The sequence below is a fragment of the Lissotriton vulgaris genome, unplaced genomic scaffold (assembly GCF_964263255.1).
Source record: "Lissotriton vulgaris unplaced genomic scaffold, aLisVul1.2 SCAFFOLD_692, whole genome shotgun sequence".
Lineage (NCBI taxonomy): Eukaryota > Metazoa > Chordata > Amphibia > Caudata > Salamandridae > Lissotriton > Lissotriton vulgaris.
In genome coordinates, this window is record NW_028252646.1 from 27,907 (window position 1) to 163,943 (window position 136,037).

A 136,037-nucleotide genomic window follows, 5' to 3' on the forward strand; every position below is an offset into this window, starting at 1 on the left:
ATGGCTAAAAGTACCTCCCTCACCTCTATGGAGTTACTTAAGCCCTGGGCTAAACCCATATCAAAAGGAGCTTCCATTACAAAGGGTAAATTTACTGTCCTAGGCTGCGGGGAGAACATTTTTGAGAAATGGGTAACCCACGCTTCAGCTGGAACTTTAGTATCAATTTTGTGCACCTTGGTGCCGGAAGTAGAAACTGAATTAACCACCTGCCAGAAATCACAAGAGTCTTTCAGAGCTGACGCACCTTTTAAATCTTCCCAGGCCTTTTCCTTCAGGGACCGTTTCCTATCCTCGATTACCTTCTTATAGTCTTTCCTTACTCTAGTTATTTCATCCTTGTTCCTCGGGTTCCTTTAAGTGCCACCCATAGCTCCTTATGAACTTCAGAACTACTCTTATTGAACCATCTCGGGTTTACGGACATTTCCTATGGCATTTCGTTAATTTGTCTGCCATAAGGCCATTTATATTTGAGAAGGCAGATATAATGTCCACTGGGGTGGCAGTATCTGAACTGTGACTATCTCCAGCTTATTGTTTGTCATAAGATCTTCCAGGAATGCAGACTTATCGATCTTTACCCATTTGATATTAATACCCTTGCTCCTATTATACACAACTTCACTCTTCGTTTTTTTTATCCCGTATTTTTGCCAAAGGCAAATGTAGAGGTATGACATGGATTGTGGTCACTCATGCAACTTGCCCTCACTACATAGCTCTTAAAGAATTGCTCTAGATCTTTACAAATTAAAATATGATCTAGAATGTTGGAATCTGGGAAGAAGTAACCGCATTTACGTATTGGGCATATTTCATATCTTTAGCTATAATAACTCTATTCAGTGAATCCCCATACGGCGTGTGTTTTAAATGGTTCAAGGACTGCTCTCTCTCATCACATGGGCAGTCATATGGTGACTACTTTGTTTACAACAGATGGTGACTATAGTAATTAATTCATAGTATGGATAGATTTTACCTCACAAAGCAAAAGATTTTTTGGACAGCCCTCGGATTTGTGTATTGATAGTGTGTGTGTGTGTGTGTGTGTGTGTGTGTGTGTGTGTGTGTGTGTGTGTGTGTGTGTGTGCACGTGTGTGTGTGCACAGAAGAGCAACTATATTGTGAAATGCTTTGAGAAGGGCATGTTTTTTCTGTGGTTTTACAGAAAACATTTACGCGCCCCCTGGCTGCTGACATAGGACCCGGGTGTGACTGGTTGATCTGCATAGGTCTGGGCAGGGGTGGGATGTGTACACTGCGGACAGGAATGTGCAGCAGGGGCAGACAGACACCGCCTCATGCACAGGATTTTCAGCCTAAGTCATATCTGCATGGCTTGCCCTCACGCCCCGTCCACAGACTCACTGCCCCTCCTTCAGACTTTTCTGGCTGTTCAGATCAAGGCATTACTTGTCTTTCATGACTGCTTCGAAATCCTCAGCAGGTACAGATGTCCTGAAAGTCCTGCTGCTGGTGGTGCTGCTGTTGTTTTTGCAGCTATCTATCATGTTGACAGCCCTTCGGAACAGCACGGGAGAGAGGGAGGCCAGATTGCAAAGCGACCAGTTCTCTGGAATCCGCGAGCCCCGGGGTCCAGAGCTGTTGCAGTTATGTGTTGGAGCAATAGGAGGCAGCCATTACTTTCACGTTCCCAGCATGATCTGCACATGTGGAACGAGCAGCACGATTGCTGGTTGCAGGACAACAATCTTCTTGCTGATTGGCCAAAATAGCTTCAGAGGTGGGGGGGAGATTAACAAGGTTGGTTGCAAGAGAGCTCTTGCCCATTGTTTTCCACAACCTTTATTGAAAACTGAAGCTTTATATTTAGGTTTTTATGTCTAACTTGGAAGCATTTTAGTTAGGATGCATTTCGGAGAACTAACGTGTATACGCGGTGTAGATGGCATAAGTGTACCATTTGCGAATCTATGCTAGGAAGTAAGCTGATATTTTACATTTAACAAAATCAGTACTGGAGTGCATTGCGTTCCTTGCAGCCACATGGGCTGCTGGTCAGCTGTTGCAGGGGAGTACGGGAGGCGGGCCTTTCTGAGCCCAGCTCAGTGGCTGATCACTATGACCGGAACAGGCTTTTGCCGCTGATGAAGATGTGGGTGGGGCTGGAGGAGGAGCAGATGCAGCTTTGAAGCTGAAATAAAATTTAATTGCAGCGCTTGGAAAATTGGCTATGCCATTGTCCCGGCTGGGTATGTCGTTGTAGGAAAAACTCATTACAGAAAATAGAGCACGCACCATGTAACAACTATGAAATGGTGCGGGTAGCCACGGCAGAATACAAATGGGGATATGCCCTTTCTAAGGAGGAACTAATAAGCCTCATAATGAATCACACGTCAGCATTTAGGAAGGACAAAGACACAAGCCAATCAAAAATAAGGTTTGGGGAGTGAGCAAAGTTTCTCTCCGTACCGTACTTAACTACCACAGATCTCCACTGAGCAGTGCCCTCATGCTGGCTTAGGCTCGACCTAATAAAGGACTGTGCCCGTTGGAAGTTGAATGAGACCCAATCAAGCAGTGTAGGGCCAGGGGTGTCCTGGCCATCAAAACTGCATCATCTGCATAGAAGGGAGCAGGCAGTGATTGTCGCAGGGATTCTGCTCCTACACAGAACTGTGCATAGAGACTTGGAACCTCAGTGAATTAGGCTGTGCCAAAACTCCCCTTAGTACCCAAAATCCCCTACCAGACTAGCAATCAGTGTCTCATTGGTTCTTACAAACTCCCAATGTTTAGACAACCCAGAACTTAGACTTAGAACACCTCAGGTAACGTGGAACACATGAACACTCTTTCGTTATACAATCATATCAATCCAGAACGAGGAGTAAATGAGGACACGTGCACATTTGAAATGTTTATTTTCTTTTTTTTTATTGAGTTTTTACACCAGCAGACAGACAATGAAAACTAAATACAAAAATAAATATGCTATAGCTTCATAAATTATAGAGCATCCAAAGCAAAGTACACAGTAATACATACATTAATATAAGCAACAGAATCATTACTGCCCCAACCATTTCTTGAATGTTTATTTTCTAATGCAGTGTTCTCAAGCGCAGTATTTTAGCTAATACAAGTAAACATATTATAAGAAACAAAGTAATCAGCATAGTTACTAGTCCATAGAATACAAAGGGTGAAAGCATGTTAAAATGCTAGAGGGAAGAAGGCTAAAAGACACCTATTTCTCACCCTCCCTTGCTAGTATATTATATTATATCTAAGAAGGTCTCTTTGGGTTTTAGCAGGGCGGCCCCATACCTCTGATCCTAGTGGTAAGGGATCACATCATCTTCCACCAGTTCTCTGCATGCAAAGCATCATCAAGTGTGTGTAAATGCTCTGTGTAGTGCAATATTAAACGCGCCTAAAGCCAGAATTTGGCTGCAGCTGCATATGTGTTATGTCTAGAACGTGCGAAGCTCAAACCTCACAACAACCACTGTGTTGAACTAACCTTGAAGGCCTCGGCACTCACTGTACAGACATAGCTTAACAAGCAAAGCTGGTACTAATAGCAAAACATATTATTCCCGTGTGAAGCAAAATATCCTACTAGGCTAAAGGCTCTAATAACAATATGTGCCGGGTGCAGAACCAGCAGAAAGGTAAAATGGCGTTTTAATCTCCTAATAAGCTCATGCTAACTTAACACAGTGCGAAGGCAAAGCATATCAATATAACACCCTCCCTTTGATCCGAGCACGGATAACACAAGAAAAAAAAAGATAAGGGGCAAACTTTTGAAAGCAGAGTCCGAGAACGACAGTCAGCTCAAATTTGTGCATGTGGAAAAAGTAAAAACTTTCACTCACAAAAATCTCATAAGCAAGAACGTTTAGTCATTGGCTTGGGCAAAGTCAATAGGCCTGGGGCAGATAAAATTGTCATATGCCAGGAAAAAAAAAATAATGTATAAAAAAAAGTTCAATGTCCAACTAATGGTGAAGAAATACTTCATTCTAACATTGAATATGCTAAATACTCAGCAACAGCTTCCAATAGGAACCGACTGTTCTCATCCGAAAATAGTTCAGCCATCCAATTTATTAGTGGGAAAGAACATACATGCTCTTCAATTACCGTAGAGTTTAGCACCATCAGAGGGCAACTCGGTGGGTTCTCAATGAAGCGGTGTGCCAAGAAATCTTGCGCCGCTGCGAAAACATTCCAACGACACAGTATTCCATGCATCGCTGCAAAGGTCATAATCCCTCCGTCAGAACAAAGCAATTCATGAGCAACTGACGGGCTCATGAGCTGGTTATAATCCACATCAGGAGACACCATATTGCAGAGACACAAATCCAGGGCCCAGTCGATATCGCAACTCTGGCAATGAAAGACAGACTATACACATGTAAAATAGGAAAATCGAAACGATAATCCATAAACTGCACTTAAGGTGGTGAGTGGCAGCGCTCCATAGTATTCAAGCAATCTGTTATGAAACAGAGCCAGTCGTGACTGCTCGTCGTGAAACACAGGATGTGCATCCATTTTGATTGAAACAAAACAGCAAAAGAAAGCCGGCAGCCAGTGCCAGTAAAATGGGAAATCCACCAAACAGGCTGGAAAAGATCGAATGAAAGAAAGCAGGAAAGACCCCAAATATACTTTGAAACGATGTCACAAGGCCGCTGCTAACTACTTTGAAAAAGTGCGCCAGCCCAGTTGTGGAGGATGCATTAAAGATTGATTGAATTAATTCACCATAATGTAATGGCAAGTCAGTATTTACAAAGCATGCACCTCTGGGCAGGTGTTAGCTACGTGAAGGACAAATGTTTCACGAGCAGATGTGAGGGCAACTTCTTTTAGGGACAATAGAGCTCTTATGCGACTCATCTTATTGAACTCTGCTTTCAAGGTCGGAATCCTCGGCCAGATGGAAACATCCAGTTTCCCATGTCTACACATTAATGAGTGATCCGGTGTTTCAGTGCATTCTTCACCATTCAGATAAACTTCCTTGCCCTCCCTAAGGCATCTATATGTAAATGGAAGCGACCAGGCTTTATGGAGATAGGAACTACCAAGAGGCTCGTATCTACCAATGGCAAAATACTTTATACAATTTTTAAACTCGAACAGAGGAAACGGTAGAGTTATTAATCCGTGGATAAGCCACGTTTCAGTAGTGGCCACAGAAAATGGTAAGGACTCTAATCGTTCAATGTGTAACATGGAAAAAGAAGCATCCTTCATTGAAAGTAAATGTTGCTTATCAGTCAAATTAAACTGGGCAAATAGGGAAGAGGTATTCATGTAATGCCATGGCACTTTTCGGCCTTGAGCGTCTGCAGGGTCCAAGCAAATTGCATAAGAGAACGCAGTTGATTTTGACCATGGTACTATACAGACACTTCATCTTGCACAATATCAACAGATGACACAATATTATCCAATGTGTAAATGCGGGAAGAAAGTGTGTTAATGCTATTATCTACCACTGCTAGCACCTTTTCTAAATTAGCCTGAACTATAGCCCTAAGGCGGGTAGCCGCCTCAATCTGGGATGTTTTCCTGAATTCATTATAAACAGCATATATCCATCTTTTAGATCTACCTTTAGCCGGGCCTGTTATGAAATCAGTCAGATCAACATCGTCAGTCAGTTTAGATAAATGCTGTTTAACTGACGCCAAGGTGGAATGTTTGAGCCAATTCTGACTTAATTTGCCTACAGAATAGGTAGCTACAGAATGGTCACTTTCAAAACAGGGATCCACCCTGACCTGTGTAAAGCCTTGGGCCAAACCCAGAAAACAATGTTGGTACGAGTCAGCACTTCTGTGCCAGAGCAACTATCCAAACTGGATATGTTAAAAGAAGAATTTAGCAACAGAGTTTGCAACTCTCTGATCGAAAATCTTGTAGTATTACCCCAACCTGAATATTCTTCTAAATCAGGGAAAGGAGCATTTAATTTTTTAGTGGTAGCCCATCCAAGGCATGTTGTCTGTGAAATTGTAGAATTCAAAAACAACATATGATTCGGGATGAGACTTGCACGGTGCAAAGCCTCAGTGCCTTGCACCTGCCAACTTTTAGAACCCCAAACAGATTTAAGGTCAACTGTTTCCTTCCACAACTCGTAGCCACAAACAGCTAGCTGGTCTAGAAAGGACTTCGAGTACAATAATTTAGTATCGGTAAGTCCAACCTTGGATATGGACTTTTCGGTCATTTTAAAATAAAATGCTTTGGGATTGGACTGATTAAAACCAGTAAAATAAGTGTACTTTTTCAAAAAGGCACTAGAACTGCCTTGTATAGGAGCTGGACAATGTTCCCATTGTGTGTAATTCACATTGCTCTTCCTAGTATTAGTTTTATGTAGGTAGTGGTTGCCAAAATGTTGGTAACAAAATAAATCACCGTAATTAGCAGATTCTAAATACAAATCTTCAGCATCAAAAGCAGCATAATATTTCAAATCAGAAAACAATGCTTCTACGGCCTGAACATCCCAATCGTCAGAACGTGTATTTTGTTTAACTACATCCCCCATGTTAACTGTAAGCACATTAGGGACATTTATAACCTCAGTGGGGCCATGGATTTGAAATTTAACAGCATTCCATACAATCTCATCCAGGACAGGCCAAGCTGTGATGTTAACAAAAGCCAAAGTCTCTCTTCAATCTGTGTGCAGTATGCGAGGAGGAATGAGGTGCCAATGTTCCATTAAGATGTTGAATGCATGTTCTCTCTTCGACATAGTGTCCATTGACGATACGAAAAAAATAAAACCCAAAACCAATTGACATAAAAAGGTCAATCGAAAAAAGCACTAGCCAAATATATGTCCAAGGGGGAATCAAAAATGTTATTTAAATAATCTTGTATAAACAGTACTCCCTGAAGGCTTTCTTGATGTGTGTGAAACGGTGTCAAATGAAAATCTGGATTCTGTGGCCAAGCGAGTTTGTAATTCAGGCATTGATAAGTCAGTTGGGTAAGTGTAGTCGGTTTCATCAAGTTGAGTACCAGGCAATGTACTCAATAAAGGACTAGAAATTGCAGGCATCTCGAAGGCAACCTCAGGCTCAGGAATCGAAGCCGTGGCCAATACAGAATTTCTCACAATCTAAGGACATGAGACTGCCGGTGTCCTCCTAAGAAGAATCGGCCACTCTGTGTATCTTGACATTGTCAAATTGTCAATGGAGATATGCCTATTTTCCTTACGGCCTGGAAGTGGCGGTAAAATGACTGTTCTTGTGCCCTTCACACCAAGCACTGGAACCGGAGCTCGATAAGAGGGACCAAATTCTTTCTTGTTTTCGATCTTCTCCCGAACCAATTCTCCAACTTGGGGTAGCCAGCCAACTACCGGGATCTGCAACGCATCATCCGAGGTGGAGGGCAAGTGTTTCTTTGCAGGACTGTCTCTCGTCTCTTGTAGAGTCTGTAAAACATTGCAATGTTCATCTACGTCAAAGGAGGCAGCAACAGACGGCAAGGCTAGACCGTCAAGGTCCGGTACATACATCTTGATACCAAAGAGCATTTCGTATCGGGTCCCCCTACCCAGAGACCTTCTAGGGAAGTTATCAAGTGCACGCTGAACGCCATTGAGGTGGGCCAGCCAGTTCCTGCCAGTGCCTATAACTTGTGCTGTCAAAGATTGCTTTAAGTCACGGTTCATTCGTTCCACAACACTATTACCCTCAGGTCTGCATGGAGACGAAAATTTGACTTGGACCCCCAACGAAGACATGGCATCCTTATACGCCTTAGAGGCGAAAGCAGGACCCTGATCCGAATGGAAGGTACCACAGGCAAAAATCCCTACAAAGACACGCAAATCTCTTATGACAATCCGTGAATCAGCGCTGCGGTGAGGCCATACCCACCCAATGCGTGTGCATGAATCAACTGCTACTAAGATAAACTTATACGCAATATCAGAAGAAAAATGGACAGCAGTGATCTAAATAAACACAACCAAGTGGTTTATTAGAAATGAACAATTGTGTCTGGCGCGGACGTGCAGCAGTTGAAGGCTTAATCTGCTGGCAAATGTCACATTGAAGGACATAATCACGCGTCTGTTTGTACAGTCCCCGCCACCAGAAACGCTGTTGTAACTGAGCCACAGTGGCTGAAAGGCCAGCATGCTCAGACGCAACCCCTTCATGGGCTGCTGTGAGCAATGTTTGCCTGCGACCTACGTTGGGAATCAATCTCTCTCCAACGTCGGGTATTTTTACATAAGGAGCCTTCTCTGAACTTAAGTGGTATGAACACTTCAAAGGGAACCCCTTAGGATATTTACCTCCCTGTGAGAAGTTGGCCTGGTATATGATGCTCACTAGTTCTAGTGATCACCTTGTACCATGCCAAGCAACCCTTATGATGATTGGTTGTAAGTCAACCTACTAGACCAGCTATCCTAGTGGTAGCGTGGACAAAGCAGTCTTAGGCTAAACTCTGAAAGGCATGTGAAGCAAGCTGTTTTACCATATACAACCCCCTTGAATACCAAATGAAAGGACACCACACAGATATATATATTGAAAATATATATATATTTATTAACTACAAATATCCCCTATACTCTTTATGAGCACAGAAGCACAAGCGTTAAAACAAAACACAGTTGAAATACACAAAAGTTGCACAATATGGATGAGCCCTAGGGGCCACCTAAACCATATACTAAAAGTGGTATAAGAGATACCAATCGAAAAGGAAATAGGCCTAGGGCCTTGGGAATCGCTGGAGCTGATCGGGACTGGCAGTGACTAAGTCTGGAAAGGCCCGCGGACTCGGGTGCAGTGTTTAAAGTGCACGCACTCTCCAATGCAATGTCTATGGTGCGTAAAAGTTATAACGTTAGTTATTTAGGAACCTTCCGAGTGACCTAGAGGAGTGAAACTTAAGACACAGACACTAGAGGTGTGTACCAGTGTGGGAACACCGGCGTTGCTGAGTTACCTCACCCACAGGACGCGGGTGCATAGGGTCGAAGTAGTGTCTGGTTTCGCCACGCTGGTCGATGGTGCTTGGAGCTGAAGATGCTGCAGGCGGCTCGATGTGAATAGTTCCGGTGGATCCAAGGGTGGATCGGATGTTGTGAAGACCTGAAAGCAGAGGGGACAATGTTCAAAGTCACTAGCCAGTGACTACAGTGGAACCAGATTGGAACCAGGCGATGTCGGGTGCAAACAGGGGATGAGGTGTAGCTTCTCTCTGCAGCCACGTGGACACGAAGAGGTCGAGGACGTTTAGGAGTCGATCACGAGCTGTCCCACGCAGGCTTCTTGCTGTTGGCGGTGTCGGCAACTTGATTGGAGCAAACAGGCTTTGGCTAATGCAAGCCACGCAGGAATCGAAAAAAGCTTATCACTCGGACCAGCAAGGTCAGAGCGGGTGCTCCCTTTTACAGGAGCGAGGGCAAGTCTGGAGCAACCAGACCCGCAGTGTAGTTTGTAGGTTTCGTCGCCAAGATGGCCACTGACCACGTGGCAAGTGGCCGGGATGGCGCGTCGAGTGGCACAATGCAAAAGGGCCCCACGCAGATTGTGGAGATGCTGGGGGGCTGATCTTCGGTGCAAGGGCTGCTCGGTGGTGGGGCTTCTCAGTCCCCAAAGCACAACGTCGAGGGTGCCTCGGATGCTGCGCAGTCAGCTCTTCGGGGGTCTTTCAAGAGGTCCGGTCCCACGTGTCTCGGTGCCTCCATGGGTCCCTTCTTTGCAGGGACTGTGGATCGGGCTGTGAGAAGTCTGGGAGTCTGGGTCTTGTCAGGCTCTGGGCTCGGGCTCCGGCGGGAGGCGGCGGCGGCGGCAAAGCAGACGTCGAGTTGCTGGATGGTGCCTGTGTTCACAGGGTGGCCACTCCTAGGCCACAAGGGAGATGCTCTTCAGTCTTCTGTGCAGCAGAATGTCGAAGTCCAGTCGTCGTCATAGTTTCAAGTTGATTCAGGATGATCTCAGGTGCTATGGCACTGCTCCCACTCTTATTCCCAATCTGAGGGGTGGATCACCTGCTGGGTCCCTCCTCTGGGTGGGACCAGGAAGGGGGGCGGTTACACCCCCTTTCCTTTGTCCAGCTCCTCGCCAGGCTTGGGTCTGGAAAGTCCCAGGACCGGTTTGGACTGGCTTATGCACGGGGACACCTTGTGTGCCCCGGGCATGTCTGTTTCTATTCAGCCCTGTCCTACCCAATACACAAAATCCTGTCTGGGGTGGTGCTCGCACCTCCCAAGGCAGGAAACCCTTTGTCCAAGCCTCCCTCGCTGGTAGGACTCCCAGCAGCAGAAGGTCAGACGTGTGTCTGTGGTGGCAGCATCCATTTTGTGATGCTGAGGCTCTGGTTAACTTTAACCGGGGTTAAGGCTATGTACATGTTGTGTCCCTCTAGAAGGGTGGAATGCTACCCCCGTCGCCAGAACTGGCGAAGGGGTAGTATTCCAAATCGTATGACACCTTACTCGACATGTTTTGATAAAGCCAAACCAAAGTTAGCATATAACCGCGAGGATTATAATGCACTTAAGAGTATATGGTATGGCAATATCCCGGAACAGCTAAGGGAGTTGTTCCCGACAGCTGCAGACAGGCTCAGCTCATGCTAGAGCACCATCTCACATGAAACCATGCACTCTACCCCCAGGATTGCAGGGGCCTTCCATAGGAATGGCTTATAGGTTAACATGTGTCCAGTTAAGGTTAGATATAGGGATACTATATCTAAGCAAGAGGTGATTACACCAACTTACCCCAGCGGAGTGATCAGCCAGTTGTGCCAAATATGGAGGCCAGGCCAGTGGTGGCACAATACATGCTGCAGCCCCTGGTAGGCCTTGGAAACACCTATGCCCTGGGTACCTAGGGTACACTGTTACAGGGGCCAATAAGGTGAACCAGTTCCAATTGTGTATGCACCTATGGTACATGGAGTCCATTTTAAGGAGAGAGCAATCAGCCTGGGGCCCTGAATAGCAGGTTCCCAGGCCAACTATGTCAAAAACCAGCTAAACACCAGGCAAAAAGTTTGGGGGTAACCATAGTCCGATATCCACCTTCCTACACTCCCCTCTCAGTCGTAGCAACAGCTGCCAAGATATCATCATCAATCTTACTTTTGGAACGTGTAACTGCTGCAACCAAATATGTCGATACTGCTGATTTTGCTGCCTCATCGGCAAGCGAATTGCCAACAGCGTGGACTCCCACGCGCTGATGACCAAGAGTATGAATTACAAACACAAGTGGCAACTGCTCCTTAAGCGCAGCCACTCGAACCCAGATAATTTTGTTTTATTGTGCTATCCCTTGGAATCACGAAAATCATTCTGAATCCAAAAGAACAGGTTTTCATTGTAAGACTGGACACAGTAATACGAATCACTTGCAATAAGAGCCGTCACACTAGGATCAGCGTACTCCAATGCAAGCATCAGAGCACGTAACTCTGCCAATTGTGCGGTGCAGTCCCCTAGAGTCTGCGTGTGGACAACTCTGGACCTACCACAATGGCGTAAGCGGAAACGCATGTGTGCTTAGACCCATGCGCGACCTGCGCTGAACCATCAGTGTATATGATGCAATGGAAATCCTCCAGAGGCTGCATAGCCAAATTTGCAGAATGAACAAATTCATATTGCAAAAACTCCTGCGACTGTAAGGAGGCATCAAAAATAAAGGTGACATCCGGAGATGTCAATGATGCTGCCCATTGTATCCACCGGGGGTGCAAAGCTTTAGAATTTGGTACACTAGCTTTCGTAACTGCCTCGAACGCAGGAAACGGGGTAACAACCAACATACTTTTTCCCTATGACAGAGCATGTTCTTTAAGAATCACCATCTGCACTGCTGTCAAAACTTTATCCACAGTGGAAAATTGCATTTCAGCGGAAGTGTACAAGTGTAACTTGTAAGCAATAGGTACTGTGTCCCCTTCGTTAAAAGTCAGGTATGTGAAACCCACCGCCACAGGGATGATTTTTATCACCAGGTTGGTGTGGTTATCACGAGTCAGTAAGAATTTAGATTCCAGCAGATCAGCCTGCAAAGATTGCAGAATAGCTGAGTGTTCTGGCATCCAGCACGATTTGGTAAAAGTAGGTTGTATCAAAGCATACAAAGACTTGATACGCTGGGCATATTTAGCAATGTAAGTTCGCCCGAAATTAAAAAATCCCAGCAAAGACTGTAATTTTTTCAGAGTTGTTGGAGCGCGCAGTTGTGCGCATTCCTCCGAGAAGTGAGGAGCCAATCCTCGTCCTTCATTGTTGAGCTCGTAGCCCAGGAACAACACTGTGTACTCTGCAATGTGAGACTTTGCAAAGTTGAATTTGTAGCCGAAGTCTGCAAAGCTACAAATTATGCGGTCAACGCGACACAGATGCGACCAAAGTTCGTCGTCTGTGAGATAAATGTCATCCACATACGAACACGCATCTGGGTCTACTCTCTCCAAGAGAGGGCCTATGCGGGCAGCAAATACGCCTGGACTATTCTTATAGCCCATTGGTAAACGTTTGAACTGTTTTTTTTTGACGCCGCATGTAAAACTGGTCCATTGGGAACTTAGACCATCCAAATAGTGGGCATAAAAACCGTTGGATATGTGAAGCGTGGTTTTAAACCGCTTACGCACAAGACTATCCACTAAGGCAGAGCTGTGTGTATTCTGTACTGCACAGGTATGGCAATGCTAGTTTAAATGCCGGTAATCCAATACCAAATGATACCATCCGTCAGGCTTCGTCACAGTAAAAAGAGAGGTAATCATCGGTGACACACATGTTTCAATCACCTCCCTGATATTCCAATTGTTCAAGGATTTCCGCAACGGAAGCCTTCGCTTCGCGTCCAATGGGATATTGAGGTTGAGGCTGTGGCATAGACCGTAAAGGAATCTCGTGGTGTGGGGAAAATGTATCCCAACCACAGTGTGTACGGTACAGAGCTGGCGCAAGGGCTTTAGCCCACTCTTCTCAAAATTCAGCACATGCTCCTTCGAGACAGTGTGCACGAAACTAGAAAGGGAGATGGTAGAGAAGTAGACTGGTGCCACCCGTCAGAATCATCACTTTCAAGAACCTGGAAATCTGCCGGAAAGTCCTGCATGCTCCAACCTCATCCCCTTCACCTACTCTTGGCAGAAGCAGCAGATTCTGAGCTGTGCCCTGCTGTTGCAGAGGAGCACGGCAGAGTCTGTAGAAGCGCAGGGATCCCTAGTCTCTCAGGGCGGGCACCTTAACATTACGGGTGCCTTCACACTCAGGATAAATGAATACATTTTGTTCTGTGCTTTAGTCGCCCCTCTGTGAGCAATGTCCGGTAGATGGAGCTCTGTGTTAATAAACACATTCAGAGAGGTGGTTGTGTACAAACAGCCAGCCACAATACCGTACATTTTGAACATTTTGAACTTGTCGTTAAATACCTGCTCATAGAGTACCTCTTTGGCTGATCATTCCATGGCACTACCAAAATTACATTTGGACACATTTGCTCAACTGTAAAACACTCCCTACTATGGGTCATTTAACAACTTGGGGCTTTGGGGTTAGGTAACCTGATTAGGATGCTATGTAAAAGATTAAATACAAAAATGTATGCAATCAAACTAATCAACCAGCACTGTGAAAGCTGACACGCATTCTGGCATTTTGTATAAATAATGTTGATTTTTCTCATAGATGCGAGTAAAGTAATCTTAATGATATCTGCACACTTTTAACTAATAGCACTGGGCTAACTTTGACAACTAGGCAATGACTACATTTTCATGTAGTCATTGCCTCCAAGTGTTTGTGGGATAACCAAGACGCAAAAGAGTGAGTCAAATAGTCTAGAAAATGAAAGAAGCCAGGAAACGGATTCACATGCTCCGATCGCGTTGGTTAGTCTGTAAGCACTACTTTTATTAATGAGTTTCTCATTAGTAAAGCACCACGGTGTAAATGTGTGGCGACACTTCACCCATGAGGTACTTGCCAAGCATTTGTTAACACACCTTGTGTCTTTCAATATATTTATTACGAAGTGCAGGACCTTTCGAAGGGATTTTGCACACTACATACATTCACTCTAAAAATTAAACGTGTAGGTAAAAAATAATTGGCATTCACAACATCAATAGCTCTAACTCTCAAATGCGAGACCTATTTGCATTCCAAATGCTTGTTAATATTGACATCAGACCTCTGGCAGAGGTAGTGAAATATTTTGGAATATCTCACTAGTGTTGTGTGCTGATGACACTCAGCTAATTATTTCCCTGTCGGCAGAGTCGACTGGCTTTTGTGTCAAATCTTAAAACTGTATCAGCGTTGGCCAAATGTATGCATGACAACTGTTTAAAACTTAATTAAACAAACAGAGCTCTAAGGAGCAACCAGCCTAGCTGCCTGGATGCAACTTTACATGCCCTCCAGAACGCAACGCTCCATCCAATCTAAACCTGGCCCACATCCCTCTTCACTGGTGAGACCGAACAAAAGGTTTCTCCTTCCATGTCTTAGCTCCAACCCAAATGAAACTCTATGGCTCCTAACTTTAGAAAGATTCAATATCACTTACTGTTCCAGAAACAGTGGCGGACCCAGCTCTTCTCCATCTAGGCTGACGATTTCGCCTCTCTGGGGCTGTGTTTATTAGGATCCTTTCATGTCTCTTGCTGATATTTTCTGACACCTGGACCCTCACCTTCAGGTGTTGTGCTTTCTAAGGCTCGGCTCCCCTCTTGTAAAGGGTCAAAGTGGTAACACCCTTGCAGCAAGTGCCTTTATCAGCCACAGGATTAAGATACAGTGCACCCAAATTCCCAGCTCAGTAAAAGCCTGAAACAGACCCAAAATGGAGTATGTACCTACATGTTCGTCTCCCCTGTTTGTACCACCTAAGTAGCTACCTGTGCACTTCCTCTGTTTTTATGTCCCCGGCAAGCTTCTCTAAAGATGCTTTTGATCCTTCTACGCTATCATGGCGTTTGTCTATTACTTCATTACCTGATGTCTGCTGTGTTCATTGTGTCACTCCCCTGCTTTAGTTGTCAATGAACCCTGCTGAGCAAGTATGCAGCCATAAGGGAGCTGAATGTAAGAAATATCCAGAGGTGTAAGTGCTGCACTCACCCTCAAGCAATGGACATCTTGTCTTACTCTTCCAATGCTCCATCCACTGACCGAGAAGCATGCTGGCACCAAATGGAAGACATTTAGTTGGATACCCCGGTAAAGGCAGAAAAAGATAAAAAGCAGACCCGTACTGGCAGCAGAGATATCGCAGGTATATTAGTTGTGATGGAATCTCTATAATAAATGGTGCAATTTTCCAACAAGTGCTTTAACCATCCCTAGGAATGTGGCAAAAATAACTTAACAAACAGAAAAGTAAAGACAGGAGTTAGAACTTCAGCTCCTCCAGTATCAACTGTGAAGTACTGTCAAGAAGAGTGTGAATGGAGCTACATTTGTTATATACTTCCTGAAGCGTTATGTTTATTATATACTTCCTGGAGCATTAGCTTTATTATAAACTTCATGAAGAGTTTTCTTGGTCATTTAGTCTTGAAAGGGTTACTGTTGTCATTCACTTCCTGAAACTGAAGTGACAGCAGCACATCCTGGTCCATCTCTTTTTACACAATACCTTCTTGTTTAAATGAAATCTTAGCCATGTGTGTCTTCGTAAAGCTGTACTTCTAGCAAGTGGGCGCTCCATGTGTGCTCTTTCTGTACTAAGTTATTCTCTGAACACTGGAAAATCACCTCCTTTTCTGAATTAAGTAAGATGTACATGTTCAATAGAACATTTAGTTAAATATCTCTGTATGGGGAAATATCTCTTGGTGACTTTCATAAATGGTCTTTTACAACTAGTTAAATATTCTGTATTCACATGCTCTTACATTTCCATTTAGTGATTTTAAATCTCTTTTACATCCAATAGGAAACCAGCCTTGAATGCACAAATTATCTTGAATGACCGTAATCGTGCAAATCTGAAAAGTGGTAAAAAAAAATGAGCTCCAATATTCAGGAAAAGATCTGCACAGTCAGAGACTGAGAAACCTGAACATAAACTGATAGATCCTCGAAGAGGCAGTCAAGAGCAATTCAGTGGATGTAAGAGTCTGAGCTGTGCACCTCCACGCAACAGGACTAAGAAATGACCTCTAGAAAATTAAGGCAACAACACTGACAAACCACTTCCTGTATTAACAGGCCTCCACCACCAGCTTTGATAATGTGTTCGGTATGAGGTGGATACAGCATTGCTCTACTTCCTGTGATGATGACAGACCCACCATTGAGCACGCTAGGTGTATTGTAAACTCTTCCTGGCCAAACCACAGGAGCAAGAGAAAAGCCCAAGGGAGTGGAGCTAGACAACTAAGGGCAAAGGAAAGAGGGTCTCTGAGACTGTCCAAATTTGCTTCGACCAGAAGGAAGACTAATCTTCACTCATAAACATGCAAAACCATTCCACAATCTAAAGACATAACCACCTACAAAGAAGCTTTACTTGCCACAGTTATCATATGTGTAGTTGGTGAGTCTTGTATTTCATTGTGAAATCTGAAATCAACCATCCAAAATAGCACACACATACAAGGAATGTGAGAATAACACAAGTGCTTTATCAACCATGTTAGCTCCTCGGGAAACCCAGTCATTGGATGCAGATAATTATAAACCTGACCCAGAGACTCTAACCAAGAAAGAGAAATCATACACAAGCAGCAAGAGCTTTAGTTTATCATCACTACTAAAGAGCCATCAGCACACACACACAGGAGAAGCAACATGCAATTGCAATGAATGTGTGAAGAACTTTAGTCAGTTAGCACTCCTAAAAGATCATCAGCGAACACATATGGGGGGAAAACCATACCATTGCACTGAATGTGTGAAGAGCTTCAGTCGCTTATCACTACTCCAAATACATCAGCGAACACACACAGGGGAAAAACCATACCAATGCACTGACTGTGTGAAGAGCTTCAGTCAGTTACCAAACCTCAAAAGACATCAGCGAACACACACGGGGGAAAAACCGTACCATTGCACTGACTGTGTGAAGAGCTTCAGTCTGTTAGCACACCTCAAAATACATCAGCGAACACACACTGGGGAAAAACCATACCATTGCAATGAATGTGGAAGTATTTTTTGTGATTCCTCAACTCTCAGGAATCATCTGCAAACACACACAGGAGAAAAACCATACCATTGCACTGAATGTGTGAAGAGCTTCAGACGGTTATCACAGCTCAAAATACATCTGCGAACACACACAGGGGAAAAACCATATCATTGCACTGAATGTGAGAAGAGCTTCAGTCAGTTTTCAAACTTCACAATACATCAGCTAAAACACTAGAAGAAAAACCATAGCATTGCAGAGAATGTGTGAAGCGCTTTAGTGGGTCATCAGACATACAAAAACATATTCGAACACACACTGGGGAAAAACCATACCATTGCAATGAATGTGGAAGCAGTTTTAGTGATTCCTCAAATCTCAGAAATCATCAGCGAACACACATAGGGGAAACGCCATGTAATGTAATGTAATGTATGTGTTCTTGTAAAGCGCACTGCTGCCCTGAGGTGTCGTGGCGCTGTAGACTGCTGGGGAACCCGTCCTGGCTATCCCTGTGAGATGGTCCCTACTGGGTATCTCCAAGGTGAAACCAGGCATCCCCAGCGAATATGAGGGGCCGTTGTAGAGATGAGGCAAGCTAATGCCCAGAGTTGCCGAGTGTGATCCCTGGTTAGAGTAGGCACCGAGGCGAGAATTATCGAGTCTGCTGACCCTGGTCCACGACCCTGCCGCGTCGAGAATTGAACCCTGGTACCGGGCCGTTCTCTGCTTCCAGGTCAGCCGCCTCTAACCAGTGAGCCACACCACTCCACAAATTATGATACAGCAGAAACAATCACGAGGCTATGAAATGTACACAATGATGACTAGATTTTACATATTAATATGAAATGTATGTTTTTAGAGTGCCCGGAATGTATGAAGAGCTTTAGTATGTTATCAATTCTGCGGATAATGGGGTTGAGTGCGCTACTGTAAGCCATCCCTGTAGTCGGCACACTTATATGGTACTGTGTGATACGACAACACAGTAGATTCCAAAAGATATTCAAATGAAGTTCCAAAACTTTCAGAGTTTTCAAAATTTAAATAAACTTTTTCATCAGTACGTCTCATATTTTCTTCATATGAAATGGATTGACAATCATGGTTATCATCAGGCGTGAAAAAAGCTCCAATGCATTTCGGACAGGTCGTCCTTTTTCAAGGAGCTCTGCAACAAAGGATACACGGAAACCCAATCAATGTAAGAACTTAAAACAACAATTAAACAGCGGGGTGACTGCATGTGGATATGTGGATCCGTGAAAAACAACCTCGTGCGCCCTTGTGACAGAGACAATAAAATAGTATGGTTGAGGGAGGATCACCCGTTTGTGAATTATAAGGGTAAATGGGATGGGAGTGATGTCCGTGCTCTGGACTCGAAAAGAATGCTGAATGACAAACGCTGGTACTCGATAACGTGGTTACCGGTCTTTAACAAACATGTGGAGTTTGGCGAGAGGTGATCAAACAAAGTAAAACAAAGTGATACGCGGCTTGTGAAAGCATGCGCGGTTAGAATAGACGGCAAGATTAAGACAGGCGAAGACTTACTGAGTTAGACGCAGGTTAGGAAGCATGAAGCTCCGGTTCAGGTTGTAACAGCCTTCGCGGAGTGGAAGCGGAGTTTAACATAACGGAGGCGGAGTGGTAAAAATAGAAGAGGGGTTAAAGTGAAGGGTGTGCAAAACGGGGCCATCTTGGAATGGTGCTGTGGTTAAAAACAAGTGAAATAACAAGGAAATGTAAACATGCGATTGCTAAATGCAAACAGTAAAACAGGATAAGGTGCATCAAGAAGTGCCCAGCGGGGCATTTATAAATAGCAACTTAGTTCTGTGCGGTCATTGAGACCGAAAGGTTTCTGGGATTGCAATCTGTACATCCATGATGTTTCTCTTTGCAGAAGGGTTTTGTTGTTATCTCTCCCTTCGACTTTGGGGACGATCTCCAACACCAAGTATTTGAGCTGTGCCACGCTGTGGTTAGCTTCATTAAAGTGGATGGCAATGTTAGATTTGGTGTTTTTGGTTCTGATATTAGACTTGTGTTCGTCTTGATTTTCCGACTGGTTTTTCCCACATAGGTTTTACCACATGGGCACTTTAGGAGATAGATCAAATTTGCGGAATCGCATGTGGCGTCAACATTGAGCTTGATATTGAACCCTCGCATGGGGTGACTGACAGTGTTCCCTTTGATCACATTATTGCAGTTACTGCAGTGGTGGCATGGTCTTGTGCCAGTGTGATGTGTTGCGGTAGGTTCAGTGGCGCTTCTTGAGAGGATCTCTTTGAAGTTCATTGGTCTGGTGTAAGCAAAAATGGGGGGATCTTTGAATAGTTCACCAAAATCTGGTTCAGAAGAAAGTATACGCCAGTGTTTTAGAATAATCCTTTTGTATTTATTGCTAGAGGTGGAGTACCTCGAAACCAGCACCATTCTCTCATTTTCGGTTTTCGATTTATTCTGCAAAGCTTCTGTGCGAGGAATTTTTGAAGATCGGTCAATGGCTTCCTTCAGGATTATTTCTGGGTAACCTCTCTCCTGGAATCTAGATGCCATAGATACGACTTGGTTTGTTCTGATGTCGGGATCAGACACGATCCTGGTGACTCTTAACATCTGGCTGTAGGGTAGGTGTCTCTTTAAAGAGTTTTGGTGAAAGCTGCTAAAGAGCAGAGCATTGTTGCGGTCAGTGCTCTTCCGAAAGAGATCTGTCTGTATTCCCTGAGGGGTTATTTTGATGAGCACATCCAAAAACGCAATTTCATGATGGTTGAGATTCCAGGTAAAGACAATTAGATCATCCTTGGAATTGAGTTCAGTGAGAGCCAATTCCAAGCTCTCTTCAGTGTTCTTCCAGATAAAAAGCAAATCGTCAATGTAACGAACATAAAGTTTGAGGTTATCCATCCAGGTGTTGGTCTGATAGATGTGAATGTGTTCGAAATTTCCCATGTACAGGTTGGCGTAGGTCGGCGCCGCACAATTGCCCATGGCCATCCCGGACAATTGCAGGTACCATTTCTCCTCAAATTTGAAATAACTATGATATACGGTATATATCATTAATTCCAGGATGAAGGGTTTCAGGGAATCGTCAATTTCTGATTGAAGTAGAGCTTGTTCCACGGCATTGATACCTCCTTCATGGGGGATAGAAGTGTATAAGCTTCTTACATCTGCTGTACACAAAATACGTTTTTCATTGTCAAGAAGTTGTAAATTTGACAGTTTGTTCAATAGTTCCGTAGTTCAATTCTGCGGAGACATCAGTGAACACACACTAGATCATAGTATTCTAAATGATCTGTAAGGTGCTTTTGTGTTGCTGGAGCTGCCAAATAAACAGTGTTCTCATAGACCAGCCTTGCCTAGAGGAAGGAGTTCTTCGATATAATATGTACATCAGAAGAAAGGCTACATCTTCAGTAGCCAAAGATAGTAGAAACTAATGCTTTCCACCGAGTTCATTTTAACAAAGTGCTGAGTCCGGGAAGTTCTTCCTGCTGCCGACCATCATCATCATCATCATCATCACCACACCACCCAACCACACTGCCAGTCAGGAACAGGAACGAGCCTGCTCTTCAGCAGACCCATCCTTATACATAACACACTACAGGGGTTTGCTTCAGGGTCAAACTCACTTGCCTTACACGTTATCAGCTACAAGTTCTAAACTGAACAAATTATATTTAGGAACAAGTGGTTTGTACAGCCATCTGTGGCATAATACATTTGAAACCCAATACTTTATGAATCTGTATGAATGATACATAACCAAACATCCAAACACCACCCATGTATGGACATCCAAGAGCCTTTAAAACCACACTACAGAGGTGTGTATCAGGCTTAAACTCTATTTACTTTAACATTAACATGAACTAAATTATGATATAGCAGAAACAATCACGAGGCTATGAAATGTACACAATGATGACTAGGTTTTACATATTAATATAAAATGTATGTTTTTAGATATGTAATAAAACAACAAATGTATTTGAATTCATGGTATTTGACTGCTGATTGTATAGGAGATCTTAAATGTGATTTACTCCCTACATTTTTAAGGATAATTTGTGATGTCAACAAGGAGCCTAGTTTATTTGGCAATAGAGGGGTTAAATCTCAATAGCGTGACTGCTTTCAGCTGGGATTCTGGCGCAGGTGGAATCAGAGTGGACATTTCTCGCCAGTGTGCCTTCTCTCAGAGTGAGAGGCGGTTCTTTGCTTGAGATGGTAATACCTCTCCGTCTGTGTTAATGACGAGAGAAGTGCTACCTGTAATACTGAGATCTGGGCTTCACTCCTGTTTTGGTAACATAATTCAGTTCTACCCAATCCATACCTGATTTGTTTAGGAAAGCTAAAAACATGTCTGTATCCTGGCACAGAAGGTTGAGCACTTGAAAGCAGTGTGCAACACCAGGATTGAAACATGAATTTGTCAAATACAAAATGTACTATTTTTTTTAAAGTTCTTATATAGTTCTGCTATAACTAATAATGTCTGATGGGTTTTCTTCGAGAGCCCTTTCTCCTTCGAAGAAGTTTTCCATCAACAGACCCAGTAGGAATTCCTATGAAAGGCTGACAATCTCTCAAACTATAAACAGGACCGGTGGGACGACCGTTGGTGTGGCTGGTATAATGTTTTGTTGCATTTTTGTTAGAGTGCCCTGTCCACCATACCCTGAATCCAGCCCGTCTTTCTTTAGTGATTTTTCTATTTTGGGTTAAATTTGAAGACTGTTCCTTTCCTTTATAGTTTGACAGATGGTTCACGGTCTGTCAGAGGAGCAGGCGTAACGGCTTCCACTACCCCGTTGGACTACCGTGCACAATATTTAGCGATCTCCACCAATCTGGCTATCCCTGTGTCTTCAGAGGAGCAACAGGAGCTCCTCCAAAAGCACCTAAGTGTGCTAAGTGCCATATTTCACATGGGTGACCAACAGACCTGTTTTACTCCTAAAGTGAGAGTTTGCTTTTGCTTTTTGTAAAATCAATAATGTACTTGATACACTGAGAACTTTCTACAAGGAAGTCTGGGTCATTTTTTCCTAGTTTTTTTCTGTTTCAGACAGTTCGTCTTTACATAATGTTCCTGAAGAAAAGCAAGTAGGTCAGAATGCCTACCATAAGTAGGACGAATGGTCTGATGTACGTACACCAACTGCCCCAGCTATGTCGGTCATTGTTGTGAGGGTTCCTGAGGTTCTGACCTCAGTTCAAACAGAGGGGAATAGTGACCGATTCTTCTCACCAACTTCCAAAATTCTCCAATTTATTTTTATAATCCATTCTTCCTTAGAAACCTTGGTTGGAAGTTTGCAACTTTGTGTCTGATGTTGTGTAAAACCAGTGTGCCGTTCTCCAAAGCTGTACTGTGCATCAAATGTTGTATAAAAGCAGTGTGCCACCTTCGGTGGCTGTGCTGTTGAATCGGATTATGTGTAGAAATAGTGTGCAGCCTTCTTCGGCTACATAAAGACGTATGTAAAACAATTAAAACTCTATAAGCTTGCTGCCGACTGCGGTGTCATAGTGTCCACCTTCTATCTGGGATTCTATCTGTTTGCTGTTGACTGCAAGCGTCATAGTGTCCACCTTCTACCATGGACTCTCTCTGTTTGTCGCCATCATTATGCGACGCAGGAGCTGCATACAGAGGTGCTGGAGCATTCACTAATAATGTGTTATTAAAATGTTACAGGTCACAATGAAAAGTTAAATTAAATGCTGTGGCTCTGTCCCTATTGTGGCAATTATCTTAAGCTACCTAGCGTCTTCATGTACATCTTGCAGAATAGTGAGCAAATATAGATTGACCATTCTATGCACCTCACTTTGTTGATGGGAAACCTGTGGGGGAGCATCCCTTAATTTGACTATTAAAAAAGGAATAAGGATAAGTAGACCTTCTTTGTTGAATTATCAAATGTTATGATATAGTAACATAGTCTTTATTGGGTTAAAAGCCTGTCCTGAGAATCTCGATCTCTCTCTGATATGTCTATTAGCAAAAATGACTATGATTTTGTGTTTCAGACCGCAGTCTTATGTATGTTTCAGCTAGGCAGTGTTCTCCTAGAATTCTGTTCTCAATTTCCAGCTGTACAAAACATTTTTAACAGCAGTGGATTATCCTGCCTTTCCTGAGTGGCCAAATCTCTATGTAGCTAGATGTCTTAAAGAATAGGAAGTTTGAACATCTGTCTCAGAACGCTTGATCCTCAAATCCTTATTTACTATAGGAAACTTCATTGTCCTGTATCCTCTGCTCCTGTTTCCAGATGGGTTACGTGGTCCATGAAACAATCTAGAATTGATAGAACCTGTTTCATTTGGTCATTCCTCTAGGTCTGCCATGGCTTCCTAAGTGTTTGCAATAACAGAACATTCTGAGAGCTGCTAATTGCTTTCAGTTTCCACTTTTAAAACTTTCCATTGCAAACCAATTGTTCATGCTTCTTCTGTTAATAAGCAGCTTTAAAATAGCACAATGATAATCTCCAGTCTTGCAAAATCCAGGTGTTCCCAGTGTCAATGATGGAAAGTCCTAATTTCTTTAAATGTAATTTACCGACTTTAAAATACAGAATTTTACCGATTTGGTATTTTAGAATCAGTAAATGCTATGTAGATAAAAAAATCAGTATTTTTTTACAGATTCGGTAAAATTCGGTATCTGTCATTCGGAATTTACCTAATCGGTAAATACCGAATCGGAAACCAAGTAAAACTGAAACTGAATCAGGCAGCCAATTAGGTGCTACCACCCTCCCCCTGCCTACCAGGAAGTGGCTACACAGGCAGCTGCAAGTAATTAGAAGGTTCTGGAGAGGCAGTTGGAGCTGAGCTGAGTGCAGGAGCCACAGAAAGAGTTTTGCACTTTTAAATTGTGAAAATGGCAAGCAGCAGTGAAAAGGAGCAGCCAGAGAGTAAGAGGAAACTAAAATTAAGCTCCATGGAGCTACAGGTCCTTCTGGAGGAGGTGGTGAAGGAACAACAGAATGTATTTGACAAGCTGTCCCTGACTGTGCCTGAATCTGCCAAGAGAAAGATTTGGCTGCACATTCAAACAAAGGTTAATGCTGTTGGAGTGACTCCAAGGGACATAGAGGACCTGAAGAGGAGGTGGTATGACCTCAGGAGCCTGACCAAGAAAAAACTCTCTGAAATCCACAAACAGGCAAACAAAACTGGAGGAGGGAAGAACCGTGCACCCCCCCTGACTGACCTGGAGGAGCTGGTGGGGCCACCATTGAACCTGAGAGTGGACTGGGAGATGCAGACAGCTCAACCAGAGCTGCAACCAAAAAGGTAAGATGCATGCACAGCAATCACCCCCACCCCATCAGCCTTCCCTTTTCCCCATGTGGCATAGTTAACCCCAGTCCAGTAGAGGTTGCACTATACAGGAGCAATGCATCATGGGACATGTAGTCAGTAAATGAAAGACCATGTCATTCAGCCCAGCAAGCAAAAAGTCAGGCAAATCATGTCAGACATAAGGAAGCGCATGCAACATCTAAAGTGTTAAAGTGTGAAAAATGTGATTGTAGTGGTTGTGAGGCAGTAGCACTGAGCTAATGTTCGTTTAGATGTCCACAGGCGAGACATCTCGCAAGCACATCAGGGAGACAGAAGGCACGGCACCAGAGAGGGATGACAGCCAGGATCCAGGACCAAGTGCAGGGAATGTCACAGAGGAGACAGGTGCACCAACTACACAGCCACCATCCCAAGACACAGAAATGGCTCCACAACTGCATGCGTCCCCAGAATGTTCAGGATCCCCTCTGCTACTGTCCTCACCTGAACTGCCTGCATCACTGCCTCTGACACAAAAGAGCAGGAGGCATGTAGTTGCCCCACTAGTTTAAATGGAGTTATCAGCAGGTGACATGGAGGTGGATGACACACAAAGCATGGCAGGTGAAGGTAGCCCTGCAACACAGCAGCCCACTGCAGAGGATGCCCGTACAGCTACCAGACGCTGCAGGCACAGACAAAGCATTGTACCAGCACATGTTCAGGGTCCCAGTGTCTTCCGTGGCCTTGAGGGGAGCATGGTCAAAAACCAGAGGATCCAGGGGTAAGGCCATCCAGTCTGTGCAACGCCAAATGAGTAACCTAAACACACATATGGAAGGAATAGAGAAGGGCATTAGAGAACTGGTAGATGTGAACAAAGAGATGACAGTCGGTGCAGCTTCTGTGCACCAAACTGGACCAGGACATGGCAGCTAGGCGCAAGGAGAGGCAGCAAAATAAAGCTATTAACCGCCTGGCCACAGCCACTTCCCTGCTATGCAGAAGATGCATTAACATGCAGGATGGACTCACACACAACAGCAATGAGGTGTCTAGGAGCATTGCTAGTTTGACAAGTGCTGTAGAGGTGCTGATTAATTCTCAGACAGCACAAACTGCTGCTCTGGATGCACCAGAAAGTGAGGAAAGCACCAGTAGAAGCAGCATGACAAGCCCCCTTGTTGTCGAGACACGGAGGAGCAGCAGGCGCCATGGTGAGCCAGCAGCCCAAACGCACAGTGAAGAGAGCCAGCCCCTTACATCTGGCACTGGTAGGTGTTGGACTTGGCCCTTCAGGCAGGTTCACCCCTAAAACGTTTTGCTTCTGAATGTGAATTGGTGGTAGTGATTTTTGGTTTCTGCGCACTTTCACTGTGTCCTAGTGGAAAGTGCGTGCGCACTCTGAGTGCGTGGAGTAAGGTTGGCCTCCCCTCTCATAGGAATGCATGGGTAATGTCTGTGTTCCTGGTAGTTCCTGATGCGTGAGGTGTGCAGGCTCGAGTTTGGTATGTGCGGACTCGTGTGATTGAATGCTGCACAATGATGTGTGCGGGGTGAATGTATCTAGTGTGGAAGTGCCACTTCTGGTCATGGGTGTGTGTGTGCAGTGAGTGTGCTGGCACGTGATTGGCTGGAGCTGGCTGGTGAGCCAGGCTCCAGTAGTCTGGGTGGGTCTGCCCTGGTGGTGAGTGTGGAGATTAGCTTGAGTGATGTGAGGGAGGAGTGCCCCTGGGTCCTGAATAGGGCTGGGCTTTCCCCACACAATGCTGGCTCCGCCCCCTGTGGTGCGTCTAATGACCCTAGCCCTGCCAGTGAATAGAGTGAGGGGCTGAGCACATCAAGAGTGCTCACAAACCAGCTGCGGCTGGTTTTTCCGCCTCACCCTGAAGCCAGACAAAGGATTTATTAGAATAAAAAGGGGCTGTGTCCCCTCACAAATGTCTGTTCCTGATCTTGACTGGAGATGGGGCCTGCTGCTGCTGGGCGCCAGGAGAGATCGCCACTAGGACCACCTTCCTGCCTGGAGGGACCAGTGAGCTGGCCCTGGGCCCAGCCTTGCCCCCTCCCCACCCCCCCCCCAATCCTGCTGCATTCCAAGGACCTTTTGCTGGATTTTGTGTTGCCCTATAGCGCCTGGAAACGCTTGACTTTGGCCCCTAGCGCTTGAGAGCGCCTTATTTTTCACTAGCGCCTGGGAGCACTTTTATGTCCGCTAGCGCCTGGGAGCGCTTTATTTGCTAAGGCCGGGGCCCACCCGGCATTCCTTGCGTGCTGTGCGGTGGAGCGGAGCAGCGCGGGTGACCACTCCGCTCATTGCTGCACTTTCTCAGCCTGTGCCCACCCGGCATTTGCCCCACTGGATTGCTCTCCCCCGGCTGCCCACGCCGCACTCTGCTGCTTTCAAGCCGCTTCCAGGGACAGAGGTACGCCTCAAACAAAGGCGTCGCCCGCCAGAAGCGTACACCAGGGTACGGCCCCAGTACGCCACGAACGTACGCCTGAGGTGTACAAAAACGCACCAACCTTTGCTTTTCTCCCTTGCGAGACGTACTGCCTTGGTCCTTTAGCAGCGCACAAAGCCTGCAGTGACCGGAGTACGCGTCTCACGCGGGATGCGTGAGACTCGGTAGGCTCCTGTGCCGGTGATCCTACGAGGCGCACAGAAGCGCTACTAGGCGTTCCGGCCTCAACGCACAGCGCACCCAAGTGCAAGAGAGTGCTCTCGAACCCCCAGAGAGGGGGGACTCCACCCGCAGGCACCATCCTTCTCTAGAGCCACAGAGGCTCTCAGTGCCAGAAACCTATTTCGAGCCCCCAGGAGGGGGGCTCCATCGTAGCGGGGATTTGTGAAAACGGAGCCACAAGGCTCAGAGGGCGCGTTGCGGTTCCGAGCCTACCAGAGTTCCGGGGGCATCCTTTCTATGAGTCCCCAAGGGGGGACTCCTATGATTTCAGCGCCACAGTTGTTTCCAGAGCCCCGAGAGGCTCAGGGGGCACCGTTCTTCATTGGTAGAGCGGCCCCGGAAGGCAGCGGGCCGCTCCCACCTTGCCCCACACTGTATTAGAGCCACAAGGGTTCCAGGGGCATACTTTGTTCAGAGCCTGTGAGACTCCAACGTTGGCCCCATCATTTCATCTACAGCTGCCCAGCACTTAGTGGGCAGCTGCCATGTTTAGGCCCCCCTGACTTTGGGACACAGGGCGTCCTTGCCCCAGAGAGGCCAGTCGGCTTAGAGACAGTCACAGGTGGTGACTTATGTGAGTGCTTCGCAATTGTTCTTACACCGCTAAATGTTTTTAGGCATCATGTGTTTTCCTTCCCTGCTCCTCTGAATGTGTTTTGATGCGTCATGAGCCTTGTTCTTACACCTCTGAATGTTGTGATGCATCATGTGTAATATGTTCATGCATATACCCCTAAATGTTTGGTGATACTTAGGTGGTTCTTCTTTCTAGTACAGGTGTTGCTAGTGAGGTCCTGGTTCCCTGCGTGTTATTTTCCTAAGGTGGTTAGGGTTGCGTAGGTGGTACTTACCGGTTACCAGTGGTTACTGGTTGTGTACTTTGTTATATTTTGTGCTACATTTCCTATTTGGTTCTACAAGTGTTCTATGTGCTAATTACTATTCCTACAAGTGCTAATTCTACCAAGTACTAAGTCTAAAAGTGCATATTCCTGACAGTGATCCATGTGGCCCTGTCTTGTACATATCCCCTGTAAATTCTGCCTGTGCCTGTTGGCACATTGTAAAGTGTGTTTTTTTATCTAATGTGTTTTGGTGTAATACAAAGGCTATTTTTATACATAACCTTGTGTGGAGTTTTCTTTGTGGTGGGCCTTGGGTGTTGTTGCTGGGTGCGCGCGAAAACACTTAACTCCCATTGCCTCCGAGTGTAGCCTTACTGCTCGTGTCACGTTACCAAGGGGGTGAGCAGGGGTTATCTTGGTGTGTAACTCCCTTGCCCTGACGTGGAAGTGGTGGTCTCTGATTGACATTGGCGCAAGCCGTGGCCAGCCAGGGATCCCATTTCTAACAGTAGGCGTGGGCGTAAATGACTTGTTCAGTTAATGGGGAAGTGACCCAGGACTACCATTATTGCCTGGATGACATTTGTGTTGCACATTTGTGCTTTTGACCACCTGCGTAGTGACAAATATTAAACTACTTTGGGTGCATACTCCACCTGTCTGTGTCTCCTTACTTACTTAAGAGTAGTTGCGTGTGATCTCTTCCCGTCTGTGTCTGCCATCTGTCGGTGTCGCAACTCCAGCTGTGTTGGGTTCAGGCAGTGCTTGGTCGTCATCATGGTCCTCATAATCAGATAATTCCACCTCGGTGCCCATCTTCATAGCAAGGTTGTGCAACATTGCACAGGTTGCAATCATCTGGCAGCAGGTGACTGGTGTATACTGGCGTGCCCCTCCACTTTTGTGGAGGCAGCATAACCTGCTTTTCCACATCCCAAAGGTGCGCTCCACAATGTTCCTGGTAGATTTGTGTGCCCTGTTGTTTCTCCTCTGGCTGGGGGTTGAAGGATTGAGGTAAGGAGTAAGGATGAAAGACCCGACCCCATAAGCACTATCCCCGTATTTGTAAAAGAAAGACATTACTCACATGCACACATACACATAGATCTGCAATATGTATCAAGGGAGTGTCACACAGTGTTTTATCTAGCAGGTTTCCTTCGCCAAATTCTTCCTTTATCAGGAGTGTGTAGATCATACTGTTTTGAAAGATGTATGAGTCGTGGGTACTTCCAGGAAACTTGGCAACTATGTCCGTGATGATGTACTTTGCATCACAGATCACCTGTACATTTATGGTGTGGGTAGACTTCCTGTTCCTATAAATGTACTCTGTGGCAGCAGGTGGGCATATTGGTATGTGGGTGCCATCAATACAGCCAATGACATTGGGGAAATGTGCCATTTGATAAAACTCTGTCTTGGTCCTGAGCAGTTCTGCGTGCGTTGCAGGGAAGCTGATGTAATAATGCATTCTCTGCATCATGGCCTCTAGGAATTTCCTAAAAAAGGGACAGGCACCTCTGGGACACCCCACCTACCGCAGCAACCACACTCTGGTAACTCCGAGAGGCAAGCAGGTGTAGGCTACACAGCACCTGCACATGGGGTGGGATGGCGTGCGCCCTTGGGGTTGGGTGCTCCAAAAGTGGGTGGAGGTCCCTGATCAGCTCCAGGATGGTTTAGGGGTGTAGCCTGTACCTTTGTAGGATCTCTGGCTCAGTCAGTTGGAATAGGGTGATTCTCTGCCTGTAGACCTGCTCCTCCCTTCTCCAGACCCTCTCTCCTTCTGCCTGTAGCTGCCTCACAATCACGTAGAATGCTGCCATTCTGGTCAAACTGTTGCATTTTGGGCCCTTTTTTTTTGCCTGCACCTGGTTACCACCTGATTTCAATCCATGGTAAATACAGACTCTTAAATACATAATTTCATGTAAATTCAGTATTTTAGAGGTTACCTACATCTCAATAGTCCTTTTTACCATTTCTTATTTACCCAATCGGTAAATTTACCGAATCTGACGTTTTTGTCGCCCCTACATCTCAAACACCTAATACCGGTCGGAAACGGCTGAAATTCGGTATTTTCGGCCATTACCGACCGATATTTGGTTACCTACATCGGGCCCTAAGTCTACTATCTTTAATTTTGTGGATAGTGGTTCAAATCTTTCATATGTATTGTCTAACCCTGGACGGGTAACTCCACTCCGCCAGCGGAGTTTGCAGAGATTTGCCTACTCCACGTTCCATGTCGAATGCATAATAGGCAAAAATCTGCCTCCGTGGCAGAGCGGAGCTAGCGGCTCCCTCCCAAATGCTGTAAAAGGATTAAAAAAGAGACACTTACCTGTGTTTCTGCTGCCTCCCCTGCCTGGCCGCTCTCCTTTCTGCTCTTCTTCTTGCGTCCCCCATTGAAATTAACTCGCAAGACTTCCAACGTAGTGGTTTTTTCAATGGAGAAGGATTCAGGAGGACATGAGACGGCGAGGAGCAGGGAGGAGAAGCGCGGCCAGGCATGGGAGGGGATAAATGGAAAGTCCTGCAATGTAGAGTAAAAGTCATTGGTTAATACTATATGTACCTCATGATTTGACCAGTGAATTAGAGAGGTCTTCGCCCCAGTTTATCGCAAGAGCTCCTGCCAGATGGCTGCAGCATCTGTTCCTATGTTGAGAGCTGATTAGAGAGGAGCAGAGCTAAGCCGACTGATGTGTGTTTTTCTTTCCAGGGAACACTCTTTCTCAACTTAAGTCTGGCAGGCACAGCTTCTCCAATGTGAACAGGTATGCAGTGTGCCAAGTCCCAAGAAACTCTAGAGGCAAGTTAGGTACTCCAAACTCTCATAGCATAGCACAAAGAAGTAGTCTTCCAGTTGCAAAGCGACTAGGAACATCCTACTCTTGTTAGAAATGTTCATATTATTCTTGCTGCTAGTAACATACATGAGTGCTGTTTGAATTATATTCTGTGTGGTTATTACTCATGTACTAAGCAACAGGATTAGACGGTTGAATCAAACACTTTTAAAGATAGATGGTGTATTTTCCTTGTACTTGTGAGTGCTATTCTAAAGAAAAAATGTTGGGGTATGCCCAGTGGGGTTGTGTGGGGGTACAATAACTTGTAATTCTGTTTTAGCGATGGAGCACTGAACTTATTCCTGGAACCTGTGGGTGGGAAAGCCAAAGCCTACTGAGCTAGGCCAGAGCCCTAGTTTATGCGATACAACAATATTGTTTACATGATTATTGGGTTATCATAAGCAATATCTTCTATCCAAAAAAGATATAGACAAACACTTATCATATGTTTCACCTTGCTTCTCATTAGACTGTCTCTTCAAGACCATAATAAATACACAAACAAAACATTTTATAATCAAAATGTCTATTTTAACTCAAAAAAGAACATAAATCATTCAAGATATCAGAACAATTGTAAATAAAAATGACATCGCAAATATATGGTATAAATTCACAATACATTTCCACAAGATTATATTGCTCACTTACTTTCTTTTAAACCTCTGCACATTTAATTTAATTATTTTCTGAGTAAACTATGACACTAGATTTGTCTCTGTTAAATATATAGCCATTCATATTTAATAATTCTCCATAAAGCAATTTACTTACACAATAATATATATTTACCCAATCCCTAAATATCCACTAACTCTGTAGAGTAAAGATACTAGTTCTACTAAACGGAACTGTTTAATTTTGTTATTTTATCTCAGAAAATAAAGAGATCTTTGGGTCTTAAAAATGAATTCCTACTCCTAACTTCTAGATAATTTTTTTTAACTCTGCTAAATGAGAAATCCTATACCTGTTTCTAATAGATTCATTTAATTGACAATATGTGTGCTGAATCAATGAGAGAGTCTCAATATTCTGTATCATTAAATATTGCATTAAGTTCTCAGCCTACCATTAGTGTAGATAAGTTTACCTTTATTTAATATACACATTTATTTTCAGGATAATGTCCTCAGTCTTCCAACGAACACAATATTATTATCAAGTCTTTATTTCTGAACAACAAGGACAGCATTATGACTATACGTCACGTTAGTGGTGGAGTAATGCTGTCTCTAATATAAGTGAGGCTTTTAGTTTCTGAAAAGACACTTAGGTGGGTATTATGTGGGTACATTAGAGAACCAGCATGACAGAAAGGAGGCCTGGAGGCAGCTGTCGTACTAAAGGTGCGGGAAAAGGCATCTGCGTTGAGAGAGTGGACTGATAGCAAATGAACCCTTGGACCAGTGGTGGGAAGCCCCCCGAAGCAAAGTGTTTCTTAATAGGCATGTATTTCCTGTGCTTGACGCCTTAGCCTGGCTATCGCCCCTAGGGACTGTGCTTTCTGTGGCTCTGCTCTCCTATGGTAAAGGGCCAAAGTAGTAACAATCAAGTCTGTACGTGTCCATGCAAGAGTACGGAATCAGAGGAGACAGGAAAGCACAGGATCGGAGCTATGACTGACCACACGATAAGCCCCGTTCAGCCTGGCCTGGAGAGCACGCTGTTGTGCAAAGCATTGATTATCAACAAAGAGCTACTGGCACTGTCAACAGACTGCCTGCTAAAAGGACTACTAATCGAGGGATATCTGTTTGTCTGCTGGTGGAGGAAGAGGGGCTGCATCATCTACACGCTATATAGCGCTGGACTTTGATCCGAAGTGCTGGACGCCAAAACACTACAGCTGCCTGGTAAAGGAACTATAAGTCCCAGAGTATTGGTTTGTCTGCTGGTGGAGGGGCCGCATCTTCAATGCGCTATTTGTGTTTTCGCACAACGCTTAACAAACACATACTTATGGAGTGGTCAACTGGATTGGATCTTCCCCCAAAGTATTGCCCTGTGATTGCACTGTTGTGAACTTAAGGATCCAAGTATTGTGGGCCATCTTCTGGCCCGACCAGCTTTTCCACCTCTGGGCGCTCTCAAATACTCCCCCACCAACTTAGTTAGTATGATAAACCCTCTCCCAATGTATCCTCGTTTATTACAGACACTGTATTTTCCCCCACCTCCAGGCCTACATAACACATCCCTTGTCTGCTTGTGCTGGGTTGCCTTTTGCTAATAAATTTGCTGCTTTGAAAGTTGTGTCTGGATGTGAATGACTACCAGATCAATGAGGGGCTAGGCATATGCCCAGTAGGGGCGCTCAGGAAGTTAGCTCAGTGGAGGGTGTTATTGCAGGTGAAACATTTTGTGAGATTACATCCGTAAATCTAGATATATTGACTGGTAGCAAATGTTCCTCTATTGAAAATGAGCAGGTATATAACATGTAACCTACTAGGGGTGTGGTAAACCTGATGTATCACGTTATATTGCAACACTTTAAATCGCGTGTTGGGTGACATGGATTTCACTCCCTGATGTATTCTCTCTCAATCTTTTGTCGAGAGGGGCGCCTCCAGAATCTCTTGCCATTTGTGCTGTACTGAGAGCTCAGCCAAAATGAGCGTCCTCCCTCAGAACCCTGCATATTTGGGAGATCAGCCTCCTACCACCTGCCATAGCAAACTGAGTTTCTAAGGAGTGGTAAGTCTGTGGGATCTCAGGAAAGACGGCCAAATCCTGTGTGCAGGCGCCTCTATTGTAGCGGGCCGAAGGAATTGTTCTGTTCCAAGCTGAAACATATCCCTGGTATCTGCGACGGTAATATACCTGTCATTTGGGTATTAGTCTACACTGCTAGTCCGCCATTTCTCTATGGACATCGATTGTTTAGGGACTACCCGCAATAGCATATATTCGCTATTTGACAAGGGACTACCCGCAATAGCATATATTCGCTATTTCAAATGTTTTAATGTGTGATGGAAATGTTTTAATTTATTTTTTGAGCATTAAAAAGATTAGGATTGTGCTTTGTATTAGATTAGGGCATGCTCGGAAAATTATATGTTGGAAAGTAAAAGCTTTGTGATGAATTTTATATGATTGTTTTAACTTTATAAAAATAAAAGGTTGAGAGAAATAATTCACTTTTTGAGTTGTGTGATAATAAATGCCTATATTGCATATCTGTACACAAGGAATTTAACACCTGTGAGTAAGACCAATAGGTCACAACCCTAAAAGCATAATAACACAGAAAGGAACCTTGTCTAGTTACAGCATCGGTTGTTTAATACATTTAAAGGGATTCTCTGCCCAGATGCTCATTTCGGGTGCAAAGAGAGCTCTTTCACCACTATCCTGACCGCCCTCTCCCTGCCCCACACACCTACCTGCCCACATAAGGTAGGGTTGCTGGGGCTCTCGCCCCATCATCAGTAACTCCAACAAGGGACCCCAGTACAGGTAGCCCTTGGCAGTAGGCTTTTCCAGTTTTGTTGGCCATCCAACCAGTGGACCATGTGCTGCAGTTGTGCAGCAAAATAGTAAAGCCCTCCCTTACGCCAGGGGTGCTTCAGAGTGGCCAAGCTAACTCTTTGTCTCCCATTGACCCATAGTAATTCCATTATCAACTTGTCACAGTCCAGAAAGAACTTCCTGGGGATTTCCAAAAGGATTCCTTGGAAAATATACAGGCAGCAGGTAGCCGTATCCTCTTCACCAATGCCAGCTTCACCATCAAGGAGAGGTGAAGGGTATTCTAAAATTTTACTGTGGGCTTTAATCCATCTATCACTCTACCTATATTCGCTGCTTCAAACTCCCTAGCCCCATGTGTAACTGTTGGACAGGCCACATGAAGGGCCGCTCTCCCCCGGCCCGACCAGGCCCGAGCCCGGTCACGCAAGTGCCACACACCACCACTACACGTCCCCCGTCCCCTCCGGGACCCCTGCCCTCGAACATATCGACCTCGTGGGCCCGATCCACTACTGGCCCGCGCGCCCAGCCTGGGCGCCATCTTGGACACTCCACCACGAGGCCGCCTGGCCCCCGATCGACCTCAACCCTGGGCCTAGCCAGGCCTCAGACATCCCGGCACCACCATCCACCCAGGAGGTGAGCGGGCTACTTGGCAAGTCAGTGGGAGAAAGAGGTGTCGATGGCTCTCCCCCGCCAAGTGCCGCTCGCCCATCGCCTCCCCGGGCGCTGGCTCCACCCCCCTGCTGGGTGTCTGGACTCCCTCATCCCGGACCTCCCGACCTCCAAGTGCGAGGGTCCGGACATCAAAGGGCACCAGCCCTATAACTGGGGCAGCTCCAGAGCAGGAAGGCAGTTGTATCTTGGAGTCGAGAGACGCAAAGAAGAACTCATCCTTGACGGACTACTGGCGCTGCCGTAGCTCTGCCTTGTGCACCATCGTCCTGCCTGCTGGCACTGCCGCAACCTTCGTAACCTTCGTAATCCTTCATCGTCGTCGGGACCTGCTGGCGTGGCCGCGGACCGTTTGTAACCATCATCTTCATCGGGACCTGCTGGCTCCGCCGCGGACCGTCGCTTCCTTCGTCCATCTCGGGACCTGCTGGCTCCGCCGCGGCCCGATCATCTAGAACGCCGAGCTCGAGGATTGAGAGCTATTTCCATCTTTTGGTAACAAGACTGTCCCGCTACCCTTTTCCCAAACCAGAGACCAGAATCGAGGGGACCCCTGAGTCCAGACCTCCTTGTACCATTCTATCGTACTTAAAGAATTGTCTATAAAGTATCGTTGAACTTTACCCTTGTGTGGTGTCCGTCTGTGGGGGGGGAAGTTACTTGTCTGTACGATCGCTGGAGACGGCTCTCCCCGGAGACCTCTCCCCTTATCCTCGGCCGACCCTCCCGGTCCGTCCAACAGTAACCCATATCCCCATGTATCTTACCATATCGGTCTCTCACTGGAGGTCCTGCTGCAGCAAGTCCTGCACCGGCCTTCCCGCCAGCCTCCCCAATGGGAAGAGTTGGGATTTAGTGTGATTCACATGTAGCCCGGTGAGTTTGCCAACCTCAACCAGGACCACCAGCATGATATGGCCCGAATATGATGGACTGTACAAGTATTGCAAAGCATCATAGGCATTTAAAGAAACCACTTGTGTGGTCCCCGATCCGTATCCCTGCAACACAGCCTGCAATCAGCAAGTCAAGGGCTCCATTGGCAAGACAAAGAGCAGGATAGACGAGGGGCACACCTTTTGGGTACCCCGACTCAGAGCAAAGCTCGTCAAGACCATACGCCCCACCCGCACCCATCGTCGAGGAGGTACAATATAACAGCTGCACCCATTTAATGCAGGTCCCTCCAATGCCAGCCTTGCGCAGCATCTCCCATAAAAATTCCTATGACAGGGAATCAAATGCTTGCTCAATGTCCAGCAGTGTGAGCGCAAACTGGTCATCCTGTAGGAACGGTGAGTGCATCACCAACAATAGTATCCAACAGTTAGAAAAGGGTATTCCTGTGTGGAATGAACCCGCATTGATCTTCTGCAATCAATTGAGGCAGGTACTCTAATAATCCTGGGGTTAAAATTTACTTAAAATTTTCACATCTACATTGAGCATTGACAAAGGGCAGTAAAAGGTCACCACTGTACTATCCCTGTCACGCTTGGGGAGCCTAACTATAAGCACCTTCCTCATGGAGGCTGAGAGTATCCCCTTTCCATAGGCTTCGTTCTAAACCTCCAGTAGCCAATCGGTGTAGGGAGGTGGAATCTGACTACATGGTTACCCCTACTTTTTTCCTGGTGTGTTGCTGGTTTTCGACTAGTCTGACTAGGATCCTGCTATTCAGGACCCCAGTCTATCTGATTTCTCCCTAAATTGATTGTGTAATGTACTTAGCTACACTCACGATTGGATACTGGGGTACCCTTATAAGTCCCTAGTATATGGTACACTATGTAACAAGGACATAGGTACCCCAGAGGCCTCTCAGGGGCTGAAGCATGGATTGTGCCACCCCTGAGAGGCCATTCAAAATGAAACACCAGGTCTGCTGCTGCAGCCTGTGTATGGTGGTGCTTGCACCCCTTACTTTAGATGTAGGTTCACTATATCTGTTCTAAATCACTGCACATATAAAGTTTCCAACACCACTTGACTCCTATGCACCCGCCTCCTCTGGGATAGGTAACACGGGTACCTCGGGACTCACAAGGGTGCTGTCCTTAGAACCTTCTATGTTCCAAAGGGTTTGCTTGAAGTCCTCTTAGTAGTGTCCTTAAACCGTAATTTTCCAACCGCGACTTTCCAATAGAGTTGCACACAGCACGCGGTCGTGCTTCCTCACTGCACCCGTCCTCCGTGCGTGTCCTGTGTCACTGCCTTGGGTGGTTCCTTGGGGTCCTAGAAATTCTACGTGCTCTAGGCACTGTGACTATTGTAGTTGTGGTTCTTATACCATTTTATAGTGTATGGTTCGGTCTCCCCCTAGAGCTCTGTGTATTGTGCCACTTACACCTGTTCCTTTGATTAAATATTGTGTGCTATATATTCTAATCTCGTGTCGAGATAAGTAGAGAGTGTTTTAGTAATAAATACATATTTTTACATATATACTGTGTGGTTCTCCTTTCATTTGATCATTCAGGAGGTTATCAATTGGTAAAACAAGCTGCTTTACATTCCTTCAAGATTAAGCCTTCAGGCTGCTCTCCATAGCTACCAGTAGGATAGCTTTCATAAAGGTAATCTTTAAGCTAATCACCATACGGGTCGTTTAGACTGGTGCAAGGTGCCCACTTTCATTAGTGGACAGCATATACCAGGCCAACTTCTCACAATCCGCTATCCCCCCCACCCTACTTTGATAACATTATTTTTTAGTGATGTCCCTCTCCTCCCGGGATAGAGTGATCATTTGTATATTGGCTAAGTATTTAACCCTTGCCCGAGTGCCACCATCCAGCAGTGCTCTATTCACCCTCTGCAGATGTGATGCAAATGCTTCTCTGAAGCCCTGATGTGCATTCGCCATGCGCTGCTGAGGGTCCGTGCTCCCAGTATCGGCGAGCAGAGAGTTTTGCATCGAGTGAGAGTGGAAAGCATCCTACTGGCTTTGTCCCCTTCCACATGGAGACGCTGTCTGTAATTGGAGCGTGCAAATGTATCCAACCTGTGACTGGCTCCCGTTTTCACTCCTTCCATTCTGGCAATCGAAGGATCGCTCAATGACCTCACGTTCCAGGATACTAAGGTGCCGCTCAAGCTCATCCAAGGACCTGGTTAGTTGTTGCACCACGCAGCACCACCTTCATTGCTCCCCATTCCAAAGCTCTTGTGGTCACGCTACCCCAGTTTTCAGCAAAATAGTGATCAATGACTTCTGATACCACCGCAAACAACTGGTCTGACAGCGCGTCCACACTCATCCTCCAAAACGGCACCCAAGGTGCCTCCTTATTCATTCAGAACTAGACCAGCATTGGTGAATGATCCGGCAGATAGCGTGCCAAATAGGATGCATTTTCCAAACACAGCATCAAAGGACCCCCATAATAAACAGTAGTCCATGCAGCTGTGCGTCCTGGCAGCAGGTACATAGCAGTAGTAAGTTCTGGTCTGTGGGTAGCGCACCCTCCAGACATCATGCAGTGCCTGTCCCCCCATCAATTCCCAAAGAGCGCTCGTCATTGCAGGATTTACAAACCCCTTGCGCCTGTTTTGCATCACTTTTCCCATGTTGAAAGTGAGGCAAAAGTGGCGCAACGGCTTGTAAATCTGCCCCTTAGTGTCTACCTTTGCGGGGAGATGATCTCTCTCGCCATTAGAACACAATGAAGGGCGCCCGCCAGAATTATTGCTGGACCCACATGCTCCATGGCCTCACTCAATACAGCCCAGAGAAAATCGGAATTATCAATGTTGGGAGCATCTACATTCACCAAAGTCCTTAGGCATCCGTTATCCCAGATACTATCACGTAGCGACCCTCTGGATCTATTTTCACCTCCTTCGCCACAAAAGGTACACTACGTGCAAATCAATAAGCTACTAATCTGTATTTTGCAGTTTCTGTCATTGCATCGGGATATGATACAACAAGTAACATTATACCTACAAGTCAGGACCATTGGCTTTGTCAATGGTTGTTAGTTGCATAAGATAAATAAGCAGCACCTATGGCTTGTATATATTATTGAAAACACTTCCACTTAAAACCCTGGTGACACCACGACAATGTAGCTGCTCCTGAGTTTCAAAAAGAGAAGGGAAATCCAAATAGAAAATGACTCTTTAAAGGATTTCCCTTCCTCTACAACGCTCACCACCCGTACCTGCCTGCTGCCTGCTGTCACTGCAGTCCGGAAAAAAACGAACGGACCGCCTGTGCCAGGGCACAAAACAGATCCCGATAGAGACCCGTTTTGAGGCCTCTTAAAAAAACTGCTGGTGCTCAGACCTGGTGAGACCCGGCCCACTTAAAGCCCACGTAGAGCCTGAATCCCTCAATCCCCCAAATGAACACTTGAGCCCAAAACGACCGGCAACCCCCCTCACGCACAGGCCTTGAGTGTAAACTTTGATGACCTAAACCTAAAACTCAGGCCCCAACCCCCTATAGAGGCCAACGCGTCAACTGAGAAAAACGCCTAGAGCAAAGGACCAAGCATCCCACCAGGCCGGCGAGGCCGGAGGCTCTCACCCCGCCCGATAGGCCCGTGGCCGACCGTGACCTCGTGCTAGCACATTTACAATGTTCCAGACGTTAGCTACTGGCCTATTGTGAAAAGCAAAGCATCACACCCCTAAACATTGAATGGCAGGAGCAATTTCCAAACCAGTGCACTCCAGCTCGGGTATGAATGCTGTGGAGATACTGGGAAAGAATTACAACAACACATATGCTCAATCAACTGGAGAATCCATGTGCATGCACAATGCCCACGCCATCATGCCCGCTCCTGATCTGAGGAATCCCTCCAGCAATCTCTGATGTCTCTGTGTGATAAATAAGTGCTCCAGCGCGGCTCCAGAAATCATTTCTAATTAATACTCACCATTTCCGAAACCTTAAAACACATAAATCATGCACCAGTGGGGCCCATAACACTGCGCATTTACACTTTTCATTTACACTTGGCTTCAAGGCTCTGGTGAATCACACTGGAGAAACGTTGTTGCATTTTGGTGGAGCGTCTAAACCTATTTAATTAATCATTATTTACACATTCAGATTTAACATTTAATCATGAAGTAAATTATTCAGACGCACCACCATTGTGGCAATGGATCTGTTAGAATGAAAATTAGGCGTAGGAAGAATTCAAAGACCAGCTCTTAGTTCTTCATTTATCTAATTTTTATTCTAAGCAAAACTTTATCACGTCTGACATTTTATGCATTAGTAAATCTTTATTCGGTAAAACTTAAACTTTATTTCAAATGATCTTTTTTATTTGAGCTCAAGGAAAAATCGCTTTATTTTAGAAAACAGTTAAAGATTAGCAAAGAACAGATAGATCCAAAGTCATTCTCTCCTAACATCCCTAACGAACACCCTCATCTTACCCTTCAATCATGCAAAGCAAACAAATGAATCACAAGAGTCTGACATCCAGGAATCAGTCAGCAATCGGGCGGCATCTCCGATGGAAATGGAACAAGCGACCCCAACTAGACAAAACCAGGGGTTTTTATACCCTAAATCCCTAACTTAATCTTTCTAAAATGTATCTAAATTTCATTGGACAATTTCAGGGTGGGTGAGCATCTCCTCACCATTACAGCATTTATTTCACAACGTGTCAGCGAAAAAAGAAAGGGGCTTTGTTTTAGGACAGTCTTTGGCCTAGGCATTTCCTTGAGTGGCAACATCCATACATCTTCCCAGGCTCTGAGCACGACATCATCCATGCTTGGCACACATCCTAGGTTCCAGGCCGCATCAGCCTTGAACCTCCTCGAGCACAGACAGTTCACTCTGACTTGCAGGTTCTGGCACGCCTGCGCAGTTCAGCTCTTGCTCACAGTTTACCCCACCGTCCATTTTCTGAGTAGGCCTCAGAGGCCACTTTTGGAACTATTGCAGAAACAAACACAGATTTATGTTAAATTGTGAATTTAAACCCGTTCTGTTTACCTCCCACCTTACTAATGTTTCCTAATTAGTTGTTACCTAGCAGATAAGACACATAGATGCGTTTTATTCTCACATTTCAACCTCTCCATCACATAAATGAATACAATAAGCACATTTAAATTGAGTTTGTTTACGAATAAGCTGCACATTAGTCCACAAGACGATAACAATACATGTTGGCCGGGTTAATTTGCACCGCTTAAGCAAATTAGTTCTCCCCATGTGTAAAAAATAAAAATAATGTGTGCACTTTACTCTATAGTTGGTTAATTTCACAAAACATGCAATCAGTAACTGTTATTGTTATGGGACATTAATTTCACGAGGGGTACACAACATTTTGCGTTTGCCACCTCGCTCCATCATAAAGACTCTTAAACTATATTGCCTACCAGTATCGATGACATGTCACTCCTACACTACACCTTGCACTATTGTCTAATGTAACATTTCCTATACACTGATTTACACACCTATGATTGTCTCTGTGCAATGTGTGTGTGGTGTAAAGTGCTCCGGCACCTTACACTGGTATAGGTGGTATTATAAAACTAAATGAATCCGAGAGACAGTGGTTATGGAGACTTGAGGGGCACTGTTAAAGGATGCTACTGAGGGAATCCGTGGCAAGGTGGTCATTGGGGGTCGCCAAAAGACATTGTATCACAGGGCGCCACCAGTGTTAAGACCGGCCCGGGGTGGGGGCTGGTCTGGGGGTCCTTGTGAACAGTGGCGTTGGCAGTTAAGGATATTGGAGGATTTTTGAGTGCCAAAGGAGCTCTGGGGAAACACATTTAGGCAGCCATCTTGCCTGCCCACGCCCTCTCTGACTGATCAGTTTGATGTGGAACTTTGTTCGCACTATATAAAACTTTATAAATAAATGTAAGAAAATTGTGCTACTGTCCCACTTAATGGCTGCTCTTGTAACTGAATCCTTCTTCTGGGCAGCATAAAGGAAGTTTATCCGTCCGGATGAAGCGAGGGGTCCAAGTGAAAGTAAGTTTCCCTGGATTTCAACAGTCCTGAGTTTCAAGTGCTGCACCTGGTTGGTTCACACAGTTGAAGCAGTTGATTATTCATTGTTATAATAATGACTTTTACTGTTCCACTAATAAGATTCTTTTTCCCTTATTTAGGATAATTGACACTCATGACAGGCAGAATTCCTCACTTTTAGGGTGTAATTTTCTGCTTTGTGGATATTTTAATGCTAAACTTAATCTTCCAACAAAAGAAGTTGGCTTTTACTCGTCTAATTTTTATAGATTTTGTATATATTCTCTGATTGTAGAGGTGTTGAACTAGGCCACTATCTCTTGACTCTTGATCTCATAAATATCCATGAGTTTAGTTATGACATTGAGCCTCGAATTCCTACGTTTCATGGCAGAAGGTGTGCCCCTAAAATTGATTATATGTTTGTAACCTGGGGTCTGTCACAGTATTGGGGAAAGTGTGACATACTGGTTTCCAGGTTTAGAGATCATAACCCTTTGGTAGCCACTTTTTCTGTCCCTATGGATTTTGAGGGTCAAGCTGCTGTACAGCCACTGGCCCAGCACAACCAGCTTAGGCTGGCTTGACACCTGCCCGAACCTACTAAACATCTGGACTGTTAAGGCAAATTAGGATAACTTCATGACATTTTTATTAAGTATCTCTTGGGGAGGAGTTTATGTGGTCTATATAAAGAATTATGCAAATCACAATAACTTTTTTGAAAAGTCAATGAGGAAACCTGTTCTGTTTAAGGCCATGTGCTTTAGTCATCGGATCCTGCAAAAAAGAGGCCCCTCCTATCTACACAATCTTCCAATCCCGTATGTCCCCGCCTGAGGGTTCAGATGCAGTGGTACGGGTCAATTATGCATCCCTGCCATTAGAAGAGCCAGGATGGGCGGTCGCTCTTTTAGGTTCCTTGCAGCATCCTACTGGAATAAGCTCCCGGTGGAGCTCCGACTGGAACTTTCTGAGAGTGTCTTTCGACAAAAACTTAAGACATGGCTCTTTCCAGCGGTTAATTCCATTGTTTGATTTTTTTTTTTTATTCTTCTCTTCGGATGGGACCTTGTCGCAGCGCAGGGATGCACAGGCTGTGCAACCAGGCGCTTTACAAGCTTAAATTGATTGATTGATTAGGTGAACTTTATATAAAATGTGATTTTGGCCGAATGACCGACGAGTTGATCAGGGACTGACGTATTGCCCAGTGCCAGAGTAAAAAAACACAAGAGCATCTGTGGGCAGCAAAAAATCCTCCTTGAAGGATGCCATCTCCATTGCTAAGGTTTTTGAAAAATAGGAGCATTGTATGAAAGAGGTGAGTAGGAAAGAGGCTGTAGATGGAGAAGCTGCAGCAGATGGAAAGAAAGAAGAGGTACCTTAAGCAACAACCAGCAAATACAATAACAAAGCACAGAGAGGGGCAATAGCGGAGGGTTGCTCCAGGTGCAGCAGTGCGTATCATACCAATGACTCAAAGTGGTGTTTCACTTCAAACAAGGCCTGCCGAAGATGGGAGCATAGAAGTCACTATGCCCGGATTTGTAAAGAGTCTGCTAAATCCCATGTGGCATTTACCGACGATTTCAGTTGGGAAGACAAGAATGATGATCTTGTGTTGATGGTTCTCCCTGACTTAGGAGAAAATGTCAGAAGGATTCGACCAAAGGCCTCATTCCTAATTCTGGACAGACAGATGGAACTGATGGTGGACTCCAGCTCTTTATACACGGTTATACCTAAGAAGATATGGAGAAAGGAGAGGCCTCAGGTTACTCTTCTACCCAAAGAGGTTAATCCTAGAGGTACCAGGGAGAAAATATAGAAGTGTTGGGATATTTTTCATCTCTCATTGAGTTCAAATCATGACAAGTTTTTTGAAAAGTCAATGTGGCTGAAAATGGGCCACCTATTTTGAGGTGGGGGCATCAGTGTGACCTGCATATTGTTGTTGATCCTGATGCCCCTTGGTAGGTTTTGTCGGTAACTGTCATTACCACTGATAAGGTGTTGATTGAAATGAAGCATATTTTTGGCACTCAACTTAAAACATTTCTAACTGTGGATGCCAGTGCGCATGTTTTGGGGGCAGTATAATCCCAGGTGCGGGTGGGTATGGAAAAAGCTGTGGCTTTTGCCTCATGCTCATTGATGGAATGTGAGTGTAACTATTCTGTTATAGAGCGCGAGGCCATAGCAGCTGCCTGGTCTGCCGAGCATTTTAGGACATTTTTATGGGTTTTAACATTTGTTTTGCATATGCACTGATGACAAACAAATGGTGACAGTTTTGAGTCCTGGTGGTACTGGTAAGGGCTCAGCTATGCTGTCTGGACTGCTTTCCAGACTTCAGGAGTATTTTTACAACATTGCCCAAATACCAGTATGGAAGAACATGCAGGCTGACGGCCTTTCTTGCATTTCTTTGGAGCGTCCTGCGGAAAACGGTCTCAGTGGGTCTGCCTGGGATCAGGAAGGGGCTGTGGCTTCATTGTAGATGTGGAGGAATGTAGGGGTGGTTCGTTGTGGGCTGATAAATGGCGTTTGCAGGGTTTTAATGGGATGAAAAACTGGAGAGGTCTCTCAAAGGGGCATGGGCCATGTAGTTGGGTTGTTATTTGCATAAGATAAATAAGCAACAACTATGGCTTTGTTGTATATAATATTGAAAATGCTTCCATTCTGAAATGAGACTGTGAGAGAACTAAAACGAGGCTCTTTGAAGTTACATATAAGGCAGTAAAGGGTGGCACTGCTGCAGAGTTAAGATATTTTTTTCACCCGGAGGTTAAAGTCAAAAATGGAGAGCCCGATAGGGAACCATCTCAGAACATGATTTTTAGAACTGCCGGTGAGCACCGGCAAGACCTGGCCCGCTTAATGCCTTGGGCGTTCGTGCATGGATCGGGACGTAGTCTTGAAGAGTATTGAACAAATGGTAGTGCATGGCGAGCCTAGGGAGAGCATGGTTGGTCCTTCTATGAGACCATTTGTTAAGATTCTGGATGAACTAACTCTGAGTGACACAAAGGTTCTAATGAGAAATGACAAGTTTGTACCACCTGAGGGTTTGAGGTGCAAAAACATTATCGTGAGGGGCACTAAGGGAAAACTATGACAAAAAAACGGGTGAGGGAGAATTTTTGGTGACCCTTATGGATGATCAGATCATGGCGAGTGTTGTGGATTGTGAAGTGCGTAAGGAGAGCGAAAAATGGCTTAAGACCGGTGTCCTTACAGCACAAGGACATATTGAGTACCTTGTTGCACCTAGGAGTACGGAGTACGATACCCTGATTAAGAATTAAGAGAAAACTAAGGCAGAAAAGTGATGTTACAAATGTGCATATTTGATTTTGTTTAAAGTCTTATTTGGTGTCATACCCCGGCCTTTCAGACTCTTAATATAATAACAACTGGTCGGTATTTATCTTGTGGAAAGGGGTCAACCCTACCTGAGGTGACAGCATGAAAAGCACAGCAGAGTCATAGTGGGCTCTGCTCAAGCCTGCAGGATGGGGGTGGAGAGGCACCAGAGGCTAGCGCTGAGCTGTCTCCTGCTGCCATAGGTCTGGAAAGTGAGATGAAGAGGCGCAGTGGTGAAATGAAAGAAGAGTGACTTGAAATACCCTGGCCTTGTGCACCTGCAGAGTCCAACGTCTGACACATGTCTAGTCATCAATCAAAAGTGTGTACGGGCTGAAGGCAGAGCCAGCAAACACAACCAAAACAATACACTTATGTGTTGGCACTGCCGTAACGAATCCAACAGGCTGTTCTTTTAATTTCCGCATTAAAGCATGCCTTATGCCAAACTGAATTTGATCTGGTGAATAAAACTTCATGGTATTTGTCTCTATTTACGTTGCTGTACACCCTGCTGTGCATCTGAAAAACCCAATAAAGTGTTAAAAAAAAAAGAAAAAATAAATGAGCTGTGCAGTTTAATTGCACCTCTAACACATGTTCTCATATATTTAATGAAATACAAAGTCTCGCTTCCAGTTGACAGCTTCCTGTAAATAGTCTTTAGTCCTCTGCATCAGTGTTTTAAAGATGCTCATGTGAAGTGAAGCTGAAAATAATTTTCTACAACAGCAACCGAGAGTGAGACCCTGTAACTTGAACTGTGTGTCTTAAAAACATCCATATCTGTGGCATCTAAAAACCCAGGTCTTTCCTGCCACAAAATGTTTGTTCCTGTGACATGTATTCACTCCTGGAGCCTGGAAATGGAGGTTCTGTTAGTGGCCAGGAGAGGGCGCTCCTCGCCGGCCGATGAAATCCACTGAGCACATTGTATGAAAGGGGAAGAGTTTCCTCTTCCAGGTCAGCGGTGGCAGAGACAGCACCAGCAGCAGATGTTGACATCACTTTCGGCCTCTCCCTCTGTGTACAGCCTGCTGCAGAGGGAAAAGGACGCCCTGTCTGTCTGTGCAGTTATCTTCATCTTCAGACCCTCACAGCCCCCCCCACCACCTCTCCCAGACCCCAAATCTGCACCTGCCCCACCCCAGCTATAGGAGGAGGAGAGAGCCTGGAAACGTCTGCACAGGTTTCTGCTCAGGTAGGAGATTAAATAGACTGAATAATCCTGGGGGAAATCTCTGTCAAGAGCCAGGCTCTTCTATGGGGGAAGGGAGGGGGGCAGGGGCTTTCATTCTGGCCCTGTGGGTGTTTGTGGTCATCATTTGTGTTAAGAACTGTGCACAGTGCTTTGCATCTTACTGCACTATGAGAAATCTGTACACACAGCACTACATCTTACTGCACTATGACAAATCTTTGTCACTGCACTTCATCTTACTATATTGAGAAGAATCTGTACACGTTGCAGTGCACCTTACTGCACTATGAGGAATCTATGCACTGCACTGCCATATACTGCACTGTGAAAAATCTGTGCACACTGCACTGCATCTTAATGCACTATGAGGAATCTGTGCATGTTTCACTGCATCTTAATGCACTGTGACAGATCTGTGCACACTGCACTTTAATGCACTATGAGGAATCAGTGTCACCACAGTGCATCTTACTATACTGAGGAATTTGTGCCACTCTACTGCATCTTACTGCACTGTGAAAAATCTGTTCACATTGCACTGCATCTTAGCTCTCTATGAGAAATCTGTGCACACTCTTTGCTCGGCTCTCGCTGTTAGTTTGTTGACTTGCCCCCTGCACCCCTGTGTCAGAAGCATGTCCCCCGGGCAGTTGAATGTCAAGGCTTCCCTGCTGCCCCTTTGCCCCTGATTTCCTATCTCAGACTAGGTAAAACCAGAGTCATTGCAATAGTTTCCAGCGGCAAAGGTTGGCTTTAGCATTATCTGCTGCAGAGGTTGTCTGTCTGCTGCAGGGATTGTGTGTGTGTGTGCATTGACTTTGGGTCTCCCAGGTAGGCGACCTTCCAAGCAGTGGAATGTACGTGTCTGTGTTTTTGATTTATCTCTGCGGATTGGATGTGTGTTCATGTGAACAGGGTAGCATTGTCTTTGCAGGTTGTGTGTGTGTGTGTGTGTGTGTGTGTGTATGTATGAGACACGTCTACAGTGTGTCTTTTTAAAGGGTGTCTGTCTTAGCAGATGTTGGCGACTGTCAGTCACTCTTATTTATTTATTTATTTATTTATTGAGGGATTTGTAATGCACATGGCTGCCTCAGCGCAACCAGAAACCAGAGGAGGAACAGAGAGACCCACAAGCGCCTAAACCTCAGATAGTGGGAAACAGCCAAGTTTTTATAGAAACAGCAAGAGATTAGGGATGTCTCGAATGTCTGCTGGGGGAGAGTTCCAGAGTTTGGTTGCCAAGAGGCTGAACGAACGGCCCCCAGCCCACGCTCTCCAGACTCGAGGGACACAGACAAGCCCATGGTCGGCGGATCTCAAAGCACGCCTGGGCACGTAGGGCTTCAATAGACCAGATAACCCAATAGGGGCTTGGTGCATCAGGATTTTATAAGAGATGCACAGCACCTTGAACTGAATACGTTCTTCAATAGGCAGCCAATGCAGCTTGGGGAGCACATGTGCCACCGACTGGGATCTTGGTAGAGCCACTAACATACGCGCTGCCGCGGTCTGAACCCTCTGCAGGCGTTTACTGCTAGCTTTGTTAGCACCCAAATATAGAAAATTTCCGTAGAGTAGCCTAGCAAGAATGGAGGCCTGCACGATGGTTTGGCGCATCTGGGAGGAAAAAAGCCAAGCAAGGGTCTCAATCCTCTCAAGAGCCCAAAGCAAACAGCGGCAACAGCTCTTGTCTGTTTCTCAAATGTCAGTCCATTATCAAGCCAGACACCCAGGTTCTTTACAGCCTCCTTGGGTGACGGGCGGGTTTAAGACGGTCAGCCCACCACTGTTCGGACCAGAGATCCTGGTCCTTCCCGTACAGTAGGATCTCGGATTTGCTGGCGTTTAATTGAGGACAATTAGCCTTCATCCAATCCAAGATGACCGACATATCCTCCTTAAACTTCTCCAGCTGGGTGTCGTCAGCGTGCGACACCAAGGACCGCCCCCTGCCTCTGTCCACCTCTGCCAAGGGCCTCACATAGAGATTAAACAAAAGCGGGCTCAAAATAGAGCCTTTAGGTACCCCATGGAGCAGGGCATGATCCTGAGAGTGAAAAGGTGGCACTGAAACCTGGATCGACCGCCCTGCCAAGTAGGACCAAATCCAATCCAGGGCATGGCTCCTGATTCCAACTGCCCAGAGGCGTTCAAGGAGGATCGAATGAGACACCGTATCAAAAGCGGCACGTAGGTCCAATAGGACCAAGGCCGCAGAATCTCCCACATCCAGCCTACTCCGGATGGATTCCGTTACAGCCAGGAGAGCTGACTCAGTACTATGACGAGGGCGAAACCTATGTTGGGAGGAATCATAGATGTTGCACTCATCAATAAATTTGGACAGGATGGAATTCACATGTGCCTCCACCATCTTGGCCATGAAAGGCAGCTGGGATATTGGGCGGATATAGGGCGGTAGTTGCCAGGGTCTTCCGGATCCAGTGATTACTTTTTTATCAATAGAATGAATTTAGCGTGCTTCCACTCCCTAGGGACGGAAGCTAGTTTCAGGGAACAATTGGCCAATTCTAGACCCACGGGGCAATAAGTGACTGGAGCTGGCGGAAGTGGGCAGAGGACAGCGGGTCAGCTGGAGAGCGACTAAATTTTAACGCATAAGGCCTAAAATTCCTGGGGCAACAGCAAAGGGAAGACTGACAAACAGTTGACCCCCATAATGTCCGTCCCTACAGGCACATCATTCTCAATAGGGGTAGTCTCATTGGCGAGGCCTTGATAGATCAGCTCCACTTTATTCACAAAGTGGTGTGCTAAAGCCTCGCATTGATGGTTAGAGGCTACGATGAAGGCACTAATCACGCCCGCACTCTTCATATTTTTGAGCAAAGAAAAAGTGGTCTTGGCGGGGTTAGAGCTAGCCAAGATTTTATTGGCTACAAACTCTGCCCGCTGCGCCAAGCACGCTGCAGCTGCTTGCACCCCTTCTTTGCTAGAGTTAGTGAGTCAGTGAACCATGGATTCGATGGCCCAAGTCCCTCACCTCCTCGTTTGGCCGGGATGCAACTATCCAGACTGGACACCAGCCAATCGTGAAAGCACAGGTGCGCCCCCTCGATGTCTGGGGGAAGCTGAGGTCTGTGCTCCGCTAACCAAGTAGCGAGAATTTCTTGGTCTAGCTTGTGCCAAGGCCCTTTTTTCCACAGAGACTGGACGGGCCACATCAGCTCTACCCTGCCACTGCAGAGAGAATGATATTAATGAATGATCCGTCCACGTCTGAGGGACCGGGGAGAAGGTTTTTAAACAACTAAGATTGGAAAAGATGGGATCGAGCAAATGACCAGCCACATGTGTACCCTCAAAGACAAGTTGCGGCAGCTGGAAGGCTTCCAGATCTGCAAAAAAACTGGTGATCTCGGCCTTTCCTTCCAGCTCAAGGTGCAGGTTAAGATCCCCCAAGATGGTAAAGTTTGCCGCCTTGCTGGCCAATTGTTCAATTTTATTCGCTAGGTCCTCTCGAAATTTTCCAGAAGGCCCAGGAGGTCTGTAGATTAAAAGACCGGACATTGTCAGGTTGCAGATAAGCTAAATTTTAAACAAAGCGCTTTTACAACCCGCTATTCCTTCCTTAGTCAGGCTAACAGCATAGGCTTCTTTAGCCACCACAGCAATGCCACCCCCTCTCCCCCTCTCTCTGTTAATACTATTTAAAGTATAGCCATCAGGGAGGGCCAGCCATGGCTCCGCCACTGTTTCCTGGGTAAGCCAGGTTTCTGTGAGAAAAAGGGCATCTGGGCCCTCATCTATTAAAAGATCAAATACTTCTGCATGGTGCCTCACCAGCGAACGACAGTTGAGGATAAAAAACTTGTATTCGGTGCAGTTAGGCGGGCATAAAAGCTGCTCTCCGGAATCCACCTTAAAAGCACAAAGTTTGCACTCAAATGTCAGCTCCTGAAAGGCCCAAGGTGCCGAAAAGCATTTAGAGGCCAGACCCAGGAGCTCTTCATGTGCATATCTGCGCGAATCACCTGTGAGAGATGCAGGGGTCCTGGCGACAGGCGACGGCCCGACGGGCTTGCCTTTGTTGCGCCTTCGGCGCACCAGCGGCGTACCCGCTGTGCGCCTCCGCTGCGCGGGCGCCTAGGTGTCTGCATTTATAGTAATAAAGGAGGTGACCAGGCAGGCTCATGCCTCATGAGTCTGGAACTCCCGGCTCACGCCTCATGAGTCTGGAGCTCCCGGCTCACGCCTCAGGAGTCTGGCCTCTCCTCTCTGTACATAAATCTTTAGGATCACTGGATGTAAGTGGGTCTGTTCTGTGCAGAATAGTCGGGTACTACTCGGCACCCTGCAGATGTCTCCGCAAAGTCGCAGGTGAAGTTCTAGTTCTTCCCCATAGTTTGGTAAAATTAGGCAGGTTTGAGTGAGACTTCAGCACAACCTTCAACTGTCTGAGTGAACCAAGCACCCTAGGCTACTTGTATGATAATGCTGCAAAGGGTTATTGTACTCTCATCAACGGTGCGTTTATGAGGATTGTACTATGATATAGGAGTCTACGTCAAGCATTCCATTCTGCTCTGCTTATCACTTCAGCAGGAAGGGGAGAACAAAATGCACAAGCAGAAAATGCTAGAAGAGGCCAGAAAAGAGAAATAAGAGTGACACAGAGAGTAACATGAAGGGTGGAGTAAAGTAATTCATAGATATTGATCAAAATATGAAAGAAATATGTTTGTAGGGGAGGGAACGAGAGTTCTCAAAGAAGGGCAGGAAAAGAAATGTAATGAACATTATGTGGAAATTGCCAAAAGTTGAATTATATGTTGTGAGCTAAAAAGGTGATTTAAGGGTGACGTGAATGTGAGTATTGAAGAGTTATAAGTGTAATGTGCTGTTTAGTGGTACTAATACTTCAACCAACTTTAGAGCTATGGATCTGGGATTTATTCCCAATCAACAAACGGTGTAAATGAACCAAATGGAGGAATACATTTATTTTCCTACGTTTAACTCTAATGAGATAGTGTCGTGGAGTGAGTGTAGCGGGCCGGAAAAGCAGGCGAGGAGGCCGTATGTAGTGGGCAATATTCGGTCTTTATTCTAGATTTACAGTACAGATAGTCCCAACAGGTCGAGGGTGTGGCACCAGGCGATGAACACAGAGGCGTTGCTTCTTCCTCTTCGTGATGTCCGCAGATGGTCCGGGTAGATTTCGATGACGGGGAGACTCCCAGGAGGACCGGAAGAGAGGAAAGAAACAAAGGACCGTTAGTCTGATCGAGTCGACAGAGAGACTCAACTGTACACCTTCACCCAGGTAGTGCAAGAGCGGGGTCGGAAACGGACAGTGGGGAAAGGAAGGTACCGGGAATAAGGAACACAGGTTTGGGTAATAGAGAGGGTGCAGGGGTGGGATGTGCGAGTAACGAAAGGGCTTTATACAGTGAGGTGCTATATACTTATAATACAGTGCAAGGGTAGTGAGACTATGCAGAGAGGGTATATATACAGGGACTTTAACACGAACTCCTAGTGAGTAGGGATAAAGGAGGCAAAAGGCACTCACGCGGTCCGCCGTAACTCTCCAGTGAGTTACGGCCGCTCTCCAGCCACCTCCAAGGGACTCCACCACTCCTCTGTCCACACTTCTTCCTCGCACGTCTGGTCACCTTCTCCGTCTCCAGCCAGAGGGTCGTGCCACGAAACTCCGACACCTTGTAGTGCTGAATCCGGGTTTTTATCCTGTGCTGACTCTGCCAGGGGGGCGGGACTTCCGGGGTCAGCTGGATATGGTTCCTCCCTTCCTGTTGCTCGGGTTGGCTCCTGTGGGAGAGAGAAGGGCGGGGTTTCGTTGGTGATGGAGGTTGCTCGGCGTCCTGTCTCGGTGCTGGCGTTTCGGTGAGGTAAACTCAGTCCCGGGGGTGTTGGACAAGGCATGATAGGGGGGATTGGGTCCTCAGATAGGGTTTTACGGGCCGTTCCATCACATCCCCTTCCCCTAGCTGTCCTTCTTGTAATGGGAGGAGAATGCGGATACCGGGACAGAAAATCCGCATTACCTTGATCGGAACCCTTTCTATGTTTGGTTTGAAAATGAAAGGGTTGGAGAGACAAAAACCACCGCAGGACCCAGTCATTCTGCCCTTTGTTTCTAGCCATCCACTCCAAAGGGGCGTGATCTGTATAAAGTATGAAGTCTCTGCCCTCAAGGTAATACCGAAGGCTTTCCACCGCCCACTTGATGGCTAAAGCTTCTTTTTCAACCACCGCATATTGTTTTTCCCGGGGGAAGAGTTTGCGGCTCACAAACAGAATGGGTCGTTCGTTTCCCAGGGCATCCTTCTGGGACAATACGGCTCCTAAGCCGTAGTCCGATGCATCTGTCTGTAGGATGAAAGGGACTGAGTAATTGGGGGGAACCAACACAGGACCCGAGGTCAAGGCTTCTTTGAGGTCTGTAAAGGCATGCCAGGCTTCCGAGGAGGGATTCCTGAGTTGTTCATCTGAGCGGTTTGTTTTTTTCAACAGGTCCGTGAGGGCTGCCGCTCTTTGAGAAAAGTTGGGCACAAAGCGCCGATAATACCCCAGGAGTCCTAGGAAGGCTCGGAGGTCTTTTTTTGTATGTGGAAACGGGAGGGATCGGATGGCTGCCGTTTTGCTCTCTTGGGGTCTGATCAGGCCGTCCCCCAGAAGAAACCCCAAGTATTTAACTGTTTTTGCGGCCAACGTGGTTTTAGCCGGGTTGATGGCAAATCCGTATGAGCCTAAGGAGCTGATAACACTGGAAAGGTGCTGCAGATGTTGGGGCCAACTGTCGCTAAAGATGACGATGTCATCCAGATACGCGCCTGCGCAAGCTGTATGGGGTCTCAGGACCTGGTTCATGGCCCGTTGAAAGGTGGCGGGGGCGCCATGAAGTCCAAAGGGCATGACCAGGAATTGATATAACCCATCCGGGGTGGAAAAGGCAGTCTGTCTTCTATCTTGTTCCCGGAGGGGTATCTGCCAGTACCCCTTACAGAGATCGAGTGTGGAAATGAATTTTGCTTGCCCTATTCTTTCGATCATTTCGTCCACCATGGGTAAGGGGTAGGTGTCGAACTTGGAGACCTTGTTGACCTCCCGGAAGTCGATGCAGAAACGGACCGAGCCGTCAGGTTTCGGTACCAATACGATAGGCGAGTTCCACTCGCTGACTGAGGGTTCAATTATTCCCATTTGTTGCATGACTTCCACTTCCTGACGGATGACATCTCTACGGGCCTCTGGCACTCTATATGGCCTCAGGCGGACCACTTTCCCTGGTTCGGTTTCAATCCTATGTTCGGTGACCGTGGTTCGACCAGGGGAAGTCGAGAAGACGCTTTTCAGGGGTTCCAAGGTGTGGCGTAGTTCCTGGATTTGTACTGGGTTAAGGTCGGAATCTAGACAAGGGTCGAAAGAGAAGATGAGGTTCTTCTTGGTTCCCGACAGCACCGGACGGGGTCCTTCCCACTTTTTTAGCAGGTTAACATGAAAGATTTGAGTGGTGCCTCGGGTAGGGTCCAGTTCTATCTCGTACGTGACGGGTGTTACCTGCCGAAGGATGGGGTAGGGTCCTTGCCATTGTCCCAATAATTTTTGGTCGGACGAGGGCATCATAAGGAGTACTAGGTCGTTGACAGCAAAGACCCAACTGCGAGTGCCCTTGTCATATTGTCTCTTTTGGTTGTCTTGAGCGGTCACCAAGTTTTGTCTGACAATATCGCGAATCATAGACAGATGTGTCTTGAGGTTTTGCACATATTCTGGGAGTGGACGAGTCCGGTCCGGTTCAGCTTCCCATGCTTCCTGGGCCATATCTAGGAGGGTACGGGGGGCTCGTCCGTACAGTAATTCATATGGGGAGTACCCCGTGCTGCTCTGAGGTTTACAACGGATCGCAAACAAGGCCAAAGGAAGCATGTCTTCCCATCTCTTCGCTTCGAGGCCTAAGAGTTTTTTTAATGTTTGCTTCCACGTGGCGTTGTATCGTTCTACGAGCCCGTCTGTTTGCGGGTGATACGCAGAGGTCCGGATTTGTTTGATTCCTAACTCCGCACATACCCGTTTCATAAGGGCTGAAACGAATGGGGTGCCCTGGTCGGTGAGGATTTCCCGCGGGAAGCCAACCCGCGAAAACAAGGAGATCAGAGCTTTCGCTATTGCCTGTGTGGTAGGTTGGCGGAGGGGTATGGCCTCCGGGAAGCGGGTGGCATAGTCTACTATGACCAGGGCATAGCGGCACCCGCTACGGGAGGGCAAGAGGGGACCGATTATGTCCATCCCAATGCAACTGAAGGGAACATCTATGACAGGGAGGGGTTGCAACGGGACACGGGGTGGTCGGTATCGACTGTTATTTTGGCATATTATGCATTCGCGGCAGTACGTCTTGATCCTTTGATACACCCCCGGCCAATAGAACTTCTCCAAGATGGCTTGGCTGGTTTTCTCGTCCCCGAAATGACCCCCCAAAAGGTTACTATGTGCCAGAAAAAGGACTTTGTCTTGAAAGGGGCCGGGGACAAGCAACTGAGCATTCTGTTGGGGCCCCCCTTTTCGATATAACAACCCGTTTTTCTTAATGAAGTAAGGACCTACTTGTAAGGGGTCCTCGTGATCAAGTGCTTTTCCCCACGCCTCCTGTAGCAGAGGATCTTCTCGTTGGGCGGCCCTGAACTCTTGGTCGGTCTGCCAGGGGTGTTCGTCAATAATGGCAGGATAAGCGCTGAGGTGTTCTTTCTTTTCTCTTCTCTTCTGACTCCTCGGTTTGTGGGGTTTGGGATCGGGTACTTGATCGGGACACTCTGGATAGGGCGCCTCTTTCCACCACTGAGTTAGGGAGTCGGAAGTCTTTTGTAAGAGCATTGGAAGTCCCGGATAATCACTCCCTAAAATAGCTTGTTCCGGTAATGCGGGCACAAGGCCCACGGTGAGAGAGGTCCCGGGGTCTTGGGAATGTTGGACTCGTACCTGAGTGGTGGGATATTGTTTAGTGTCTCCATGCACACATTGTATGGCTACAACCCCAGTAGGTTTGCTTAGAGGCTGGGCAAGGTCTTGGGGTCGTAGAACACTCTGTCGACATCCGGTATCGGCGAGAGCCCTCAGTGGCTGACCATTTATGGACACTGGACAATAGAACGGCGGTGGCGTGTAACCGGGAGGGTTACACAGGTAGTTCCTGACGAAACCGACCTCCATCGGTTCCTCCTTCTGTGGACACATCCGGGCAATGTGTCCGAACCCACCACAGGAATAACACTGGGGTCCGGGAGTCGGGGTTCGGAACACTACGGGGGAGGGAAATATCGGTGGTGGTTCAGGTCGACGGCCTTGGGGAGGCCGGGTTGGGCGAGTGGACGTAGCAGGCAGGGGCCTGTGGGGGTGGTCGTCCTTGCCCCGCTGAAGTTCTTGTGCCCTGCTATATGCAGACGCTATCTCTATAGCAGTCTCAAGGGTGAGTCGGGAGTGCTGCCTCACCCAGCGTTGGGTAGCCGGGTGTAAGGAATTGAGGAACTGTTCCAGATAGATCTTCTCCAGAATATTCTCCTTGGTAGAGGTTTCGGGTCTCAACCATCGGTTGGCGAGATCGCGGATCCGAAAGGAGAGTGCTCTCGGGTTCTCTTGGGGCTTTTCCCTGGCCTGACGAAGTTTCACCCTGTAAGTATCATCATCAATGCCAAGGCGTTCTAGGATGCACCTTTTAATGTCAGCATAGGGAGTGTTGCCCTGGATATTGGCCTGTTGGTAGGCCGCTTGGAGGTCACCGGTGAGGAGTGGACCCAAATACTGTCCCCACCGATCAGCAGGCCAGTTGGCGGCTTGAGCTATCCTCTCAAAGTTTGTAAAAAAATAGTCTGGGTCTTCTCCAGGGACATATTTCTGAAGAACGACAGAGGGAAGAGAGGTCATCGGTCTTTGCTGGCCCAGGGCGTCTGCTAGCTTTGTCATGGTATCTTCATGGGTCGCCCCCTGGCCTTTCAGAACATCGTGGAGTTGACCTCTGTCGTCTTCGGCAGTCTTCATGAACTGCTCCATAAGTTTCCCGAATTGTTCTTGGGACTCTGCCATCTTCTTTATTACGGCCTCCATACCTCCAGCAGATCCCACTTCTGACACCAAATGTCGTGGAGTGAGTGTAGCGGGCCGGAAAAGCAGGCGAGGAGGCCGTATGTAGTGGGCAATATTCGGTCTTTATTCTAGATTTACAGTACAGATAGTCCCAACAGGTCGAGGGTGTGGCACCAGGCGATGAACACAGAGGCGTTGCTTCTTCCTCTTCGTGATGTCCGCAGATGGTCCGGGTAGATTTCGATGACGGGGAGACTCCCAGGAGGACCGGAAGAGAGGAAAGAAACAAAGGACCGTTAGTCTGATCGAGTCGACAGAGAGACTCAACTGTACACCTTCACCCAGGTAGTGCAAGAGCGGGGTCGGAAACGGACAGTGGGGAAAGGAAGGTACCGGGAATAAGGAACACAGGTTTGGGTAATAGAGAGGGTGCAGGGGTGGGATGTGCGAGTAACGAAAGGGCTTTATACAGTGAGGTGCTATATACTTATAATACAGTGCAAGGGTAGTGAGACTATGCAGAGAGGGTATATATACAGGGACTTTAACACGAACTCCTAGTGAGTAGGGATAAAGGAGGCAAAAGGCACTCACGCGGTCCGCCGTAACTCTCCAGTGAGTTACGGCCGCTCTCCAGCCACCTCCAAGGGACTCCACCACTCCTCTGTCCACACTTCTTCCTCGCACGTCTGGTCACCTTCTCCGTCTCCAGCCAGAGGGTCGTGCCACGAAACTCCGACACCTTGTAGTGCTGAATCCGGGTTTTTATCCTGTGCTGACTCTGCCAGGGGGGCGGGACTTCCGGGGTCAGCTGGATATGGTTCCTCCCTTCCTGTTGCTCGGGTTGGCTCCTGTGGGAGAGAGAAGGGCGGGGTTTCGTTGGTGATGGAGGTTGCTCGGCGTCCTGTCTCGGTGCTGGCGTTTCGGTGAGGTAAACTCAGTCCCGGGGGTGTTGGACAAGGCATGATAGGGGGGATTGGGTCCTCAGATAGGGTTTTACGGGCCGTTCCATCACAGATAGCTAGGAGGTCCAAGGTTCCATCCTTCCTGCTGTATAAGTAGGGTCACCCGTTGGACGCTCATGACGAGATGAGCTCGTCATGAGGCACAGTAATGTAATTGCCCATTTATACAGCGCAACAATCGCTCCAAGGAGCATCTCGGCGCCCATGTATGGTCAACCTGGTGTCATGTTGCCTTACTGCTTGGCTTGACCAGGACCGGAATCACACTAGACCTCTGGCAGTTGTGTCTTGAAGGTTGGTGGTGGCTACAGCACTGTAAACTCTCAGATTATGGACAAGATTTATTTGGTGCTGTTGTTGCAGGCTTTGATGCAGTTGGTGTGGGCTGTTCACTTGGCATTTCAGACATGCTGGTGGACGCAAGTCAAGGCAGATTTGAAGACGTTGTTGTCAGCAGTGTCTTTGCTCATTCTCAACTTGCTTTAGAGTTGCTTATAGTGCTGCATCACCCCCCCCTGAGTTCTTCTGTGTACCAGCTGGCTTGCTTTCTTTTGATTTCTTTTGGTTGTTGCTATACTTGAGGGGGTGCAGGTGGTGATCCATTCATTGAAGTTTTTGATGTCTTCTGTTAGGTTGCTGCTGATATGCTTGAGGGGGGCCAGGTTGTTGGTGCAGTTGGTGATCCATTCATTGACGTTCTTGATGTCTTCCGTTAGGTTGCTGGTTAGCTTGAGGGGGGCCAGGGTGTTGGTGCAGGTGGTGATCCATTCATTGAAGCTCTTTATGTCTTCTGTTAAGTTGCTGGTATGCTTGAGGAGGTCCAGGGTGTTGGTGCAGGTGGTGATCCTGTCATTGAAGTTCTTATTGTCTTCCGTTAGGTTGCTGGTATGCTTGAGGTGACGTGTGTTGAGGGCAGAAGCCCAGTCCTTCTCTGAGATGCTCTTCCAGCTGCAGCCGCCTATCAAGATGTGGTGATTCTCCTGTAATTCAGGGTGCTGAGTTTGAAACTTAAAAGGGTGTTGTCAGTTCAGGTGATAGGTGTTGGTTTGTAGACTCTGATGTTGTTTAGTGTGGAGAAGAGAGGGTCCAGGAAGTGTCCAGCTGTGTGGGTGGGTCTGGTGATGTGCTGAGTAAGGTCGAGTTTCCCAGGGCATTTGAGGAGGGTATTTCAATTGGAATTATTTCGGTCCTCTAGATGAAAGTGCAGGTCTCCATGGAGGGTGAAAGTGCTGGAGTCAATGATAATCTCAAGTCTAGATTCGTTCTGATGTCCATTCTTTCTGTTACACAGACCTATATCTCTATATTATCAAAGTAAAAAAAAGCCTTTTCCAATCTTTCTTCTGCATTTTACTTTGGGACTTCTGGCTTCTGATAATTCACTTTGTTGTTAACATGAAAAGACATAGGTCAGCTAGTTCGCTTTAATGCTTCCAAATATTTTGATGATACCCACTGCTGAATGATGCTTCAATCTCCGACCCAATTAGAACCTCATTTAGTTTGTGAACATCTGAGGGGAAATATAAATAGGTTTTTTTCCCCACACGGGACTCAGTCCATGTGAAGGTCACCTTCTTCAGATTGGAACCTGTTGTATCCTCTCTGGTTTTTTACTTGATAACTGGAATACTACGTGGAATACACATCCAGGCTCCTGTGATCCCATACTCTTTACCAAGAGACTAAAAAGAGCCAAAGTTTACCCCAGTCAGACTCCGGAGTAGTGAGCGGAAGGTTTATCTTCCAGTGCACTTATGATTGAACTTAACAAGTGTGACTGCAGGACTCGTACTTCAAGATTTTGGACGTTTGCGGAGATTCTGACAGAAAGACATCAGCCTAATTTAATGACCAAAACATCAAGCAGGCATTTGTTAAGCGCAACTACTCACATGTAAGGGTCTCAAGGCGCTGGGGTGGGGGTTGGAGGACTGGAGCCTGCTACCGACCATCAATGGGGGGTCTGTCGAAGAGCCAGGTTTTGAGGTTTCTTGCAAAGATGGGGAGCGATGTTGTCTGTTTGAGGTGGAGCGGAAGGGCGTTCCAGGCTTGGGTTGCGAGAAAGGAGAAGGAGCGGCTGCCCGATCTGGTCTTTCTGGTGCTGGGGACCACAGCATAGGAGAGCTGGGCTGATCGTAGGGTCCTCTGGGGTGCTTGGAATTTGAGTCGACTGTTCAGGTAGGCTGGTCTGGTGTTGTGGAGGGCCTTGTGGGCGTGGGTGAGCATATTGAAGGTGACTCTAGCTTCGATGGGGAGCCAGTGGAGTGTGCGCAGGTGCTGGGGGATGTGGCAGTGTCTAGCAGGACCAGTCTTGCGGCGGCCTTCTGGATGTTTTGTAGCTTGCGGGTTGAGGTTTTTATCTATTCTGGCATAGAGTGCGTTGCCGTAGTGGAGTCTGCTGGTGACCAGGGCGTGAGTGAAGGTCTTTCTGTGTTCCAGGGGGATCCATTTGAAGGTCTTAAGTAGGAGGCGGAGGGTGTGGAAGCAGGAGGACGAGACGGAGTTGATCTGGCGGTCCATTTTGAGTTCTGAGTCCAGGATGATTCCCAGGTTGCGTGCCTGGCCCATGGGCGTGGGCGGGCTTCCGAGGGCGGGGGACCACCAGGTATCGTTCTATGCTTTGGGTTTGGGCCCATGATGAGTACTTCTGTTTTGTTGGTGTTTAGTTGTAGGCAGCTGTTTTTCATCCATTTGGCGATGGCTTCCATTCCTTATCGAAAAATGGGTCTGCCAGTATTGGGTTTGTGGATCGGGAGAGGATGAGTTGGGTGTCGTCTGCGTATGACACAATGTTGAGTCCGTAGGTTCTGACGATGGAGGCGAGCAGAGCCATGTAGACTTTGAAGAGTGTAGGGCAGAGGGAGAGCCCCTGGGAGACTCCGCGGGTGGCAGGTGTAGGGTCAGAGAAGAAAGGGGAGAGTCTGACCCGCTGCGTTCTGCTGGAGAGGAAGGAGCGGATCCAGTTGAGGGCCTTGTCTTGGATTCCTGCGTTGTGGAGCCTCATGTTAGGGTGCGGTGAGAGACTGTGTCGAACACCGCCAAGAGGTCGAGGAGGATGAGAACTGCTGTTTCTCCTTTGTCTAGTAGGGTGCGGATGTCGTCTGTTGCAGCGTGGAGGGCGATTTCCGTACTGTGTTTTTTCTGAAGCCGGACTGGGAGGAGTCGAGGATGTTGTGCTCTTCTATGAATGTGGCGAGTTGGCTGTTGATGGATTTCTCGATTACTTTTGCTGGGAACAGGAGCAGGTAGATGGTTCTGTAGTTTTTGAGGTCGGTGGGGTCCGTCAAGGGTTTCTTCAGGAGGGGGTTGACCTCGGCGTGTTTCCAGTCGTCTGGGAACGTGGCGGTTGCCAAGGAGCGGTTGATGGTTTGGCAGAGCATGGGTGCAATGGTGTCGGCGGCTCTGTTGAAAATGTGGTGGGGGCCGGGGTCCGTGGGGGCCCCGGATTGGATTGACTTCATCATCTTCAGTGTGACTTAAGTGGTGAGGCCTGTCCAGTTGTTGATCGCTGGCTTCAGTGTGTCGGGGGTGGTTGGTGAGGGTTCAATGTGTTGGTTGTCTTCGTCGAAGTTGTCGTAGATGCTCTTGATTTTGTGGTGGAAAAAGGTGATGAGTTTGGCGCAGAGGTCTTGTGAGGGAGGGATGTCGGTGGACTCGCTGATGGGTTGGGCAAACTCCTTGAGGATGTTGAAGAGTTTGCCTTTTTCCTCGTTTTTCTTATGAGTTGGTGGTGGGGGTTGGTGGCGGCTCTGAAGTTGTTGTAGGCTTCTGTGGATTTGGTGTTCCTCCAGGCCTTTTCGAGGGGGCAGCAAGTGCGTCTGGACCCCTGAAGTTTGGTGGTAAACCATCTGACTTTCTTGGCGTGGGTGTTGTTGTTTTTCTTGAGGGGGGCTATGGTCTTGGTGCTGTTGGAGATCCATCTGTTCAGGGTTCGGGCTGCGGTGTTGGGGTTGTCTTTTTCCACAATGGTTGGGGTGGAGTTGCTGAGTTATGAGGTTAGCTTGTCATCTGTGATTCTGGTCTAGTTTCTTTGTGGGAGCGGGTGCAGGTGTCTGTGGATGGTGGGTGTTCTGAAGGTGAAGTAGACGCATCAGTGTCATTCCATAGGAGTTCGGTGGTGGGGTTGAAGGTGATGGAGTTACCTTTTGTGAAGAGGGGGTCGAGAGTGTGCCCTGCTGAGTGCGGGGGTTCGGTCACGATCTGGCAGAGTCCAAAGTTGTGGAGGTTGTCCAGGAGTGATGTGGTGCTGGGGTCCAGTTGGTTGTCGAGGTGGAAGTTGAGGTCTCCCAGTAGGGAATAGTTGGTGGATGCGATGGCATGCGGAGAGATGATGTCCGTGATGTGGTTGGTGAAAAGTCAGCGGTTGGTTAGATTAGGTTTCCTCGGAGGGTGGTGGTAGGGCTGGTCAGTATCTTGAAGTGAAGGTGTTCCATCAGGTCTGTGGGCTCGTCAGGGAGTGTGCTCAACAGAGGTTGGATTTTGTGGATGATGGTGATTCCTCATCTCCCGGAAGTGTGGGGCGGTCTTTCCTGGAGATCTTGTATCCTTGGGGAATGGCGATGTCCGGTCCTGAGGTGGTGTTGGTCCTTGTTTCGGTGAAGAACTCTATGTCCGGGTTGGTGCTGTCGAGGAGGTCCCAGATTTCGGTGGCATGTTTGTGGAGGGATCGGACGTTGAGGAGGATGCACTGCAGGGTCTTCAGTTGGGTTGTGGTCTTGTGGTTTCGCCGGGTCAGTGGTCTTGGCGATGCTGCTGGTGTGCCGGCAGCGGTGACAGCTGAAGGGTCCGTGGGTGTCGGCTGGTGATGGTAGCTTGCAGTTGTTGTTGCTTCCTGGATTGAGAGCGTGGAGTGCCACTGGGTCGTAGCGTTGGCGTTGTGGAGGTCCAGGGGGGCAATTGGGTCGCAGACGGGCTTGTCTTTGGCGCGCCCACAAGTAGGGGTCGGGGAGGGCTGGACAGTTGGGAGACGGGAGGGGAGCTGGTTTCGGCTGGTCGCGTTGGTCGTGCTGGGGGGAGGGGCCGCATGGGCAGCAGCGGCAGGGAAAAACGGGCAGCAAAAAAGGCAAAAAAAGAGGAAAGAGTGGAAATGAGGCAGTGAAAGGTGCAAGAAAAGTGGGGGAAAGACATAGAAGGAGAGTGAGAGGGGAAGATTAAATCAGTGAAAAATTAGTGAAAACCAAGGAAAGACACAGAGGGGGAGCTAAATGGGGAGATTGAAACCAGTAAAAAACAGGTGAAAATGGAGGAAAGACACACAGGGGGAATGAAAGGGGGAGATTGAAACCAGTAAAAAATGAATTAAAAAGGAGGAAAGACACAGAGGGGGGGGTGAAAGGGGAAGATTGAAACCAGTAAAACACGAGTGAAAGCGGAGGAAAGACACAGAGGGGGAGTGAAAGGGGGAGATTGAAATCAGTAAAAACGAGTAAAAACAGAGAAAAGACACAGAGGAGGAGTGACAGTGGGAGATTGAAACCAGTAAAAAACGAATTAAAAGGACGAAAGTTACAGAGGGGGAGTGAAAGGGGGAGATTGAAACCAGTAAAAAACGAGTGAAAACAGATGAAAGACACAGAGGGGGAGTGAAAGGGGGAGATTAAAATCAGTAAAAAACGAGTGAAAATGGAGGAAAGACACAGAAGGATAGTGAATGGGGGAGATTGAAACCAGAAAAAACGAATGAAAACGGAGGAAAGACACAGAGGGGGAGTAAAAAGGGGTAGATTGAAATCAGTAAAAAATTAGTGAAAACGGAGAAAGGACACAGAGGGGGAGTGAATGGGGGAGATTGAAACCAGAAAAAACGAATGAAAACGGAGGAAAGACACAGAAGGATAGTGAATGGGGGGAGATTGAAACCAGAAAAAACGAATGAAAACGGAGGAAAGACACAGAGGGGGAGTAAAAAGGGGTAGTTTGAAACCAGTAAAAAATGAGTGAAAACGGAGGAAGGACACAGAGGGGGAGTGAATGGGGGAGATTGAAACCAGTAAAAAGTGAGTGAGAAAGGAGAGAAAGAGCAGATTGAGAGAAAGGAGACAAAGGTCCACTGGAACGCCAAGGATGAGGCGCAGGTAAAACCTGTGGGTAGAGGAGAGCCTCGAACACTAGCACTCAAGCGTGCAGGGGCTTGGGGAAGGCCTCACTTGATGGTGGAGATGGGAGGGGGGAGAGCAATTTCACTGATAATGAGTCAGTGGTCTTGTACGCCTGCCCTTGCAGCGGCCGCCATTAAGTAGGTGTCGGGGAGGGCTGGACACCTGGGATGTGGGAGGGGAGCTGGAATGGGACAGTCGCGTTGGTCGTGCTCGGGGTAGGCCGCGGGGGCAGCAGCGGCAGAGGAAAACGGGCAGGAAAAGGCAAAAAGAGAGGAAAGAGTGGAAATGAGGCAGTAAAAGGTGCAAGAAAAGTGGGGGAAAGACACAGAAGGAGGGTGAGAGGGGAAGATTAAATCACTGAAAAACAAGTGAAAACGGAGGAAAGACACAGAGGGGGAGTGAAGGAGGGAGATTGAAACCATTAAAAAACACCAAGCTTGATCTTACTGTCCAAGCAACCGTAGATGTATCCATGAGAAGGCTTCTGCTCCTGGTACGTAACCAGGGTCAATCACATCATTGCGCCTTGCTTCTCGCTCAACCCTTCATTGGCCGTTGTAGACATGACATTAATTTCTACCTCATCTCGGGCAATGGGCACTCCATGTCACCCCCACTGGATAGCCAGGTGTGCCAACCAGCACCGGAGAGAATCTGCTCATGCTCGGGATACTCCCTCCCAACTATAGTCCTGTCAGCACCTGCATCCTTCATGGTAATGTGCTTCCTCCCTTAGAGGATAACAAACCGCACAGACCGCATGATATTTGGATGGATGCGCCTAGGAACTTCTATGTCCCCTTCCAAAATGGTGATTGCTGCTATATTGAGTCTAAGTCAACAAATTCACTATAATGGGTGCTGCTGGGACACGTCTGTCACCTGACAGTTCTTTAGTGAATGCCCCCTCAGTGTGACCCCTGTAGCAAGTTATCCCTTTTGAGCTTGAAAGGATGTTCTTTTTCTTTTGTACTGACTTGAAACCTAATTCGTTTTTGCCTGCGTCCTATCCATGGGAATGTTATCAGTTCCTACGAATTAAGTAGGACTGTGTATTCTGGACAACAGAAACGTCAAAATATGGTAACTTGGTTCACAAGTATCATCAGGAATTGTTGGCCTGGTTCCTAACTAGCTCCCAATGCCCCATCTGAACCCCCTAAACTCAATAGGATACCAGATGGTATCAGCAACCACGAACATGACCACTTTTGTACTCCCCACAGGAAACATGGAGACAGACCCACCCTTTTGTTGTTTACTTTTGCATGCCCAAGGTAAACACAAGAAAGATACGAATTGGCTTTTCAAACATTTATTGAAACAATCGTATTCTTGTGTAAAAAGAGTGTGTTGCAATTATCAGGCAAAACAAACAAAGCAGTGTAACCAGCATTACAAGAATGGTTAAAAGACAAAGATGTAAAGCTTTCCCTTTTGGGTCCACTTTAGTTCTCCCTTAGTTTTGCGTTTTAGGTTGTCTCGGCTCGCTCTGCATAGCCACATATGAGAATACGCTGTACGTGTTTGTTATTTAAGGACTATTCTTTGGATTTCGTCTACACATTTCACGCAAGATGCTTGGGATACATAACAACGTAGTGTACTATTTTCTTTGCTCGTCCAGCAACAGCTCCTTACATTTAGACATAACAAGGTCGCACAACTGCAACTCCAGCACAATAGTTTTAGGATATAAACGGTGTTCCGTCCCCTTGGGGGCAGAGAGGAGAATTCCGGCAGAGGGGACTGTTCTGGAATGACAGCAGTGCCCTACATGCAGCCCTGCGTAAACTAAGTTCACACTCGTGATGCGGACCATCTTACTACTTACACTAGGTATGGGGTCTTGGGACAATTCCAGAGATCGCAAATGTATCCCTATGCTCACATAGTAGGGGTAGAACTAGACACATATATATAATTTGCCATGGTTGGGATGTTGGTCCTATACAATCAGTTAGTAATTCTAATAACTTTTATTTGCATCTGTCTAATGATTTCAGCACATTTGCTTCATAATAGAATATGATTGTTTCAATAAATGTATTGTAAACATTCGTTGTCTTTCTTGTGTTTAGAATGGGCATGCATGAGTGAGTGAGTAAGTAAATGTAAAATGTAAATGTAAAAATGTAAATGTATGTGTCTTGTAAAGCGCACTGCTGCCCTGAGGCGTCGTGGCGCTGTAGACCGCTGGGGAAACCGTCCTGGCTATCCCTGTGAGATGGTCCCTACTGGGTATCTCCAAGGTGAAACCAGGCATCCCCGGCGAATGTGGGGGGCCGTTGTAGAGATGAGGCAAGCTAATGCCCAGAGTTGCCGAGTGTGATCCCTGGTTAGAGTAGGCACCGAGGCGAGAATTATCGAGTCCGCTCACCCTGGTCCACGACCCTGCCGCGTCGGGAATTGAACCCTGATCCCGGGCCGTTTTCTGCTTCCAGGGCTGCCGCCTCTAACCAGTGAGCCACACCATTCCACTGTGTGAGTAACAAAAGGGGAGGATCCGTTGCCACAGGGCCCTTGGGAATAGAGGGTCGTATTTGAGGTTGCTGAAATCACCTGTTACTCTGGAAAGATTAGGCGTTCAGGTGAGGCCCTGTGAGCTGCCAGGATTGGGCCGACAAGTACGGACGTTGTAGAGAGACTCAGTCCCTAAACTCTGATGTCCTGTTGTCCTAACAAACAGTTCTGCGTTACCAAAGGAATCAGTGCAACAAGTTCACCATTATAACATTACTGTGTGGCTATATGATTATATTATTCTACTCCTACCTAACACTATCTATACGATTGCTAGCATAGTGGGAGTGCCCTTTGTCAGATACCTTGGGTTAGCCTAAACTGCCATACCTGACTAAGATGGATCACAAAGCCAGCCTGTGTAGAATGGTTAGCCTCCATCTTTTTTTTTTGCATCGGTCTTTGTGTGTGTGTTAAATTTTAAGGCAAATACAATTCTGTTGTGTTTAGACATTTCTAAGGCACACGGTTTGATTTTAAAACCTGCAATTTCCACTCAATTCCATAATCGTTCTCAGTTGACTTTGTCCATGCTGTAAGAGAGAAGTGCCATTAAGTGTAACATAGAATCCATAAGATACAATATTATTTAAAGAATATATGTGATTTGGCCATGCTGTCATGCCATTGTCCACAACAGCCAATGCATTTTCCCAAAAAATACCGTCAATTTATATTAATCTTAAGCTTTCAGCGATGTCCACAGTTCATTGTAAGTGCTGTAGATGAATCTTTTAGAATGTGGTGACCTAGAACCCAACAAGAAATGTTGTAAATCCATGTCATCAGGAAGTAAATATAGATGTTCCTAAACCCCTTCCACGCTGGGCTAATTCCCCCGCGGTGGAGCTGTGCTTATGACGAGCTGAGCTCATCATGATTCCGCCCACTCCTTCAGAACGCCCGCACAGGTGGGGAATTAGCCCAGCGTTGGCCGGCAGCGGCAGTCATGAAGAGCTCAGCTCGTCATGGGCACAGCTCCACAGTGCCTCATGACGAGCTGAGCTCGTCATGAGCATGCAAGGGGTTAACTGCCGATAATGTGGAATGTTGTAACCATTGCTGTGTTGAAGCTGGTTCTGATTATCAAAAAGGAGAACAGCGAGGCTTGGCATCATTAACAGTTTTAATGTAATTAAACAATAATGATTCCCTTTGCATTAGGTACATGGCATGCTTTTACTGTACACCTGGTGCGATGAAGTGAAGCTTGTCCCACTTTGGGCAGGAAATACTGGTACAGTGGGTCATAAATTGTGTGTTTACATGCTTGATCCCACTCTGATAGAAGGGACCATGAATACCAACTGAAAGTCACATTCTGAGGTGGTCCAGGTGGCTGGGTGGTAACCCATTCGCAAACGGGAAGGGTTCCCCTTTGCAAATGCAGGGGAAAATATTTTTTAAGGGTCCCAGGGGCCACTCCCTGCCTTTAAAAAATGAAGGGAAGGGTCCCGTTTGCAAATGCAGTGGTAAACATTTTTAGGGGTGCCAGGGACCACCACCTGCCCTTAAAAAAAGAAACAAAAGATTTCTTTTTTTTCCCCCTGAAATTCATCCCGTTTTCCTTTAAGGAAAACTGACTGCTTTAAAAAAAAAAAAACTGCTTTATTTAAAAGCAGTCCCAGACATGGAGGTCTGCTGAACCCAGCAGGCCACCATCCCTGGAAGGGTCAGCTATTCCCAATGGGGTTGCAAATTGAGAGTGCCTCATGAATATTCATGAGGCATGCAATTTGCAACTCCATTGGGAATCTCTAACCGTGTCTCAGACACTGTTGTACATGGCATTTTCCAACTCTCAAATTGCAACTCGCAATCAAGCGCAATTTGCGAGTCACAAATTGTCATGGTCGAACATCTGGCCCCTGGTGTCTCCATCACATGAAGTGCTAGGGGTGAACAGAGGGCGGCTGTGTTATGTTATTTGGTTAAAGTGAATTTAGGTAGAGTAGGCAACAGTTGTTCTGTGGTGTGCTGGACTCCTAAGAGCGGGATCTTTCTATAAATTAATCAGAAGCTAACATTACCCCATCTAATTGAGTGTCTTGAGCATGGACGGTTTCTCATTCTGTCTTGTGGTACGTTTGTGTCCCCTGGCATTGGCTGTCCTAATCAGGTGTATTCCCCCTGTTTTCTGGGTAGCCTTCTTCACACAGGCACATATTAGTTGAAGGTTGCATCACAGCAAGAGTAAGATTACAACCACTGGTAACAAGGCTTTTAAGTATGCGATCCACCTTGGTACCCAGGTAAACAAACCTGTGAACAATTCTATGTTTGGGGCACCTCCTTCTTTAATCATGACCTGCTGTAGGTTGTGCAGTGTTTGGATGGCGAATGACAGTGTGCCACTGTATTGGTCTTTCATGGGGATGAATGTACAGCATGCTGTACCTATCTTGGCGCATTCACACCCTTCCATTATGCTCATTAGGTCCAACACATACCAGTGCTGCCTCACCAGGAGACAGATGATGCACATTTTTTCTTTTCGTTGAGGCCATCTTCGGTGGTGTTCTGCGGGCCCAGATCTCTGTACTGGGATCAATGTAGGACATTGTTCTGCATTCTGTCCATCAACTTTTGTTTTTGCATCTGTCTCCCAGAGTGTTACGGGTATGCCCAGACGTGGGTCCCGTACTCTCCATGCCACTGAAATCAAGCTATTGTGTCTGAACAGGGTTGAAACCCCGAAACTGGTACTAGGATGCTTGTTTCCAGTCCAGGGAGGACCTGGCTTGGCAGTTTCACTGGACTGTTCCCATGAGGCACAGGGTCAAGACGGATTTGCATATGACTGGGTTCAAATTGGAATGGCATGGTGAGCAAAAAAACAATGAATTTAGGCCCGGATCTCTGTGCTAGGGTGAAAGTATGGCATTGTTCTGCATTCTGTCCATCAACTGTTGTTTTTGCATTTGTCACCCCGAGTGTTACGGGTATGCCCAGACGTGGGTCCTGTGCTTTCCATGCCACTGGAATCTAGCTATCCTGGCTGAAGAGGGTGAAACCCCTAAACCGGTCCTAGGTTGCTTGTTTCCAGTGCAGGGAGTACCTGGCTTGGTAGTTCGGGCTGGACTGTTCCCATGTGGCACAGGGTCAAGACTGATTTGCATATGGCTGGGTTCAAACTGGAATGGCATGGTGAGCAAAAAAACTATGGATTTAGGCCCAGATCTCTGTACTGGGGTGAATGTGTGACATTGTTTGGCATTCTGTCCCTCAACTGTTGTTTTTGCACAAGGCAGCTTTAACCGCCATGATTAAAACAAACTTTCTGTTCTCTTGATTTCAGCATCTGCTGAATCTTTATTATCACTTGTACCTGCACCCCTAGGAAGGATATATAAATGTGCAGCTTCAAACATTGTTTTCCCATGAAATACAGTATCCTTATCTGTCCCTTGAACTTCCTCCTGCGGCATGGGGGTCTGAGCTGTTTGTTCAGCTGCAGCATCGGCCTTTTTCTCCTCTCGCAAACGGAATGCATCAGTTCGTAGTTTAATCATGCGTCTAATTAAATCGGCCACCTGGGAAGGGAGAAAAAGACCGTCACTCACTTGTTTATGATCTTGTTTTATATCAACAGGTTCTACGTCTGTGGAATGTTTCCTAAAATTTGCAATTACCTCTCCGGTAAACGACTCTGTAAAATATAACTGCTCTGAGTCCGTCCATTGCTGAACATCTGCTACAATGTCTGGAGCAGAGGCATCACCACGCGCTGCCTTACGAGCAGCAGATCTGAGAGTGGCTGTACGGTCAGCGGTCAAAAAAGAGCGAGTCTGTCATTTAGGGTCTAACTCTGTCTCTGTGTGATCTGGGGAAGATTTATCATCATCAGAATCATCTTCGGGGGCAGAGGGAAAAGTATATGGTGGCAGAGATCGATCTAACAAAATTGAATCATCCTGTGGTTTATTAAGTAGAGGATAGAGAGGACGCCTGACAGGGTATTGGCCATTTACCTGTAAACTGCGCTCCCTATCCTCTTTTTCTTTTATTTCCCTCATTTCTTTATTTTTCATTTCCTGCGATTTCAGATAGATGTTTTTGCACTGTTATTTCTCTGCTAAAACTTGCTCTTTCCTCACTCTCTCATGCACTTCTTTCATCCACATTCGCAGACAGTCAAACATATCTGGTCTACTTTTGCTCTTAAACACACACTGTTCCACATAGTGAATTTTTTTAATATCCAATGACCCATGTATTGGCCATCATAAATCGGGATCCTTCTTAGTATATTTATTCCATAGTGCACTATACATTGTGGGAGAAATACCATTTTTAATGTACATATTCCAATTTGGTGTCCCCTCGGATTGAGCCGGCTGATTTCGTTCTAAATCCATATTGGTACCTCCTGCAACACATCCTTCGAAGCGTGCGTGAAACAGGCACCCAAAAATATTATAGTACGTATAATTTTTATAACAAAGTGGTACTTAACACGAATATTGTACCGTTCAAGAATTAAAAAAATTAGAGAAAAATCTCCACATTACTTGAATATATAAATTGCAATTTATATATACCCAAACCAAACCAAAATCTTGGCCAAGCAAATCCAAACAAAAAGCGTCACATTTAGCGATCTTACCAAACAAAAGTATCCAGCCTCCAATTGCCAAGCTCTGAATCGACCAAATGGTCACTGTAAGACGAACGCCAAAAGGGATCTCAGTCGAGACTGGCACCACCTGGAGGGTCGAGTCGGGAAAATCGGAAAAGTACTTCAGCCTGCAAAGACAAGGGCCTCCTCATGCAGTACACATCCTTAGCGAGATTCCAAACCTCCGTCAAGACCACTCCATCAGGCATCCGAGTCGCCGATGAGCCCCACGTAATGGGCGCCAATTTGTGGGGGTGAGCCTTTTCAGGAGCCCACCTGGTGCAGGGGTTTGCCCTTTTGTGCACTTGTCATTTAGACTGACAAAGTAGAGGTTGGCATGGAAGCTGTAATATCACAAAAGTATTTTATTAAGACACATGAGTGTAACTACATCGATACAGAACCCGCAGGCAATGTATGAGGCAGCACATGGAGTACAGAAACCATGGGCCTTATGTAGACCTTTTACTGCAGAGTAAGCATGGAGGCTCAAAAAGAGGCGGTACAAGGAGTACAGAAACCATGGGCCTTATATACACCTTTTACTGCAGAGTAAGCATGGAGGCTCAAAAAGAGGCGGCACATGGAGTACAGAAACCATGGGCCTTGTATACACACCTTTCACTGCAGAGTAAGCACAGAGGCTCAAAAAGAGGCGGTACAAGGAGTACAGAAACCATGGGCCTTATATACACCTTTCGCTGCAGAGTAAGCATGGAGGCTCAAAAAGAGGCGGTACATGGAGTACAGAAACCATGGGCCTTATATACACCTTTCACTGCAGAGTAAGCATGGAGGCTCAAAAAGAGGCAGTACATGGAGTACAGAAACCATGGGCCTTATATATACACCTTTTACTGCAGAGTAAGCATGGAGGCTCAAAAAGAGGCGGTACAAGGAGTACAGAAACCATGGGCCTTATATATACACCTTTCACTGCAGAGTAAGCATGGAGGCTCAAAAAGAGGCGGTACAAGGAGTACAGAAACCATGGGCCTTATATACACCTTTCACTGCAGAGTAAGCATGGAGGCTCAAAAAGAGGCGGTACAAGGAGTACAGAAACCATGGGCCTTATATATACACCTTTCACTGCAGAGTAAGCATGGAGGCTCAAAAAGAGGCGGTACAAGGAGTACAGTAACCATGGGCCTTATATATACACCTTTCACTGCAGAGTAAGCATGGAGGCTCAAAAAGAGGCAGTACATGGAGTACAGAAACCATGGGCCTTATATAGACCTTTCACTGCAGAGTAAGCATGGAGGCTCAAAAAGAGGCGGTACAAGGAGTACAGAAACCATGGGCCTTATATACACCTTTCACTGCAGAGTAAGCACAGAGGCTCAAAAAGAGGCGGTACATGGAGTACAGAAACCATGGGCCTTATATACACCTTTCACTGCAGAGTAAGCACGGAGGCTCAAAAAGAGGCGGTACAAGGAGTACAGAAACCATGGGCCTTATATACACCTTTCACTGCAGAGTAAGCACGGAGGCTCAAAAAGAGGCGGTACAAGGAGTACAGAAACCATGGGCCTTATATACACCTTTCACTGCAGAGTAAGCACGGAGGCTCAAAAAGAGGCGGTACAAGGAGTACAGAAACCATGGGCCTTATATACACCTTTTACTGCAGAGTAAGCACAGAGGCTCAAAAAGAGGCGGTACAAGGAGTACCGAAACCATGGGCCTTATATACACCTTTCACTGCAGAGTAAGCACGGAGGCTCAAAAAGAGGCGGTGCAAGGAGTACAGAAACCATGGGCCTTATATACACACCTTTTACTGCAGAGTAAGCATGGAGGCTCAAAAAGAGGCGGCACATGGAGTACAGAAACCATGGGCCTTAGATATACACCTTTTACTGCAGAGTAAGCATGGAGGCTCAAAAAGAGGCGGTACAAGTGTACACACAGTTACATACAAGGATACATCAGAATTGCTTAGTCAACAGAATGGGAGTAGCTACAATGCTGCTGACATCAGTTAAAATAGCCTGACAGTTAAATACATGACAGGTGCATCCTAACAGCTAAGGCCTCTCTGAGCATGTGCAGTACTCCGTGTCGGAGCTAGTTATAGATGATGACTCGGCGAAATAGAGAAGCAGGCAACTGCAAAGACGGGGAAGCACATGTCAAACGCATTGCTTAACTAAAATTGATGCTAAAAACAAAATGGCTTCAGCTCATCCTAACAGTAGTCTCCACAGCAGGAAGTCCCATTCCCAGATTCCAGAGTATGGTACCTGGTTCCCGGTTAAGAGGGGGACAGGTTGAGATTCAGGGGAAGTAAGATGCTGTCTCACCAGTCTTGTGGGGGGAGTGTGGGTGAATGTTGTGATGCCCTGAACATTTGAGTGATTGGTTAGCACTGTAAATGGTGTTAAAGGGCTGTTCAAAATGTTTTGTCAGACCGAACAGGCCCCGTAATTGTTTTCCAGAGTCGCGCCAACACCTGTTGGAGTGTGTAAGTTCTGTGGTTGTAGGGAGCTTACATTGGGGAGGGGTACTAGAAGAATGGTGCAGGTGTCTTCCAACCCAGAGTGGTGGAAGTGGTTCAGATTAACCCAGCTAGGTGACCTTGTAAGTGAGGAGGTTGCAAGGCCTCACATCCTGTCCCGCAGGGGAAGGTGTGAGACTGGGCTGAATTCAGAGCCTCTACCTCAGTCTCCAGTACATGATGGTTATTCGAGGGAACACCAGGTAGGGAGCCTAGTCTGTCCTGTCAGACCGTTCTTCGATGGGGATCTCCCTGTGTTAGGTAAGCTGGAAGTGTCTGTAACCAGGCCTTCATCAGTTCTGGTGTCTGGCAGTGCCACTTCTAAGTGGAGTGTGCGGAAGTCCAGATTGAGGGGTGACAGGGGAAAGAGTCCCCAGTGGAAGAACAATTGGGTCAGGGGCCAGCCAGAAGGGCTAAGTCACCAATGATTGGCCATGGTGACGCCACTTCTGTCCAGGAGCATCTTCGCGCACTGTCGGAGGGACAGGAGGTCACGAGCTCTGCGCCAGGCAAACTGTCACACAACACATTAGGTATGTGTCACCCGTGGGGAGAGGGTAGGGGTGCTCCCCATGAAGTCCTGGTTCTGCGGGCATCTGACCAAAGGGTACCGTCTCTGGGTTGGGCAGCCAGGAGCAGATGTTTTCCGACCTGGACGGCAGGGCAACTATAATCAGTGTCCTGACCAGTTTGCCTTCTAGGGGTATCACTCCAGAGGGGTGGTGCAGGCCTAGCCGGGATCTTTAGGGTCCCTGGCTGAATGTGGTAGTACTACCCTGAGAGCAGGTGGGGCCCATCTTAAGGGAAGGGACCCTGATCTTCAGAAGGGAGGGTATAGGGCTCTGGAAGGGGGTGCAGAGGGAGGGAGTCCTCACCTCTGACCCCGGTGCAGCTGGTAAATGTGGATCCAAGGTGGTAGACCAGTTGATGGAGAGAGGTCCTGTACTGGTGGAAGAGTTGTGTTCTGGTGGGTGCTTCTCCTGGGAGAGTGCGGAACCCCAGAAGTAGAGGTAGGGTTAGAAGATGCTTCACCCGTGACCTCTGGCCAGCCTGAGTGTGCAGGTAGAAGGATCGGTGGTAGTTTGGAACTACACTGAGAGGGGGAGTGGAGAATAGCTATTATGTGCCAGGGGTTAAGGACCAATGGCATCTGGATGGCCTGGTCCTGGCCCTGGACAACTAGGGAGTACCAGTGGGGTAGCCTAGCTGTGCCTGAGAATTTTTTTTACGGAGGGAACCATGTGGGTTCAGAGTGGCGTAGAACCGGAGGGTGTCCCTGCAGTGCTGGCCCACGTCCATGTTCTATCGCCCGAAGCAGGGAAGCCCATCAACGTAGTGATTGGTTTACCCTGCATTTTGGCTGGAAGGGGGTTGTGTTGAACTTCGCCCTTTATGCAGGTTCACCCCTAAACTTTTAGCATTTCTCCCAGCCCTTTTCTCTGTGTAGTGTTAGTGGTTTAAGGCCGCTGGGCACTTTAGCCCTGTGGTCCAGTGTAAAGTGCGTGCGCTCTCTGTTACATTTAGTGGGAGTGAGAGTGGCCTGCCCTCCCATAGGAATGCATGTGGGATTCCCTGCTCAGTGTGTGTCAGTGGTAATTCCCTTTATGAGAGTAGCAGTATGGTCAAGTCTGGTATGTATGAAATTATGAGAATAAATGCTGGGCAATGGTGTGCGCAGATTTATTATGACTATGTGAGAAATGCCACTTTTAGAAGTTGGCATTTCTGTGTGCTATGTGTCCGCCTGCCTGATGTGAATTGCATGTCTGGTTTTGGAGGGACAGGGCAGGCTGAGCCAGACGTGGGTTGAATAGAGAGATCTGCAGTTGGAGTATGGGGAAGGGTGACCCTTTGATCTGAGCAGGGTTATGCCTGGCAAGGTGAATGATGGCTCCACCTCCCACTGTGCGGCTGATGGCAGACCCTCTCTTCCTCAAAGGCAGGATGCAGCCTTGTAAACAAAGTTCTCCAGGACCACACCGAACTGGTTCTGGCTGGGTTCAGTGACGTGTGACTTTTGAGAACAAAGTCTTTTGGTGGTATAAGTAAAGGGGCTGTGACCCCATGAAATTGTTTAGTTCAATGGTGCTCTTCTAGGATGATGTGCTGCTCCTGATCCTACTGGGGCATGCTGCTGCTGGGTCCCATGAACTGCCATGAGGGCTTGCCTCCCGGGGCCCTGCATTGCCCCTTGATTGCTGAGGACTTTTGCTTTTGGAGCGATGGCTCCCTGCTCCCTGTGAGCGCTATATTTTAACTCTTTCCTGGAGGAAGAACGTGTTACTTCTGGATGCCAAGACGAACCTCTGTCCGTGTAACTAGAGGGAAAGGACTTTGAAACTTTCATCCATCTTGCTGAAGCAACTACCCAAGAGCCTGATTTGAGCTCCCCTCCTGCTGAAGTCTCTGGAACATTAGACTTCACGCATCAGCCGTCCGGATTCCTATTTGAGGGGAATTCTCCTCGCAAGTGAGGCCTCTGTTGAGAATTCCAGAGCCTCTGGTTCTACTGTGGGAAACTCGGGCTGAAAGTCATCGTTATCACTATTGTGGGCCGCCACAGCTGAGGAGCTGTTGCCGCTGAGAGCCCGCATTTGCCTGTGTTACCAAAGTCATTGTTATCGCTATTGTGGGCCACTGCAGCTGAGGAGCTGTTACCACTGAGCGCCCGCATTTGCCTGTGTGGCCAAAGTCATCTTTTATCTCTATTATGGGCCGCCGCATCTGAGGAGCTGTTGCCGCTGAGAGCCCGCATTTGCCTGTGTTACGAAAGTCATAGTTTTCGCCATTGTGGGCTGTCGAATCGGAGGAGCTGTTGCCACTGAGAGCCCGCATTTGCCTGTGTTACCAAAATCATCGTTATCGCTATTGTGGGCCGCCGCAGCTGAGGAGCTGTTGCCTCTGAGTGCCCGTGTTAGACCTGGCATCTTTGGTGTGGTTTCTCCCTATGTTTTTGCCTCTACCTCCTGTATTTTTGATGCTGTACTGGATTTCGTTTTTGCTGGTTTAGATGCTTTGGACACTCTGCCACTGCTGATCAGACAGACCTGCTCTTGAGGCGGAATCCGAGAGCTTTTATACTGCTTTTAAAAATTTCATTGTTTATACCTGTCACTATACTTTGTGTGCACTTGCCTCCTGGCTCTTCTCCTGATCCCGCGCAGTAGAATAAGCGCTGCCGCGGCACTCCCCAGCAACTAACTTTCCCGCCACCATCTCGGCGAGAACCGAGGCCACGCCCCTTTGCGAGGCCACGCCCCCGACGCCATCCTATAAAAGCGCTGATTACAAGCGCAACAATCACAGACAGACCTGCTCTTGAGGCGGAAGCCGAGAGCTTTTATACTGCTTTTAAAAATTTCATTGTTTATACCTGTCACTATACTTTGTGTGCACTTGCCTCCTGGCTCTTCTCCTGATCCCGCGCAGTGGAATTAGCGCTGGCGTGGCACTCCCCAGCAACTAACTTTCCCGCCCCCATCTCGGCGAGGACCGAGGCCACGCCCCCCGACGACACCCTCAACCGTCTATAAATCATGTGCATCTTCCGGACGCGCAGCGGAACAAGCGCAGCGGGAGCGCCTAGGGCAAGCCCGTCTGCGCCATGCCGCGCCAGGCCAGGCCTCAGGGCACGCCATGCTGACCATTCTATCTCATACTCACCTCAATCACTCAGAGACCTACAATGCACTGCCACTCCGCCATCCCCAACGTCCTTCCCTCACATTCTTACAGCCGGTCTTATGCGTCCTGACCAACATCATTCATGCGGAAGCAACTCACCAGCTGCGCCGATCAGAAAAACCACGTCCATCAGGGTGTCATATTTGAACACTCGCTCGTTGGTGAAACACTCTGAGGATATCTTTATCCTGTTAACTAATACCAACCCTGACATGCTTCTGCTCACGGAAACCTGGTTAACATCAGAGTCCCTCCCAGATATCCTGGCTGCCCTCCCCCTGAATATTACATCCTTCATGCCGATCGCCCTGGTGATCGGCCCGGGGGCGGGGTGGCAGCCATCATATCTAAACGCCTGAGCTCTATTTCTTCGTATTCCCTCACCCTCCCTGAGGTGGAGAACTTACTTATCAGTGTACAAACTGACACCGGCACCCTTACCTTCCTCCTCTTATACCGGCCTCCTCATCCTATGCCATCCTTCTCCGTTATCATGAATGAACAGCTATTTAATCTGCTAATGCTACACTCTAGTCTCGCCATCTTTGGCGACCTAAATTATTGGTTCAATGACACCAATGCCGGCCCCCAAGCCATAGAGCTCTTTGAGACCCTTAATAGTCTGAATCTTATTCAACAAGTCACTCAACCCACTCACATTAAGGGCCACATCTTGGACCAGATCTGGACCTACAACCTGGTTTCGTCTCCACCTACATAATCCCTTGTGTCTGGTCCGACCACAATCTAGTCGACACCACCGTCACCGTCGCCGGTCGGACTTCCGCCCCCTTGATGGCTGGTGACCTCTCACGGAAATGGGGCACATACGATTCTCAGGGCTTCCTCACTGCCCTGGCCGATACCCGCCCTGCCCTTCACCCTTCTAACAATATCGAAGGACTAGAACACGACATCGATTCATGGCTAGAATCGGCCAGTGACCGGTTTGCTCCCTTAGTCAAATTCCCCCGCACCAGGCATCGTAACTCCCACAGGTGGTTCTCTGACAACCTCAGGGCTCAGAAATTAAAAATGCGCCAGTCAGAACGCACCTGGAGACGCGATTACTCCGACTCAGCCAGACAGCTCTTTCTAGCTGCGCGTAAAGAATATAAATCAGCCATCAACCTAGCTAAAAGAGAACATTTCTCTAATAGGATCTCGTCGGCGGCTAACAAATCGAAGGAAGTGTTCAGAGTTCTGAATGAGCTCACTACAGGCGACAGGACCCTCTCAGCTCAGACCCCCACTCAGAAGGCTTGCGATTCCCTCAATTCTTTCTTTCTGGAAAAAATCATAAAAATTAAAAAGTCTATCCCTCCCCTCCCCCTGTCACATCTACCGGACAGCTCCCTCAATAACCCCTCGATTTTCACCACTTTCGCTGCCTTAGACCCTATCTCCCTAGCAGAACTTGCCACCCGCGTGAAATCTGGCTCCCTGAACGACTGCTGTCCACCATCAGTGTTACGGAGTATATGTCTCAATCTGCCTCATTGCATCCTACCTCTACTTAATGGGTCACTTAGTAGTGGCATTTTTCCCACTTCTTTCAAGGAGGACATCCTAGTGCCCCTCCTCAAAAAAACCCGGTGCTGACCCCGTGGAGCCATCGAACTATCGTCCCATTTCCCTCCTTCCGTACTTCTCAAAACTAATGGAGGCCCATGTCACCCGGTGCCTGTCAAATTTCATTGAATCCTCCTGTCATCTCGTGCCTAATCAGGCCGGCTTCAGACCTGCCCACTCTACTGAGGCCGTCATCTTGGCAGTTTTGGACACACTCAGGAGCAATGCGGACGCTGGATCTTCCCAGGCCCTCGTTCTCCTGGATCTGTCTGCCGCGTTCGACACGGTGGACCATAACATCCTCCTCCACCGTGTCGAGCAGGCAGGCATCCAGGGTACGGCTCTCGAGTGGGTCAAGTCCTTTCTCACTGGAAGAACACAGGCGGTCCTGGGACCCTTCACCGCCAAAAAAAACCCACGTCTTGCGGAGTCCCTCAAGGTTCCTCCCTTTCACCGCTTCTATTTAACCTATACCTCTGGCCTTTGATCCACTCTCTGCAGAAATGGGACATTACCGTCTACAACTACGCTGACGATTTACAAATCATCCTCCCACTCAACTCACCTCACGCCGTCTCGATGTTCCACGCAGTCATGACTCACATCCAACTTTGGATGAACCAGAACCAATTAAAGCTGAACCCCGGGAAAACTGAGCTCCTCCTCCCTGTACTCAGTCATGCTCACTGGGGCCCGCAGTTCTGGCCTCCTGAGCTGGGATCTCCCCCAGTCCCTGCAAAAACAGTAAAGAGCTTGGGTATTATTATTGACGCCGAATTGTCCCTCAGAGCTCAAGTGGTAGCGGTGGTTTCTTCTTGTAAGTACCAGCTTCGGAGGATCCGCAAAGTCCGTCACTTACTCCCCCCTGCGGCACTCACCCTAGCTGTCATCTCACTCGTGCTCTCCCGACTGGACTTCTCTAACTCCATTTACCACGGTCTCCCACAGTTCCTGTCACACCACTCCAGGTCACCAGAATCAGGCGGCTCGCCTGATTCATGGAATCCCCAGATGGCAATCGGCCAAGCCTCTACTCCACAGCCTTCATTGGCTTTCAATAGACCAAAGGGCAGCCTTCAAGGTGGCATGCCTCACCTTTAAGGCCCTTCGCTGCCCTGGCCTAGTGTTTCTGAAATCTCTCTTTAGCCCTTACTGCCCAATACTTAACCTCCGTTCAGCCCATCGTTATCTGTTAGTCACTCCTAAAAAGAAAACCGAAGAAATTTGGCGGCCGCCGCTTTTCCTATCTTCCCCCCGTCCTTTGGAACCTTCTTCCCCTTTCAATCAAATCCTCCCCTTCCCTCCTGAACTTCAGGAAACTGTTAAAAACTCACCTCTTCTCCTCCCTTAGCTAGAATTTCGCTGCTCTCGCTCGCTCCCTCCTCATTTACTCACTCTGTCTACCAGCGCCAGGAAGCTTCGGCGTTAGTGCGCTTTACAAATTTCACCCAAGATAAGATCAGTGCCAGAGTGTAAGTGCTCCCTATGTAAATTGTTATTATGATTGGATATACATGATTGGCATATTTGTATCACCATGAAGTCCCTCCCTTGTCATCACAAGCCAGGGCTGGTGATGACAAATGCTACTAGTGGGCCTGCAGCACTGATTGTGCCACCCACATGAGTAGCCCTAAAATGGTGTCTCAGGCCTACCATCACAGTGCCTGCATGCAGTCTGTGAACTGCCATGTCCTCCTGGTCAGTGTCCCCACTGACCAGGCCTAACCCTTCCCTTTTTATGCACATTGGTCACCCCTGTGGAAGGCCCAAGGTACCCCCCTGGGCAGGGTGCAGTGTATGTGAAAGGTAGAGCATGTACTCGTGCAGGTGACATGCTCTGGTAGTGAATGGCAGCCATTTTCGTTTTTCACTATTGTAAGGCTATCCTGCTCCATAGATTAACATGGGGGATGCTGGCTACAGTGGCTACCAGCATTTCTTCTCATAGGAACAAGATAGGACATAAGAGTCTAGTATCCCTGAACTCAGAATTTAATAACACATCTTTTAGAAAGGATGTTTTTAAATCCTGTGTTTGAGAACAGCACTCTTCTGTGTGCCTTGGCCTGTTTGTGTATTGACTGTCTGGTTTGAGAGTGATAGGGGCTGGGGATTCCCCAGGAGGCTGGCTGAGTCAGCCCTAGGCTGAATGACTGCATTTGCAACTTGAGTGGTGGGAGGAGATAGCACCTGGGCCTGAATAGGGCTGTGCCTGCCTTCCACAAGGCTGGCTCCAACTCCTGCTGGGCGGCTAACGATCCTGTCCCTCACTCTGAAAGGAAAGGAGAAGCCAGGAAAACAAAGTGCTCAAGCAACACCCAGAACTGATTCAGACCGGGCTCAGGGCCCACTTGTATAAGTACAGGACCCCTGACAACAGAAAATTAGATCATCCTGGAATCAAGAAGGAACCTCTGCCAAGGAGAAAGCTGAAACTGAAGAAGGAAGATTGTCCAGCTGTTGCTCTGCTGGATTGCCCTGCTGTTGCTTTGCTGCCTAGGAGAGGGGAAGGACTTTAATTTGTGCTGTGTCCCCTTGCTTGAAGGAATATCCAAGAGTTTGAGAAGAGCTGGTTCCCTGTTCTGAAGTCCCAGGAACAAAAGGACTTCAACCCCAGCTTCCCCTGAGCTCTACTGAGAGAGTTCTGTCCTTCCTGGAGTTCTTGGCCCATGTGTGGTACCTGTGTTGGGAAGCTGGAAACTAAGCTTGAGAGACTTTGCTAAAGAAAAGTTATCGCATTGCTCGCTGCGGAGCGCATCACCGACAGTGCGAGAAGATTCCCGCCGCTGCGAAGGTCAATATCGTCACAACGCCTGTTGCCGCTGTCAGAGCCGTCGCATCCTTCGTTTGCGGGACGCACCCGATCGGTGCGGGAAGTCTAACATCGCTGCGAGTGTCGCCGCAGAGCCTGTCGTCACTGGGTGAGATCGCCACACCGCCTGCTTGCGGACTACATCACGTTGCTGCGAGAGTCTTCGCCGAAGCCAACGCATCGAGGAGCTGCGAGAGAGAAGATCACCTCTGGTCCGCACATCGTCGCCCCGGAGATCGTCGCACCTCCAAAGATAGTCACATCGTGCCTTTGCGAGAACAAACTTCCTACGGAACCTACGCACCGGAATCCATACAAGTGTCCTTCCTCCCCATACAGACCGGATTCGTCGCAAACGCCTCCCCAGGGTCTCAGGAGCAACGCATCGCTTGTTTTCCACCGCACCAGCTTCTGCTTTTGGAACTTTGTCGCAATTAAAGGTACTGTGAGCTAAACGTGACGCAACTGTGAACTTTTCACGTAACTGTGGATTATTTTATCGCAACCTAAAGAATTTTAACGCAACCTGAAGAATTTTTTATCGCAACCTTAAGAACTCTTTTGAAACCATATTCTTGAACTGTGTATGTTGTATTTTTGTCGTTTTGGTCTTGTGTAGTTTAGATTAAATACCTTTATTTTTCTAAACTGTTGTGGAGTCAGTTTGTGGTGTTTTCACTGTGTTACTGTGAGTGTTGGTACAGATACTTTACACATTGCCTCTGGTTAGCCTAGGCTGCTCGTGCCAAGCTACCTAGAGGGTGAGCAGGGGTTATCTCAGAGGGTTTCCTCCTTGCCCTGACTAGAAGCAAGGGTCCCTATTTGGACAGTGGTACCTACCTCTGCCAACTATAGACCCCCAATTCTAACAGCCCACATTTGCCGTCCTACGAGAATCATCGCTATCACTATTGTGGGCCGTTACAGCGGAGGAGCTGTGCCGCTGAGTGCCCGCATTTGCCGTCCTATTAGAATCATCGCTATCGCTATTGTGGGCCGTTACAGCGGAGGAGCTGTGCCGCTGAGTGCCCGCATTTGCCGTATTAGGAGAATCATCGCTACAGCTAGTGTGGGCCGCTGCAGCTGAGGAGCTGTGCCACTGAGTGCCCGCCTTTGCCATACTACAAAAATCATCGCTAGCAATGTTGTGGGCCGCTGCAGCTGAGGAGATGTGCCTCAGAGTTCCCACCTTTAAGCCCCGTACTTTCACAGCTGTGCATCACTCAGTGCTAGCTGCATCGTCTAGGTCTGCGCAATTGCGCATATGGATTCTGCTGCATTGGCAGCTGCCCTGACACTTTGGACATAGGGCATTTTGAACCCCTTTGAGAAGGCCGGTTGGCCAGAGCGACTGTCAGGTTTGTAGGGCGCCAGGCCCTAATGTGATGGATGTGGTGCTAGGAAATGTGATTTATGTAGTATGATTTACACACCTTGTTTTATGCCTCTAAATGTGGTTTAGGATTATGAGGTTTTGAATACTGTATTTATGTTTTAGTTATCCTCTACTGTGGTTTATGCTTGTGAGATTATTTCCTAAGGTGATTTATGCTTAGGAGGTTATGGGCTAATATGTTTAGGCTAATGAGGTTGGCGCAGGATATATTTCACGCCTAATGTGATACAGTGGATAATATGATTTATGTTGCAGGATGATGCCGAGTCCAGTGTTTGCCATTAATTGCTGGTTGTGTTCCAAGCTTATTATATGTTCTCCGTTTACTAGATGGTTCTGACAGTGGTCCAAGTGGCACAGTGTATATTGTGTGATTCTAATGTGTTTTATGATAATACAAAGGCTATTTTGTATATAACCTTGTGTGGAGTGCCTTTTGTGGTGTGCCTAGTATGTTGTTGCTGTGTGGGTTGCGCAAATGCTTTACACATGGCCTCCGGGATAAGCCTGACTGCTCGTGCCAAGCTACCAAGGGGGTGAGCAGGGGTTATCTTTGGCGTGTAACTCCCTTGCTCTGACTAGAGTTTCTACCTGGATAAGGCTCAAGTCCTAGCCAACCTGAAATCCCATTTCTAACAAGTCTCATCTAAGGGCTCAATTGACATCCACCAGCTGGTTGGAGTCACGTGTTGGGAGCCTTCACTAAATATTCAGTGATGACAAAATAATCGTATTTCTTCCGGGAGCAGCGCACGTCCGTCTGACAGCTTCTTAGACGAGTTAAAGCAAACGTAAGACATTAAGTCCGAAATCATGGTAAGGTAGAAAAAGACAAAAAGCACACACTTCTTGGCAGCAGGGATGTCAGAGGTATATCACTGGATGTGATAAAATCTCTATTACAAATGCTGCAATCTTCCAACAAATGCTTGAACCATCCCCTGGAATGTGGCAAAGATAACTTAACAAACAGAAAAGTAAAGATGGGAGTTGGAATGTCAGCTGATCCAGTGTGAACAGGAAAGTATTGTCAAGAAGAGTGTGAATGGAGCTGCATTTGTTATATACTTCCTGAAGTGTTACCTTTATTACATACAACTTGAAGAGTTTCCTTTTTCATATACTTCCTGAAGAGTTACAGTTGTTATACACTTTGTAAAACTGAAGTGACGGCAGCATATCCTGATCATTTCTTTTTCCACAATGTCTTCTTGTTTAAATGAAATCTTGACTGTGCGTCTTCCTAAAGCTATACCTCTAGCGAATGGGTGTTCCCTGAGTGTCCTTTCTTTACTAAGTTATCACCTCCTTTTCTGAATTAAGATGTGGCATGCTCAATAGAACATTCAGTTAAATATCTGTGTATTGTGAAATATCTCTTGGTTACTTTAAAAAATGGTAAACAAGAGATGGCTTTTACAAATAGTTAAATATTGTGTATTTACATTCTCTTACATTTCCATTTAGTGATTTTAAATCTCTTTACATCCAACAGGAAACCAACCTTGAATGCACAAATGATTGTGAATAAAGACTTTAATCGAGTAAATGTGCAAAAAGTGGTCAGAAAATATTAGCTCCAATATTCAGGTAAAGAGCTGCACAGTCAGAGACTGAGGAACCTGAACATAAACTGATAGATCCTGAAAGAAGCAGTCCAGAGCAATTCAGTGGATTTAAGAGTCTGAGCTGTGCACCTCCACGCCACAAGACGAAGAAATGACTTCTAGAAAATTAACGCAACAACAATAACTAACCACTGCTTGTATAAACAAGTCTCCAAGATTTAACGATTGGATCGGTGTGAGGTGGATACAGCATTGCTCTGTTTTCTGTAATGATGGTAGACCACCATTCAGTGCACTAGGTATATTGTAAACAATTTCTGGCTAAACCACAGGAGCAAGAGAAAAGCACAATGGAGTAGAGCCAGACAACTGAAGGAAGGTAGGATCTCTGATCTACTAGACTGTCCCAATTTGCATCGACCTGAAGGAAGACTAATCTTCACTCGTAAACATGCAAAACCATTATACAATCTAAAGACATAACCACATACAAAGAAGTTTTACTTGCCACAAGTATAATATATGTAATTGGTGAGTTTTGCATTTCATTGTAAAATCTGAAATCAAGCATCTAAAATACCACACACATACAGGGAATGTGAGAATAACACAAGTGCTTTCTCAACCGTGTTAGCTCCACAGGAAACGCAGTCATGGGATGCAGACAAATATAAACCTGACCCAGAGACACTACCCAAGAATCATTCAAAAGCAGCAAGAGCTTTAGTTTGTCATCACTACTAAAGAGCCATCAGCAAACACACACAGGAGAAGCAACATGCAATTGCAATGAATGTGTGAAGAATGTGTGAAGAACTTTAGTCAGTTAGCACTCCTAAAAGATCATCAGCGGACACAAATGGGGGACAAACCATACCATTGCACTGAATGTGTGAAGAGCTTTCGTTGGTTATCACAACTCCAAATACATCAGCGAACACACACAGGGGAAAAACCATACCATTGCAATGAATGTGTGAAGAAGTTCAAACAGTTATCAAATCTACGAACACATATGCGAACACACACTGGGGAAAAACAATACCATTGCAATGAATCTGGAACTAGTTTTAGTGATTCCTCAACTCTCAGGATTCATCAGCGAACACACACAGGGGACAAACCATATGATTGCAGTGAATGTGTGAAGAGCTTTAGTGGGTTATCACATCTTAAGAGACATCAGCGAACACACACTGGGGAAAAACCATACCATTGCACTGAATGTGTGAAGAGCTTTAGTGAGTTATCACACCTACAAGTACATCAGCGAACACACACTGGGGAAAAACCATACCATTGCAGTGAATGTGGACGTAGTTTTAGTCATTCCTCAACTTTCAGGATTCATCAGCGAACACACACAGGGGAAAAACCATACCATTGCAATGAATGTGTGAAGAGCTTCAGTCGGTTATCACATCTACAAGAACATCAGCGAACACATACTGGGGAAAAACCATACCATTGCAATGAATGTGGAAGTAGTTTTAGTCAATCCTCAACTCTCAGGAAACATCAGCGAAAACACACAGGGGAAAAACCATCCCAGTGCAATGAATGTTTCAAGAGCTTCAGTCGGTTATCGAATCTCCAAAGACATCAGAGAATACACACAGTGGAGAAACCAGTGAATGTGTGAAGAACTTCAGTCGTTTATCACACCTCAAAATACATCAGCGATCGCACACAGGGGAGACACCATTCCATTGTAGCGAATGTGGAAATAGTTGTAAGAAATCTTCAACATTATGGAATCCTCAGCAAACACACACTGGAGAAAAGCCATTCAAGTGCAGTGAGTGTGTGAAGTGCTTTAGTCAATTATCAGACCTACAAAGACATCAACGAACACACACAGGTGAAAATCCCTAACACTGCAGTGAATGTGGAAGTAGTTTTGGTGACCCTTCAACATTAAGAAATCCTCAGCGAACACACTTAGGGGAAAAGCCATTTAAGTGCTGTGAATGTGCGAAGAGCTTTAGTCGATTATCAATTCTACGAGGACATCAGCAAAAACATACAGGAGAGAAACCATACCATTGCAGTGGATTTGGAAGTAGTTGTGGAAAGGATTTTCAGCTAACTACTGGGATTAGTAATAAAACCTATAAACACAACACACTTGAATACGTTTAACGAGCACAGACTGGAGAATATTTGTAGCTGGTTTTGGTGTTCGGCCATTTTGTACAACAACTGGTTCAATGACAGCTGCTAGAGAACAACGTCCAAAGGCACAAGAAGTCAAAGTAGGAAAATGTGACCTGTAACTCTGAGAGTTAATGCTTGCAGTGCACAACGTTTATCTGAAGCCCTGACGCGGGGAAAAAGGATGCTCATTTCGATCATCACATATGTAAAAGCACCCACCATAGTGGCACATTCCAAGAGGTGTCCAATATCAAGCTGGTCCCTTGGGAAATTTGCTGGCTCACCACTGACTATGTAAATTATTTACAGTGAAATTAATTGTATATGAATATATTTTAGACGTGTCTTATTTACAGAGAATCACCCAACCAACTCTTAACTGGTGAAAGGACAGAATCCGTGCATGAAGGCAAAATTATTGATCGGAGAGAGAACTGTTGAAAAGTTTAGTTCTGAATAGGTTTCTGAAAGGTTGAGAGTTAGGTACAGATTGAATCTTGAGCAGTAAAAAATTCCAGCTCTTAAAGTCTTCAACTATGGACACCCTTCTTTACATTTGTTGAACCTTGGCTCTGGAAAACAATCTGAATTCAGGAGTAAAGGAACACAAAAGATACTGAATTTGGACACAAATGATATTCAGGTTTGTTTTTACATGTAAAAAGAAACTCTTGTTTTATAAACCGCCGGTGAATGAATGGACATAAAAAGTGCTGCCTCGTGAGAAAACAGTGAAACTTTGTGATGCAGTTGGGACGTCTTCAGACCACAAATAAGATAGATCGAAGCACTCTGACTCATCTCTAATGTGCTTTTGTGTTGCTGGAGCTGACAAATAAACAGTGCTCTCATAGCCCAGCCTTGTGTAGAGGAAGGAGTTCACCAATATAATATGCATATCAGGAGAAAGGATACATCTTCAGTAGCTCCAGATAGTAGAAACTAATGCTTTCCACCGAGGTCATTTTAACAAAGTGCTGAGTCCGGGAAGTTCTTCCTGCTGCCGAGTATCATCACTACCGCCACCAACCAGCCAGTGAGGAACAGCAACAAGACTGCTGTTCATCATACCCATGCTTATACATAACACACTACAGGGGTTTGCTCCAGGGTCAAACTCACTTTACTTTCATGTTAACAGCAACAAGTTCTAAACTGAACAAATTATATTTACGAACAAGTGGTTTGTACGGCCATTAGTGCCATAATACATTCTAAACCCAATACTTTATGAATCGGTATTAATGATACATAACCAAACATCCAAACACCACCTATGTATGGACATCCAAGAGCCTTTAAAAACCACACTACAGAGGTGTGTACCAGGATCAAATTCAATTTACTGTAACGTTAACATGAACTAAATTATGATACAGCTTGAACAATCATGAGACTATGAAATGTACACAATGGTGACTAGATTTTAAATATTACTAACAAGTGTATGTTTTGATTTGTAATAAAACAAAACATGTATTTGAATTCATGGTATTTGACTGCTGATTGCATGGAAAGAGATGTTACATGTGATTTCTTCCCTAAACTATAAAGATAATTTGTGATGTCAGCAAGGAGCCTAGTTTATTTGGCAAAAAAAGGGGGCAAATCTTGATAGCATGACTGCTTTCAGCAGGGAGTCTAGCGCAGGTGGTATCAGAGGGGACTATTCTCCCCAGTGTGCCTTCTTACAGAGTGAGAGGCTGTTCTTTGCTTGCGACGGTACCACCTCTGCATCTGTGTTACTGAATACTGAGATCTGGGCTTCACTCCTGTGTTAGGAACTTAAGTCAGTCGAAAAATGTGTGTATAGTGGCACTCCTCTTGTTAATAATCCATAAAAATGCTACCAAATGATGAGTACTTGAAAGCATTCTCCCATAGGAGGGATTTAAATATGCATTTGTCACATACAAAATTGACTTACATTTTTATTTGAAGGTTCTTATATAGCGCTTCTTTATCTAATAATGCCTGATGGGTTTTCTCCGAGAGCCCCTTCTCCTTCGGAAGAAGTTTTTTATTGACAGACCCAATGTGATCTCCAGTGGAAAGATGACTGTCTCTCCAACTCTAAACTGGGCTGGTGGGAGGACCGGTGGTTTGGCTCGTACAACGCTAGGTTGCATTTTTGATAGAGTGCTCTGTCTGCCACAACCTGAATCCTGCCTGTCTTTCTTTAGGGATTTTTAGGTCATTTAGAATACCAATAGCTCAAACTTTCCTAATGCGAGACCTATTGCATTGCAAATGCTTGTTCTATTTTGAGTTACATTTGAAGACCGTCCCCCTCATGTATAGTTTGACAATGTGTCCACGGTCTGCCAGAGGAGCATGTTTACCAACTTCCACTACACCATTACACTAGCGTCCCCCATGTTTAGCGATCTCCACCAACCTGGCTATCCCTGTGACTTCAGAGGAGCGACAGGAGCTCCTCTAAAAGCACCTAAAGTTTGCTGAGTGGCTGCCATGTTTCACACGGGTGCCCAGCAGACTTTTTTGTTTTACTCCTAAAGTGAGAGTTTGCTTTTTGGAAAAATAATGTGCTTGCTACACTGAGAGCTTTCCACAAGGGAGTCTGGGTTAATTTCCTAGTTTTTTTTGTTTGAGACTGCATGTCTTTTCATAGTGTTCCTGGAGATAAATAAGTAGGTCAGAATGCCTACCATTTGTAGGGCGGACGGTCTTCAATTATTGTTTCCTGAAAGAGCCTTATTTGTGCAGTTTCTCGTAATTTGTAAAAAACGTTTCTGAAGGTTCTCCTTCGAGACCTTGGTTGGAAGCTTGCAGCATTGTGCCAGCTGTTGTGTACAAATGTTGTGTAAAATCAATGCGCCACCCTCCAAGGCTGTGCTGTTGAATTGAATGATGTCTAAAAGTAATGTGCAGCTCTCTTAGGCTGCATATGGCTTGTGCAAACCCATTGTGTCTCCATACACTTGCTGCTGACTGCGGTGTCTTAGTGTCCATGTTCTACCTGGGATTCTATCTGTTTGTCACCATCATTATGAGACGCAGGAGCTGCAGAAAGAAGGGCATGAGGATTCACTAATTATTTGTTATTAAAATGTTACAAGATCACAATGCCCATTCGCAATTAGTCAAATTGACACACTCAGTTAAATGCTGTGCTCTGTCTCTATTGTGGCAAATATCTTAAGCTACCTAGCATCTTCATGTAAGTCTTACAGAATGGTGCACACACAGATCGACCATTGTGGACACCTCACTTTATTAATGGGAAACAAGTGCGGGACCATCCATTAATTTGGCTATTTAAAATGGAATGAGGATAAGCATACCTCCTTTACTGACATATCAATTGTTATGATGTGGTAACATAGTCTTTATTGTGTTAAATGCCTGGCCTGAGAATCCCGATCTCTCTCTGATGGGTCTATCAAGTTTAATTGGCCATGCTTTTGCGTTTCAGACAGCAATCCTTTCGGATGTGTTGGCTATTCAGTGTTCTCCTGGAATTCTGTTCTCAATTTCCAGCTGTACAAAACATTTTTAACACCAGTGGATTATCCTCCCTTTCCTGAGCGACCAAATCTCTGTGTAGCTACATGTCTTAAAGACTAGGAAGCTTGAACATCTGGCCTCAAAATGCTTATTTAATTTAGGAAACTGCATTGTCCTATATCCTAAAGCACATATATTTCATTAGAGCAATCTTCAATCACAAAAATACAAATACATATATTACTAAACATGGTTTACATGATTATATAGTTATCACAAACAATAATATTTTCCCAAACACCACCAGCCGGCAGTGCACGCTTCCACCAGGCACACACACACCACCAGCCGGCAGTGCACACTTCTACCAGGCACACACACACCACCAGCCCAAAGTAACATCAATAAAGTTTTTACCAGGGGCGGGCGCTTCAGGGGTCGAGCGACCGGCCGTGGATTCAATCAGACCTCCAGAAGCTTTGATCAAAGAGGACGTGGGGGAGCCCAGCGATCCAACCTCTACTCCACTAGAAACCGTGGTGGCAGAGGCTGGCAGCACAAGGAAGGGTATTGAGGACAGAAAAACAGCAGCGATGCCTCCTATTCAGGTAAACCTGATTCAGTGTGGAGGTCACAGTGGGAGGCTGGATTGCCTTGTTTCTACACAGGTGGGAGAGTTTGATGAGCGACCCGTGGGTACTTCAGACAGTACAATGTTTTCAGATCTAATGTTTTATGCGGCCCTACAACATACACCAACCTCTAAATTTTTCCAGTGCAGTTACTGCTGGGTAGGTGCGTAATTCAGATGAGACAGGTGTTTGTACAAAGTCCTCAGGCCTCCATGTTTTACATGAGGTGTAATGCTTCGCCAACTATGATTCAGAAAGAGTATCATTTTAACCCCAGCGACTGATGTGTTTGTGTTTTTTGGGGCTTTTCATAATCTGGGTAGCTCTGTCTTACTAGAGAGAGTGAGGTATGTGGCAGCCGCTGGTTTAAAGACGAGCGGTTGAACCCGCAGCGGAAAAACCTATTCAACTCCAATCTAACTCCTCAGCTGACACCCATATAACAAATCGTATAAACTAAAGATACAAACCAAGATCAGGCTGCAATAAACAATAGCGTCACTCTGATTGAACTCTGGATGCATCACAACATCGCGGCAGACACTTATTGACTGTAACTCATGCCACGCTTAGGAGGTGAGAGAGGAGTGTGTCAGTCCATCGTTCAGGAGGAAGAGAAGCTTGTACTTTTAGGAGTCTGCTTCATAGCCTAGATGCCCATGAAGACCTGGGGACGCTTTTTTAAATGTGGTCTATTTTCCTTGATAGTGCCTGGCGCAGCTTTTAAAAGGTGTGCCAGGTGCAACCCGGGAAAGTGCGCCTTCTTATGTTCAATGGGCTGCCCCCCGGGGCAGCTGCAAACTCGTGCTGCCCTGGGGGCTGCGCATTCAGTGAAATACAGCGCAGCTTTGAAGCAGCCGCCCTGTGTTTCACTGGACAGGTGGCAACCCCCCTGCACTTTTAAGAGGGGAAAGAGACCACCTTGCAGGTGGGTGCAGTGAGTGACTGCATCTGCCTGTAAGGGGATGTCTCGGGGGTCCATAAAACCCCCTTTTCCACCCACCAAAGGGCTTCTATCTGGGGGTGCACTGACAGTGCACCACCTTTTCGGTGTCTTTAGCTGTCATAGCACCTCCTGACACCTTCTTTGCCTCCGCGCCCGTGTCTATAATCATATGCGGGCTCAGAGCCAAAGAGATTCCCTCATTTGCAAGAAGCCACGCCCCCATGCAAATGAGGGAACGTCCTCTGGTGATTGCACTGGCGCTATGTGTGAGTCAGCGCTATCTGTATTACAGAAAGGGCCGCACAAACTTCTGCAGCCATTCCTGTGATGCCAAAGTGCCACAGGAGCGTGCAAAGCCGGCGCGCATGCCCGTTGAGCCCCCAGGGCACTTCTCATAATACGGCACCTGCACGGATACACTTATGGGAGTTGTGTAAAGAGTTCCTTTTACCTTCATTCTTTGCTCATCAAGTTAGAGTTGTATGTTCCAGTTGTGCAGAGTATTGGGACACTGAAAATGCGATGACCAGGTATAGAATAGGCGCACAACAAGAGTGTGGCAGAAAGTATATCTTCCTAATGCAAAGGGGAAAGTTGCTACAAAGCAAAGAAAAGGAAGGTCACCACTCTTCCTTACATCACCAGAAGAATTCTTCCGGTTAAAACATTCAATATACAACTTTGCTGAGCATTCCCAATGTCTTTGTGTAAGTACAACACTGATCAGTAAGTCCCACTGTAATTAGTATTTGTCCATAACATTCAGAATCCAAAGTAACCAGAGTCAAATCCAAGTTAGTAGAATAGCCTCTATAGATAATTACTAATTACAGTGGGACTTACTGATCAGTGTTGTACTTACACAAAGACATTGGGAATGCTCAGCAAAGTTGTATATTGAATGCAGAGTATTGGGGCTTTATGCAGTCAGTCAGCAGAGTTCACACTCATGCAGACAGTACATTGAAATGTAAATGTTGTAATTACTTTTTGGTTTGAATTAATTTTAGGCTATGGGACGATGACCAATATAATTTCGGTCGCCATTAAAGAGGAGGAGGAGGAGAGCCATCCCACTACCTATCCGAGGCCAGAGGAAACACAAAACGTCAGTTGTGCTCCAGGTAAGAAATGATGCTTTCCCACATAGAATCACGCGCAGGCTGACCGCTCCAGCTGGGATTACAGTGACACATGCCTCCAGTAAGGGTCTGCCTATCCTCACCTCTTTAATTACTCTTCTATTGTTGTGTTTGAGGGCCAGCACCAACTCTGACTTAGCCCTCCTGCACACCTTATTATACCAGGAAGGGCAAGGGACCCTGTTGCCCTTCTTGGGCATCCTAGGATTGAGTACCTCAGCTAGGCTGGTTGCCAGGTCCCGGTGTAGGACCTCTAGCTCTGATAAGGAGTCCTTGAAGGATGGTAAATCAGCTAGGACTGCGACCTCAGACAGAAAGGGAATTGCCAGATTATACAATTCCGCTATCTGTTCTGGTTTTTCCTTAAGACTAGACCATCTAACTCTGCGCCGGTTGTTGGACAGGGTGAGATTATCATTATATTTATTTTTGACGCCATTGCCCATCAAGGGAGCTCCGCTCCTGCCCAATTTGGGCAGGCCCATTACTAAAATCAGGGCATTATGGTCGCTATCCTCTCTAGCAATCACAGTAAGAACTGAGTGGGTTCACGTCATCAAGCTTTAGTTTTCCGTAGATTATATCATGAAGAGGAGATAGTAAAGGAACATAGTTTGAGGAGAGAGAAAAGAGATTTTGGTCAAGTAGTAATGGATGTTTTAGAGGCTGTTACTCCCCCTAAGGAAATACCCATGAATAATGTGAAGATTTGGAAACAATCTAGGTTCATAGATAGACTTGCTGTAGATACTTCAGGGTCCTTTAAATTAGTGAACAAAGAAATGTTGGCGATGAGATCAATAGTGATGCAGAACTGTCTTGCTTTAAATATACTCTTTGCGAAAGAGGGCGGTGTCTAAAGTAATTAAGGTGAAGAAGTGTTGCACATACATACTGGATTATAGTGGAGTGACTGACTCTTACATTACTAACATACCTAACTTGATGAGATTAGGTCATTAGAAGAACCAGGTTGTGGACAGAAGTGAGTAACCTTCAAACTTCTCACTCACGCCTACAAATCCTTCCACAACATCGGACCCAAATACCTCAACGAGAGTCTCCTACTACGTACCCAAAAGGAACCTCCGCTCCGTTACCTCGCCCTGGCAGAGACCCCCACATCCAAAGAACAGAGCAGGTGGAAGAGCCTTCTCCTACGTCATAGCAAAGACCTGGAATGAGCTCCCAGTCAACATAAGACGCTCCCCCACTCTGCACACCTTCAGGAAGGACCTCAAGACCTCGCTCTTCAACTGATCCAGAGCTTGCCTCCCTCCACCTCCCCCCAACCCCCAGCGCCATGAGACCCTCATGGGTGAGTGGCGCGCTTTACCAACCCCTGTTTGATTGATTGAGCTGTAGGATCTTGGGTAAAGAAAACAGAATGTAGATTTGGAAAGGTAGGTAAGTGGCTAAGTAGTTTTGGTGGAGGATTTTATAAGCGGGGTTAACACCAAAAATAATATTATTATTTTGTGTAATTTCCCTGTCTTATTAAAATTAATAGAACGTATGGTTAGATAGTATAATTAAAATAGTAGAAGTAGTGCAGATAATTCTTCAAGGAAAAGATCCAAGGACTTTGAATTAGACTGTTACCGGGAGAGAGTGTTACATAAGGTTAGGCAGATGGAGGAGAATGTCCTACTAATCAAGAAGATGAAGATGTCAAGGCCAATAGCCCACTTGGAAAGTCACGAAAGGTGTTGAGTCCCCAAACTCAACTAAAAGCTTCATCAAGAGCCTCACCATATCAAGAGGCTCCGCCCTCTCGAACAGCTTTCCATTTCTCCATTCATGAGGCTCAATTGCCACACTAGTGATCAGCGGCCCTTAATTTCAAGCTCCCCAGGTCGCACTAGAAGTCATTTGCTCCAGTAACCATCCAAATTCCCTCTTATGACACCTACCAGCTAAATTGAAAGGTTCAGGAGCTCCCCTTCCTGATGCCCAAAGCCCCCTTCAGGAACCTCACCAGCTTTTCTTCTATACAGATATTCAATCGCTCTCAGGCCAACACTTGCTGCACTCTAAAGAGGCCAAGCAAGCTCTTCAGTGCCCAGCAAAGGGGTAGCAGCCTCTACATAAATGCTGCAATACAATACAAGAGCCTACTTCACACGACTCAACAATAAACTTCAATAACAGTCTCCTGCGAAAGGCCACAACAGTCGCAGAGGAGAATAGAGCTCCCTCAAGACTCAAGCATACCATCCACAAGAGGCTCTGCCACCCCAGAGGCTTTTCAGCCCTTGCTTCAAGAGGTGTAACGGCCCGTACTTGGTCCAACAGTCCTTCACTTAAAAATGACAATGGCTTCCACAAGCTTATCAGGTCTATCAAGAAGTTCACAGCCCCTTCAAAAGCATAAAAGTTCCCTTAGGATACTCACAAGCCAACATAAGCGGTTCAGCAGCTCCCCTTAAAGGGGCTACTGGACCCCTCAAGAGCCTTTCTTTGAGAGGTCAACAGCATCTATAAGAAGCTCACTGGCCGTTAGGAGATGCAACAACCTCTCTAAAGAGGACAACAGTTCCTTCTAGAGCAGAGGTCTTTAAACTTTTGGATGCCGAGACCCCCCTGTCAACATTTTGAGGCGTAAAGACCCCCTCCTGACAAAAAGTTCTAAACCTGTAGGCAGGGCTACTATAATTATGAGGCAGGTGAGGACCAAATTACGCGACAGACTTGACTAAATTGTGTGGGAAGAAAATGTAAGTGATGGTATGTGATGCCGCGTATTTTGGGATGCTGCACAACCAAAGAGGGTAGGGCTCTTATCAGTAAGGCTGAGCCTGTAACACTAAATAACAAAGAGGGTTGCCATGTGTGCCACATGGCACACAAGCCAGTATCAGGGGTGCAACAGGGTGTCAAAGTGACACCCTGTCCCCCTTGTCAATTCGGTAATTTTACCGAATCGGTATTCACCGATTCGGTAATTGCCATGGATTCCTATGGGCCTTGAGACCTATAGGAATCAATGTCAATCCTACAGATTCTGTATTTTTTACAGATTTTTTACCTACATTGGATTTACCGAATCATAAATACCAAATCGGTAAAATTCGGTATTTATGAATCGGTAAATCCAATTTACCTACATCTAGCCCTAGAGGTTTTTTAAAATTTTTGTTTTGGGGGTGGCCTCAAGGGCAAGGGGTGCTCCCCTTTTACGGGGGTGAATATTTAATTTATACTCTTAGGCCCACCTACCCCTTAGCTTGGATGGTGGTTTGGTGCATTGTTTGCATATATGATTGTACTGTTTTTTCTCCTTTTTATTCTAGTGTAATTCTTTTGATTCCTGTTTGTGATTTCGTCAGCAGTGATCTGTGACTCACGCCGTGCAAAACTACTGCCTGCTGACTGTGGTATCGTAAAGCTGCGCTCGCTGCTCTGAGCCTGTTGAACTGCTGCCTGCCTTACGATAGAGCGCTGTGCCTCATTAACACTGATCCAATTATTGTATTTCGCATTTTGTGCTGTCCTAGTCTGCATCGCTCGATTGCTTTAATTAGACCTTCATTTTATTTATATCTCTCGTTTCCCACAGCGTATCCCCGCCTTGCGCCCCATCCTGTTCCGGTTTCACTTTGGCGGCCATTTGGTTGTTGTTGTGCCTTGGAGCCCGCTCTCTCCACCCCGCGCCTGCCTCCCAGCTGCCTCTCCCTCGCTCCGCCCCCCCACTATCCACTTATGTCAGTCGCATTTGCGCGCAGCGGTTGCGCCCCATGTACGCGAAGGTGCGCCAAAGGTAAGCCCGTCTACGCCCGTCCGCGCCTGGACCGCGCCCAGCGCCAGACCCCCTGGCCCCCGCAAAACCCACTCCTCCCGCTTAACGTATGACGCCGCCACCCTCTTTGCCCTTAACGCCGGACGCGCTCCACAATGCTGCGAAGCTGCCCCAGGACGCACCCACGGTCCCTTCGCCTGCCACTCCTGCAAGTTCGCCTGCATCAAGACCCACACCAAAAGCTCCTCCTCTAAACACCGCCCGACCCTAACCACCTGAAGTGCATCCTGCTGAACACCCGCTCGGACCACAGACACGCCACTAAACTCTGGGACCTACTCGACACTGCTTCACCGGACATCGCCTTCCTCACAGAAACCTGGATGAACGCATCATCAGCACCCGACATCGCCATACCCATCCCGGACGCTTACAAGATCATCCGAAAAGACCGCACCAACCAAACAGGAGGAGGCATCGCCATCGTCCATAAGAACAACATCAGAATCATGACCAGCTTCAAAGACAACCTTGCAACCGCCGAACACCTCCACTTCCAGATCCACACCGACCCCAGGACCACACTTAGAGGCACCCTCATCTATAGACCACCAGGAACCAACACACAATTCAGCGAAGACATTACTGACTCCATTAGCCCACATGCCCTTAATTCCGAGAACTACATCCTACTGGGAGACATCAACTTCCACCTGGAAAAGAAAAACGACAGCCACACCACCACCCTTCTAGCCAACCTAGCCAATCTCAGACTCAAACAACTTGTTGACACCCCCACCCACGTAGCCGGACATACACTCGACTCAATCTTCACCTCCAGCAAACACATCTCCTTCGATCACACCACAGCTCTCCATTGGACGTACCACAGCTGTGTTCACTTCAGCTACAAAACTACCACGACCCCCAACCCCCCACAACCTATCCCTCGAAGAAACTGGAACAGAATCACCACCGACCAACTCCTCACATCGCTCAACTAAAATCCTCCCGCCCTTTCATCGGACCCAAACCAAGCTGCCACCAAACTCAAACAATGGATCACTCACAGCGCTGACAAATTAGCACCCTTGAAAAACCACCAAACCAAACAGGATAGCAAAAAGGCCCCCTGGTTTAACGATGACCTTAAGAAATCCAAGAAGCTATGCCGTACTCTCGAGAAAACATGGAGAAAAAACCCAACCACTGACAACCTAACCACCTTCAAGGCAGCCACCCGCAAACACCACCAATTGATCCGATCCACCAAGAAATCATCATTCAAGGATCGACTCGACAACAACGCCCAAAACAGTAAGGAACTATTCAACATCGTCAAAGAATTTACCAACCCCACTGCAGGCTCAAACGACATTACTCCCTCCCTGGACCTCTGCGATTCGTTATCCTCCTTCTTCTACAACAAAATCGCCGACATACATAACAGCTTTGAGAACATATCCAAAGAACAGTCCACTCCACCCACCTCTGAACCTAAACCGATCTCTAATAACCTTAGCGCCTGGAACCCAATCACCACTGAAGACACCATCCGCCTAATGAACTCCATCCATTCAGGTTCGCCAACCGACCCTTGTCCCCACCACATCTTCAACAAAGCAAACTCCATCATCGCACCCCATCTCTGTGATGTCATCAACTGCTCCTTCAACTCCGCTACCTTCCCAGAAAGCTGGAAACACGCCGAACTCAGCGCCCTCCTGAAGAAACCCACAGCAGACCCCTCTGAACTTAAGAACTACCGCCCCATTTCCCTCTTCCCATTCCCTGCCAAAGTCATTGAGAAAGCCGTCAATAGCCAGCTCGCTGCCTTCTTGAATCCAACAATTCCGAAACCCTCAACACCTCACAGTCTGGCTTCCGAGCCAAACACAGCACCGAAACCACCCTCATTGCAGCGACAGACGACATCCGAAAGCTACTGGACAACGGAGAAACAGTTGCCCTCATCCTACTAGACCTCTCCGCCGCCTTCGACACAGTCTGTCATAATAATACAATAATGTTGGTGGTAGCGTTTCTCAGTGAGAGAAAGCGTCCGCACCTTCTGTCAAAGACTATTTCCTCTGGGCAAGTCGTGTGTACAGTGTCAAGGGAAGAGGTGCACTAAGAACCTGGTAAGACACCCACCACCCGGGGTGTTACACAGAGCAACTTAATGCTCGTATCAATAATAACAGGGAAGACCAAGTTACACTAAGCACCCTCTTTACAGTTCAAAGTCAAGAAACAGACATTCTTTTTTGTTTCCAAATGCGAAAATAAAGTTATGGTTCTTTTTCACCAATTTCAACAGTCAGTCCATTGGTAGTAAGGCTTCAAAGCATGGATCCAAAACCGTGTGTAATACTTTCAAAGTCTTTATTTTGAACACATTAAAACGTTTTTTTCCAGCTTGGCTCTGCCGACACGTGTTTCGCCCTCAGGGGGCTTTTTCAAGGCAATCTAGATAAAGAAGCACTTATTTTCAAACAGTTCTTGTTGGTTGGGCGTAGCAGGTACGATGTAATAAGAGTCCTATTGATTCCAATGCTGACAGCTAAGTAGATACAGGTGCAAGTTCCAGTTATATTGTCAAAAAAGTCGCGTAAATCACTGTGTGGAGATCAATTCTTTATGTCCATGTAGTTAGCAATCCCGTAGACCATGATAAGTCTTGCCAGTTCAGCTCGTGTCTCCCCGATCTCCACTGCTGGACGCCCCCGCCCCGACACGAGCTGAACTGGCAAGACTTATCATGGTCTACGGGATTGCTAACTACATGGACATAAAGAATTGATCTCCACACAGTGATTTACGCGACTTTTTTGACAATATAACTGGAACTTGCACCTGTATCTACTTAGCTGTCAGCATTGGAATCAATAGGACTCTTATTACATCGTACCTGCTACGCCCAACCAACAAGAACTGTTTGAAAATAAGTGCTTCTTTATCTAGATTGCCTTGAAAAAGCCCCCTGAGGGCGAAACACGTGTCGGCAGAGCCAAGCTGGAAAAAAACGTTTTAATGTGTTCAAAATAAAGACTTTGAAAGTATTACACACGGTTTTGGATCCATGCTTTGAAGCCTTACTACCAATGGACTGACTGTTGAAATTGGTGAAAAAGAACCATAACTTTATTTTCGCATTTGGAAACAAAAAAGAATGTCTGTTTCTTGACTTTGAACTGTAAAGAGGGTGCTTAGTGTAACTTGGTCTTCCCTGTTATTACAGTCTGTCATAACACCCTCATACAACGCCTCAGCAACATCGGCATACAAGGAAAAGCTTTGGACTGGATCATCTCGTTCCTCGCCGGGAGAACCCAGAGAGTCCGCCTCCCCCCATTCAAATCAGAGGCCACCGAAGTCATCTGCGGAGTACCACAAGGTTCTTCACTCAGTCCCACCCTCTTCAACGTTTACATGAGTCCTCTCGCATCCATCGCGCGACATCACAATCTCAACATCATCTCCTATGCTGACGACACACAGCTGATCCTTTCCCTCACCGAAGACCCTAACACCGCCAAAACCAATCTTCACGAAGGCATGAAAGAAGTAGCCGAATGGATGAAAAACAGCCGCCTAAAACTAAACTCAGACAAAACGGAAGTCCTCATCCTAGGATCATCCCCCTCTGCCTGGGACGACTCATGGTGGCCACCGGCCCTGGGCACAGCACCCATACCTACAGACCACGCACATAACCTAGGCTTCATCCTAGACTCCTCCCTCTCGTTGACCAGACAAGTCAACGCCGTCTCATCCTCTTGCTTCAACGTACTTCACATGCTCAAAAAAATCTTCCGCTGGATCACCACCGAAACAAGAAAGACTGTCACCCACGCACTGGTCACTAGCCGACTGGACTATGGAAACACCCTCTACGCCGGAACCACAGCCAAATAACAGAAAAAACTCCAATGCATTCAAAACGCATCAGCCAGACTCATACTGGACATCCCTCGCCAAGCTCACATTACCGGTCACCTGAAAGACCTCCACTGGCTGCCCGTCAACAAGAGAATAACATTCCGTCTCCTCACCCACGCACACAAGGCCCTCTACAAACTAGGGCCCGAATGCCTCAACACACGACTGTCCTTCTACACACCCACCCGCCAACTACGATCCTCCAATCAAGCCCTCGCCGCAATTCCGCACATCCACAGATCCACCATGGGAGGAAGATCCCTCTCCTTCTTAGCGGCCAAAACTTGGAATTCTCTCCCCACTCACCTCCGCCTTACACAGAACCACATTTCCTTCAGAAAGGAACTTAAAACCTGGCTATTCGATAAATAATGCACCCCCCCCCCCCCCCCCAAGCGCCTTGAGACCCTCTGGGTGAGTAGTACGCTATATAAATTCCTGAACTTGTGTTGTATTTGCTCCAAATGAGTGATATTGTAATGTAGGATTTAATTTTTTTGTAAGTGGTCTCATAGTGGCATCATATTTAGTTAGTGTTTTGAGCAAGAAAATCTTTGTGATGTGTTTTGCATTGTCTAATGTGTAATTTTTTTTCTTTCTTTTTTTTAGTGGGTTATTGTTGATCCATACTGTGTCTGCGCAGAGTACGTGGTGTAACTGCTTCTTGCAAGTGACTGGTATCGTTTTGTAGTGTATAGCTATTTTTGATAAAGGTGAATTTTGTTCATTGCTTATTTTACATAGTGATTGTTGTTGTTGACTTGTGTGACAAGTTACCTTTATTAGTAATCATTATGGCTAGCCGTAGAATGACTGCTCAGCAGGTGGTTGGTATGCTTCTTGAATCTTCCTCTGAGCCGGATTATGACACTGACAGTGCGTCTGAAGGAGAGGAGGGAGGGGAAGATTCTGGCAGTGAGTTTTATCTCCACATGGAATCATCGGATGATGAAGGTTCTCTCAGTGCAGATGAAGGGCCTGCTTTGCCGATGGTGCAAGAGGCATCTGGATTGCAGCCTGACACTGCTAGTCTTCCTACTGGAAGTGCTGGACTCTGGGTTGATCCTAACATGGTGCAGCCGGTGTTGCCTGCCTTTAGCGGTGATGCAGGGTGTAGAGTGGATTGTGAATTTTTTTTTGCCTATACAGTATTTTCAGTTATTTATGGATGATGTGGTTTTGGGTGAGATTGTTGAGCAGACTAATTTGTATGCTGAACAGTTTTTGAAGGTCAACATTGACAAACTTAGGCCCCACTCTAGAGCTACCCGGTGGACTCCCACAAATCTGGAAGAGCTGAAGAGGTTTTTGGGTTTGACTTTATTGATTGGTTTGGTAAGGAAGCCGAACCTGGCTTCATATTGGTGTTCCAGTCCCTTGATGGCAACAGCCACATTTCCAGCTGTTATGACTCGTGATCGGTATTTTCTTTTGCTAAGCATGTTGCATTTTGTGGATAATACTTTGGCGTTGCCAGATAGTCACCCTGACTGTGACCGTCTTTTTAAGATTCGGCCTGTTCTTGATCACTTTGTTGATCGATTTTCAGAGATTTACATTCCAGGGTGTAATGACTAGGTTTTCTCACACATTTGTATCTCAGCCAGTAACCAAGTCATCACTTACCACAGCCCCTTCTCAGGACCCATAGAAACACCACACTTTTAGAATACCTACATGAGAAAGAGATAATACTGATAGCTAGAAATACTGCAAGTATTTAGGCATAGGTCAGAGGATATGTGTAGCACCACAACGCACTACTGTGCGAAAACAACACCTTCCGGTGACAATGCGCAACTGCACGAACAACGCACCTTAGCACGAAAAACAACACCTTCTGGTGACAACGCGCATCTGCAAGAACAACGCACCTCAGTATGAAAACAACACCTTCCAGTGACAACACGCAACTGCACGAACAATGCACCTTAGCACGAAAAACAACACCTTCCGGTGACAACGCGCACCTGCAAGAACAACGCACCTCAGTATGAAAACAACACCTTCCGGTGACAACGCGCATCTGCACGAACAACGCACCTCAGTACGAAAACAACACCTTATGGTGAAAATGAATACATACCTCTTACACTAGGGTTGGGATAACCTACCTGGAATTTGGATACTCCTGCTAGGAGTCAATTTCCCTTCCATATCAACAATTACCCATTAGAGGGGAATCGCCCATCCCTCTGTAAGTACTTGGTAAAAAAGGGGCCTGACCTTCCTTCACAAGGAATAAAGACACATTATATGCTCTGGGGTTTCTTTTTTATACAATGATAGAATGGCAAAAGAAAGAAATAGCTAAACATCACAATAGACATTCTTCACAATAGCAATTACTGACTTATATATATATATATATATATGTAGAAGCTGAAAATAAAAGACATAGTTAGGCAAAGTTAGATATACATGGAACACCTCACCATAATCTTAGGCATCTTTGCATCTGAAGAAGGGTCCGTCTCTCTTTCCCTCTTTGGTTAGGTTAGCACTCTTTGTTCAACAAACACGACTGCACGTCTGCACCGTGACGTATCATCAGACCACCAAAACCACCAGACCAGCATCTCACCCTCTCTCTGACCCCCTTTCTCTAACATAGAATGCAGCTCTCCATCGAAGTTTCTAGTAAACTCCGCCTACCGTTCTCACTGGATTCCTGCACCACCTCGTACCAAGAGCACAACAAGCAGCTGGCCAAGCATTTTGCTAAGACTCCGGCATAGAGTGAGCACATTCCTTTGATAAGAACCGGTCCTCTCTGGTTCACTGCTGGTGAACAACACATGGAAACTAAAATATAACCTCTCACCTAAAGAGGCTCAGAAGATGGCTGCAGTTTAGAATATGGAGTCGCTCAAGCATAGGCCTCTACTCCTGCAAAGAGCCAAAATGAGTATGCAAGAAGGCATAAGATCATGCCAAAGCCAATAGGCAAGCCCTGCCATTAAGCAAGATGAAGTCAGAAACAGAAAGAGACATAATCAAACCCTTCGTTGTACCTTCAGGTCTACACATCACTATGTCTATGTGATGATATGAATTGCACAGCAAGATAACATGAAAGCATGTCAAAGGCAATAGTCAGCACTGCCATAAAACAAGGTAAAGTCAGAAACAGGCCTAAATATCACTATATTAGGCTAAAATACACTGAGATGGTGGTGAGCAACGGTCATAACCGACCCAATCATTGAAAATACCTCGGTCACTACACAGGTAAAGAAATATCTATTGATGAGTCTTTGTTTTTGTCCAAGGTTCGTTTGGTTTTTAGGCAGTACATCCCTAGCAAGAGGGCACACTATGGAATTAAACTGTATATGGTGTCTGAGAGTAAGACAAGATATGTTTTTAATTTTCGTGTGAACACTGGTAGAGATTCCACTATTGACCCCCCCTGGTTGTCCGCCCACTTTTGAAGTTTCAGAGAAAATTGTGTGGGATCTTGCTCGAAGACTGTTCAACAGAGGCCACCATTTGTACCTTGATAACTTCTTCACTGCAGTGCAATTGTTTAAGCAATTGTTTAAAGTGGACATTTTTGCATGTGGCACAATCCGCTCTAACCGCAAAGGTTTTCCGAACTTCAGAGGGGTGAGTGCAGTGTCTTGCGTAGTGAAGAACTACTAGCTATAAAATTTGTGGACAGGAGGGATGTGTGCATGCTGACTACCATCCATGATGAGAGTACTTCACCTGTGCCTGTTTGGGGTCAGGCTGCTGATGTGCACAAACCTGTGTGTATTCTGGACTACAATAAGCACATGGGTGGTGTTGACAGAGTAGATCAGAGGTTGGAACCTTACACTGCTATTTGGAAGGCTTATTTTTGGTATCAGAAGTTGGCCATCCATTTTTTCAATCTAGCAACTTTTAATGTTTTTATTGTGTTCAAGGAGTGTTCTCCTGCGTCCAAGTTGACTTTTCTTCAGTTTCAGCACTCTGTGATATCTAGCCTTGTTGTTGTGCAACAAGTAAGTGTGCCTAGATTTGGAATGGTGGAGGATGTGGCTCGATTGAAAGATCGCCACTTTCCTGATTACATTCCTCCCACATCTACAAAAGACTTTCCCACTAGGAGATGTAGAGTCTCTTGGCGAACAGTTTTGCGGAAGGAGACTCGTCTTTTCTGTCCTGGGTGTCCTTCTAACCCTGGGCTGTGTGTGTGTGCCTGCTTGTTATAGAGCTTACCACACACAAAAGAATTTTTGGGAGTATCCATGAGTGGTAGAAAGAACTGCCTGGTCTGTATTTTTTAAAATTTGTATTCTGTTTTAAGGTTGGCATTAGTGCAATGTATATAGTTTCAGATTTTGTGTTACTCGAGTTGTATCTATTTGCAATTTTTTTTGTTTTGTAAAAAGAAGTCAAAATGTGATGGTGGTGTGTGTAGGCTGGCGCTTGGCTGGCGGTGTGCGTGGAGTGGCGCTTGGCTGCCGGTGTGCGTGGAGTGGCGCTTGGCTTGCAGTGTGTGAGTAGTTACTTTCTGTTGGTCACTACACACACTGCTAGATGAGCGTCACTCCAAGCGGTCCATCACTTTGTGTAGTTGTTGTGTCTGGAATGTGGGCGTGTGAAAGCGATGGGCCCTTGATTGGCGCTGTGAGAGTTGTAATGTGATGGGCCCGCGGCTGGCGGTGTGAATGTTTTGTATGTGTCACTCGTATGAAAGGTGTATGAATGGCCTGTAAAGAGGTTGGTGCCTTGATGTGGCTTTACAGCTCACGAGCTGTGAGTCAATGATTCAGTTTCTCATTCTTTCAATTATTAACAGTGCATTTTATTTTTGTGAAATGACTTGCTAATACAATTGTACATACTGAATCATCACTCACCCTCGTGCCAAATCCAACCAGTATGTGTGTGTGTTTGAGGATTGGATGGCTGTGCAGTGATATTTTTCTTTTTTCTCTTTCTGAAGCAGGGTGTACCTTGTCCCTTTTTGTGAATGTTGTAATGTGTTGTTTTTGCTCCTGGATGTTGTGAATGGTCTTGCGTGTATCAGGTATGAAAGGTACGTGAATGGCCTGTAAAACGGTTGGTGCCTTGTCGTACCTTTACAGCTCACGAGTTGCGAGTCACTGGTTCGGTTTTTATGCATTTAATTATTGACAGAGCATTTCATTTATATGAAATCTCTTGTTAATAAAATTTTATGTACTGAACCATCACTCGCCCTCGTGCCAAATCCAACCAGTATGTGTGTGTGTTTGAAGAATAGATAGCTGGGCTGGAATGTTTGACTTTTGAGTGTCTCTGTTAAGGTGTACATTCCAGCTAAGAATAACCTACTAAATGTAGATATTATTGTTAAACCATGGGAGTATATGGTGATGTCTCTCTTGTGAATTCCAAGTTTTTTTTATCCACAATGTCCTGCAAACTTGAAAACGTCTGTCACAATTTCCATGCATTATTGTCCCAAAAATCTCACATTTTAGAACTGAAACCATAATAAAGTCAAAACAATTTGGTTTTGCAAGGGAGGTCACCTGGGTTTTTGGCCCCGTGCTCGATGGCCATCTAGGGAAACCTACCAAACGCACAAATTACCACACATTACTGAAAAGTAGACACCCGTGGGCTTCCAAGGAGGGGAAGCGTGGCATCACTGGGCTCACACAAATTTCCTACCACCCAGCGTTCCCCCAGGTCTCCCGATAAAAATGGTGCCTCACTTGTGTGGGAGGCCCAAGTACCCGCGTCAGGCAAAGGCCCAAAACGTAGTGAGGCGACTTCAAAATTGCCTATGTCAAAACAACCTCCTTTTGGACGGGGGGTCACCTGGGTTTTTGGCCCCGTGCTCGACGGCCATCTAGGGAAACCTACCAAACCCACACATTTCTGAAAAGTAGACACTTGGGGGCTTCCAAGGAGGTATGGCATGCGTGGATCTCCCAACGTTCCCTTATTCAGAATCCTTTGCAAACCTCAATAGTAGCTGAAAACAAATCAGTTCTTTCACACTTTTTTATGTGGGAAAGCGTGGTCACTGGGCTCACACAAATTTCCTACCACCCAGCGTCCCCCCAGGTCTCCCAATAAAAATAGTGCCTATCAAGAAATTGGTCGCAGAAATCAATCCGTTTCCAATCCTCCCGTGCTCTACTGAATCCCTCCCATCCCCCGTCAGACTTACCTCGCAAAACTTATCAGCTCTACCAGCCCTAACCAAGGAGTGTTTAGCAACTATTCTGAACCGCGTGAATTCTGGCTCTCCAGCTGGCCCCTGTCCACCTCCGATTTTCAAGCTGGGTTGGCCTGGATTGGAGGACAATGTCCTCATGCTGCTAAATCACTCCATAGAGAAGGGACAGGTGCCCTTCAACTTTAAAGAGGCAATGGTGGTTCCGTTACTTAAGAAACCTGGTGTGGACCCAAAAAACCTAAAGAATTTTAGGCCAATTTCCCAGCTTCCCTTCCTTGCGAAAATTTTAGAGCAGCATGTTCTACATTCTCTCACCCACTTCCTGGAAAGAAACCACCTCCTTGAGCCCAACCAGGCGGGTTTCAGAGCTCACCACAGCACGGAACTGGTAATGCTATCCGTGCTGGACGACCTGAGACTCAAGGCTGATAATAAAAAACCCTGTGCCCTGATCCTCCTGGACTTATCCGCGGCATTTGATACCGTTAATCATTGCCAACTTCTATCGCGGATAAAGGACTTGGGGATTCAGGGTATAGCCCTTGCCTGGTTGACATCCTTCCTTGAAGACAGGTCGCTGCGAGTGCACCTTGTCGACCTTGTGTCCAAGCCGGCAAAACTGACCTGCGGCGTGCCCCAAGGTTCGACTCTGTCACCTCTGCTTTTTAACATTTATCTTCAGCCACTGATCGCGTCATTGAACAGGATGGACTGTAGAGTCTACAATTACGCAGACGACACACAGATTCTGATTCAGATTGACGACACTGCTCAGGCTCATTTGAGAATGCAGAACATACTCAAATTCACAATCAGCTGGATGTCGAACAACTCCTTAAAAATAAATCCAGATAAAACTGAAGTCCTGGCAATCACCACAGCTGCTAATCCTTGGTGCGACCAGTTTTGGCCGGCTGAATTAGGGCCACTTCCAGCACGAGCGCCAGCAGTTAAAAGTCTTGGCATCAAAATTGATGCCCGACTATCTATGACTCAGCAGGTATCATCCGTGGTGGGCATCTGCGTGAGTCTGATTCGCCAGCTGCGGAAACTCTCCTCATTGCGGTCCTTCTCCACAATGAGGCTGGCGGTCTCCGCCTTAATTTTGGCACGGCTGGACTTTGGTAATTCCCTTTACTATGGCCTCCCAAACAACCTTCTGGCCCAACTACAGGTCGTAATGAACGATGCGGCCAGGCTTATCTTTAATAAACCTAGACACAATTGAGCTACGCCCCTACTCTGCAGTTTACATTGGCTGCCCATTGCCCAAAGAATTAAATTTAAAAGCTTCTGCATTGCACACAAAGCTATCTACGGCTCAGCCTCTAAATACATCAAAGATCGGCTCTTTAGGTACCTACCCACTAGGTCCCTCCGGTCGGCTGAGGCATGTAACCTACTTTGTCCTCTGTATAACCTCACATCCAAGGGCGGCAGAGCATTCTCTAGCACTGTCCCCCTGGCATGGAACCACCTGCCTGCGGAACTCAGGAAGGAAAAAAACCTATTGTTGTTTAGGAAAAAGCTGAAGACGATGCTCTTTGAGGAGGCGTGGGGACCTCTGTGATCTGGCATCTGTACCCACTGATGTTGTGTATCCGCTGACAGCGCTTAGATACCTCTGGGTGATATAGCGCTCTACAAGCTTATAATAACATAACATAACTTGTGTGGGAGGCCCAAGTACCCTCGACAGGCAAGGGCCCAAAACGTAGTGAGGCGACATCAAAATTGCCTATGTCAAAACCACCGGCTTTTGCAAGGGGGGTCACCTGGGTTTTTGGTCCCATGCTCGACGGCCATCTAGGGAAACCTACCTCCTTGGAAGCCCCGGGTGTCTACTTTCCAGAAATGTATAGGTTTGCTAGGTTTCCCTAGGTGCCGGCAGAGCTAGGGTTCACAAACTACAGCTAGGCACTTTGCCAAAAAAGGGCCATTTTTCACTGCAAAATTGAGGTGTGACCACGTTGTGTTTTGCACTATTTCCTGTCGCAGGCACTAGGCCGACCCACACAAGTGGGGTACCATTTTTCTCGGAAGACTTTTGGGAACGAAGGGTGGGTGTAAATCTGTGGATACACACAGATTCCATAACTTTCCACCACAGATGGATAGTGGGAAAACATGGCGGCAGTCGGCTGACTGCAGCGGTGCTCCGCTCCGTCTCAGCCCCAGATGCCTAATCCTTTCCGTTTTTGACTCGCTCACTCGTTAAGGCAGGCTTTTGCTTTGAGCAGGTTTTGCTCACATATCAATTACTTTTATTTTTGAGCTCCGTGGCGTAGCTCAATTTAAGCTTTTTTGCTTTTACCTCGATGTGCCTCGATCAAACGGCAAGCTTCGGTGCTCAGGAGGGAGGGCGCGGCAGCTCCACGGAGTCGATCAGCTGCAGCAGCGGAGGTGAACGCCCTTCCCGAGCCAAGCTCACACCTGAGCTGTTACGTTGGGAATGAGCCGCCCTGGAGCTCCGCAGAACCAGGCGGATTCGAAGTCTCCGTAGGGACTTTTGTTTAACCAGTGCCTGTCTCAACAGCAAGGCGGCATCCGGAGTAAGTGATTTATTGCCCATAAACTCTGACGGCTGTTCTGTTCCACTGCTCAACGAAGCCTTATTTGAGGGCAAAGTTAACGAATTAGCCACTGGAAGTGAATACCGCGCCAAAGAGGTAAAAAAAAAAATACCAGAAACAATCGAAAATCCTCAAGCGCAACTTTGGCACACATGAGCACTGCAGAATCTGCTAAGAAGTTAAGAGGTAAGAGCGCGGCAAAGGGCTTGGTGGGGACCAGCATATCTCGTAAAAAGAGAGCTAAAGGCGCGCTGCATGTTACTGAGGAGGAGGCTGGCAGGGAGGGTTTTGATTTAGGAAAAAGCCCTCAAAACGGAGCAAAATTAAACTCAGATCAAGAAACATCCTCTTACCTTTCAACTGAAGTTAAAGCAAAAAGGGGCAGGAAACGCGGTAAGGCTAAACCCCCTACAGCTTCCATACCTAAAATCACTCCATCTCTGCGCTCATATTTCAAGGTAGTTCCCCAAGTCCTGAAAATTGGGAAAGAACACCAGCAGTGTAGTAACACTATCACGGAATTCAATCCAGGTTTAGAGATCATGTCTACCAATGGGCAGGATTTGACCCCTGCGATAGGGGCTGCAGAGGCCGCCTGAGATAAATCTTTTGACAATCGGCTACAAACGACTAATACTGACCCCTCTCATGTATTACAACTAGCAGAGAAGCCCTCCATAGAGGAAGACGGAGAGGGATTATTGCTTAAAAATCCAGCAGACCTAGGTACAAAAAACTCTGATCTGACAATAACAGTGGATGAAACAGTACTACCCTCAGTCCTAGTAGATGGCTGCAGTGACCCTATTAGTGACCCTATTAGTGTAACTACAGTTAACATGGAAGACAATTTTGAGGCTGGAATATTTTCTGAACCCCCTCTGACAACGTCTCAAGAAGCAAATGGTGCCACAGGGTCGTGCCCAGATACTATTTCTGTAGCTTCAATACAACTAATGTTTGCAGCGCTATCTGCTGAGATTAAGCAAGGCTTTGCTGAGTGAGCCTCTAATCAGAAGGAGATAAGTAGTTTCTGAGAGTCTCTTGATAAGAGAATAGGCACCTTGACGGTGAGAACCCAATTACTGGAGGAAACTGTGGGGCAAATATCGATGAGGGCTGAGGGCACTGCGGAAGACATCACAAGATTAAAAAAAGAAGATCAAGCCCTTTCGGAGAGAATGGAGCTCTTAGAAAACAACGCAAGGCGTAGTAATATACGCATCCTGAATGTTCCTGAAGGAAGCGAAGGCACGGATATCAAGAGCTACATAATAACTCTACTAAAAGATACGTTGAATCTGTACCACTCTATCGAGGAGCTAACAACAGACATTCAACGTATACATAGGGATCCTTTTAGACGCAACCCACAGCGGACTAAACCTCGGAAAATTCTTGTAAATTTCCATACCTACTCCTTGAAGGAGCATATCCTAAATCAAGCGCTTAAGCTAAAGTCACAATCATATATAGGCTTTAACTTTCAGATTCGCTCTGATCTGTCCCGGTTCACTTTAGACAAACAATGGGAGCTAGGCCGGAGGATGGACGCTTTTCGTAAATTCGGTGCTACAGTACAGATGGGTTTCCCCGCATCTCTCAAGATAATGCTAGACAATAAAATGTACAATATTAGATCAGTGCAGGCTGCAGATGATCTTTTACTCTCTTTTGGCAGTAGGAAACAGAGGGAGTAGAATTGAAGATGCGTTGAAACACAGCTAATTAAAGCGCCTTAAACTGCTCCTATATCTCAATGCCTAAACTACCAAATCTCCATTAATCAAGTAGGGAGGATAAAAATATAGCATGAGAAAATAAAGGCGTGACATCACCTTGGGTAAAAAAAGAGAGAGAAAAGTGAAAAAAAAAGGGTTAGGGGAATAAATAAAAGGAAAGAAAAGGGAACAAAAAAAAATAATAATAATACTTGCCCACTAAAACAAGCAGTATATCCAAAGGCGAGTCACACTGTAAAAACAAGAGGCACATAGGGTCGAGATGGGTAAGAGCTAGGGGCACCTACTTCCGGAAAACTTCCGGTTGGTGAGTACAGGGTTTTCCCAGGGTAGGAGGGGGGTGGGGAGGGCACGGGGGGGTGTTTTTTTTTAATATAAGGTTTTTTACTCATCTCAAGATAAACAACATAAGTTCATACAAATTGTCACATAAACAACTAATCTTACTGTCAGTCTCACCAAATAACCCAATCCCACAATCACATTGAGTAAACTCAAATTATTATCCTGGAATGTTAATGGTCTCCGCACCAAGCCTCGTGCTAATAAAATCATGCAATATCTTCGTGATACCGAAGCGGGGATCATTATCCTCCAGGAGACACATTTAATCGAAAGCGAGATACTCGAGTTGGTCCGAAGGAATAGATGGATAGAATCCTCGATTTCAACAACACAAGGATCTAATATACGGGGGGTCTCAATTCTCTTTAAGAAATCCGTAAGGGTTAAGATAATACAACAGAAAGTGGATTCTGGAGGGAGATGGGCCATTGTAGCAGTAGAGTTAGGAGGAATGAAATTAACACTAGTGGGCTATTATGGTCCAAATATTGACGATCCCTCAGCACTGAAAACCCTATTCAACCACTTGTTAAGTTTCCCAGACCCGTTGATTATAGCTGGGGATTTCAATATCACTTTGAACCCACTTCTGGACAAATCTCCTAACAGTAGACAAAAAATTATCTCTAAATCCAGAAACTGTCTTTTAGGTTTAATGAACCAGTATGGATATATTGACATCTGGCGGTTTAGAGAGGGTCAAAGGCAAGACTTCTCATTTAGTAATGCTAAGTATAGACATAAATCTAGAATTAATTTTATTCTTACTAGCAGAGCTTTGGCTGATGACATTACCTCAATACACTACATCCCAATACATCTCTCCGACCATTCGGCAATCGAGTTAGAATTAAAATTGGCTATGGCACCTCCTACAAGAATGTGGTCCTTTGACAGGTCTTTACTCTCATCAATAGAGGATATTGAACTTTTACAGCTAGAAACACGTCACTTCTTTAACACTAATAATGGTACAGCCTCAACAGGAACTACATGGGATGCATTTAAGTGTACATTAAGAGGCCTCATTAAAACCAAAGTAGCCTATAGAAGAAGGCAGTATACAGAGGAAGTAACTTCTATAGAAAATAACATTTTGGCAGTTCAGTCAGATATCGATAATATTGGTTTAATAGACAATCACGACCTTGCCGGAAAACACGTAGAGTTGGATAGGCTAAAGAACGCATTATCGGCAATTCTAGAGAAACGGGTCTTGCAGAGATGGGAGGCAAGTAAGCTTTCACATTTTCAACATGGGGAGGGGGCAGGGAAACTACTTGCCTGGAAAACAAAATCTGACCGGGTCCGAAATAATATTTCCTCTGTTACATCCGCGAGTGGCACCTTTACCAGGGACGATGAAATCAGAGCAGCTTTTAGAACTTTCTTTCAATCCATATATCAGGACGACCTCAATGTTACTCAGAACGACATCATGAGTTGGTTGGAAGGTATTTCTTTACCGTCTTTAACACCAGAACAGAGCCGCTCCTTGGATGAGGAAATAACCATTACAGAGGTAGAGGAGGCTATAAGGAGAGCAAAGGGTGGAAAGGCTGCAGGCACTGATGGTTTGCCATGTGAAATATACAAAAAATTGATTACAGAGGTCTCCCCAGTTCTAGTCACCCTATTTAATCAAATTCTAAGAGACGGCGTATTGCCACCTGAATCATGGGACAATGCCTCCATAACCCTCATCTTGAAGCCTGGTAAACCCTCTTCAGATTATGGCTCATATCGGCCTATTTCTATTTTAAACGCTGACTACAAAATCTTTGCCACTATACTGGCTAATCAGTTGGGCTGGGTAGCGCCTGATATTATAGCTCCGAACCAAAAAGGGTTTATAAAGGGGAGACAGCTTTGTGAGCTCACTTACGAATTACTAGGCTCTATAGATATAGCTATAAAAGAGGCTATCCCCTTGGCTGTCCTCACGTTGGATGCTACCAAGGCCTTCGACAGGGTGAATTGGTTGTACCTGTCGGAGGCCTTGAGGAAGTTCAATGTAGGGGATAGATTTCGCAGAACGATAAGTTTGTTATATGGTTGCCCATCTGCTTCACTCTTGATAAACGGTGGTTTGACGGAGCCATTCAGGGTTACGAGAGGAACCAGACAGGGTTGTCCCCTGTCCCCCCTCCTTTTTGATGTATACATCGAACCCTTCGCCCAAACCTTAAGAGACAATAGACTCATTAAACCTTTTATTTTTGGTGGATGGGAAAAAAAGGTGGCACTTTATGCGGATGATATTATGATTTTTACTACAAGTTATGATGAAGCATACCCAGAGATAATCGATTTGGCTCTCAAATTTGGTAAAGTCTCAGGGTATGAGATTAACGCCTTAAAGACCGAGTCAATGTCCTGGAATATTAATATAACTGATAATAACGGGACATCCAAAACCCAAATTCGTTACCTGGGGATAAACATAACTAAAGACATCAACTCAATTGCTTCTCTAAACTTCATCAAAGTAGCTGCAGAGTGCCGGAAACTTATGAGAGACTGGTCATATCTCCCGCTTACTGTTTTGGGTAAGGTTAACCTGGTGAAGATGAGTATCTTACCGAAAATTTCTTTTCTGTTTAATTCAATTCCACTTTTTTTTGATTCAAAGTTAATCTCAAAGCTACAGAGCGCGATTACCAGCTTTATTTGGAATAGTAAGAGCCCCAGAATCTCGTGGAAAAAAATCAGACGTCGTAGGGAGAAGGGAGGGTTGGCTGGTCCAGACCTTCAAATCTATGCATGGGCGTTCCAGCTCTCGCACACGCGCATGTTGCTTAAAACTCCTACATCAACAGGGATGGGCCTTTTTTTTTCTACGCTATTAGAATGTGAAAGAGTAGACCAATCTGGTTTTTTGTTCAAATTTGGAGACCCCAAATTCTTTAAGAAAATAAAATTGAAAGTTTTACAAGGGATTGCATCTACTTGGTATAAAGTGAGGCAAGCGACAAATGTTGGCTACTATTCTGGGAAGGCTCCTATATGGAACTTACCCGCTCCTCCCTCATGGACAATGGATGCACTTATCAATCCGCTAATAGAAGCTGGTATTAATAGTTGGGATGATTTGTTTATGGATGGATCACTGCTTCCATGGGACTATTTAACTAACAAAGTAGGCCCAAGTCTGTCGAGATTTAAATACATCCAGATCTCTAGCTGGTCACAGTCATATAAAGAGCAGCCAGCACGGACTAGTAAGATGCCTATAGGTGGTTACAGTGACCTGGTAACGTGCCTTTTAGACAGCCCAGCAGCAAAGAAAGAAATTTCACGTTGGTATAATAAAATAATCGATGAAATAGATGCTAACTTCCATTTACCGACATCGTTATGGGCTGAATTAATGCCAGGTTTGGATGTGGAGGAGCTCTGGATGGCTTCTTGCTCAACACTCTGGGACCTAGTAAAACCTGCGTGGCTTCATAGGAACCACCTTTTTACTATACATAGGGCATACTATTCCCCGCATAGGTTGACTAAGTTCTCTTTAACAGGCCCAGTCTTATGCCCAAGATGCGGGTTAATCGCAGCATCAGACATCCATATGTTTTTCGAATGTGCAAATCTATCCGCTTATTGGGAAGCCATTAGTAATAAGCTATCACAATCTTTGGGTGAACACATCTCTATAGACCTCGCTCTTGTTATCTTTGGTCTTAAAAGTAAAATCCGTAATGCCGCAACCAATCTGCTATTTTATGCCATTCTAGTGGCACGTAGGGAGATATGTAGACACTGGAAAGATGCTCAACCACCCACAGTCCACGAATGGCGAGCATCACTTCTTCAAATTTCCAAACTTGACCTCGCCAGAGCAGGAAATCCCAATAGGAGAGCTTTTTGGGCTATGCTTGGATAGTAGCGACATACCTGGTTTTTCTTTTTTTCCCCCCAGGTCTTATGATTATTGCGCGCATTGCCTATCCTTGCCACCATGACTAAGAGTCTTGGGGTTATGGGGGTCTCGATAACTCGGGCACTATCTACTAAGACACAGCCCTAAGCAACATCATCTGGCCTGTGTGAATGGTGCTGATGGGAACTGGTCTCCCTCCCCTCCTAATGAATTCTCCCACCAGCTATAAGCTGAGACAGCACAGAACACGACCATATGCCTTATTGCTCTGTGGCGGTCTTTTGGTTTTGATAGATTGGAGCCATGCACGCAAATGAGGATAAAAAAAACACAAAAAAAAACTTTCCACCACAGAAATGTGGAGAAAATGTGTTTTTTTGTCAATTTGTTAGGTTGGCAAGGGATTCTGGGTAACAGAACCTGGTGGGAGGCAGTCAAGTCACCCCATCTTGGATTCCCCTGGGTGTCTAGTTTTCAAACTTTATAGGGTTGCTAGGTTTTCCTAGGTGCGGGCGAGTTAGGGTTCAAAAACTACAGCTAGGCATTTTGCCAAAAAAGAGTATCATTTTTCACTGCAAAATTGAGGTGTGACCACGTTGCGTTTTGCGCCGTTTCCTGTCCTTGTTGTTAAATGTTTCCTGTCGCAGGCACTAGGCCGACCCACACAAGTGGGATACCATTTTTCTCGGAAGACTTTGGGGAACATAGGGTGGAAGGAAATTATTGGATCCACGCAGATTCCAGAACTTTCCACCACAGAAAAGTGGAAATAATGTGTTTTTTTGTCAATTGTTTAGATTTGCAAGGGATTCTGGGTACCAGAACCTGGTGGGAGGCAGTCAGGTGACCCCATCCTGAATTTCCCTGGGTGTCTTGTTTTAAAAAATGTATAGGTTTGCTAGGTTTCCCTAGGTGTCGGCAGAGCTAGGGTTCAAAAACTACAGCTAGGCACTTTGCCAAAAGAGGGTCATTTTTCACTGCGAAATTGAGGTGTGACCGCGTTGCGTTTTGGGCCATTTCCTGTTGCAGGCACTAGGCCGATCCACACAAGTGGGGTACCATTTTTCTCGGAAGACTTTGGGGAATGCAGGGTGGAAGGAAATTTGTGGATCTACACAGATTCTAGAACTTTCCACCACAGAAATGTGGAGAAAATGTGTTTGTTTTGACAATGTTTTAGGTTTGCAAGGGATTCTGGGTAACAGAATCTGGTGGGAGGCAGTCAAGTCACCCCATCCTGGATTCCCCTGGGTGTCTAGTTTTTAAAAATGTATAGGTTTGCTAGGTTCCCCTAGGTGCCGGCAGAGCTAAGGTTCAAAAACTACAGCTAGGCACTTTGCCAAAAAAGGGTCAGTTTTCACTGCAAAAGGCAACAGTATCTTTGATCCTTAAGCAAGATAAGGATCCCCAAAGAATTGAGACATAGAGGCCTATTTCTCTACTTAATTCGGATCTTAAGATTTTTTCTCGGGTTTTGGCTGCTAGGATGGCAAAAATTATTAAAACTATCATACACCCTGATCAGAGGGGGTTCATACAGGGAAGGCAGCTCAACAAGCTTACCTTTCAAGCTATAGGGGCAATTGACGTTGCAATTGAGAAAAGGTTGTCACTAACCATGGTTGTAATTGATGCCACTAAGGCTTTGGACCAGGTCAGCTAGAATTATCTCTGGGAGACCATGTGTAGTTCCGGTTTTCCTATGAATTTTATTAAGGCTATCAGATCTCTGTATTCGAACCCACGTGCAAAGTTCTGGTCAATGGCATCCTATCAGAATGGTTCGATATATCAAGAGGTACCAGACAGGGTTGCCCCCTGTCACCATTATTGTTTAGTTTATATATTGAGCCTTTTGTTTGTTCCCTTTGAGAAGATCCTTTCATTCTGCCGTTTAAGATCGCTGACTTGGAACTTAAGTTTGCCCTTTATGCGGACGATCTCCTAATGTATACATCTGACCATGTAAAAGCTATACCCAGACTGTTCAAGTTAGCTGGGGAATTCAGCAAGGTCTCTGGCTACAAAATCAACAGAGTAAAAAAAGGAATTATGAGCTGAAATTCCGTGAATGCAATACCAGGGGCAAAAGGTCAGATGCGATACCTGGGGATCCACTTAGCGCAGAAGTTGACTGATGCACCTAGAATCAGATGGGAGAAGGTTTCCAAGGAGGTGGGTTGCCTATTGTCACGCTGGGCGAATTTACCACTAAACATATCCGGGAGGGTGAACCAGGTAAAAATGATAATTTTGCCCAAGTTAACGTTTTTGTTCAATTCGATACCGCTTTCCTTTAATGTTAGAGATCTTGCTACCCTTCTAGGTAAGATCGGGTCATTTATTTGGGCCACCAAGACCCCGAGAATAGCGTGGAAGAAGCTTAGGAGAGGGCTGAAACTGGGAGGATTAGTTCTACCTGATTTGTTTTCATATTGCCATGCTTTCCATTTAACATTTTTTAGAATGTTCGCCCATATGGTTCATTCCTTCTCTATGGGCCGCTTGTTTCGGGCTTTGTTGCACGATGTCCCTCCGGGACAGGAATTTTTTCTTCATAAATTTGGGGACCCCAAGTAACACAAAAAGAGTTAGACTCAAGGTCCTATAAGCTGCATTAAGAAACTGGGGGTATATCAGGAATACACTGCGAATACCATATAACACATTGCAGGCCCCAATCAGGGACTCTCCGGGTACCCCGGAATGCCTTCAGGACCAATTGTCACAACCACTTAGATCAGCGGGTATCAGAATGTGGGGAGAGCTCCAGGAGGATCTACAGCTTATTAGTTGGGATTCAATGTGCAGAATAACCAGTGGGACACTGACGAGATTTATATTTTATCAGTTGTCTGCATGGTGGTCATCACTGTCGTGGAGCAATGAAGATTCAAGTACAGTTGTGGACTCTATTTTTAGAATAGGACCATGGAAACGTGAGGTGTCCTTCTGGTATAGAGCGTTTATAGAAACTGGGGACTGTTTAGACGTAAAGTTGGTGAAACGCTGGGGTAGTGTATTTTCCGAAAATGGGGATGATTTGCAGAAACTTTGGTGTGACTCCTTCTCTATGTTGCAGGCTGTGGTTAAACCAGCTAATCTTAAGAGAAACCACTTATACACCGCTTATCGGGTGTATTGGACTCCAGGTAAACTGTCCAAAATGTCTACAACCATCTATAACTGCCCCAGAAGCAAATATCCTGCTGCTGACGATCTGCATATATTTATGGACTGCCCGAAGATCGGCCCCTTCTGGACGGATGTATGTGGTTTCCTGGAGGATGTATTGGACCTGCAGACTGAAGTATGTGCAAGGTTAATCTTTTTTGGTCTTTTGCCGGTCTGTTATCCTCTCCGTCCTCAGGATCAGCTTGTGGTACAAGGAGGCCACCTCCAGATCTATCCAAGCCCAGAATGCTGTAATAGCCGTGGGCTAGAGAAGGATCAGGTGAGGGCAAAAATAATAAACAGGGAGGATAGGATGGGGACAGCAGGGAGGGAGAGCTGTGAAGACAGAAACAAACACAGGATTGGTGTCAATTCTATAGGTATACACTATAAGCACAATACCACTCAGACTCTACCCCGCTATACCTGTATATAGAACGCTGACTGCCTGAACTCAGAAGATGCCTCTCTATACTGAGATTACGTACATCAGCCTGTTCTTGCCTTCCCCTGTAAATATAAAGCACGATAGTAAAACACCCCTCCTATGACCCTGCACTAGGGAGTACTGATATGAGGGAAAGAAAACAACACTACGTACCCTACTCTTGCTCTTCAGAGCCCTGAAGAAACGGTTATCCAAGTCTACGGATATGTAGAAGGTCAGCAGTTAAACAGTTACTCTCCAAAAGAAAAGGTAAGGGTTACGTCACCCACAAACACTGGAGACAAAGGTTACCTGTATGCTCTTGAAGTTCGAGGAGGTAATCTCTGTGTTCCCGCAAAAGGAATATGATAATGAAGACCCTCTGCAATAGCCGGTGCAAGAAGGCTGTCCAACAGAGGGTCTTATAAACTAAAGGTAAACAACAGTTTCCTCCGCAATAGCCGGGGAAAGAAGGCTCGCCAACGGAGGAAAAGGGAATGAGCCAAAACAAAGCGTTTCCTCCGCAAGAGCCCGTGACAAGGCTCGCCAACGGAGGAAACAGGAAGAATCAAAAACAAAGCGTGTACTCCGCAAGAGCCCGCGACAAGGCTCGCCAACGGAGAACAGAACGGAAGAAACAATGCCAGTAAATCAGCAATTGTCCTCCGCAATAGCCGAAGGCAAGGCACTCCAACGGAGGACAGGACGGACTAGCAGCGTCGGAATTGAACGCACCAACCTGCTTATTACACCACAACAGCACCGAACAAGCTTCTCTGCAACGTCGCCAGGAACACAATGGAAACACGAACCGGAATATCCGACACCGGCTCCCTGAAGCAGCATCTATTTATGCTCCGCCTTTCGTCCGCTAAGCCTTCTGGGAACTGTAGTTTTTTCCCCTCGTTATTCACTGGTTCCTTGAGGCGCGATGACACCTGACAGTACATCCCCCCTCACCTAGAGCGCCGAAGGGGACCAGGGCGCTCAGGGAAACGGCGATGATACGCAGCCACCAAACGTGGTGCATGAATGCCCGATGCAGGCTCCCACGAGTTTTCCTCGGGACCGTAGCCTTTCCACGCCACCAGATATCGAAGGCCACGACCCCGCCACCTGGAGTCCAGAATCCCCTCCACCTCATATTCCAGACCATCAGAAACCAGCAAGGGAGGTGGGAGGCGCCGCACCACAGCAGCGGCCGGCTTGAGTAGGGATACATGAAATACCGGATGAATACGGATATGTCTTGGCAACAGCAACTTCACCGCCACTGGATTGACGCACTGCACCACACGAAAGGGACCAATGTACCGAGGGTTAAACACACTGTAGTGCCGGAATCGGATGTTCCTGGTAGACAGCCACACCCAATCCCCCACGCCATACACAGGACCGGGACGACGTCTTTTGTCAGCCGTGATCTTATAGGCCACCTTGGAGGACCTCAGAGAGGTTTGCGCCTGCACCAGTATTCTCTTGAGTTGAGACACCCTTCTGGCCGCCTCGGGCACGGTCTCCTCTCTATATGGCTGTACAAAAGGGAGAAATCGGGGATGATGCCCGTACGTGCAATAAAATGGCGACACTCTCGTAGCAGAATGAGTTGCATTGTTATATGCCACCTCTGCAAGCCAAAGATGCTCCACCCAATCCTTCTTCTCCTGGGAAACATAGCAGCGCAGGAATTGCTTCAATGTTTGATTGAGTCTTTCCGTCTGTCCATCGGTCTGGGGATGGAAGCTCGTGGACAACGCTGTCTTGATGTGGAGAGAGGAGCACCATGCCTTCCAAAACTGGGCCGTGAACTGAGAACCTCTATCCGACACTATGACTGAAGGTAAACCGTGCAGACGAACAATATGTCTCATAAGAAGCTGTGCCACTTGACCTGCTGTCGGTATCTGTGGACAAGCGATGAAATGCCCCATCTTTGTTAGGTAATCAATGACCACTAACACAGTGGTGCAACCCTGATCTCTTGGAAGACCGACCACAAAATCCAAAGAAATACGCTCCCAGGGAGTAGAAGGGGTAGGCATGGGCTGCAATAGACCTGCAGGCCTCCGATGATCAGACTTAGCGCGAGCACAAACGTCACATTCCGTCACCCATTTCCGTACATCCCCCTTGATCGTAGGCCACCAACATCTAAGCTGAATCAGATCCAGAGTCTTCCCCACTCCAACATGTCCAGCACTGGGTGACGCATGACACCACTCATACATTTGTTTACGCAAGGCTTCAGTGGGTACCAGCATCTGTCCTTGTTTGATAGGAAAGCCATGTTGTAGTTGCCATTCAGGATGTGACTGCAACCATCTCTTCCACTGATTCGTTCTGATTCCATATCGTATTCCTTGCAGAAAGGCATCAGGTTGTATGCCACAAACCACCTTGACAGGGTCCACTATCGATGTTTCTGCTCTGGCCTCCGAGACCTTAGTAGATGATTGGCGCGACAAGGCATCCGCCTTACGATTGTCTGCCCCGGGTCTGAAGGTTATAATGAAATTATATCCCGAAAAGAACAGCATCCACCTCAATTGTCTGGGGGTCAAATGTCTGGCTGCCGACATGAACTGTAGATTGCGGTGATCGGTATAAACCGTCACCACGTGTTTTGCCCCCATAAGGAAATGCCTCCATTCAGTGAATGCCTGCTTGATAGCTAAGAGCTCTTTCTCGGCTATGCAATAGTTACGTTCTGCCCCCGTAAGTTTATGTGACATGAACGCCACTGGATGCAATTGTCCGGTGGTGTCGTTTCTCTGTGAAAGGATGGCTCCTGTTGCTACCTCTGATGCGTCTGCCTCTACTATGAAAGGGGCATCAGTATTGGGGTGTGTCAAGATCGGTGCAGTGACAAAGGCTTCCTTTAACGCAGCAAACGCTTCCTGAGCCCTCATATCCCACAGGAATCCTTGGTCTTTTTTCAACAGCCTGGTTATGGGGGCTACCACTTTCGAGAATTGATGAATAAAACGTCTATAGAAATTGGCAAATCCGAGGAAGCATTGGACGTCCTTGATGTTTCGAGGACTTGGCCAATCTCTTACTGCTTGAACCTTCCTCGCCGCCATTTCCTGTCCCTGAGGGGTAAGCATAACCCCCAGAAACTCAACGGTAGTAACATGAAAGTCACACTTGGACAGTTTACAAAAAAGGAGATTATCCTGTAGTATCCTCAAGACCGACTTGACATGCTGTATATGCATGTCCTCGGATTCTGAATAGATGAGGATATCATCTATGTACACGATGACGTGCCTGTCCAATATCTCTCGCAACACGTCGTTTAGAAAAAACTGGAATGCAGCAGGGGCATTGCAGAGCCCGAAGGGCATGACCAGGTATTCGAATAACCCATACCTGGTCTGGAATGCTGTCTTCCATTCATCCCCTGCCCGCATTCTCACCAGATGATAAGCACCCTTTAGATCTAACTTGGTGAACACCCTGGCTTTCTTTACTTGTTCCAGTAGGACGTGTATTAACGGCAACGGGTATCTGTTCTTGATTGTAACCGCGTTGAGGGCTCGAAAGTCTACACAAGCTCTCAGATCCCCATTAGCCTTAGGGATGAAAAACAAAGGGGATGCCGCTGGGGATCTTGAGGGACGTATGAAACCTAGTTCTAACAACTTGTCGAGATAGGTTCTCAAGTAGGCGTTTTCTGGCTCTGTTAGGGCATACAGCCGTCCCTTCGGAATCACCGCCCCTGGAACTAACTCGATTTGGCAATCATAAGGCCTATGCGGGGGCAATTCTTCGGCTCTTACCTCGTCAAACACTCCTGCAAAGTCCTGATATGCCCTTGGGAGAATTACTGCCTTTTCTGCGGCCGTGGCTATGAAACCCCCACCTGCCAACGCAAACGAAGGACATTGTGCGTACTTAAAACAATGCTCTTCACAATATGCAGAATTCATGGTTATATCACCGGTTTCCCAATTGATGTCAGGGTTGTGTCTTTTCAGCCAGGGAATACCTAAAATCACCCCATACTGTGGTGCCTTGATAATGCTGAAAGACACTTGTTCTCGATGACCATCGAATCTCATTTCAGTTAAAGACGTTTGATAACTAATGGGTCCTGTGTTTAATTTTCTCCCATCTACTGCAAACACATCAGTACCGTCTTCCTTGGGGATTAGTGGAATCCCTAACCTTTCGGCTTCTTTCGCATCCATGAAAAACCCCGTAGCCCCGGAATCTACCATGGCTTGTGTATGTACCTCAATCATACCTATCATTAAGACTATCTTGATAAACAAATGTTGTGCTCCTACCACCATACTCAACATGGAAGGGACAGTACTCTGACTCCAAGGAACCCCTTCATCACCCCCGGAGCTCTTCAGTTTTCCGCCGGTTTCTCAGAGGCCGCTGACACCCCCCTATTTAAGCGAAACTTGGAAAATTTGGGTTTGACAGGACATTCCCTAACATAATGTCCTTTTTTGCCACAATAAAGACAAAGGCCCATCTTGCGCCTTTATTCTTTTTCGGTGGAGGTCAAAGCAGCGCGAACTGCTCCTATATCCATAGGCTCCGCTACATGTGAAACCGAACTATCCGGGGTCTTTACTGTCACGGAAGAGGGAACGGGACGGTTTTTTGCTCCACCACCCCCTTTACGATTCTTCATTCTATGGTCTAGCCTTAATACTAAATTAATCAGGTCTTCGCATGTCACTGGTTGAGGGTCGATTTGAGCAATTATGTCCTGCATCTCATCGGTTAGCCCCTGGTGAAAGATTGACGCTTGTTTGGCTTCAGGCCACTTAGTTTCAGCCACTAAGCGTCTAAATGTATTCAAGTAGGTTACCAGGTCCTGATTCCCTTGACGCAGGCCTAATAGTTCCTTATCTGCCGTGTAGGTATCAGCTCTCCTATCGAACACCTTTGTGAATTCTGTTTGGAAGGCGTCCCAATCATGTAACATAGGGTCGTTTTTTCGCACCAGGGGAACCGCCCATTGAGCCGCCTCTCCTACTAAATACGAGATGACAAACGCCACCTTTGACTGATTGGTAGGGAAGGACCGAGGTTTGCATGAAAAATGCATTAAGACTTGCGTCATAAATACTTGCACTGATCCAGCATCACCATTGAACCGTTCTGGAGTGGCTAACGGAATGCTGGGAGGTATCTCCACCACGACTGACCCTGCAGTACCAGACCCTGAAGCCCCAGCGCTAAAGGGGTTTTTCTGGATGGTATCCAAACGGTTCCTTAATTCCGTACTCTCTTGTCTGGATGCTATCAATTCAGATTGCACCACGACCAATGCTGCCATCACCTCGTCCAGAGTAGCCATTACCCTAAACTGATCGGGAGGACTAATTTGCTTGGGTCGGATATTCTGTTATCCTCTCCGTCCTCAGGATCAGCTTGTGGTACAAGGAGGCCACCTCCAGATCTATCCAAGCCCAGAATGCTGTAATAGCCGTGGGCTAGAGAAGGATCAGGTGAGGGCAAAAATAATAAACAGGGAGGATAGGATGGGGACAGCAGGGAGGGAGAGCTGTGAAGACAGAAACAAACACAGGATTGGTGTCAATTCTATAGGTATACACTATAAGCACAATACCACTCAGACTCTACCCCGCTATACCTGTATATAGAACGCTGACTGCCTGAACTCAGAAGATGCCTCTCTATACTGAGATTACGTACATCAGCCTGTTCTTGCCTTCCCCTGTAAATATAAAGCACGATAGTAAAACACCCCTCCTATGACCCTGCACTAGGGAGTACTGATATGAGGGAAAGAAAACAACACTACGTACCCTACTCTTGCTCTTCAGAGCCCTGAAGAAACGGTTATCCAAGTCTACGGATATGTAGAAGGTCAGCAGTTAAACAGTTACTCTCCAAAAGAAAAGGTAAGGGTTACGTCACCCACAAACACTGGAGACAAAGGTTACCTGTATGCTCTTGAAGTTCGAGGAGGTAATCTCTGTGTTCCCGCAAAAGGAATATGATAATGAAGACCCTCTGCAATAGCCGGTGCAAGAAGGCTGTCCAACAGAGGGTCTTATAAACTAAAGGTAAACAACAGTTTCCTCCGCAATAGCCGGGGAAAGAAGGCTCGCCAACGGAGGAAACGGGAATGAGCCAAAACAAAGCGTTTCCTCCGCAAGAGCCCGTGACAAGGCTCGCCAACGGAGGAAACAGGAAGAATCAAAAACAAAGCGTGTACTCCGCAAGAGCCCGCAACAAGGCTCGCCAACGGAGAACAGAACGGAAGAAACAATGCCAGTAAATCAGCAATTGTCCTCCGCAATAGCCGAAGGCAAGGCACTCCAACGGAGGATAGGACGGACTAGCAGCGTCGGAATTGAACGCACCAACCTGCTTATTACACCACAACAGCACCGAACAAGCTTCTCTGCAACGTCGCCAGGAACACAATGGAAACACGAACCGGAATATCCGACACCGGCTCCCGGAAGCAGCATCTATTTATGCTCCGCCTTTCGTCCGCTAAGCCTTCTGGGAACTGTAGTTTTTTCCCCTCGTTATTCACTGGTTCCTTGAGGCGCGATGACACCTGACACGGACTATGGTTTGAATGCCCCTGCTTCAAAGTTTGCACTGTATGTAGTAATCATTGCAAGGAGGGAAATTTGTAGAGCTTGGAAGCTTGAGGCACCCCCTTCCTTTGCGAACTGCCTAAAGAATATTATTATGATTAGCCAATCGGACATGGCCGGAGATAATTCTAGTGTCAACAAAATCTGGGAAGCTCTAGAGACGTGGAGAGAGAAGTAAGATCAGTCCAATGATTATGCCGGATATTCCATCTTGAGTATTTTCCGATGGCATGTATGAGGACAAAAACAATGAAATAATAAATACATTTTCACTGTAAAATTGAGGTGTGACCACATTGCGTTTTTGCGCCATTTCCTGTTGCATGTAGTTTAAAGTGGCCAGCAAGGGGTTTTGTTTATGTAAAGTTACAGCACTGGTTAGGACTTGTTTAGGGGCAATCAAAGTACCAAAACCTGAATTAAATCAGCGGCTGTTCAATTAAATTAAAAAAGTTCCTCCAATAAGAAACACAGGATGTTACCACACTAACATCTTAGGTACAGTAAATGAATAATAAAACATGAAACCAGGATCATTTGTTTGTCTGAAAAGTTATTATTTTAAATTCAAAACAAAGAATATTTCTGTACAAAAAATGAACATTGACATAGAACAGGGTACATATATAGATATATTTTGGATATTTAAGGTATTAGTTGCTTTTCCTATAACATATCCAAGAATACAGTCCAGACTGCTGGGATGCAATGTTAAATTGATTTCCACTATCAATCAGGAGAAAATCAAAAGTTGATGTAAAACAAACTATGCAGAATTGGACTAGGTAAGTCGACGTTTCGGTCTTATCTTGATCATTCACAAGACCATCATCAGGACGAAGTGATAATATATACAATTGATGACCCTTTTTTTGATTAGAATCACATCAATTTATACCATGTGACGGCATCCGCTTCTTCATTTGAGGCGGGCAAGACGCTAAATCAATTTTAAGCACTTATGCATACAGCGTCAATTAAGTACGATCTGTACTTAATTGACGTCCCGCGACTGAAATCTACAAATAACTGTGACCGCCTTGGAACAGCGATTCAAATCGGATCAATTACCAGAATCTGTTCATTGCAGCACTGCTGTATGCATAAGTGCTTAAAATTGATTTAGCGTCTTGCCCGCCTCAAATGAAGAAGCGGATGCCGTCACATGGTATAAATTGATGTGATTCTAATCAAAAAAAGGGTCATCAATTGTATATATTATCACTTCGTCCTGATGATGGTCTTGTGAATGATCAAGATAAGACCGAAACGTCGACTTACCTAGTCCAATTCTGCATAGTTTGTTTTACATCAACTTTTGATTTTCTCCTGATTGATAGTGGAAATCAATTTAACATTGCATCCCAGCAGTCTGGACTGTATTCTTGGATATGTTATAGGAAAAGCAACTAATACCTTAAATATCCAAAATATATCTATATATGTACCCTGTTCTATGTCAATGTTCATTTTTTGTACAGAAATATTCTTTGTTTTGAATTTAAAATAATAACTTTTCAGACAAACAAATTATCCTGGTTTCATGTTTTATTATTCATTTACTGTACCTAAGATGTTAGTGTGGTAACATCCTGTGTTTCTTATTGGAGGAACTTTTTTAATTTAATTGAACAGCCGCTGATTTAATTCAGGTTTTGGTACTTTGATTGCCCCTAAACAAGTCCTAACCAGTGCTGTAACTTTACATAAACAAAACCCCTTGCTGGCCACTTTAAACTACATTAAACTCTGCCCGAGCCCGCAAGGGTATATTGGGTTACTCACCTTCTTATACACTATTTCCTGTTGCAGGCACTAGTGTCAGGAACCTGGCAAGAGTTACCCAACGCGGGCGATTTCATGTGCGTTTTCGCCCCCAAGCGCAGTGTAGAGCAGAGAAATGGGCGGAGGCCAGCTCTAACATGGCCGCTTTGCCGACCCGTGATGAACGCCCAGTGAGCGTTCCAGACGTTCTTTAGAATTTCGATTGTCCAGGTGAAGCGCGCTGGGAAGTGCGCACTTCACCGGCGAATGTCAGCGGAGCAGCAGAGTTTTCCGAGTCAGCATTTTTTAGAGGAATTTACTGTGTTTCCATTCCGTGGGCAAACAGTAGTTTGTCAGACAGAATATTTTCTGAGCAACTTGAAGATCGGAAGGAGTTGAGGAGAGTTCGAGGAAATTGAAAATTACAGTGAGGAGTCGGAGGGAGGCTGGTTACAAGAGGGCATGTAGAGACATAGAAGTTCTAGACAGTAGAGCAGCATTCTAGACTAACAGGACTGTCGAGTAGTACCAAAGAATTATTCTTGAGCAAGGATAGTATTATCTTGTTGAGGAGAGAGTTCGTGGCTTGTCAGTATTCTCCGTTCTGGCTTGCCATTGATTCTCGTTCGACTAAGAAGAGAAAAATCGATACAGAAGAATTAGCATAAGTAAATACAAGCAAAGAAGAAACGAATTTAACAAAGACACTTACCTAATTTCACCAGAACCCCACATACAACGAAGCTTCAGCAGTAGGACAGGTGAGAGGTCGCTAGGGAAGACAAAATAAAAGATAAGAGGAGTCAGGAAGGGTAATTAGAATTAATCAGAATATTTACGTATCATTCTAGCAACAGATAGTCCTACCTGTAAAGACAAGATACACTGAAGCAATAGAAGAGAAGCACAGGCGCACGACACTTCGGGTAGGTCTAGGGGGGAAAAGGTGAAAAGAGCAAGTAACGATATTAGCAGTAATAGTGTTGAGAGAAGGAGAAATTGTGTTAACCATTTCTTACAGCTACACGCAAGTCAAGTCAGGTGAAGACCAGACAAGAAGACAGAAGACATTGAGGGGTATCCAGGTAGCCGAAGAAGACGGGCGCAGTCTCTTCTCTGTCCAATTCCCCTTTCCCCGCTGTGGTTCGCTTGGCCCCTTCGCATTTTAGAGTTTGCAGGGGCTGAGGGGATAGTTGTGCTGAATTGGGAAAATAGCGTCGTTCTGCTCCTGCCCTCTGACAACTAGGCCGACCCACACAAGTGAGGTACCATTTTTCTTAAAAGACTTTGGGGAACACGGAGTGGGTGGAAATTTGTGGATCCATGCAGATTCCAGAACTTTCCACCACAGAAATGTGGGGAAAATGTGTTTTTTTGGTAAATTTTTTAGGTTTGCAAGGGATTCTGGGTAACAGCAGTTGGTGGGAGGCAGTCAAGTCACCCCATCCTGGATTCCTCTGGGTGTCTAGTTTTCAAAAATGCATAGGTTTGCTAGGTTTCCCTAGGTGCCGGCAGAGCTAAGGTTCAAAGACAACAGCTAGGCACTTTGCAAAACAAGGGTCATTTTTCTCTGCGAAATTGAGGAGCAACCATGTTGCATTTTGTGCCGTTTTCTGTCGCAGGCAGTAGGCCAACCCATACAAGTGAGGTGCCATTTTTCTCAGAAGACTTTGGGGAATGCAAGGTGGGTGAAAATTTGTGGATCCACGCAGATTCTAGAACTTTTCCCCACATAAATATAGGAAAAGATTTTTTTGGGGACTTTTTTTAGGGTTGCAAGGGATTCTGGGTAACAGAACCTGGTGGGAGGCAGTCAAGTCACCCCATCCTGGATTGCCCAGGATGTCTAGTTTTCAAAAATATATAGGTTTGAAGCCTTAGTGCCAGGATCTGTCGAACACGTATCTCGCGAGGAAGGGACATAGATTACCCACGAGATGGGTTTCCTGGAGCAGGAGTATGTTGGGAGTGTATCTTTGGGCATGGTGGGAGGCAGTCAAGTCACCCCATCCTGGATTGCCCAGGATGTCTAGTTTTCAAAAATATATAGGTTTGAAGCCTTAGTGCCAGGATCTGTCGAACACGTATCTCGCGAGGAAGGGACATAGATTACCCATGAGATGGGTTTCCTGGAGCAGGAGTATGTTGGGAGTGTATCTTTGGGCATGCCGCAGAACAACGGGCCGCTTGATTCTGTCCATCAGGCCATTGATATTCCATGCCATTGCCTGGAGGGAGTCCTTTCTATGTACCGTCTGTGTCATGGTCGGTGTGGGTGGCTCGAGGAATCCCGGGGTCCTACCATTGTGAAGGGAATGCTTAGACAATTACTAGTGGTGGATGGAGGCCTTTCCTGTTGGTGTGTAGTTGGAGTGTAAGGTCATGTTGGTGCAAGGCTGAAGTGCTGTGAACCCACGGATTGACTTTCTTGTTGCCGGAGGGACATTGTTTGCAACGAAGCGACAGTGGTGCAAGATCCGGGTTGACATGGCCGTCTGAACTGAACCAGGGGCCTCCGATGCACTAATAAAGCTCTCCTGGAGATGACGGATAAGAAGCTAATGTAACACACGACGTACCAGTGAGAGCGCTGATCAACTATAAACTACCAGATTTTTAGTTTTGCTAGCAACAATAGATGGCTACCACTCTTGCACCTACTTTTGAACTTGAGAAGATTTTTTGCCGTTTGTAAAGTGACTTACGCATTTAAGTCACTTCGCCGTTGGCTCACCTGGACTATCTTATCCGGTTCCGAAGTTTATGGATCCTTCTGGTCTGCACTGAGACTGCAGAATTCACTTGAAAATGTTAGAGAAAGCCTTGAAAAAGTCACAATTTTTTTTTATGGCGACGAAACACGTGTGGCTGTGGCTGTACCTTTATCCATGTTGTAACCTAAGAACATCTATAAAGAAGATTGATTTGCTGAACAGAATATACTTTATGAAATTTCTGCATTAAATACGTTTGCTGGTTGGGCTCAATCAGCTATTCACCAAGATTATCTGCTGTGCTCTGTCTATGTTTTCTAATTGTTGAGACACTCGGAGGGATCCGATTGTATAGAGTGATACTGTGGGTGGCACAGTATCAGACATAGACCACGCTATAAAGAAAATTTGTCTGAATTCACATTATAGCCAACATTAGACAGAGGTGCTGGTTGTTCTTTTGTTTTACCACATTGCCACTGTTGCTTTGCTGTGAACCTTGGCCTGCTTAACTAGGTGCAAACCCAATCCAACGGTCCAAACCCCGCCATACCCCACTCTATACTTCGAGAACAGAAGCATCTGTCATCCTATAACTGTAGAAGAAACAGGCTAAACTAAAAATTTTAGTTTCAGGGTAGCATGGAGGACCCCCCTCATTACAATCATAAGATCGTATATCGGCAGATTTATCTGATTGACCTGGTGTGTTGTGTCCATGTATTAAGAGGTTGCCATGGCCTGGAGGGCACCAGTCATTGTTCCTCGCGGGGCATATCAGCCGAGAAATGCCAGGCTCCGGAAGAGGTCCGAGTCTGTGGATTCGGCGCCCAAATTCTTAGGAGAGGTGTCTCTCATGGGTGAGTGATCTCGAGAGCCGGTCCGCAGTGGAGGGCAGGCTCCGGTAGACAGCTCCTGACGTTGGCGGTCCGGAAACCCAGTTGCCGGCGAGTCTGTTCTTCGACCGTTGCGGGAATGCGTACGCCTCCCTCTTGCAGTAGGGGTAGTAGTGGAGGTGGCTCGGGCTTTTGAGGGCAAGGTCTCGGCTATGAGTCTGAGAGGGCGTTATTCGGTCAGCCAGGTCCAAGCCGATTCCAGGGTGTCAATGTCAAAGAAATATGTTTTATCCTGAAAGACAATGCGTAACCGAGCCGGGAAGTGCAGTCTATATTGTAGATTAAGAGTGCACAACTTTTGCTTGACTTCCATGCACTAACGTCTTTGGGTCTGGACCTCTCTTGTGTAGTCTGGGAATATCATAATAGTATGGTTTTGGTAGGATAGGGTTTTCTGAATGCGAGCCTGCCGCAAGATTGAGTCTCTGCCTCTGAAATTGAGAATCCTGGCAATGATGGGTCGGTGCGGGGCACCCGGGGGGGAGGGGTTTGGTGCAAGGGAGCGGTGGGCCCGTTCTACTGCGAACTAAGATGATAAAGCTTCTTTTGGCATCCATGAGGTGATTAATTCCTCATCAAAGGACTCCACCGGGCCTTGTTCTTAGCCCTCCGGAAATCCCACCAGGCGCAGATTGTTGCATCTAGATCTGTTCTCGGCCCGTTTATGTAGTTCCTTGGCTTGGGTTTGTAGTTGGGTCATCTGTTCTTTCAGTCTCTGTGCGTCTTTTTCAACCGAGGAGATGCGGGATTCAGTTTCAGTAACGGGGGCCGTCGCATTGCGGTGATCTTGTCGGAGCGGGCCATATCCACCCGGACCTCCCTGATCTTATTGCCAACAGAGGCCTGGGAGGCGCTAATGGCTTGCAGGATTTTATTAAGGTCGTATCCTCCCGGAGCAGGTATCTCGGCGGTCCCGGACAGGGGCCGAGCATCATTGACAGAGTATTAGTCAATTTTGGTCTGCGTTGCAGGAGGTTTTGGACCGCGGTCTTTCCACATGGTTGGCAAGAAAGAAGGGCAGGCAATGGATATTGTTGGGGCTACTTAGAGTTGGGCGGTCTTTACCATGATTCCTGTGGTTGATTTTGTCCAGGTGTCTTGTGGGTTCCCATGAGTGCTTGCTGGTCTTTCGGGCGGTGGGGGTGGGGGGTCCTGGTATCACCTAGGTTGGGCCGTGTGGCGGTGCTGAGGTAGGTCCCCACGTCAGGCTGAGTGGGTCCCCACCATCGATGCCTCAGAGCCACAATAAGTTTAGAGGTAAGCTAGTCCTTGAGATATGGCCACTTCAGCCCGAAGTTTCACTAGATTCTCTGATACGTGAAGTGCAGGGCTGATCGGGCTTGCAGGGGAAAGACAAGGTCCTGGAAGAGCTCGTGCTAGGGGTTGCTGCCGTTGTCATTGTGTGCGTTTCTCTTCAGGGCTGAGGCCCCAGTGGCCGGGCCTGATGGGCATCGCCGGGGCAATTGGACCAATTCCACTCAGCGTCGGGCCTTCCGAACTTGGCCACCCAGGCTGCCCCGCACCAGCAGTCAGGGCAGTCCAGATCAGTCTGGTGACAGCTGCACACCCGGCACGGGATGCGGCTGCTGGAAACCAGGTGCTCCCAGGGCCAAGTCAGGTGTTCACCACAAGTCTGCTCTGCTTGGGGACTGCTGCCTATAGGATGCGGGTGCAAGGGTTAAGATCCACAGCCTTTAGGGCGCAGAAAAGATGTACTCGGTTCCCCTCGGGCATCCAGAGTCGGTTGGGGTTTTCCCGTTGGATAAATGGAGGGGATAGTGAGCGTTTATTTATTTATTTATTTTGCAAATTTATAGAGCGCTCTAATACCCGGAGGAATCCTGGCGCTGGAGGATAGACTGGTGTGAAGGAGCGAGCTTACTGGGTGAAGAGCCATGTTTTTAGACCTCTTTTAAAGGCCATCAGATTCTGGGTTTGTCTGAGCGCAAGAGGAAGTTTGTTCCATGCCTCGGCCGCCCCAAGAGAGAAGCTCCTGCCTCCCCAGCGGACTTTTTTTAATTCTGGGGACCACAACCAGGGCCAGTTGTCCTGATCTCAGTGTTCTTGTTGGTTTATGCCAGCAGAATAGAGACTTCAAGTGCCTAGGACCTGAGTCGTGGAGGGCCTTGAAGACCATGCATACTGCCTTGAAAGTGATTCTTTTACGAATGGGTAGCCAGTGTAACTTAACCAGTTCCTGAGATACTGAGGCAAATTTGGGAGTGTCAGTGATTAGGCGAGCGGCTGCATTTTGCAGAAGTTGGAGTTTATTAAGTACGCTCTGCTGGGCGTTTAACATCAGGCTGTTGCAATAATCTAGGCGTGAGAGCACTAGACCAGTGACTATAGTTTTCCTGTGTTTCTTTTCCAGATAAGGTAGAATTTTTCTGATGGTCTTGAGTATAAAATGAAGGGAGGAGGAGAGGGCGCTCACCTGGGATTTGAAATTCAGGGTGGTGTCCACCAGTATACCAAGATTTTTCACTTTGTCCACTGGTTCTGGAAGAGGTCCCATTTCGTCTGGCCACCATCTTGGGGACCAGAAGTTGTCCCTGTTGCCAAAGAGCAGGACCTCGGTCTTCGAGGAGTTCAGCTTAAGGCAGCTTTGTGCCATCCAGCGGCCAACTTCATGCATGCAGTTTTTGAATCTATCGGCTGTATTTTCTGTTTCGCCGGGAAGGAGGGACACCACAATCTGTGTGTCGTCGGCGTAAGCCGTTAGTTGAAAGCCGAATGAACGGATTACCGGGGCGAGGGTGGACACGTACACATTAAAAAGAGTTGGGCTTAACGAAGACCCCTGAGGGACTCCACAGGGGAGTACAATGGACCGAGATTCGCCTGTTAAGGACGCCAGAATGTGGGATCTCGGGGAGGTATGGGAGGGGGTCCGGTCCTGTTGCTGCCGCGGGCTCAATGAGGATGGGAGGGGGTCAGAGGCTCACTGCTGCATGAGCTTGCAGCTGATCTCCCTCACCTGGAGGCAGTCAGGTGTCGTCCCGCTTCGCTGCATAGTAGGATGACGAAGCCGGCTCTTCTCCTCTGGCGGTGTCGAAGCACTGGCTCTCCCTCCAAGGGCTCACCAGTTCCTCAGGCCCAGGACGAGCGCCCTTGCCTTGGAGGCCCCCCAGTCAAGGAAGAGGGGCTCCCATCAGGATCCAAGCTCCCGGAGCAGGAGGCGGCAGCAGGCGAGGAGTCCCAAGGAGACTCGACGGTCAGAAGTGATAGAGGGGGGTGTCGCCAATCGAGGCCCCACTGCACAACCACCACAGCCAATCCTTGGCCTTCATTAGGTGCAGGTGGGTAAGTCTTAAGTCCCAATCCCCCTCAGGGTCTGCTCCGGTGCACGATTGGGCACCAAGAGCTTGGAGGCAGTCGGTCTACACGGATCCTCAGATGTGATCGCTCCAGTCGCGTCAGGCTTCGGCCAGGATGGCCCCCCTACCCTGGAATGTGTGTATGGCCCCATCACTCACAGGTGGCGCCGGGTGGGTGGCTCCTGCATCGCACCAGGCCGGGACCAGGACCCTGGGCATGCCCGCAGAGCATGATTCTCGGCCCACCTCGGGGGGCGGAGGACTCAATCGATGTGTAGTTTTGTCTCCGGTACTCCCTGGCCTCCGATTGCTGCTTATGTTTGATGCGGGGGCCTCAGGAATGTGTGGGGCCTCATCTACTTCGATGTGAGGCGGGAGAGAGATCTCTGGTCTTTATTATTTGGTGTGGTGAGTGCGGGCTGCCATTTTATCAGGGGTGCAGTCTGAAGGCCTGGGGCGGATCCGACTGCTGCACCTTGCGTTTCTTGGGTCTGCTCCACGCCAACATCCACTCCTGGCTGCGGTTAGATGGGTATCTCTGCTGGAAGGGGAGGACAGCTTCCAATGGTGGCGGATACTCGGAGTGGATGACAAAGGGGTCCGGAGCACTGTCATAGTGCGACCGCCATCTTGACGCTCCAAGCCACGCCCTCCTAGAAATTTTGTTTGAGAATAAATATCTCAAAAACAAAAATAGTACCTTTTGCCTGGAAATTAGGAGGAACTCCAGTAGATACAGCATCTACTTACATTTATTTAGGGAGAGTTTTCTCCCAGTCTATTGGAACTGCCTTGCATTTTCAACGGACTGAATTCAAAATAATATCCCATGCAAGTGCTATAAAAAAAGTTGTATTCATCTCCTGGGAGGCAACATTTTTCAGCCCTCTTTGAAATTTATCGAACAAAGATTACCACTATTTTAACTTATGGTTTAGAATATATTCCTATAAATCGATGTTTTTGTTTTTAATCTCAAGGAGGGAAAACTCAGAATCTTTTACAAAGTTGCTCTCCAATACTCCTAAAGATTTTTCAGAAAAAATCTATTCAGAGCTTGAGCTATGAAATGGATAAACTTTATTGTCAACAGTTATTGCTTTATAAGCTCTCCCTAATCACTGTTTGGTATTGTGTGCATTGTTTTTGGTTTTGCATTTTCATCTGGAGTAGTTCACCCTGGTAATTGATAGACTAGCATGCTATTGTTACAGTGTTTCTGAGGTTTCCTTTTTCCTCATAGATTAGACCCCTAGGTTTTTGTGTTATAAATAGTTACTATTGGGGATTGTAACCTAGGCTGGTCTATAAACTTCCCTTAGACCCCCCCACACAGTATTAGGTTTTTATGTAAAAGCATAAGATACATATCTCAAATGTTAAAAAGCTTAAAATACATAATATCTAAAATGCAATTCATCCTAAAATTCGGCATAAAGTTCATAATAGCTAAAATATACAATATACCACAAAATACAACATAAGCACAATATGGCCAAATTACCCCTTCAACATTTTACTCCTAATAGTCCAAGACCACCCTAGGAACTTTACCACTGCTATATATACAGGAGGGTTAGTACTTGTGCAAATAGTTCTAGTAGCTGCCATACCACTCCTGGTACCTAATTGTTTACACATTGGGCAAAGCCATGCCCTGCATGGGGCAGAATACGCAGGGCACCCAAACAGCATGTGGCCGATTGACTCCAAGGGGCCGGACAACAGGGACAAGATGCATTTCCACCATTTGACCACCTAGATGTGAATGCTCTGATTGGTAAACTACCAATTCTAAGCTGGAAATAGAGCTTTCTATCCAGTGGTTTGGTTATGTCATCCCAGAATGTTTCTAAAATAATCTCATCTTTGAAATCCCAGAAGATCCCTGTGAGTGAAAGTGGAGCAGTAGTCCTAAAAGCTTTTGAGACCACTGACTCCCAGTACATACCCTTTAAAACCTTTTTCGGTGGAAACCTAGTATTGAGAGGATCCTCCCACAGCTCTTGC

The 136,037-nt window shown here is 46.5% G+C and overlaps 1 pseudogene; it reads left to right on the plus strand.

Annotated features, from left to right (window-relative positions):
• Positions 1 to 16,574: 16,574 nt before the first annotated feature.
• On the plus strand, positions 16,575 to 86,678 carry LOC147662085 (uncharacterized; annotated as a pseudogene).
• The last annotated feature ends 49,359 nt before the right edge of the window (positions 86,679 to 136,037 follow it).